This window comes from Equus caballus, chromosome 24 (assembly GCF_041296265.1).
Source record: "Equus caballus isolate H_3958 breed thoroughbred chromosome 24, TB-T2T, whole genome shotgun sequence".
Lineage (NCBI taxonomy): Eukaryota > Metazoa > Chordata > Mammalia > Perissodactyla > Equidae > Equus > Equus caballus.
Window position 1 is genome coordinate 4,664,169 of NC_091707.1, and position 144,179 is coordinate 4,808,347.

The window sequence follows — 144,179 nt, forward strand, 5'->3', positions numbered from 1 at the left end:
GCCGGCTATGCCGGAAACACTTGGCGAGCACTCCGGAATCACCTGCCGGGCATGCCGGAACCACCTCTCAGATATGCCAGAACCACGTGCCAATGACCCCGGAAGCACCTGCCGAGCACGCCGGAACCACCTGCTCGACTCGCCAGAACCACCTGCCGGACACGCAAAAATCACCTGCCGGCTACGCCACAACCAGTTGGGGAACACTTCGGAATCACCTGCCGGGCTTGCTGGAACCACCTGCCGGTCATGCGAAAATCACCTGCTGGGTATGCCAGAACCACTTGGCGGACACTCCGGAATCATCTGCCGGACATGCCGGAACCAGCTCTCAGACACACCAGAACCAAGTGCCGGAGACGCCGGAAGCACCTGCCGAGCATGCCGGAGCCACCTGCTCGACTCGCCAGAAACACCTGCCGGACACGCCAAAATCACCTGCGGGCTACGCCAGAACCACTTGGACGACTCTCCGAAATGACCTGCCGGGCATGTTGGAACCACCCCTCAGACGTGCCAGAAGCACGTGGCGGACAGTCCGGAATCACCTGTTGGGCATACGCAACCACCTCTGACACGTACCAGAACCACGTGCCGTGCACGCCGGAACCACCTACCGGACAGACCGGAATCAACTTTTGGGCATGCCGGAACCACCAGTCAGATGTGCCAGAAACACGTGCCGGAGACGCCGGAAGCACCTGCCGAGCACGTCGCAACCACCTGCTCAACTCGCCTGAACCACCTGCCGGACACGCCAAAATCACCTGCCCGCTACACCAGCACCACTTCGGGGACAAGCCGGAATCACGTGAGGGGCATGCCGGCACAGCCTCTCAGACTGAACCTCGTGCCGGACACCACAGAACCACCTGCCGGACAGACCGGAACCACCTGCCGGACACGCCGGAACCACCGGCTCGACCCGCCGGAACGACCGCGGGACATGCAAAATCACCTGCCCGCTACGCCGGAAACACTTGGCGAACACTCCAGAATCACCTGCCGGGCATGCCTGAACCACCTCTCAGATATGCCAGAACCACGTGCCAATGACCCCGGAAGCACCTGCCGAGCACGCCGGAACCACCTGCTCGACTCGCCAGAACCACCTGCCGGACACGCAAAAATCACCTGCCGTCTACGCCACAACCAGTTGGGGAAAACTTCGGAATCACCTGCCGGGCTTGCTGGAACCACCTGCCGGTCATGCCAAAATCACCTGCCAACTACGCCAGTACCACTTGGCGGACACTGTGGAAACACCTGTCGGGCCGGCCGGAACCACAACTCAGACGTGCCAGAACCATGTGCATGAGATGCTGGAACCACACCCTGAACAGACGGAAAACACCTGCCACACCCGTCTGAACAACCTGCCGAGCACGCCGGAGCCACCTGCTCGACTCGCCGGAACCACCTACCTGACATGCCCAAATCACCAGCCGGGTATGCCAGAACCACTTGGCGGACACTCCGGAATCATCTGCCGGACATGCCGGAACCAGCTCTCAGACACACCAGAACCACGTGCCGGAGACGCCGGAAGCACCTGCCGAGCATGCCGGAGCCACCTGCTCGACTCGCCAGAAACACCTGCCGGACACGCCAAAATCACCTGCCGGGTACGCCAGAACCACCTGGCGGACACTCCGAAATCACCTGTCGCGCATGCCGGAACCACCTCTCAGACGTGCCGGAAGCACGTGCCGGACACGCCGGAATCACCTACCGGACAGACCGGAACCACCTGCCGAGCATGCCGGAGCCACCTGTTCGACTCGCTGGAACCACCTGCCGGACAGGCCAATATCAACTGCTGGCTATGCCAGAACCACCTGGGGGACGGTCCGGAATCACCTGCCAGCCATGGCGGAACCACCTCTCAGACGTACCAGAACCACCTGCCGGAGAAGCTGGAAACACGTCCTGGACAGTCTGGAACCACCTGCCGGCCAAGCCTGAACCACCTGCCAGGCACGACGGAACAACCTGCAAGACACGCCAAAATCACCTGCGTGCTATGCCAGAACCACTTGGAGGACTCTCTGGGATGACCTGCCGGGCATGCCGGAACCACCTCTCAGACGTGCCAGAACCATGTGGCGGACAGTCCGGAATCACCTGGTGGGCATGCGCAACCACCTCTGAGACGTACCGGAACCACATGCCGTGCCGGCTGGAATCACCTACCGGACAGACCTGAATCACCTTTCGGGCATGCCGGAACCACCTGTCAGATGTGCCAGAAACACGTGCCGGAGACGCCGGAAGCACCTGCCAAGCACGTTGGAACCACCTGCTCAACTCGCCTGAACCACCTGCAGGACATGCCAAAATCACCTGCCGACTATGCCAGAACCACTTGGCGAACACTCCGGAATCACTTGCCGGGCATGCAGGAACCACCTCTCAGACATGCCAGAACCCCGTGCCAATGACCCCGGAAGCACCAGCCGAGCACGCCGGAACCACCTGCTCGACTCGCCAGAACCACCTGCCGATCACGCAAAAATCACCTGCCGGCTACGCCACAACCAGTTGGTGAACACTTTGGAATCACCTGCCAGGCTTGCTGGAACCACCTGCCAGTCATGCCAAAATCACCTGCCAACTACGCCAGAACCGCTTGGCACACACTGCGGAAACACCTGTCGGGCCGGCTGGAACCACATCTCAGACGTGCCAGAAACGTGTTCATGAGATGCTGGAACCACACCCCGAACAGACGGATACCACCTGCCAGAACCGCCTGAACCACCTGCTGAGCACGCCGGAACCACCTGCTCGACTCACCGGTACCACCTCCCTGACACGCCAAAATCACCTGCTGGGTATGCCAGAACCACTTGGCGGACACTCCGGAATCATCTGCCGGACATGCCGGAACCAGCTCTCAGACACACCAGAACCAAGTGCCGGAGACGCCGGAAGCACCTGCCGAGCATGCCGGAGCCACCTGCTCGACTCGCCAGAAACACCTGCCGGACACGCCAAAATCACCTGCCGGGTATGCAAGAACCACTTCGGGGACAAGCCGGAATCACGTGAGGGGCATGCCGGCACAGCCTCTCAGACTGAACCTCGTGCCGGACACCACAGAACCACCTGCCGGACAGACCGGAACCACCTGCCGGACACGCCGGTACCACCGGCTCGACCCGCCGGAACGACCGCTGGACATGCAAAATTACTTGCCGGCTACGCCGGAAACACTTGGCAAACACTCCGGAAACACCTGCCGGGCATGCCGGAACCACCTCTCAGATATGCCAGAACCACGTGCCAATGACCCCGGAAGCACCTGCCGAGCACGCCGGAACCACCTGCTCGACTCGCCAGAACCACCTGCCGGACACGCCAAAATCACCTGCCGGCTACGCCACAACCAGTTGGGGAACACTTCGGAATCACCTGCCGGGCTCGCTGGAACCACCTTCCGGTCATGCGAATATCACCTGCTGGGTATGCCAGAACCACTTGGCGGACACTCCGGAATCATCTGCCGGACATGCCGGAACCAGCTCTCAGACACACCAGAACCAAGTGCCGGAGACGCCGGAAGCACCTGCCGAGCATGCCGGAGCCACCTGCTCGACTCGCCAGAAACAGCTGCCGGACACGCCAAAATCACCTGCCGGGTACGCCAGAACCACCTGGCGGACACTCCGAAATCACCTGTCGCGCATGCCGGAACCACCTCTCAGACGTGCCGGAAGCACGTGCCGGACACGCCGGAATCACCTACCGGACAGACCGGAACCACCTGCCGAGCACGCCGGAGCCACCTGTTCAACTCGCTGGAACCACCTGCCGGACAGGCCAATATCAACTGCTGGCTATGCCAGAACCACCTGGGGGACAGTCCGGGATCACCAGCCAGCCATGGCGGAACCACCTCTCAGACGTACCAGAACCACCTGCCGGAGAAGCTGGAAACACGACCTGGACAGACTGGAACCACGTGATGGCCATGCCTGAACCACCTGCCGAGCACGGAGGAACCACCTGCCGGACACGCCAAAATCACCTGCGGGCTACGCCAGAACCACTTAGACGACTCTCCGAAATGACCTGCCGGGCTTGTTGGAACCACCTCTCAGACGTGCCAGAAGCACGTGGCGGACAGTCCGGAATAACCTGCCAGCCATTGCGGAAACACCTCTCAGACGTACCAGAACCACCTTCCGGAGAAGCTGGAAACACGTCCTGGACAGTCTGGAACCACCTGCCGGCCAAGCCTGAACCACCTGCCAAGCACAACAGAACAACCTGCCAGACACGTCAAAATCACCTTTGTGTTATGCCAGAACCACTTGGAGGACTCTCTGGGATGACGTGCCGGGCATGCCGGAACCACCTCTCAGACGTGCCAGAACCATGTGTTGGACAGTCCGGAATCACCAGTTGGGCTTGCGCAACCACCTCTGAGACGTACCAGAACCACATGCCGTGCAGGCTGGAACCACCTACCGGACAGACGGGAATCACCTTTCGGGCATGCCGGAACCACCTGTCAGATGTGCCAGAAACACGTGCCGGAGACGCCGGAAGCACCTGCCAAGCACGTTGGAACCACCTGCTCAACTCGCCTGAACCACCTGCCGGACATGCCAAAATCACCTGCCGACTATGCCAGAACCACTTGGCGAACACTCCGGAATCACTTGCCGGGCATGCAGGAACCACCTCTCAGACATGCCAGAACCCCGTGCCAATGACCCCGGAAGCACCAGCCGAGCACGCTGGAACCACCTGCTCGACTCGCCAGAACCACCTGCCGATCACGCAAATATCACCTGCCGGCTACGCCACAACCAGTTGGTGAACACTTTGGAATCACCTGCCAGGCTTGCTGGAACCACCTGCCAGTCATGCCAAAATCGCCTGCCAACTACGCCAGACCCGCTTGGCGGACATTGCGGAAACACCTGTAGGTCCGGGTGGAACCACATCTCAGAAGTGCCTGAAACGTGTTCATGAGATGCTGGAACCACACCCCGAACAGACGGATACCACCTGCCAGAACCGCCTGAGCCACCTGCTGAGCACGCCAGAACCACCTGCTCGACTCACCGGTACCACCTCCCTGACACGCCAAAATCACCTGCTGGGTATGCCAGAACCACTTGGCGGACACTCCGGAATCATCTGCCGGACATGCCGGAACCAGCTCTCAGACACACCAGAACCACGTGCCGGAGATGCCCGAAGCACCTGCCGAGCATGCTGGAGCCACCTGCTCGACTCGCCAGAAACACCTGTATGACACGCCAAAATCACCTGCCGGGTACGCCAGAACCACCTGGCGGACACTCCGAAATCACCTGTCGCGCATGCCGGAACCACCTCTCAGACGTGCCGGAAGCACGTGCCGGACACGCCGGAATCACCTACCGGACAGACCGGAACCACCTGCCGAGCACGCCGGAGCCACCTGTTCGACTCGCTGGAACCACCTGCCGGACAGGCCAATATCAACTGCTGGCTATGCCAGAACCACCTGGGGGACGGTCCGGAATCACCTGCCAGCCATGGCGGAACCACCTCTCAGACGTACCAGAACCACCTGCCGGAGAAGCTGGAAACACGTCCTGGACAGTCTGGAACCACCTGCCGGCCAAGCCTGAACCACCTGCCAAGCACAACGGAACAACCTGCCAGACACGCCAAAATCACCTGCGTGTTATGCCAGAACCACTTGGAGGACTCTCTGGGATGACCTGCCGGGCATGCCGGAACCACCTCTCAGACGTGCCAGAACCATGTGGCGGACAGTCCGGAATCACCTGTTGGGCATGCGCAACCACCTCTGAGACGTACCAGAACCACATGCCGTGCAGGCTGGAACCACCTACCGGACAGACCGGAATCACCTTTCGGGCATGCCGGAACCACCTGTCAGATGTGCCAGAAACACGTGCCGGAGACGCCGGAAGCACCTGCCAAGCACGTTGGAACCACCTGCTCAACTCGCCTGAACCACCTGCCGGACATGCCAAAATCACCTGCCGACTATGCCAGAACCACTTGGCGAACACTCCGGAATCACTTGCCGGGCATGCAGGAACCACCTCTCAGACATGCCAGAACCCCGTGCCAATGACCCCGGAAGCACCAGCCGAGCACGCCGGAACCACCTGCTCGACTCGCCAGAACCACCTGCCGATCACGCAAAAATCACCTGCCGGCTACGCCACAACCAGTTGGTGAACACTTTGGAATCACCTGCCAGGCTTGCTGGAACCACCTGCCAGTCATGCCAAAATCACCTGCCAACTACGCCAGAACCGCTTGGCGGACACTGCGGAAACACCTGTCGGGCCGGCTGGAACCACATCTCAGACGTGCCAGAAACGTGTTCATGAGATGCTGGAACCACACCCCGAACAGACGGATACCACCTGCCAGAACCGCCTGAACCACCTGCTGAGCACGCCGGAACCACCTGCTCGACTCACCGGTACCACCTCCCTGACACGCCAAAATCACCTGCTGGGTATGCCAGAACCACTTGGCGGACACTCCGGAATCATCTGCCGGACATGCCGGAACCAGCTCTCAGACACACCAGAACCAAGTGCCGGAGACGCCGGAAGCACCTGCCGAGCATGCCGGAGCCACCTGCTCGACTCGCCAGAAACACCTGCCGGACACGCCAAAATCACCTGCCGGGTATGCCAGAACCACCTGGCGGACACTACGGAATCACCTGCCGCGCATGCAGGAACCACCTCTCAGACGTGCCGGAAGCACGTGCCAGACACGCCGGAAACACCTACCGGACAGACCGGAACCACCTGCCAAGAACGCCGGAGCCACCTGTTCGACTCGCTGGAACCACCTGCCGGACAGGCCAATATCAACTGCTGGCTATGCCAGAACCACCTGGGGGACAGTCCGGGATCACCTGCCAGCCATGGCGGAACCACCTCTCAGACGTACCAGAACCACCTGCCGGAGAAGCTGGAAACACGTCCTGGACAGACTGGAACCACGTGACGGCCATGCCTGAACCACCTGCCGGACACGGCGGAACCACCTGCCGGACACGCCAAAATCACCTGCGGGCTACGCCAGAACCACTTGGACGACTCTCCGAAATGACCTGCCGGGCATGTTGGAACCACCTCTCAGACGTGCCAGAAGCACGTGGCGGACAGTCCGGAATCACCTGTTGGGCATACGCAACCACCTCTGACACGTACCAGAACAACGTGCCGTGCACGCCGGAACCACCTACCGGACAGACCGGAATCAACTTTTGGGCATGCCGGAACCACCAGTCAGATGTGCCAGAAACACGTGCCGGAGACGCCGGAAGCACCTGCCGAGCACGTCGCAACCACCTGCTCAACTCGCCTGAACCACCTGCCGGACACGCCAAAATCACCTGCCCGCTACACCAGCACCACTTCGGGGACAAGCCGGAATCACGTGAGGGGCATGCCGGCACAGCCTCTCAGACTGAACCTCGTGCCGGACACCACAGAACCACCTGCCGGACAGACCGGAACCACCTGCCGGACACGCCGGAACCACCGGCTCGACCCGCCAGAACGACCGCTGGACATGCAAAATCACCTGCCGGCTACGCCGGAAACACTTCGCGAACACTCCAGAATCACCTGCCGGGCATGCCTGAACCACCTCTCAGATATGCCAGAACCACGTGCCAATGACCCCGGAAGCACCTGCCGAGCACGCCGGAACCACCTGCTCGACTCGCCAGAACCACCTGCCGGACACGCAAAAATCACCTGCCGGCTACGCCACAACCAGTTGGGGAAAACTTCGGAATCACCTGCCGGGCTTGCTGGAACCACCTGCCGGTCATGCCAAAATCACCTGCCAACTACGCCAGTACCACTTGGCGGACACTGTGGAAACACCTGTCGGGCCGGCCGGAACCACATCTCAGACGTGCCAGAACCATGTGCATGAGATGCTGGAACCACACCCTGAACAGACGGAAAACACCTGCCAGACCCGTCTGAACAACCTGCCGAGCACGGCGGAGCCACCTGCTCGACTCGCCGGAACCACCTACCTGACATGCCCAAATCACCAGCCGGGTATGCCAGAACCACTTGGCGGACACTCCGGAATCATCTGCCGGACATGCCGGAACCAGCTCTCAGACACACCAGAACCACGTGCCGGAGACGCCGGAAGCACCTGCCGAGCATGCCGGAGCCACCTGCTCGACTCGCCAGAAACACCTGTCGGACACGCCAAAATCACCTGCCGGGTACGCCAGAATCACCTGGCGGACACTCCGAAATCACCTGTCGCGAATGCCGGAACCACCTCTCAGACGTGCCGGAAGCACGTGCCGGACACGCCGGAATCACCTACCGGACAGACCGGAACCACCTGCCGAGCACGCCGGAGCCACCTGTTCGACTCGCTGGAACCACCTGCCGGACAGGCCAATATCAACTGCTGGCTATGCCAGAACCACCTGGGGGACGGTCCGGAATCACCTGCCAGCCATGGCGGAACCACCTCTCAGACGTAGCAGAACCACCTGCCGGAGAAGCTGGAAACACGTCCTGGACAGTCTGGAACCACCTGCCGGCCAAGCCTGAACCACCTGCCAAGCACAACGGAACAACCTGCCAGACACGCCAAAATCACCTGCGTGTTATGCCAGAACCACTTGGAGGACTCTCTGGGATGACCTGCCGGGCATGCCGGAACCACCTCTCAGACGTGCCAGAACCATGTGGCGGACAGTCCGGAATCACCTGTTGGGCATGCGCAACCACCTCTGACACGTACCAGAACCACATGCTGTGCAGGCTGGAACCACCTACCGGACAGACCGGAATCACCTTTCGGGCATGCCGGAACCACCTGTCAGATGTGCCAGAAACACGTGCCGGAGACGCCGGAAGCACCTGCCAAGCACGTTGGAACCACCTGCTCAACTCGCCTGAACCACCTGCCGGACATGCCAAAATCACCTGCCGACTATGCCAGAACCACTTGGCGAACACTCCGGAATCACTTGCCGGGCATGCAGGAACCACCTCTCAGACATGCCAGAACCCCGTGCCAATGACCCCGGAAGCACCAGCCGAGCACGCCAGAACCACCTGCTCGACTCGCCAGAACCACCTGCCGATCACGCAAAAATCACCTGCCGGCTACGCCACAACCAGTTGGTGAACACTTTGGAATCACCTGCCAGGCTCGCTGGAACCACCTGCCAGTCATGCCAAAATCACCTGCCAACTACGCCAGAACCGCTTGGCGGACACTGCGGAAACACCTGTCGGGCCGGCTGGAACCACATCTCAGACGTGCCAGAAACGTGTTCATGAGATGCTGGAACCACACCCCGAACAGACGGATACCACCTGCCAGAACCGCCTGAACCACCTGCTGAGCACGCCGGAACCACCTGCTCAACTCACCGGTACCACCTCCCTGACACGCCAAAATCACCTGCTGGGCATGCCAGAACCACTTGGCGCACACTCCGGAATCATCTGCCGGACATGCCGGAACCAGCTCTCAGACACACCAGAACCAAGTGCCGGAGACGCCGGAAGCACCTGCCGAGCATGCCGGAGCCACCTGCTCGACTCGCCAGAAACACCTGCCGGACACGCCAAAATCACCTGCCGGGTATGCCAGAACCACTTCGGGGACAAGCCGGGATCACGTGAGGGGCATGCCGGCACAGCCTCTCAGACTGAACCTCGTGCCGGACACCACAGAACCACCTGCCGGACAGACCGGAACCACCTGCCGGACACGCCGGTACCACCGGCTCGACCCGCCGGAACGACCGCTGGACATGCAAAATCACTTGCCGGCTATGCCGGAAACACTTGGCGAACACTCCGGAAACACCTGCCGGGCATGCCAGAACCACCTCTCAGATATGCCAGAACCACGTGCCAATGACCCCGGAAGCACCTGCCGAGCACGCCAGAACCACCTGCTCGACTCGCCAGAACCACCTGCCGGACACGCCAAAATCACCTGCCGGCTACGCCACAACCAGTTGGGGAACACTTCGGAATCACGTGCCGGGCTTGCTGGAACCACCTTCCGTTCATGCGAATATCACCTGCTGGGTATGCCAGAACCACTTGGCGGACACTCCGGAATCATCTGCCGGACATGCCAGAACCAGCTCTCAGACACACCAGAACCAAGTGCCGGAGACGCCGGAAGCACCTGCCGAGCATGCCGGAGCCACCTGCTCGACTCGCCAGAAACACCTGCCGGACACGCCAAAATCACCTGCCGGGTATGCCAGAACCACCTGGCGGACACTACGGAATCACCTGCCGCGCACGCCGGAACCACCTCTCAGACGTGCCGGAAGCACGTGCCAGACACGCCGGAAACACCTACCGGACAGACCGGAACCACCTGCCAAGAACGCCGGAGCCACCTGTTTGACTCGCTGGAACCACATGCCGGACAGGCCAATATCAACTGCTGGCTATGCCAGAACCACCTGGGGGACAGTCCGGGATCACCTGCCAGCCATGGCGGAACCACCTCTCAGACGTACCAGAACCACCTGCCGGAGAAGCTGGAAACACGTCCTGGACAGACTGGAACCACGTGACGGCCATGCCTGAACCACCTGCCGAGCACGGCGGAACCACCTGCCGGACACGCCAAAATCACCTGCGGGCTACGCCAGAACCACTTGGACGACTCTCCGAAATGACCTGCCGGGCATGTTGGAACCACCTCTCAGACATGCCAGAAGCACGTGGCGGACAGTCCGGAATCACCTGTTGGGCATACGCAACCACCTCTGACACGTACCAGAACCACGTGCCGTGCACGCCGGAACCACCTACCGGACAGACCGGAATCAACTTTTGGGCATGCCGGAACCACCAGTCAGATGTGCCAGAAACACGTGCCGGAGACGCCGGAAGCACCTGCCGAGCACGTCGCAACCACCTGCTCAACTCGCCTGAACCACCTGCCGGACACGCCAAAATCACCTGCCCGCTACACCAGCACCACTTCGGGGACAAGCCGGAATCACGTGAGGGGCATGCCGGCACAGCCTCTCAGACTGAACCTCGTGCCGGACACCACAGAACCACCTGCCGGACAGACCGGAACCACCTGCCGGACACGCCGGAACCACCGGCTCGACCCGCCGGAACGACCGCGGGACATGCAAAATCACCTGCCGGCTACGCCGGAAACACTTCACGAACACTCCGGAATCACCTGCCGGGCATGCCGGAACCACCTCTCAGATATGCCAGAACCACGTGCCAGTGACCCTGGAAGCACCAGCCGAGCACGCCGGAACCACCTGCTCGACTCGCCAGAACCACCTGCCGGACACGCCAAAATCACCTGCCGGCTACGCCACAACCAGTTGGGGAACACTTCGGAATCACCTGCCGGGCTTGCTGGAACCACCTTCCGTTCATGCGAATATCACCTGCTGGGTATGCCAGAACCACTTGGCGGACACTCCGGAATCATCTGCCGGACATGCCAGAACCAGCTCTCAGACACACCAGAACCAAGTGCCGGAGACGCCGGAAGCACCTGCCGAGCATGCCGGAGCCACCTGCTCGACTCGCCAGAAACACCTGCCGGACACGCCAAAATCACCTGCCGGGTATGCCAGAACCACCTGGCGGACACTACGGAATCACCTGCCGCGCACGCCGCAACCACCTCTCAGACGTGCCGGAAGCACGTGCCAGACACGCCGGAAACACCTACCGGACAGACCGGAACCACCTGCCAAGAACGCCGGAGCCACCTGTTTGACTCGCTGGAACCACCTGCCGGACAGGCCAATATCAACTGCTGGCTATGCCAGAACCACCTGGGGGACAGTCCGGGATCACCTGCCAGCCATGGCGGAACCACCTCTCAGACGTACCAGAACCACCTGCCGGAGAAGCTGGAAACACGTCCTGGACAGACTGGAACCACGTGACGGCCATGCCTGAACCACCTGCCGAGCACGGCGGAACCACCTGCCGGACACGCCAAAATCACCTGCGGGCTACGCCAGAACCACTTGGACGACTCTCCGAAATGACCTGCCGGGCATGTTGGAACCACCTCTCAGACGTGCCAGAAGCACGTGGCGGACAGTCCGGAATCACCTGTTGGGCATACGCAACCACCTCTGACACGTACCAGAACCACGTGCCGTGCACGCCGGAACCACCTACCGGACAGACCGGAATCAACTTTTGGGCATGCCGGAACCACCAGTCAGATGTGCCAGAAACACGTGCCGGAGACGCCGGAAGCACCTGCCGAGCACGTCGCAACCACCTGCTCAACTCGCCTGAACCACCTGCCGGACACGCCAAAATCACCTGCCCGCTACACCAGCACCACTTCGGGGACAAGCCGGAATCACGTGAGGGGCATGCCGGCACAGCCTCTCAGACTGAACCTCGTGCCGGACACCACAGAACCACCTGCCGGACAGACCGGAACCACCTGCCGGACACGCCGGAACCACCGGCTCGACCCGCCGGAACGACCGCGGGACATGCAAAATCACCTGCCGGCTACGCCGGAAACACTTCGCGAACACTCCGGAATCACCTGCCGGGCATGCCGGAACCACCTCTCAGATATGCCAGAACCACGTGCCAGTGACCCCGGAAGCACCTGCCGAGCACGCCGGAACCACCTGCTCGACTCGCCAGAACCACCTGCCGGACACGCAGAAATCACCTGCCGGCTACGCCACAACCAGTTGGGGAAAACTTCGGAATCACTTGCCGGGCTTGCTGGAACCACCTGCTGGTCATGCCAAAATCACCTGCCAACTACGCCAGTACCACTTGGCGGACACTGTTGAAACACCTGTCGCGCCGGCCGGAACCACATCTCAGACGTGCCAGAACCATGTGCATGAGATGCTGGAACCACACCCTGAACAGACGGAAAACACCTGCCACACACGTCTGAACAACCTGCCGAGCACGCCGGAGCCACCTGCTCGACTCGCCGGAACCACCTACCTGACATGCCCAAATCACCAGCCGGGTATGCCAGAACCACTTGGCGGACACTCCGGAATCATCTGCCGGACATGCCGGAACCAGCTCTCAGACACACCAGAACCACGTGCCGGAGATGCCCGAAGCACCTGCCGAGCATGCTGGAGCCACCTGCTCGACTCGCCAGAAACACCTGTATGACACGCCAAAATCACCTGCCGGGTACGCCAGAACCACCTGGCGGACACTCCGAAATCACCTGTCGCGCATGCCGGAACCACCTCTCAGACGTGCCGGAAGCACGTGCCGGACACGCCGGAATCACCTACCGGACAGACCGGAACCACCTGCCGAGCACGCCGGAGCCACCTGTTCGACTCGCTGGAACCACCTGCCGGACAGGCCAATATCAACTGCTGGCTATGCCAGAACCACCTGGGGGACGGTCCGGAATCACCTGCCAGCCATGGCGGAACCACCTCTCAGACGTACCAGAACCACCTGCCGGAGAAGCTGGAAACACGTCCTGGACAGTCTGGAACCACCTGCCGGCCAAGCCTGAACCACCTGCCAAGCACAACGGAACAACCTGCCAGACACGCCAAAATCACCTGCGTGTTATGCCAGAACCACTTGGAGGACTCTCTGGGATGACCTGCCGGGCATGCCGGAACCACCTCTCAGACGTGCCAGAACCATGTGGCGGACAGTCCGGAATCACCTGTTGGGCATGCGCAACCACCTCTGAGACGTACCAGAACCACATGCCGTGCAGGCTGGAACCACCTACCGGACAGACCGGAATCACCTTTCGGGCATGCCGGAACCACCTGTCAGATGTGCCAGAAACACGTGCCGGAGACGCCGGAAGCACCTGCCAAGCACGTTGGAACCACCTGCTCAACTCGCCTGAACCACCTGCCGGACATGCCAAAATCACCTGCCGACTATGCCAGAACCACTTGGCGAACACTCCGGAATCACTTGCCGGGCATGCAGGAACCACCTCTCAGACATGCCAGAACCCCGTGCCAATGACCCCGGAAGCACCAGCCGAGCACGCCGGAACCACCTGCTCGACTCGCCAGAACCACCTGCCGATCACGCAAAAATCACCTGCCGGCTACGCCACAACCAGTTGGTGAACACTTTGGAATCACCTGCCAGGCTTGCTGGAACCACCTGCCAGTCATGCCAAAATCACCTGCCAACTACGCCAGAACCGCTTGGCGGACACTGCGGAAACACCTGTCGGGCCGGCTGGAACCACATCTCAGACGTGCCAGAAACGTGTTCATGAGATGCTGGAACCACACCCCGAACAGACGGATACCACCTGCCAGAACCGCCTGAACCACCTGCTGAGCACGCCGGAACCACCTGCTCGACTCACCGGTACCACCTCCCTGACACGCCAAAATCACCTGCTGGGTATGCCAGAACCACTTGGCGGACACTCCGGAATCATCTGCCGGACATGCCGGAACCAGCTCTCAGACACACCAGAACCAAGTGCCGGAGACGCCGGAAGCACCTGCCGAGCATGCCGGAGCCACCTGCTCGACTCGCCAGAAACACCTGCCGGACACGCCAAAATCACCTGCCGGGTATGCCAGAACCACCTGTCGGACACTACGGAATCACCTGCCGCGCATACCGGAACCACCTCTCAGACGTGCCGGAAGCACGTGCCAGACACGCCGGAAACACCTACCGGACAGACCGGAACCACCTGCCAAGAACGCCGGAGCCACCTGTTTGACTCGCTGGAACCACCTGCCGGACAGGCCAATATCAACTGCTGGCTATGCCAGAACCACCTGGGCGACAGTCCGGGATCACCTGCCAGCCATGGCGGAACCACCTCTCAGACGTACCAGAACCACCTGCCGGAGAAGCTGGAAACACGTCCTGGACAGACTGGAACCACGTGACGGCCATGCCTGAACCACCTGCCGAGCACGCCAAAATCACCTGCGGGCTACGCCAGAACCACTTGGACGACTCTCCGAAATGACCTGCCGGGCACGTTGGAACCACCTCTCAGACGTGCCAGAAGCACGTGGCGGACAGTCCGGAATCACCTGTTGGGCATACGCAACCACCTCTGACACGTACCAGAACCACGTGCCGTGCACGCCGGAACCACCTACCGGACAGACCGGAATCATCTTTTGGGCATGCCGGAACCACCAGTCAGATGTGCCAGAAACACGTGCCGGAGACGCCGGAAGCACCTGCCGAGCACGTCGCAACCACCTGCTCAACTCGCCTGAACCACCTGCCGGACACGCCAAAATCACCTGCCCGCTACACCAGCACCACTTCGGGGACAAGCCGGAATCACGTGAGGGGCATGCCGGCACAGCCTCTCAGACTGAACCTCGTGCCGGACACCACAGAACCACCTGCCGGACAGACCGGAACCACCTGCCGGACACGCCGGAACCACCGGCTCGACCCGCCGGAACGACCGCTGGACATGCAAAATCACCTGCCGGCTATGCCGGAAACACTTGGCGAACACTCCGGAATCACCTGCCGGGCATGCCGGAACCACCTCTCAGATATGCCAGAACCACGTGCCAATGACCCCGGAAGCACCTGCCGAGCACGCCGGAACCACCTGCTCGACTCGCCAGAACCACCTGCCGGACACGCAAAAATCACCTGCCGGCTACGCCACAACCAGTTGGGGAAAACTTCAGAATCACCTGCCGGGCTTGCTGGAACCACCTGCCGGTCATGCCAAAATCACCTGCCAACTACGCCAGTACCACTTGGCGGACACTGTGGAAACACCTGTCGGGCCGGCCGGAACCGCATCTCAGACGTGCCAGAACCATGTGCATGAGATGCTGGAACCACACCCTGAACAGACGGAAAACACCTGCCAGACCCGTCTGAACAACCTGCCGAGCACGCCGGAGCCACCTGCTCGACTCGCCGGAACCACCTACCTTACATGCCCAAATCACCAGCCGGGTATGCCAGAACCACTTGGCGGACACTCCGGAATCATCTGCCGGACATGCCGGAACCACCTCTCAGACACAACAGAACCACGTGCCGGAGACGCCGGAAGCACCTGCCGAGCATGCTGGAGCCACCTGCTCGACTCGTCAGAAACACCTGTCGGACACGCCAAAATCACCTGCCGGGTACGCCAGAACCACCTGGCGGACACTCCGAAATCACCTGTCGCGCATGCCGGAACCACCTCTCAGACGTGCCTGAAGCACGTGCCGGACACGCCGAAATCACCTACCAGACAGACCGGAACCACCTGCCGAGCACGCCGGAGCCACCTGTTCGACTCGCTGGAACCACCTGCCGGACAGGCCAATATCAACTGCTGGCTATGCCAGAACCACCTGGGGGACGGTCCGGAATCACCTGCCAGCCATGGCGGAACCACCTCTCAGACGTAGCAGAACCACCTGCCGGAGAAGCTGGAAACACGTCCTGGACAGTCTGGAACCACCTGCCGGCCAAGCCTGAACCACCTGCCAAGCACAACGGAACAACCTGCCAGACACGCCAAAATCACCTGCGTGTTATGCCAGAACCACTTGGAGGACTCTCTGGGATGACCTGCCGGGCATGCCGGAACCACCTCTCAGACGTGCCAGAACCATGTGGCGGACAGTCCGGAATCACCTGTTGGGCATGCGCAACCACCTCTGAGACGTACCAGAACCACATGCCGTGCAGGCTGGAACCACCTACCGGACAGACCGGAATCACCTTTCGGGCATGCCGGAACCACCTGTCAGATGTGCCAGAAACACGTGCCGGAGACGCCGGAAGCACCTGCCAAGCACGTCGGAACCAACTGCTCAACTCGCCTGAACCACCTGCCGGACATGCCAAAATCACCTGCCGACTATGCCAGAACCACTTGGCGAACACTCCGGAATCACTTGCCGGGCATGCAAGAACCACCTCTCAGACATGCCAGAACCCCGTGCCAATGACCCCGGAAGCACCAGCCGAGCACGCCGGAACCACCTGCTCGACTCGCCAGAACCACCTGCCGATCACGCAAAAATCACCTGCCGGCTACGCCACAACCAGTTGGTGAACACTTTGCAATCACCTGCCAGGCTTGCTGGAACCACCTGCCAGTCATGCCAAAATCACCTGCCAACTACGCCAGAACCGCTTGGCGGACACTGCGGAAACACCTGTCGGGCCGGCTGGAACCACATCTCAGACGTGCCAGAAACGTGTTCATGAGATGCTGGAACCACACCCCGAACAGACGGATACCACCTGCCAGAACCGCCTGAACCACCTGCTGAGCACGCCAGAACCAAATGCTCGACTCACCGGTACCACCTCCCTGACACGCCAAAATCACCTGCTGGGTATGCCAGAACCACTTGGTGCACACTCCGGAATCATCTGCCAGACATGCCGGAACCAGCTTTCAGACACACCAGAACCAAGTGCCGGATACGCCGGAAGCACCTGCCAAGCATGCCGGAGCCACCTGCTCGACTCGCCAGAAACACCTGCCGGACACGCCAAAATCACCTGCCGGGTATGCCAGAACCACTTCGGGGACAAGCCGGAATCACGTGAGGGGCATGCCGGCACAGCCTCTCAGACTGAACCTCGTGCCGGACACCACAGAACCACCTGCCGGACAGACCGGAACCACCTGCCGGACACGCCGGAACCACCGGCTCGACCCTCCGGAACGACCGCTGGACATGCAAAATCACCTGCCGGCTACGCCGGAAACACTTGGCGAGCACTCCGGAATCACCTGCCGGGCATGCCGGAACCACCTCTCAGATATGCCAGAACCACGTGCCAATGACCCCGGAAGCACCTGCCGAGCACGCCGGAACCACCTGCTCGACTCGCCAGAACCACCTGCCGGACACGCCAAAATCACCTGCCCGCTACACCAGCACCACTTCGGGGACAAGCCGGAATCACGTGAGGGTCATGCCGGCACAGCCTCTCAGACTGAACCTCGTGCCGGACACCACAGAACCACCTGCCGGACAGACCGGAACCACCTGCCGGACACGCCGGTACCACCGGCTCGACCCGCCGGAACGACCGCTGGACATGCAAAATCACCTGCCGGCTACGCCGGAAACACTTCGCGAACACTCCGGAATCACCTGCCGGGCATGCCGGAACCACCTCTCAGATATGCCAGAACCACGTGCCAATGACCCCGGAAGCACCTGCCGAGCACGCCGGAACCACCTGCTCGACTCGCCAGAACCACCTGCCGGACACGCAAAAATCACCTGCCGGCTACGCCACAACCTGTTGGGGAAAACTTCGGAATCACCTGCCGGGCTTGCTGGAACCACCTGCCGGTCATGCCAAAATCACCTGCCAACTACGCCAGTACCACTTGGCGGACACTGTGGAAACACCTGTCGGGCCGGCCGGAACCACATCTCAGACGTGCCAGAACCATGTGCATGAGATGCTGGAACCACACCCTGAACAGACGGAAAACACCTGCCAGACCCGTCTGAACAACCTGCCGAGCACGCCGGAGCCACCTGCTCGACTCGCCGGAACCACCTACCTGACATGCCCAAATCACCAGCCGGGTATGCCAGAACCACTTGGCGGACACTCCGGAATCATCTGCCGGACATGTCGGAACCACCTCTCAGACACAACAGAACCACGTGCCGGAGACGCCGGAAGCACCTGCCGAGCACGCCGGAGCCACCTGTTCGACTCGCTGGAACCACCTGCCGGACAGACCAATATCAACTGCTGGCTATGCCAGAACCACCTGGGGGACGGTCCGGAATCACCTGCCAGCCATGGCGGAACCACCTCTCAGACGTAGCAGAACCACCTGCCGGAGAAGCTGGAAACACGTCCTGGACAGTCTGGAACCACCTGCCGGCCAAGCCTGAACCACCTGCCAAGCACAACGGAACAACCTGCCAGACACGCCAAATCACCTGCGTGTTATGCCAGAACCACTTGGAGGACTCTCTGGGATGACCTGCCGGGCATGCCTGAACCACCTCTCAGACGTGCCAGAACCATGTGGTGGACAGTCCGGAATCACCTGTTGGGCATGCGCAACCACCTCTGACACGTACCAGAACCACATGCCGTGCAGGCTGGAACCACCTACCGGACAGACCGGAATCACCTTTCGGGCATGCCGGAACCACCTGTCAGATGTGCCAGAAACACGTGCCGGAGACGCCGGAAGCACCTGCCAAGCACGTTGGAACCACCTGCTCAACTCGCCTGAACCACCTGCCGGACATGCCAAAATCACCTGCCGACTATGCCAGAACCAGTTGGCGAACACTCCGGAATCACTTGCCGGGCATGCAGGAACCACCTCTCAGACATGCCAGAACCCCGTGCCAATGACCCCGGAAGCACCAGCCGAGCACGCCGGAACCACCTGCTCGACTCGCCAGAACCACCTGCCGATCACACAAAAATCACCCGCCGGCTACGCCACAACCAGTTGGTGAACACTTTGGAATCACCTGCCAGGCTTGCTGGAACCACCTGCCAGTCATGCCAAAATCACCTGCCAACTACGCCAGAACCGCTTGGCGGACACTGCGGAAACACCTGTCGGGCCGGCTGGAACCACATCTCAGACGAGAGAGAGACGTGTTCATGAGATGCTGGAACCACACCCCGAACAGACGGATACCACCTGCCAGAACCGCCTGAACCACCTGCTGAGCACGCCGGAACCACCTGCTCGACTCACCGGTACCACCTCCCTGACACGCCAAAATCACCTGCTGGGTATGCCAGAACCACTTGGCGGACACTCCGGAATCATCTGCCGGACATGCCGGAACCAGCTCTCAGACACACCAGAACCAAGTGCCGGAGACGCCGGAAGCACCTGCCGAGCATGCCGGAGCCACCTGCTCGACTCGCCAGAAACACCTGCCGGACACGCCAAAATCACCTGCCGGGTATGCCAGAACCACTTCGGGGACAAGCCGGAATCACGTGAGGGGCATGCCGGCACAGCCTCTCAGACTGAACCTCGTGCCGGACACCACAGAACCACCTGCCGGACAGACCGGAACCACCTGCCGGACACGCCGGTACCACCGGCTCGACCCGCCGGAACGACCGCTGGACATGCAAAATTACTTGCCGGCTACGCCGGAAACACTTGGCGAACACTCCGGAAACACCTGCCGGGCATGCCGGAACCACCTCTCAGATATGCCAGAACCACGTGCCAATGACCCCGGAAGCACCTGCCGAGCACGCCGGAACCACCTGCTCGACTCGCCAGAACCACCTGCCGGACACGCCAAAATCACCTGCCGGCTACGCCACAACCAGTTGGGGAACACTTCGGAATCACCTGCCGGGCTCGCTGGAACCACCTTCCGGTCATGCGAATATCACCTGCTGGGTATGCCAGAACCACTTGGCGGACACTCCGGAATCATCTGCCGGACATGCCGGAACCAGCTCTCAGACACACCAGAACCAAGTGCCGGAGACGCCGGAAGCACCTGCCGAGCATGCCGGAGCCACCTGCTCGACTCGCCAGAAACACCTGCCGGACACGCCAAAATCACCTGCCGGGTATGCCAGAACCACCTGGCGGACACTACGGAATCACCTGCCGCGCATGCCGGAACCACCTCTCAGACGTGCCGGAAGCACGTGCCAGACACGCCGGAAACACCTACCGGACAGACCGGAACCACCTGCCAAGAACGCCGGAGCCACCTGTTTGACTCGCTGGAACCACCTGCCGGACAGGCCAATATCAACTGCTGGCTATGCCAGAACCACCTGGGCGACAGTCCGGGATCACCTGCCAGCCATGGCGGAACCACCTCTCAGACGTACCAGAACCACCTGCCGGAGAAGCTGGAAACACGTCCTGGACAGACTGGAACCACGTGACGGCCATGCCTGAACCACCTGCCGAGCACGGCGGAACCACCTGCCGGACACGCCAAAATCACCTGCGGGCTACGCCAGAACCACTTGGACGACTCTCCGAAATGACCTGCCGGGCACGTTGGAACCACCTCTCAGACGTGCCAGAAGCACGTGGCGGACAGTCCGGAATCACCTGTTTGGCATACGCAACCACCTCTGACACGTACCAGAACCACGTGCCGTGCACGCCGGAACCACCTACCGGACAGACCGGAATCAACTTTTGGGCATGCCGGAACCACCAGTCAGATGTGCCAGAAACACGTGCCGGAGACGCCGGAAGCACCTGCCGAGCACGTCGCAACCACCTGCTCAACTCGCCTGAACCACCTGCCGGACACGCCAAAATCACCTGCCCGCTACACCAGCACCACTTCGGGGACAAGCCGGAATCACGTGAGGGGCATGCCGGCACAGCCTCTCAGACTGAACCTCGTGCCGGACACCACAGAACCACCTGCCGGACAGACCGGAACCACCTGCCGGACACGCCGGAACCACCGGCTCGACCCGCCGGAACGACCGCTGGACATGCAAAATCACCTGCCGGCTATGCCGGAAACACTTGGCGAACACTCCGGAATCACCTGCCGGGCATGCCGGAACCACCTCTCAGATATGCCAGAACCACGTGCCAATGACCCCGGAAGCACCTGCCGAGCACGCCGGAACCACCTGCTCGACTCGCCAGAACCACCTGCCGGACACGCAAAAATCACCTGCCGGCTACGCCACAACCAGTTGGGGAAAACTTCAGAATCGCCTGCCGGGCTTGCTGGAACCACCTGCCGGTCATGCCAAAATCACCTGCCGACTACGCCAGTACCACTTGGCGGACACTGTGGAAACACCTGTCGGGCCGGCCGGAACCACATCTCAGACGTGCCAGAACCATGTGCATGAGATGCTGGAACCACACCCTGAACAGACGGAAAACACCTGCCAGACCCGTCTGAACAACCTGCCGAGCACGCCGGAGCCACCTGCTCGACTCGCCGGAACCACCTACCTGACATGCCCAAATCACCAGCCGGGTATGCCAGAACCACTTGGCGGACACTCCGGAATCATCTGCCGGACATGCCGGAACCAGCTCTCAGACACACCAGAACCAAGTGCCGGAGACGCCGGAAGCACCTGCCGAGCATGCCGGAGCCACCTGCTCGACTCGCCAGAAACACCTGCCGGACACGCCAAAATCACCTGCCGGGTATGCCAGAACCACTTCGGGGACAAGCCGGAATCACGTGAGGGGCATGCCGGCACAGCCTCTCAGACTGAACCTCGTGCCGGACACCACAGAACCACCTGCCGGACAGACCGGAACCACCTGCCGGACACGCCGGAACCACCGGCTCGACCCTCCGGAACGACCGCTGGACATGCAAAATCACCTGCCGGCTACGCCGGAAACACTTGGCGAGCACTCCGGAATCACCTGCCGGGCATGCCGGAACCACCTCTCAGATATGCCAGAACCACGTGCCAATGACCCCGGAAGCACCTGCCGAGCACGCCGGAACCACCTGCTCGACTCGCCAGAACCACCTGCCGGACACGCAAAAATCACCTGCCCGCTACACCAGCACCACTTCGCGGACAGGCCGGAATCACGTGAGGGGCATGCCGGCACAGCCTCTCAGACTGAACCTCGTGCCGGACACCACAGAACCACCTGCCGGACAGACCGGAACCACCTGCCGGACACGCCGGAACCACCGGCTCGACCCGCCGGAACGACCGCTGGACATGCAAAATCACCTGCCGGCTACGCCGGAAACACTTGGCGAACACTCCGGAAACACCTGCCGGGCATGCCGGAACCACCTCTCAGATATGCCAGAACCACGTGCCAATGACCCCGGAAGCACCTGCCGAGCACGCCGGAACCACCTGCTCGACTCGCCAGAACCACCTGCCGGACACGCCAAAATCACCTGCCGGCTACGCCACAACCAGTTGGGGAACACTTCGGAATCACCTGCCGGGCTCGCTGGAACCACCTTCCGGTCATGCGAATATCACCTGCTGGGTATGCCAGAACCACTTGGCGGACACTCCGGAATCATCTGCCGGACATGCCGGAACCAGCTCTCAGACACACCAGAACCAAGTGCCGGAGACGCCGGAAGCACCTGCCGAGCATGCCGGAGCCACCTGCTCGACTCGCCAGAAACACCTGCCGGACACGCCAAAATCACCTGCCGGGTATGCCAGAACCACCTGTCGGACACTACGGAATCACCTGCCGCGCATACCGGAACCACCTCTCAGACGTGCCGGAAGCACGTGCCAGACACGCCGGAAACACCTACCGGACAGACCGGAACCACCTGCCAAGAACGCCGGAGCCACCTGTTTGACTCGCTGGAACCACCTGCCGGACAGGCCAATATCAACTGCTGGCTATGCCAGAACCACCTGGGCGACAGTCCGGGATCACCTGCCAGCCATGGCGGAACCACCTCTCAGACGTACCAGAACCACCTGCCGGAGAAGCTGGAAACACGTCCTGGACAGACTGGAACCACGTGACGGCCATGCCTGAACCACCTGCCGAGCACGCCAAAATCACCTGCGGGCTACGCCAGAACCACTTGGACGACTCTCCGAAATGACCTGCCGGGCACGTTGGAACCACCTCTCAGACGTGCCAGAAGCACGTGGCGGACAGTCCGGAATCACCTGTTGGGCATACGCAACCACCTCTGACACGTACCAGAACCACGTGCCGTGCACGCCGGAACCACCTACCGGACAGACCGGAATCAACTTTTGGGCATGCCGGAACCACCAGTCAGATGTGCCAGAAACACGTGCCGGAGACGCCGGAAGCACCTGCCGAGCACGTCGCAACCACCTGCTCAACTCGCCTGAACCACCTGCCGGACACGCCAAAATCACCTGCCCGCTACACCAGCACCACTTCGGGGACAAGCCGGAATCACGTGAGGGGCATGCCGGCACAGCCTCTCAGACTGAACCTCGTGCCGGACACCACAGAACCACCTGCCGGACAGACCGGAACCACCTGCCGGACACGCCGGAACCACCGGCTCGACCCGCCGGAACGACCGCTGGACATGCAAAATCACCTGCCGGCTATGCCGGAAACACTTGGCGAACACTCCGGAATCACCTGCCGGGCATGCCGGAACCACCTCTCAGATATGCCAGAACCACGTGCCAATGACCCCGGAAGCACCTGCCGAGCACGCCGGAACCACCTGCTCGACTCGCCAGAACCACCTGCCGGACACGCAAAAATCACCTGCCGGCTACGCCACAACCAGTTGGGGAAAACTTCAGAATCACCTGCCGGGCTTGCTGGAACCACCTGCCGGTCATGCCAAAATCACCTGCCAACTACGCCAGTACCACTTGGCGGACACTGTGGAAACACCTGTCGGGCCGGCCGGAACCGCATCTCAGACGTGCCAGAACCATGTGCATGAGATGCTGGAACCACACCCTGAACAGACGGAAAACACCTGCCAGACCCGTCTGAACAACCTGCCGAGCACGCCGGAGCCACCTGCTCGACTCGCCGGAACCACCTACCTTACATGCCCAAATCACCAGCCGGGTATGCCAGAACCACTTGGCGGACACTCCGGAATCATCTGCCGGACATGCCGGAACCACCTCTCAGACACAACAGAACCACGTGCCGGAGACGCCGGAAGCACCTGCCGAGCATGCTGGAGCCACCTGCTCGACTCGTCAGAAACACCTGTCGGACACGCCAAAATCACCTGCCGGGTACGCCAGAACCACCTGGCGGACACTCCGAAATCACCTGTCGCGCATGCCGGAACCACCTCTCAGACGTGCCTGAAGCACGTGCCGGACACGCCGAAATCACCTACCAGACAGACCGGAACCACCTGCCGAGCACGCCGGAGCCACCTGTTCGACTCGCTGGAACCACCTGCCGGACAGGCCAATATCAACTGCTGGCTATGCCAGAACCACCTGGGGGACGGTCCGGAATCACCTGCCAGCCATGGCGGAACCACCTCTCAGACGTAGCAGAACCACCTGCCGGAGAAGCTGGAAACACGTCCTGGACAGTCTGGAACCACCTGCCGGCCAAGCCTGAACCACCTGCCAAGCACAACGGAACAACCTGCCAGACACGCCAAAATCACCTGCGTGTTATGCCAGAACCACTTGGAGGACTCTCTGGGATGACCTGCCGGGCATGCCGGAACCACCTCTCAGACGTGCCAGAACCATGTGGCGGACAGTCCGGAATCACCTGTTGGGCATGCGCAACCACCTCTGAGACGTACCAGAACCACATGCCGTGCAGGCTGGAACCACCTACCGGACAGACCGGAATCACCTTTCGGGCATGCCGGAACCACCTGTCAGATGTGCCAGAAACACGTGCCGGAGACGCCGGAAGCACCTGCCAAGCACGTCGGAACCAACTGCTCAACTCGCCTGAACCACCTGCCGGACATGCCAAAATCACCTGCCGACTATGCCAGAACCACTTGGCGAACACTCCGGAATCACTTGCCGGGCATGCAAGAACCACCTCTCAGACATGCCAGAACCCCGTGCCAATGACCCCGGAAGCACCAGCCGAGCACGCCGGAACCACCTGCTCGACTCGCCAGAACCACCTGCCGATCACGCAAAAATCACCTGCCGGCTACGCCACAACCAGTTGGTGAACACTTTGCAATCACCTGCCAGGCTTGCTGGAACCACCTGCCAGTCATGCCAAAATCACCTGCCAACTACGCCAGAACCGCTTGGCGGACACTGCGGAAACACCTGTCGGGCCGGCTGGAACCACATCTCAGACGTGCCAGAAACGTGTTCATGAGATGCTGGAACCACACCCCGAACAGACGGATACCACCTGCCAGAACCGCCTGAACCACCTGCTGAGCACGCCAGAACCAAATGCTCGACTCACCGGTACCACCTCCCTGACACGCCAAAATCACCTGCTGGGTATGCCAGAACCACTTGGTGCACACTCCGGAATCATCTGCCAGACATGCCGGAACCAGCTTTCAGACACACCAGAACCAAGTGCCGGATACGCCGGAAGCACCTGCCAAGCATGCCGGAGCCACCTGCTCGACTCGCCAGAAACACCTGCCGGACACGCCAAAATCACCTGCCGGGTATGCCAGAACCACTTCGGGGACAAGCCGGAATCACGTGAGGGGCATGCCGGCACAGCCTCTCAGACTGAACCTCGTGCCGGACACCACAGAACCACCTGCCGGACAGACCGGAACCACCTGCCGGACACGCCGGAACCACCGGCTCGACCCTCCGGAACGACCGCTGGACATGCAAAATCACCTGCCGGCTACGCCGGAAACACTTGGCGAGCACTCCGGAATCACCTGCCGGGCATGCCGGAACCACCTCTCAGATATGCCAGAACCACGTGCCAATGACCCCGGAAGCACCTGCCGAGCACGCCGGAACCACCTGCTCGACTCGCCAGAACCACCTGCCGGACACGCCAAAATCACCTGCCCGCTACACCAGCACCACTTCGGGGACAAGCCGGAATCACGTGAGGGTCATGCCGGCACAGCCTCTCAGACTGAACCTCGTGCCGGACACCACAGAACCACCTGCCGGACAGACCGGAACCACCTGCCGGACACGCCGGTACCACCGGCTCGACCCGCCGGAACGACCGCTGGACATGCAAAATCACCTGCCGGCTACGCCGGAAACACTTCGCGAACACTCCGGAATCACCTGCCGGGCATGCCGGAACCACCTCTCAGATATGCCAGAACCACGTGCCAATGACCCCGGAAGCACCTGCCGAGCACGCCGGAACCACCTGCTCGACTCGCCAGAACCACCTGCCGGACACGCAAAAATCACCTGCCGGCTACGCCACAACCTGTTGGGGAAAACTTCGGAATCACCTGCCGGGCTTGCTGGAACCACCTGCCGGTCATGCCAAAATCACCTGCCAACTACGCCAGTACCACTTGGCGGACACTGTGGAAACACCTGTCGGGCCGGCCGGAACCACATCTCAGACGTGCCAGAACCATGTGCATGAGATGCTGGAACCACACCCTGAACAGACGGAAAACACCTGCCAGACCCGTCTGAACAACCTGCCGAGCACGCCGGAGCCACCTGCTCGACTCGCCGGAACCACCTACCTGACATGCCCAAATCACCAGCCGGGTATGCCAGAACCACTTGGCGGACACTCCGGAATCATCTGCCGGACATGTCGGAACCACCTCTCAGACACAACAGAACCACGTGCCGGAGACGCCGGAAGCACCTGCCGAGCACGCCGGAGCCACCTGTTCGACTCGCTGGAACCACCTGCCGGACAGACCAATATCAACTGCTGGCTATGCCAGAACCACCTGGGGGACGGTCCGGAATCACCTGCCAGCCATGGCGGAACCACCTCTCAGACGTAGCAGAACCACCTGCCGGAGAAGCTGGAAACACGTCCTGGACAGTCTGGAACCACCTGCCGGCCAAGCCTGAACCACCTGCCAAGCACAACGGAACAACCTGCCAGACACGCCAAATCACCTGCGTGTTATGCCAGAACCACTTGGAGGACTCTCTGGGATGACCTGCCGGGCATGCCTGAACCACCTCTCAGACGTGCCAGAACCATGTGGTGGACAGTCCGGAATCACCTGTTGGGCATGCGCAACCACCTCTGACACGTACCAGAACCACATGCCGTGCAGGCTGGAACCACCTACCGGACAGACCGGAATCACCTTTCGGGCATGCCGGAACCACCTGTCAGATGTGCCAGAAACACGTGCCGGAGACGCCGGAAGCACCTGCCAAGCACGTTGGAACCACCTGCTCAACTCGCCTGAACCACCTGCCGGACATGCCAAAATCACCTGCCGACTATGCCAGAACCAGTTGGCGAACACTCCGGAATCACTTGCCGGGCATGCAGGAACCACCTCTCAGACATGCCAGAACCCCGTGCCAATGACCCCGGAAGCACCAGCCGAGCACGCCGGAACCACCTGCTCGACTCGCCAGAACCACCTGCCGATCACACAAAAATCACCCGCCGGCTACGCCACAACCAGTTGGTGAACACTTTGGAATCACCTGCCAGGCTTGCTGGAACCACCTGCCAGTCATGCCAAAATCACCTGCCAACTACGCCAGAACCGCTTGGCGGACACTGCGGAAACACCTGTCGGGCCGGCTGGAACCACATCTCAGACGAGAGAGAGACGTGTTCATGAGATGCTGGAACCACACCCCGAACAGACGGATACCACCTGCCAGAACCGCCTGAACCACCTGCTGAGCACGCCGGAACCACCTGCTCGACTCACCGGTACCACCTCCCTGACACGCCAAAATCACCTGCTGGGTATGCCAGAACGACTTGGCGGACACTCCGGAATCATCTGCCGGACATGCCGGAACCAGCTCTCAGACACACCAGAACCAAGTGCCGGAGACGCCGGAAGCACCTGCCGAGCATGCCGGAGCCACCTGCTCGACTCGCCAGAAACACCTGCCGGACACGCCAAAATCACCTGCCGGGTATGCCAGAACCACTTCGGGGACAAGCCGGAATCACGTGAGGGGCATGCCGGCACAGCCTCTCAGACTGAACCTCGTGCCGGACACCACAGAACCACCTGCCGGACAGACCGGAACCACCTGCCGGACACGCCGGTACCACCGGCTCGACCCGCCGGAACGACCGCTGGACATGCAAAATTACTTGCCGGCTACGCCGGAAACACTTGGCGAACACTCCGGAAACACCTGCCGGGCATGCCGGAACCACCTCTCAGATATGCCAGAACCACGTGCCAATGACCCCGGAAGCACCTGCCGAGCACGCCGGAACCACCTGCTCGACTCGCCAGAACCACCTGCCGGACACGCCAAAATCACCTGCCGGCTACGCCACAACCAGTTGGGGAACACTTCGGAATCACCTGCCGGGCTCGCTGGAACCACCTTCCGGTCATGCGAATATCACCTGCTGGGTATGCCAGAACCACTTGGCGGACACTCCGGAATCATCTGCCGGACATGCCGGAACCAGCTCTCAGACACACCAGAACCAAGTGCCGGAGACGCCGGAAGCACCTGCCGAGCATGCCGGAGCCACCTGCTCGACTCGCCAGAAACACCTGCCGGACACGCCAAAATCACCTGCCGGGTATGCCAGAACCACCTGGCGGACACTACGGAATCACCTGCCGCGCATGCCGGAACCACCTCTCAGACGTGCCGGAAGCACGTGCCAGACACGCCGGAAACACCTACCGGACAGACCGGAACCACCTGCCAAGAACGCCGGAGCCACCTGTTTGACTCGCTGGAACCACCTGCCGGACAGGCCAATATCAACTGCTGGCTATGCCAGAACCACCTGGGGGACAGTCCGGGATCACCTGCCAGCCATGGCGGAACCACCTCTCAGACGTACCAGAACCACCTGCCGGAGAAGCTGGAAACACGTCCTGGACAGACTGGAACCACGTGACGGCCATGCCTGAACCACCTGCCGAGCACGGCGGAACCACCTGCCGGACACGCCAAAATCACCTGCGGGCTACGCCAGAACCACTTGGACGACTCTCCGAAATGACCTGCCGGGCATGTTGGAACCACCTCTCAGACGTGCCAGAAGCACGTGGCGGACAGTCCGGAATCACCTGTTGGGCATACGCAACCACCTCTGACACGTACCAGAACCACGTGCCGTGCACGCCGGAACCACCTACCGGACAGACCGGAATCAACTTTTGGGCATGCCGGAACCACCAGTCAGATGTGCCAGAAACACGTGCCGGAGACGCCGGAAGCACCTGCCGAGCACGTCGCAACCACCTGCTCAACTCGCCTGAACCACCTGCCGGACACGCCAAAATCACCTGCCCGCTACACCAGCACCACTTCGGGGACAAGCCGGAATCACGTGAGGGGCATGCCGGCACAGCCTCTCAGACTGAACCTCGTGCCGGACACCACAGAACCACCTGCCGGACAGACCGGACCACCTGCCGGACACGCCGGAACCACCGGCTCGACCCGCCGGAACGACCGCTGGACATGCAAAATCACCTGCCGGCTACGCCGGAAACACTTGGCGAACACTCCGGAATCACCTGCCGGGCATGCCGGAACCACCTCTCAGATATGCCAGAACCACGTGCCAATGACCCCGGAAGCACCTGCCGAGCACGCCGGAACCACCTGCTCGACTCGCCAGAACCACCTGCCGGACACGCAAAAATCACCTGCCGGCTACACCATAACCAGTTGGGGAAAACTTCGGAATCACCTGCCGGGCTTGCTGGAACCACCTGCCGGTCATGCCAAAATCACCTGCCAACTACGCCAGTACCGCTTGGCGGACACTGTGGAAACACCTGTCGGGCCGGCCAGAACCACAACTCAGACGTGCCAGAACCATGTGCATGAGATGCTGGAACCACACCCTGAACAGACGGAAAACACCTGCCACACCCGTCTGAAAAACCTGCCGAGCACGCCGGAGCCACCTGCTCGACTCGCCGGAACCACCTACCTGACATGCCCAAATCACCAGCCGGGTATGCCAGAACCACTTGGCGGACACTCCGGAATCATCTGCCGGACATGCCGGAACCAGCTCTCAGACACACCAGAACCACGTGCCGGAGACGCTGGAAGCACCTGCAGAGCATGCCGGAGCCACCTGCTCGACTCGCCAGAAACACCTGTATGACACGCCAAAATCACCTGCCGGGTACGCCAGAACCACCTGGCGGACACTCCGAAATCACCTGTCGCGCATGCCGGAACCACCTCTCAGACGTGCCGGAAGCACGTGCCGGACACGCCGGAATCACCTACCGGACAGACCGGAACCACCTGCCGAGCACGCCGGAGCCACCTGTTCGACTCGCTGGAACCACCTGCCGGACAGGCCAATATCAACTGCTGGCTATGCCAGAACCACCTGGGGGACGGTCCGGAATCACCTGCCAGCCATGGCGGAACCACCTCTCAGACGTAGCAGAACCACCTGCCGGAGAAGCTGGAAACACGTCCTGGACAGTCTGGAACCACCTGCCGGCCAAGCCTGAACCACCTGCCAAGCACAACGGAACAACCTGCCAGACACGCCAAAATCACCTGCGTGTTATGCCAGAACCACTTGGAGGACTCTCTGGGATGACCTGCCGGGCATGCCGGAACCACCTCTCAGACGTGCCAGAACCATGTGGCGGACAGTCCGGAATCACCTGTTGGGCATGCGCAACCACCTCTGAGACGTACCAGAACCACATGCCGTGCAGGCTGGAACCACCTACCGGACAGACCGGAATCACCTTTCGGGCATGCCGGAACCACCTGTCAGATGTGCCAGAAACACGTGCCGGAGACGCCGGAAGCACCTGCCAAGCTCGTCGGAACCACCTGCTCAACTCGCCTGAACCACCTGCCGGACATGCCAAAATCACCTGCCGACTATGCCAGAACCACTTGGCGAACACTCCGGAATCACTTGCCGGGCATGCAGGAACCACCTCTCAGACATGCCAGAACCCCGTGCCAATGACCCCGGAAGCACCAGCCGAGCACGCCGGAACCACCTGCTCGACTCGCCAGAACCACCTGCCGATCACGCAAAAATCACCTGCCGGCTACGCCACAACCAGTTGGTGAACACTTTGCAATCACCTGCCAGGCTTGCTGGAACCACCTGCCAGTCATGCCAAAATCACCTGCCAACTACGCCAGAACCGCTTGGCGGACACTGCGGAAACACCTGTCGGGCCGGCTGGAACCACATCTCAGACGTGCCAGAAACGTGTTCATGAGATGCTGGAACCACACCCCGAACAGACGGATACCACCTGCCAGAACCGCCTGAACCACCTGCTGAGCACGCCGGAACCACCTGCTCGACTCACCGGTACCACCTCCCTGACACGCCAAAATCACCTGCTGGGTATGCCAGAACCACTTGGCGGACACTCCGGAATCATCTGCCGGACATGCCGGAACCAGCTCTCAGACACACCAGAACCAAGTGCCGGAGACGCCGGAAGCACCTGCCGAGCATGCCGGAGCCACCTGCTCGACTCGCCAGAAACACCTGCCGGACACGCCAAAATCACCTGCCGGGTATGCCAGAACCACTTCGGGGACAAGCCGGAATCACGTGAGGGGCATGCCGGCACAGCCTCTCAGACTGAACCTCGTGCCGGACACCACAGAACCACCTGCCGGACAGACCGGAACCACCTGCCGGACACGCCGGTACCACCGGCTCGACCCGCCGGAACGACCGCTGGACATGCAAAATCACTTGCCGGCTACGCCGGAAACACTTGGCGGACACTCCGGAATCACCTGCCGGGCATGCCGGAACCACCTCTCAGATATGCCAGAACCACGTGCCAATGACCCCGGAAGCACCTGCCGAGCACGCCGGAACCACCTGCTCGACTCGCCAGAACCACCTGCCGGACACGCCAAAATCACCTGCCGGCTACGCCACAACCAGTTGGGGAACACTTCGGAATCACCTGCCGGGCTTGCTGAAACCACCTTCCGGTCATGCGAATATCACCTGCTGGGTATGCCAGAACCACTTGGCGGACACTCCGGAATCATCTGCCGGACATGCCGGAACCAGCTCTCAGATACACCAGAACCAAGTGCCGGAGACGCCGGAAGCACCTGCCGAGCATGCCGGAGCCACCTGCCCGACTCGCTGGAACCACCTGCCGGACAGGCCAATATCAACTGCTGGCTATGCCAGAACCACCTGGGGGACGGTCCGGAATCACCTGCCAGCCATGGCGGAACCACCTCTCAGACGTACCAGAACCACCTGCCGGAGAAGCTGGAAACACGTCCTGGACAGACTGGAACCACGTGACGCCCATGCCTGAACCACCTGCCGAGCACGGCGGAACAACCTGCCAGACACGCCAAAATCACCTGCGTGTTATGCCAGAACCACTTGGAGGACTCTCTGGGATGACCTGCCGGGCATGCCGGAACCACCTCTCAGACGTGACAGAACCATGTGGCGGACAGTCCGGAATCACCTGTTGGGCATGCGCAACCACCTCTGAGACGTACCAGAACCACATGCCGTGCAGGCTGGAACCACCTACCGGACAGACCGGAATCACCTTTCGGGACGGCCGGAACCACCTGTCAGATGTGCCAGAAACACGTGCCGGAGACGCCGGAAGCAACTGCCAAGCACGTTGGAACCACCTGCTCAACTCGCCTGAACCACCTGCCGGACATGCCAAAATCACCTGCCGACTATGCCAGAACCACTTGGCGAACACTCCGGAATCACTTGCCGGGCATGCAGGAACCACCTCTCAGACATGCCAGAACCCCGTGCCAATGACCCCGGAAGCACCAGCCGAGCACGCCGGAACCACCTCCTCGACTCGCCAGAACCACCTGCCGATCACGCAAAAATCACCTGCCGGCTACGCCACAACCAGATGGTGAACACTTTGCAATCACCTGCCAGGCTTGCTGGAACCACCTGCCAGTCATGCCAAAATCACCTGCCAACTATGCCAGAACCGCTTGGCGGACACTGCGGAAACACCTGTCGGGCCGGCTGGAACCACATCTCAGACGTGCCAGAAATGTGTTCATGAGATGCTGGAACCACACCCCGAACAGACGGATACCACCTGCCAGAACCGCCTGAACCACCTGCTGAGCACGCCGGAAACATCTGCTCGACTCACCGGTACCACCTCCCTGACACGCCAAAATCACCTGCTGGGTATGCCAGAACCACTTGGCGGACACTCCGGAATCATCTGCCGGACATGCCGGAACCAGCTCTCAGACACACCAGAACCAAGTGCCGGAGACGCCGGAAGCACCTGCCGAGCATGCCGGAGCCACCTGCTCGACTCGCCAGAAACACCTGCCGGACACGCCAAAATCACCTGCCGGATACGCCAGAACCACCTGGCGGACACTCCGAAACCACCTGTCGCGCATGCCGGAACCACCTCTCAGACGTGCCGGAAGCACGTGCCGGAAACGCCGGAATCTCGTACCGGACAGACCGGAACCACCTGCCGAGCACGCCGGAGCCACCTGTTCGACTCGCTGGAACCACCTGCCGGACAGGCCAATATCAACTGCTGGCTATGCCAGAACCACCTGGGGGACAGTCCGGGATCACCTGCCAGCCATGGCGGAACCACCTCTCAGACGTACCAGAACCACCTGCCGGAGAAGCTGGAAACACGTCCTGGACAGACTGGAACCACGTGACGGCCATGCCTGAACCACCTGCCGAGCACGGCGGAACCACCTGCCGGACACGCCAAAATCACCTGCGGGCTACGCCAGAACCACTTGGACGACTCTCCGAAATGACCTGCCGGGCACGGTGGAACCACCTCTCAGACGTGCCAGAAGCACGTGGCGGACAGTCCGGAATCACCTGTTGGGCATACGCAACCACCTCTGACACGTACCAGAACCACGTGCCGTGCACGCCGGAACCACCTACCGGACAGACCGGAATCAACTTTTGGGCATGCCGGAACCACCAGTCAGATGTGCCAGAAACACGTGCCGGAGACGCCGGAAGCACCTGCCGAGCACGTCGCAACCACCTGCTCAAATCGCCTGAACCACCTGCCGGACACGCCAAAATCACCTGCCCGCTACACCAGCACCACTTCGGGGACAAGCCGGAATCACGTGAGGGGCATGCCAGCACAGCCTCTCAGACTGAACCTCGTGCCGGACACCACAGAACCACCTGCCGGACAGACCGGAACCACCTGCCGGACACGCCGGAACCACCGGCTCGACCCGCCGGAACGACCGCTGGACATGCAAAATCACCTGCCGGCTACGCCGGAAACACTTGGCGAACACTCCGGAATCACCTGCCGGGCATGCCGGAACCACCTCTCAGATATGCCAGAACCACGTGCCAATGACCCCGGAAGCACCTGCCGAGCACGCCGGAACCACCTGCTCGACTCGCCAGAACCACCTGCCGGACACGCAAAAATCACCTGCCGGCTACGCCATAACCAGTTGGGGAAAACTTCGGAATCACCTGCCGGGCTTGCTGGAACCACCTGCCGGTCATGCCAAAATCACCTGCCAACTACGCCAGTACCACTTGGCGGACACTGTGGAAACACCTGTCTGGCCGGCCGGAACCACAACTCAGACGTGCCAGAACCATGTGCATGAGATGCTGGAACCACACCCTGAACAGACGGAAAACACCTGCCACACCCGTCTGAACAACCTGCCGAGCACGCCGGAGCCACCTGCTCGACTCGCCGGAACCACCTACCTGACATGCCCAAATCACCAGCCGGGTATGCCAGAACCACTTGGCGGACACTCCGGAATCATCTGCCGGACATGCCGGAACCAGCTCTCAGACACACCAGAACCACGTGCCGGAGACGCTGGAAGCACCTGCAGAGCATGCCGGAGCCACCTGCTCGACTCGCCAGAAACACCTGTATGACACGCCAAAATCACCTGCCGGGTACGCCAGAACCACCTGGCGGACACTCCGAAATCACCTGTCGCGCATGCCGGAACCACCTCTCAGACGTGCCGGAAGCACGTGCCGGACACGCCGGAATCACCTACCGGACAGACCGGAACCACCTGCCGAGCACGCCGGAGCCACCTGTTCGACTCGCTGGAACCACCTGCCGGACAGGCCAATATCAACTGCTGGCTATGCCAGAACCACCTGGGGGACGGTCCGGAATCACCTGCCAGCCATGGCGGAACCACCTCTCAAACGTAGCAGAACCACCTGCCGGAGAAGCTGGAAACACGTCCTGGACAGTCTGGAACCACCTGCCGGCCAAGCCTGAACCACCTGCCAAGCACAACGGAACAACCTGCCAGACACGCCAAAATCACCTGCGTGTTATGCCAGAACCACTTGGAGGACTCTCTGGGATGACCTGCCGGGCATGCCGGAACCACCTCTCAGACGTGCCAGAACCATGTGGCGGACAGTCCGGAATCACCTGTTGGGCATGCGCAACCACCTCTGACACGTACCAGAACCACATGCCGTGCAGGCTGGAACCACCTACCGGACAGACCGGAATCACCTTTCGGGCATGCCGGAACCACCTGTCAGATGTGCCAGAAACACGTGCCGGAGACGCCGGAAGCACCTGCCAAGCTCGTCGGAACCACCTGCTCAACTCGCCTGAACCACCTGCCGGACATGCCAAAATCACCTGCCGACTATGCCAGAACCACTTGGCGAACACTCCGGAATCACTTGCCGGGCATGCAGGAACCACCTCTCAGACATGCCAGAACCCCGTGCCAATGACCCCGGAAGCACCAGCCGAGCACGCCGGAACCACCTGCTCGACTCGCCAGAACCACCTGCCGATCACACAAAAATCACCTGCCGGCTACGCCACAACCAGTTGGTGAACACTTTGGAATCACCTGCCAGGCTTGCTGGAACCACCTGCCAGTCATGCCAAAATCACCTGCCAACTACGCCAGAACCGCTTGGCGGACACTGCGGAAACACCTGTCGGGCCGGCTGGAACCACATCTCAGACGAGAGAGAAACGTGTTCATGAGATGCTGGAACCACACCCCGAACAGACGGATACCACCTGCCAGAACCGCCTGAACCACCTGCTGAGCACGCCGGAACCACCTGCTCGACTCACCGGTACCACCTCCCTGACACGCCAAAATCACCTGCTGGGTATGCCAGAACCACTTGGCGGACACTCCGGAATCATCTGCCGGACATGCCGGAACCAGCTCTCAGACACACCAGAACCAAGTGCCGGAGACGCCGGAAGCACCTGCCGAGCATGCCGGAGCCACCTGCTCGACTCGCCAGAAACACCTGCCGGACACGCCAAAATCACCTGCCGGGTATGCCAGAACCACTTCGGGGACAAGCCGGAATCACGTGAGGGGCATGCCGGCACAGCCTCTCAGCTGAACCTCGTGCCGGACACCACAGAACCACCTGCCGGACAGACCGGAACCACCTGCCGGACACGCCGGTACCACCGGCTCGACCCGCCGGAACGACCGCTGGACATGCAAAATCACTTGCCGGCTACGCCGGAAACACTTGGCGAACACTCCGGAAACACCTGCCGGGCATGCCGGAACCACCTCTCAGATATGCCAGAACCACGTGCCAATGACCCCGGAAGCACCTGCCGAGCACGCCGGAACCACCTGCTCGACTCGCCAGAACCACCTTCCGGACACGCCAAAATCACCTGCCGGCTACGCCAAAACCAGTTGGGGAACACTTCGGAATCACCTGCCGGGCTTGCTGGAACCACCTTCCGGTCATGCGAATATCACCTGCTGGGTATGCCAGAACCACTTGGCGGACACTCCGGAATCATCTGCCGGACATGCCGGAACCAGCTCTCAGACACACCAGAACCAAGTGCCGGAGACGCCGGAAGCACCTGCCGAGCATGCCGGAGCCACCTGCTCGACTCGCCAGAAACACCTGCCGGACACGCCAAAATCACCTGCCGGGTATGCCAGAACCACCTGGCGGACACTACGGAATCACCTGCCGCGCATGCCGGAACCACCTCTCAGACGTGCCGGAAGCACGTGCCAGACACGCCGGAAACACCTACCGGACAGACCGGAACCACCTGCCAAGAACGCCGGAGCCACCTGTTTGACTCGCTGGAACCACCTGCCGGACAGGCCAATATCAACTGCTGGCTATGCCAGAACCACCTGGGGGACAGTCCGGGATCACCTGCCAGCCATGGCGGAACCACCTCTCAGACGTACCAGAACCACCTGCTGGAGAAGCTGGAAACACGTCCTGGACAGACTGGACCCACGTGATGGCCATGCCTGAACCACCTGCCGAGCACGGCGGAACCACCTGCCGGACACGCCAAAATCACCTGCGGGCTACGCCAGAACCACTTGGACGACTCTCCGAAATGACCTGCCGGGCATGTTGGAACCACCTCTCAGACGTGCCAGAAGCACGTGGCGGACAGTCCGGAATCACCTGTTGGGCATACGCAACCACCTCTGACACGTACCAGAACCACGTGCCGTGCACGCCGGAACCACCTACCGGACAGACCGGAATCCACTTTTGGGCATGCCGGAACCACCAGTCAGATGTGCCAGAAACACGTGCCGGAGACGCCGGAAGCACCTTCCGAGCACGACGCAACCACCTGATCAACTCGCCTGAACCACCTGCCGGACACGCCAAAATCACCTGCCCGCTACACCAGCACCACTTAGGGGACAAGCCGGAATCACGTGAGGGGCATGCCGGCACAGCTTCTCAGACTGAACCTCGTGCCGGACACCACAGAACCACCTGCCGGACAGACCGGAACCACCTGCCGGACACGCCGGAACCACCGGCTCGACCCGCTGGAACGACCGCTGGACATGCAAAATCACCTGCCCGCTACGCCGGAAACACTTGGCGAACACTCCGGAATCCCCTGCCGGGCATGCTGGAACCACCTCTCAGATATGCCAGAACCACGTGCCAATGACCCCGGAAGCACCTGCCGAGCACGCCGGAACCACCTGCTCGACTCGCCAGAACCACCTGCCGGACACGCAAAAATCACCTGCCGGCTACGCCACAACCAGTTGGGGAAAACTTCGGAATCACCTGCCGGGCTTGCTGGAACCACCTGCCGGTCATGCCAAAATCACCTGCCAACTACGCCAGTACCACTTGGCGGACACTGTGGAAACACCTGTCGGGCCGGCCGGAACCACATCTCAGACGTGCCAGAACCATGTGCATGAGATGCTGGAACCACACCCTGAACAGACGGAAAACACCTGCCAGACCCGTCTGAACAACTTGCCGAGCACGCCGGAGCCACCTGCTCGACTCGCCGGAACCACCTACCTGACATGCCCAAATCACCAGCCGGGTATGCCAGAACCACTTGGCGGACACTCCGGAATCATCTGCCGGACATGCCGGAACCACCTCTCAGACACAACAGAACCACGTGCCGGAGACGCCGGAAGCACCTGCCGAGCATGCCGGAGCCACCTGCTCGACTCGTCAGAAACACCTGTCGGACACGCCAAAATCACCTGCCGGGTACGCCAGAACCACCTGGCGGACACTCCGAAATCACCTGTCGCGCATGCCGGAACGACCTCTCAGACGTGCCTGAAGCACGTGCCGGACACGCCGAAATCACCTACCAGACAGACCGGAACCACCTGCCGAGCACGCCGGAGCCACCTGTTCGACTCGCTGGAACCACCTGCCGGACAGGCCAATATCAACTGCTGGCTATGCCAGAACCACCTGGGGGACGGTCCGGAATCACCTGCCAGCCATGGCGGAACCACCTCTCAGACGTAGCAGAACCACCTGCCGGAGAAGCTGGAAACACGTCCTGGACAGTCTGGAACCACCTGCCGGCCAAGCCTGAACCACCTGCCAAGCACAACGGAACAACCTGCCAGACACGCCAAAATCACCTGCGTGTTATGCCAGAACCACTTGGAGGACTCTCTGGGATGACCTGCCGGGCATGCCGGAACCACCTCTCAGACGTGCCAGAACCATGTGGCGGACAGTCCGGAATCACCTGTTGGGCATGCGCAACCACCTCTGAGACGTACCAGAACCACATGCCGTGCAGGCTGGAACCACCTACCGGACAGACCGGAATCACCTTTCGGGCATGCCGGAACCACCTGTCAGATGTGCCAGAAACACGTGCCGGAGACGCCGGAAGCACCTGCCAAGCACGTCGGAACCAACTGCTCAACTCGCCTGAACCACCTGCCGGACATGCCAAAATCACCTGCCGACTATGCCAGAACCACTTGGCGAACACTCCGGAATCACTTGCCGGGCATGCAGGAACCACCTCTCAGACATGCCAGAACCCCGTGCCAATGACCCCGGAAGCACCAGCCGAGCACGCGGGAACCACCTGCTCGACTCGCCAGAACCACCTGCCGATCACGCAAAAATCACCTGCCGGCTACGCCACAACCAGTTGGTGAACACTTTGGAATCACCTGCCAGGCTTGCTGGAACCACCTGCCAGTCATGCCAAAATCACCTGCCAACTACGCCAGAACCGCTTGGCGGACACTGCGGAAACACCTGTCGGGCCGGCTGGAACCACATCTCAGACGTGCCAGAAACGTGTTCATGAGATGCTGGAACCACACCCCGAACAGACGGATACCACCTGCCAGAACCGCCTGAACCACCTGCTGAGCACGCCAGAACCAAATGCTCGACTCACCGGTACCACCTCCCTGACACGCCAAAATCACCTGCTGGGTATGCCAGAACCACTTGGCGCACACTCCGGAATCATCTGCCAGACATGCCGGAACCAGCTCTCAGACACACCAGAACCAAGTGCCGGAGATGCCGGAAGCACCTGCCAAGCATGCCGGAGCCACCTGCTCAACTCGCCAGAAACACCTGCCGGACACGCCAAAATCACCTGCCGGGTATGCCAGAACCAGTTCGGGGACAAGCAGGAATCACGTGAGGGGCATGCCGGCACAGCCTCTCAGACTGAACCTCGTGCCGGACACCACAGAACCACCTGCCGGACAGACCGGAACCACCTGCCGGACACGCCGGAACCACCGGCTCGACCCTCCTGAACGACCGCTGGACATGCAAAATCACCTGCCGGCTACGCCGGAAACACTTGGCGAGCACTCCAGAATCACCTGCCGGGCATGCCGGAACCAGCTCTCAGACACACCAGAACCAAGTGCCGGAGACGCCGGAAGCACCTGCCGAGCATGCCGGAACCACCTGCTCGACTCGCCAGAACCACCTGCCGATCACGCAAAAATCACCTGCCGGCTACGCCACAACCAGTTGGTGAACACTTTGTAATCACCTGCCAGGCTTGCTGGAACCACCTGCCAGTCATGCCAAAATCACCTGCCAACTACGCCAGAACCGCTTGGCGGACACTGCGGAAACACCTGTCGGGCCGGCTGGAACCACATCTCAGACGAGAGAGAAACGTGTTCATGAGATGCTGGAACCACACCCCGAACAGACGGATACCACCTGCCAGAACCGCCTGAACCACCTGCTGAGCACGCCGGAACCACCTGCTCGACTCACCGGTACCACCTCCCTGACACGCCAAAATCACCTGCTGGGTATGCCAGAACGACTTGGCGGACACTCCGGAATCATCTGCCGGACATGCCGGAACCAGCTCTCAGACACACCAGAACCAAGTGCCGGAGACGCCGGAAGCACCTGCCGAGCATGCCGGAGCCACCTGCTCGACTCGCCAGAAACACCTGCCGGACACGCCAAAATCACCTGCCGGGTATGCCAGAACCACTTCGGGGACAAGCCGGAATCACGTGAGGGGCATGCCGGCACAGCCTCTCAGACTGAACCTCGTGCCGGACACCACAGAACCACCTGCCGGACAGACCGGAACCACCTGCCGGACACGCCGGTACCACCGGCTCGACCCGCCGGAACGACCGCTGGACATGCAAAATCACTTGCCGGCTACGCCGGAAACACTTGGCGAACACTCCGGAAACACCTGCCGGGCATGCCGGAACCACCTCTCAGATATGCCAGAACCACGTGCCAATGACCCCGGAAGCACCTGCCGAACACGCCGGAACCACCTGCTCGACTCGCCAGAACCACCTGCCGGACACGCCAAAATCACCTGCCGGCTACGCCACAACCAGTTGGGGAACACTTCGGAATCACCTGCCGGGCTTGCTGGAACCACCTTCCGGTCATGCGAATATCACCTGCTGGGTATGCCAGAACCACTTGGCGGACACTCCGGAATCATCTGCAGGACATGCCAGAACCAGCTCTCAGACACACCAGAACCAAGTGCCGGAGACGCCGGAAGCACCTGCCGAGCATGCCGGAGCCACCTGCTCGACTCGCCAGAAACACCTGCCGGACACGCCAAAATCACCTGCCGGGTATGCCAGAACCACCTGGCGGACACTACGGAATCACCTGCCGCGCACGCCGGAACCACCTCTCAGACGTGCCGGAAGCACGTGCCAGACACGCCGGAAAGACCTACCGGACAGACCGGAACCACCTACCAAGAACGCCGGAGCCACCTGTTTGACTCGCTGGAACCACCTGCCGGACAGGCCAATATCAACTGCTGGCTATGCCAGAACCACCTGGGGGACAGTCCGGGATCACCTGCCAGCCATGGCGGAACCACCTCTCAGACGTACCAGAACCACCTGCCGGAGAAGCTGGAAACACGTCCTGGACAGACTGGAACCACGTGACGGCCATGCCTGAACCACCTGCCGAGCACGGCGGAACCACCTGCCGGACACGCCAAAATCACCTGCGGGCTACGCCAGAACCACTTGGACGACTCTCCGAAATGACCTGCCGGGCATGTTGGAACCACCTCTCAGACGTGCCAGAAGCACGTGGCGGACAGTCCGGAATCACCTGTTGGGCATACGCAACCACCTCTGACACGTACCAGAACCACGTGCCGTGCACGCCGGAACCACCTACCGGACAGACCGGAATCAACTTTTGGGCATGCCGGAACCACCAGTCAGATGTGCCAGAAACACGTGCCGGAGACGCCGGAAGCACCTGCCGAGCACGTCGCAACCACCTGCTCAACTCGCCTGAACCACCTGCCGGACACGCCAAAATCACCTGCCCGCTACACCAGCACCACTTCGGGGACAAGCCGGAATCACGTGAGGGGCATGCCGGCACAGCCTCTCAGACTGAACCTCGTGCCGGACACCACAGAACCACCTGCCGGACAGACCGGAACCACCTGCCGGACACGCCGGAACCACCGGCTCGACCCGCCGGAACGACCGCGGGACATGCAAAATCACCTGCCGGCTACGCCGGAAACACTTCGCGAACACTCCGGAATCACCTGCCGGGCATGCCGGAACCACCTCTCAGATATGCCAGAACCACGTGCCAGTGACCCCGGAAGCACCTGCCGAGCACGCCGGAACCACCTGCTCGACTCGCCAGAACCACCTGCCGGACACGCTGAGATCACCTGCCGGCTACGCCACAACCAGTTGGGGAAAACTTCGGAATCACCTGCCGGGCTTGCTGGAACCACCTGCTGGTCATGCCAAAATCACCTGCCAACTACGCCAGTACCACTTGGCGGACACTGTTGAAACACCTGTCGCGCCGGCCGGAACCACATCTCAGACGTGCCAGAACCATGTGCATGAGATGCTGGAACCACACCCTGAACAGACGGAAAACACCTGCCACACCCGTCTGAACAACCTGCCGAGCACGCCGGAGCCACCTGCTCGACTCGCCGGAACCACCTACCTGACATGCCCAAATCACCAGCCGGGTATGCCAGAACCACTTGGCGGACACTCCGGAATCATCTGCCGGACATGCCGGAACCAGCTCTCAGACACACCAGAACCACGTGCCGGAGATGCCCGAAGCACCTGCCGAGCATGCTGGAGCCACCTGCTCGACTCGCCAGAAACACCTGTATGACACGCCAAAATCACCTGCCGGGTACGCCAGAACCACCTGGCGGACACTCCGAAATCACCTGTCGCGCATGCCGGAACCACCTCTCAGACGTGCCGGAAGCACGTGCCGGACACGCCGGAATCACCTACCGGACAGACCGGAACCACCTGCCGAGCACGCCGGAGCCACCTGTTCGACTCGCTGGAACCACCTGCCGGACAGGCCAATATCAACTGCTGGCTATGCCAGAACCACCTGGGGGACGGTCCGGAATCACCTGCCAGCCATGGCGGAACCACCTCTCAGACGTACCAGAACCACCTGCCGGAGAAGCTGGAAACACGTCCTGGACAGTCTGGAACCACCTGCCGGCCAAGCCTGAACCACCTGCCAAGCACAACGGAACAACCTGCCAGACACGCCAAAATCACCTGCGTGTTATGCCAGAACCACTTGGAGGACTCTCTGGGATGACCTGCCGGGCATGCCGGAACCACCTCTCAGACGTGCCAGAACCATGTGGCGGACAGTCCGGAATCACCTGTTGGGCATGCGCAACCACCTCTGAGACGTACCAGAACCACATGCCGTGCAGGCTGGAACCACCTACCGGACAGACCGGAATCACCTTTCGGGCATGCCGGAACCACCTGTCAGATGTGCCAGAAACACGTGCCGGAGACGCCGGAAGCACCTGCCAAGCACGTTGGAACCACCTGCTCAACTCGCCTGAACCACCTGCCGGACATGCCAAAATCACCTGCCGACTATGCCAGAACCACTTGGCGAACACTCCGGAATCACTTGCCGGGCATGCAGGAACCACCTCTCAGACATGCCAGAACCCCGTGCCAATGACCCCGGAAGCACCAGCCGAGCACGCCGGAACCACCTGCTCGACTCGCCAGAACCACCTGCCGATCATGCAAAAATCACCTGCCGGCTACGCCACAACCAGTTGGTGAACACTTTGGAATCACCTGCCAGGCTTGCTGGAACCACCTGCCAGTCATGCCAAAATCACCTGCCAACTACGCCAGAACCGCTTGGCGGACACTGCGGAAACACCTGTCGGGCCGGCTGGAACCACATCTCAGACGTGCCAGAAACGTGTTCATGAGATGCTGGAACCACACCCCGAACAGACGGATACCACCTGCCAGAACCGCCTGAACCACCTGCTGAGCACGCCGGAACCACCTGCTCGACTCACCGGTACCACCTCCCTGACACGCCAAAATCACCTGCTGGGTATGCCAGAACCACTTGGCGGACACTCCGGAATCGTCTGCCGGACATGCCGGAACCAGCTCTCAGACACACCAGAACCAAGTGCCGGAGACGCCGGAAGCACCTGCCGAGCATGCCGGAGCCACCTGCTCGACTCGCCAGAAACACCTGCCGGACACGCCAAAATCACCTGCCGGGTATGCCAGAACCACCTGGCGGACACTACGGAATCACCTGCCGCGCATGCAGGAACCACCTCTCAGACGTGCCGGAAGCACGTGCCAGACACGCCGGAAACACCTACCGGACAGACCGGAACCACCTGCCAAGAACGCCGGAGCCACCTGTTCGACTCGCTGGAACCACCTGCCGGACAGGCCAATATCAACTGCTGGCTATGCCAGAACCACCTGGGGGACAGTCCGGGATCACCTGCCAGCCATGGCGGAACCACCTCTCAGACGTACCAGAACCACCTGCCGGAGAAGCTGGAAACACGTCCTGGACAGACTGGAACCACGTGACGGCCATGCCTGAACCACCTGCCGAACACGGCGGAACCACCTGCCGGACACGCCAAAATCACCTGCGGGCTACGCCAGAACCACTTGGACGACTCTCCGAAATGACCTGCCGGGCATGTTGGAACCACCTCTCAGACGTGCCAGAAGCACGTGGCGGACAGTCCGGAATCACCTGTTGGGCATACGCATCCACCTCTGACACGTACCAGAACAACGTGCCGTGCACGCCGGAACCACCTACCGGACAGACCGGAATCAACTTTTGGGCATGCCGGAACCACCAGTCAGATGTGCCAGAAACACGTGCCGGAGACGCCGGAAGCACCTGCCGAGCACGTCGCAACCACCTGCTCAACTCGCCTGAACCACCTGCCGGACACGCCAAAATCACCTGCCCGCTACACCAGCACCACTTCGGGGACAAGCCGGAATCACGTGAGGGGCATGCCGGCACAGCCTCTCAGACTGAACCTCGTGCCGGACACCACAGAACCACCTGCCGGACAGACCGGAACCACCTGCCGGACACGCCGGAACCACCGGCTCGACCCGCCAGAACGACCGCTGGACATGCAAAATCACCTGCCGGCTACGCCGGAAACACTTCGCGAACACTCCGGAATCACCTGCCGGGCATGCCGGAACCACCTCTCAGATATGCCAGAACCACGTGCCAATGACCCCGGAAGCACCTGCCGAGCACGCCAGAACCACCTGCTCGACTCGCCAGAACCACCTGCCGGACACGCAAAAATCACCTGCCGGCTACGCCACAAGCAGTTGGGGAAAACTTCGGAATCACCTGCCGGGCTTGCTGGAACCACCTGCCGGTCATGCCAAAATCACCTGCCAACTACGCCAGTACCACTTGGCGGACACTGTGGAAACACCTGTCGGGCCGGCCGGAACCACATCTCAGACGTGCCAGAACCATGTGCATGAGATGCTGGAACCACACCCTGAACAGACGGAAAACACCTGCCAGACCCGTCTGAACAACCTGCCGAGCACGCCGGAGCCACCTGCTCGACTCGCCGGAACCACCTACCTGACATGCCCAAATCACCAGCCGGGTATGCCAGAACCACTTGGCGGACACTCCGGAATCATCTGCCGGACATGCCGGAACCAGCTCTCAGACACACCAGAACCACGTGCCGGAGACGCCGGAAGCACCTGCCGAGCATGCCGGAGCCACCTGCTCGACTCGCCAGAAACACCTGTCGGACACGCCAAAATCACCTGCCGGGTACGCCAGAATCACCTGGCGGACACTCCGAAATCACCTGTCGCGCATGCCGGAACCACCTCTCAGACGTGCCGGAAGCACGTGCCAGACACGCCGGAATCACCTACCGGACAGACCGGAACCACCTGCCGAGCACGCCGGAGCCACCTGTTCGACTCGCTGGAACCACCTGCCGGACAGGCCAATATCAACTGCTGGCTATGCCAGAACCACCTGGGGGACGGTCCGGAATCACCTGCCAGCCATGGCGGAACCACCTCTCAGACGTACCAGAACCACCTGCCGGAGAAGCTGGAAACACGTCCTGGACAGTCTGGAACCACCTGCCGGCCAAGCCTGAACCACCTGCCAAGCACAACGGAACAACCTGCCAGACACGCCAAAATCACCTGCGTGTTATGCCAGAACCACTTGGAGGACTCTCTGGGATGACCTGCCGGGCATGCCGGAACCACCTCTCAGACGTGCCAGAACCATGTGGCGGACAGTCCGGAATCACCTTTTGGGCATGCGCAACCACCTCTGACACGTACCAGAACCACATGCTGTGCAGGCTGGAACCACCTACCGGACAGACCGGAATCACCTTTCGGGCATGCCGGAAGCACCTGTCAGATGTGCCAGAAACACGTGCCGGAGACGCCGGAAGCACCTGCCAAGCACGTTGGAACCACCTGCTCAACTCGCCTGAACCACCTGCCGGACATGCCAAAATCACCTGCCGACTATGCCAGAACCACTTGGCGAACACTCCGGAATCACTTGCCGGGCATGCAGGAACCACCTCTCAGACATGCCAGAACCCCGTGCCAATGACCCCGGAAGCACCAGCCGAGCAGGCCGGAACCACCTGCTCGACTCGCCAGAACCACCTGCCGATCACGCAAAAATCACCTGCCGGCTACGCCACAACCAGTTGGTGAACACTTTGGAATCACCTGCCAGGCTCGCTGGAACCACCTGCCAGTCATGCCAAAATCACCTGCCAACTACGCCAGAACCGCTTGGCGGACACTGCGGAAACACCTGTCGGGCCGGCTGGAACCACATCTCAGACGTGCCAGAAACGTGTTCATGAGATGCTGGAACCACACCCCGAACAGACGGATACCACCTGCCAGAACCGCCTGAACCACCTGCTGAGCACGCCGGAACCACCTGCTCGACTCACCGGTACCACCTCCCTGACACGCCAAAATCACCTGCTGGGCATGCCAGAACCACTTGGCGCACACTCCGGAATCATCTGCCGGACATGCCGGAACCAGCTCTCAGACACACCAGAACCAAGTGCCGGAGACGCCGGAAGCACCTGCCGAGCATGCCGGAGCCACCTGCTCGACTCGCCAGAAACACCTGCCGGACACGCCAAAATCACCTGCCGGGTATGCCAGAACCACTTCGGGGACAAGCCGGAATCACGTGAGGGGCATGCCGGCACAGCCTCTCAGACTGAACCTCGTGCCGGACACCACAGAACCACCTGCCGGACAGACCGGAACCACCTGCCGGACACGCCGGTACCACCGGCTCGACCCGCCGGAACGACCGCTGGACATGCAAAATCACTTGCCGGCTACGCCGGAAACACTTGGCGAACACTCCGGAAACACCTGCCGGGCATGCCGGAACCACCTCTCAGATATGCCAGAACCACGTGCCAATGACCCCGGAAGCACCTGCCGAGCACGCCGGAACCACCTGCTCGACTCGCCAGAACCACCTGCCGGACACGCCAAAATCACCTGCCGGCTAGGCCACAACCAGTTGGGGAACACTTCGGAATCACCTGCCGGGCTTGCTGGAACCACCTTCCGGTCATGCGAATATCACCTGCTGGGTATGCCAGAACCACTTGGCGGACACTCCGGAATCATCTGCCGGACATGCCGGAACCAGCTCTCAGACACACCAGAACCAAGTGCCGGAGACGCCGGAAGCACCTGCCGAGCATGCCGGAGCCACCTGCTCGACTCGCCAGAAACACCTGCCGGACACGCCAAAATCACCTGCCGGGTATGCCAGAACCACCTGGCGGACACTACGGAATCACCTGCCGCGCACGCCGGAACCACCTCTCAGACGTGCCGGAAGCACGTGCCAGACACGCCGGAAACACCTACCGGACAGACCGGAACCACCTGCCAAGAACGCCGGAGCCACCTGTTTGACTCGCTGGAACCACCTGCCGGACAGGCCAATATCAACTGCTGGCTATGCCAGAACCACCTGGGGGACAGTCCGGGATCACCTGCCAGCCATGGCGGAACCACCTCTCAGACGTACCAGAACCACCTGCCGGAGAAGCTGGAAACACGTCCTGGACAGACTGGAACCACGTGACGGCCATGCCTGAACCACCTGCCGAGCACGGCAGAACCACCTGCCGGACACGCCAAAATCACCTGCGGGCTACGCCAGAACCACTTGGACGACTCTCCGAAATGACCTGCCGGGCATGTTGGAACCACCTCTCAGACGTGCCAGAAGCACGTGGCGGACAGTCCGGAATCACCTGTTGGGCATACGCAACCACCTCTGACACGTACCAGAACCACGTGCCGTGCACGCCGGAACCACCTACCGGACAGACCGGAATCAACTTTTGGGCATGCCGGAACCACCAGTCAGATGTGCCAGAAACACGTGCCGGAGACGCCGGAAGCACCTGCGGAGCACGTCGCAACCACCTGCTCAACTCGCCTGAACCACCTGCCGGACACGCCAAAATCACCTGCCCGCTACACCAGCACCACTTCGGGGACAAGCCGGAATCACGTGAGGGGCATGCCGGCACAGCCTCTCAGACTGAACCTCGTGCCGGACACCACAGAACCACCTGCCGGACAGACCGGAACCACCTGCCGGACACGCCGGAACCACCGGCTCGACCCGCCGGAACGACCGCGGGACATGCATAATCACCTGCCGGCTACGCCGGAAACACTTCGCGAACACTCCGGAATCACCTGCCGGGCATGCCGGAACCACCTCTCAGATATGCCAGAACCACGTGCCAGTGACCCCGGAAGCACCTGCCGAGCACGCCGGAACCACCTGCTCGACTCGCCAGAACCACCTGCCGGACACGCAGAAATCACCTGCCGGCTACGCCACAACCAGTTGGGGGAAACTTCGGAATCACCTGCCGGGCTTGCTGGAACCACCTGCCGGTCATGACAAAATCACGTGCCAACTACGCCAGTACCACTTGGCGGACACTGTGGAAACACCTGTCGGGCCGGCCGGAACCACATCTCAGACGTGCCAGAACCATGTGCATGAGATGCTGGAACCACACCCTGAACAGACGGAAAACACCTGCCAGACCCGTCTGAACAACCTGCCGAGCACGCCGGAGCCACCTGCTCGACTCGCCGGAACCACCTACCTGACATGCCCAAATCACCAGCCGGGTATGCCAGAACCACTTGGCGGACACTCCGGAATCATCTGCCGGACATGCCGGAACCAGCTCTCAGACACACCAGAACCACGTGCCGGAGACGCCGGAAGCACCTGCCGAGCATGCCGGAGCCACCTGCTCGACTCGCCAGAAACACCTGTCGGACACGCCAAAATCACCTGCCGGGTACGCCAGAATCACCTGGCGGACACTCCGAAATCACCTGTCGCGCATGCCAGAACCACCTCTCAGACGTGCCGGAAGCACGTGCCAGACACGCCGGAATCACCTACTGGACAGACCGGAACCACCTGCCGAGCACGCCGGAGCCACCTGTTCGACTCGCTGGAACCACCTGCCGGACAGGCCAATATCAACTGCTGGCTATGCCAGAACCACCTGGGGGACGGTCCAGAATCACCTGCCAGCCATGGCGGAACCACCTCTCAGACGTAGCAGAACCACCTGCCGGAGAAGCTGGAAACACGTCCTGGACAGTCTGGAACCACCTGCCGGCCAAGCCTGAACCACCTGCCAAGCACAACGGAACAACCTGCCAGACACGCCAAAATCACCTGCGTGTTATGCCAGAACCACTTGGAGGACTCTCTGGGATGACCTGCCGGGCATGCCGGAACCACCTCTCAGACGTGCCAGAACCATGTGGCGGACAGTCCGGAATCACCTGTTGGGCATGCGCAACCACCTCTGAGACGTACCAGAACCACATGCCGTGCAGGCTGGAACCACCTACCGGACAGACCGGAATCACCTTTCGGGCATGCCGGAAGCACCTGTCAGATGTGCCAGAAACACGTGCCGGAGACGCCGGAAGCACCTGCCAAGCACGTCGGAACCAACTGCTCAACTCGCCTGAACCACCTGCCGGACATGCCAAAATCACCTGCCGACTATGCCAGAACCACTTGGCGAACACTCCGGAATCACTTGCCGGGCATGCAGGAACCACATCTCAGACATGCCAGAACCCCGTGCCAATGACCCCGGAAGCATCAGCCGAGCACGCGGGAACCACCTGCTCGACTCGCCAGAACCACCTGCCGATCACGCAAAAATCACCTGCCGGCTACGCCACAACCAGTTGGTGAACACTTTGGAATCACCTGCCAGGCTTGCTGGAACCACCTGCCAGTCATGCCAAAATCACCTGCCAACTACGCCAGAACCGCTTGGCGGACACTGCGGAAACACCTGTCGGGCCGGCTGGAACCACATCTCAGACGTGCCAGAAACGTGTTCATGAGATGCTGGAACCACACCCCGAACAGACGGATACCACCTGCCAGAACTGCCTGAGCCACCTGCTGAGCACGCCAGAACCACCTGCTCGACTCACCGGTACCACATCCCTGACACGCCAAAATCACCTGCTGGGTATGCCAGAACCACTTGGCGGACACTCCGGAATCATCTGCCGGACATGCCGGAACCAGCTCTCAGACACACCAGAACCAAGTGCCGGAGACGCCGGAAGCACCTGCCGAGCATGCCGGAGCCACCTGCTCGACTCGCCAGAAACACCTGCCGGACACGCCAAAATCACCTGCCGGGTATGCCAGAACCACTTCGGGGACAAGCCGGAATCACGTGAGGGGCATGCCGGCACAGCCTCTCAGACTGAACCTCGTGCCGGACACCACAGAACCACCTGCCGGACAGACCGGAACCACCTGCCGGACACGCCGGTACCACCGGCTCGACCCGCCGGAACGACCGCTGGACATGCAAAATTACTTGCCGGCTACGCCGGAAACACTTGGCAAACACTCCGGAAACACCTGCCGGGCATGCCGGAACCACCTCTCAGATATGCCAGAACCACGTGCCAATGACCCCGGAAGCACCTGCCGAGCACGCCGGAACCACCTGCTCGACTCGCCAGAACCACCTGCCGGACACGCCAAAATCACCTGCCGGCTACGCCACAACCAGTTGGGGAACACTTCGGAATCACCTGCCGGGCTCGCTGGAACCACCTTCCGGTCATGCGAATATCACCTGCTGGGTATGCCAGAACCACTTGGCGGACACTCCGGAATCATCTGCCGGACATGCCGGAACCAGCTCTCAGACACACCAGAACCAAGTGCCGGAGACGCCGGAAGCACCTGCCGAGCATGCCGGAGCCACCTGCTCGACTCGCCAGAAACACCTGCCGGACACGCCAAAATCACCTGCCGGGTATGCCAGAACCACCTGGCGGACACTACGGAATCACCTGCCGCGCATGCAGGAACCACCTCTCAGACGTGCCGGAAGCACGTGCCAGACACGCCGGAAACACCTACCGGACAGACCGGAACCACCTGCCAAGAACGCCGGAGCCACCTGTTTGACTCGCTGGAACCACCTGCCGGACAGGCCAATATCAACTGCTGGCTATGCCAGAACCACCTGGGGGACAGTCCGGGATCACCTGCCAGCCATGGCGGAACCACCTCTCAGACGTACCAGAACCACCTGCCGGAGAAGCTGGAAACACGTCCTGGACAGACTGGAACCACGTGACGGCCATGCCTGAACCACCTGCCGAGCACGGCGGAACCACCTGCCGGACACGCCAAAATCACCTGCGGGCTACGCCAGAACCACTTGGACGACTCTCCGAAATGACCTGCCGGGCATGTTGGAACCACCTCTCAGACGTGCCAGAAGCACGTGGCGGACAGTCCGGAATCACCTGTTGGGCATACGCAACCACCTCTGACACGTACCAGAACCACGTGCCGTGCACGCCGGAACCACCTACCGGACAGACCGGAATCAACTTTTGGGCATGCCGGAACCACCAGTCAGATGTGCCAGAAACACGTTCCGGAGACGCCGGAAGCACCTGCCGAGCACGTCGGAACCACCTGCTCAACTCGCCTGAACCACCTGCCGGACACGCCAAAATCACCTGCCCGCTACACCAGCACCACTTCGGGGACAAGCCGGAATCACGTGAGGGGCATGCCGGCACAGCCTCTCAGACTGAACCTCGTGCCGGACACCACAGAACCACCTGCCGGACAGACCGGAACCACCTGCCGGACACACCGGAACCACCGGCTCGACCCGCCGGAACGACCGCTGGACATGCAAAATCACCTGCCGGCTACGCCGGAAACACTTGGCGAACACTCCGGAATCACCTGCCGGGCATGCCGGAACCACCTCTCAGATATGCCAGAACCACGTGCCAATGACCCCGGAAGCACCTGCCGAGCACGCCGGAACCACCTGCTCGACTCGCCAGAACCACCTGCCAGACACGCAAAAATCACCTGCCGGCTACGCCATAACCAGTTGGGGAAAACTTCGGAATCACCTGCCGGGCTTGCTGGAACCACCTGCCGGTCATGCCAAAATCACCTGCCAACTACGCCAGTACCACTTGGCGGACACTGTGGAAACACCTGTCTGGCCGGCCGGAACCACAACTCAGACGTGCCAGAACCATGTGCATGAGATGCTGGAACCACACCCTGAACAGACGGAAAACACCTGCCACACCCGTCTGAAAAACCTGCCGAGCACGTCGGAGCCACCTGCTCGACTCGCCGGAACCACCTACCTGACATGCCCAAATCACCAGCCGGGTATGCCAGAACCACTTGGCGGACACTCCGGAATCATCTGCCGGACATGCCGGAACCAGCTCTCAGACACACCAGAACCACGTGCCGGAGACGCTGGAAGCACCTGCAGAGCATGCCGGAGCCACCTGCTCGACTCGCCAGAAACACCTGTATGACACGCCAAAATCACCTGCCGGGTACGCCAGAACCACCTGGCGGACACTCCGAAATCACCTGTCGCGCATGCCGGAACCACCTCTCAGACGTGCCGGAAGCACGTGCCGGACACGCCGGAATCACCTACCGGACAGACCGGAACCACCTGCCGAGCACGCCGGAGCCACCTGTTCGACTCGCTGGAACCACCTGCCGGACAGGCCAATATCAACTGCTGGCTATGCCAGAACCACCTGGGGGACGGTCCGGAATCACCTGCCAGCCATGGCGGAACCACCTCTCAGACGTAGCAGAACCACCTGCCGGAGAAGCTGGAAACACGTCCTGGACAGTCTGGAACCACCTGCCGGCCAAGCCTGAACCACCTGCCAAGCACAACGGAACAACCTGCCAGACACGCCAAAATCACCTGCGTGTTATGCCAGAACCACTTGGAGGACTCTCTGGGATGACCTGCCGGGCATGCCGGAACCACCTCTCAGACGTGCCAGAACCATGTGGCGGACAGTCCGGAATCACCTGTTGGGCATGCGCAACCACCTCTGAGACGTACCAGAACCACATGCCGTGCAGGCTGGAACCACCTACCGGACAGACCGGAATCACCTTTCGGGCATGCCGGAACCACCTGTCAGATGTGCCAGAAACACGTGCCGGAGACGCCGGAAGCACCTGCCAAGCTCGTCGGAACCACCTGCTCAACTCGCCTGAACCACCTGCCGGACATGCCAAAATCACCTGCCGACTATGCCAGAACCACTTGGCGAACACTCCGGAATCACTTGCCGGGCATGCAGGAACCACCTCTCAGACATGCCAGAACCCCGTGCCAATGACCCCGGAAGCACCAGCCGAGCACGCCGGAACCACCTGCTCGACTCGCCAGAACCACCTGCCGATCACGCAAGAATCACCTGCCGGCTACGCCACAACCAGTTGGTGAACACTTTGGAATCACCTGCCAGGCTTGCTGGAACCACCTGCCAGTCATGCCAAAATCACCTGCCAACTACGCCAGAACCGCTTGGCGGACACTGCGGAAACACCTGTCGGGCCGGCTGGAACCACATCTCAGACGAGAGAGAAACGTGTTCATGAGATGCTGGAACCACACCCCGAACAGACGGATACCACCTGCCAGAACCGCCTGAACCACCTGCTGAGCACGCCGGAACCACCTGCTCGACTCACCGGTACCACCTCCCTGACACGCCAAAATCACCTGCTGGGTATGCCAGAACCACTTGGCGGACACTCCGGAATCATCTGCCGGACATGCCGGAACCAGCTCTCAGACACACCAGAACCAAGTGCCGGAGACGCCGGAAGCACCTGCCGAGCATGCCGGAGCCACCTGCTCGACTCGCCAGAAACACCTGCCGGACACGCCAAAATCACCTGCCGGGTATGCCAGAACCACTTCGGGGACAAGCCGGAATCACGTGAGGGGCATGCCGGCACAGCCTCTCAGACTGAACCTCGTGCCGGACACCACAGAACCACCTGCCGGACAGACCGGAACCACCTGCCGGACACGCCGGTACCACCGGCTCGACCCGCCGGAACGACCGCTGGACATGCAAAATCACCTGCCGGCTACGCCGGAAACACTTGGCGAACACTCCGGAAACACCTGCCGGGCATGCCGGAACCACCTCTCAGATATGCCAGAACCACGTGCCAATGACCCCGGAAGCACCTGCCGAGCACGCCGGAACCACCTGCTCGACTCGCCAGAACCACCTGCCGGACACGCCAAAATCACCTGCCGGCTACGCCACAACCAGTTGGGGAACACTTCGGAATCACCTGCCGGGCTTGCTGGAACCACCTGCCGGTCATGCCAAAATCACCTGCCAACTACGCCAGAACCGCTTGGCGGACACTGCGGAAACACCTGTCGGGCCGGCTGGAACCACATCACAGACGTGCCAGAAACGTGTTCATGAGATGCTGGAACCACACCCCGAACAGACGGATACCACCTGCCAGAACCGCCTGAACCACCTGCTGAGCACGCCGGAACCACCTGCTCGACTCACCGGTACCACCTCCCTGACACGCCAAAATCACCTGCTGGGTATGCCAGAACCACATGGCGGATACTCCGGATTCATCTGCCGGACATGCCGGAACCAGCTCTCAGACACACCAGAACCAAGTGCCGGAGACGCCGGAAGCACCTGGCGAGCATGCCGGAGCCACCGGCTCGACTCGCCAGAAACACCTGCCGGACACGCCAAAATCACCTGCCGGGTACGCCAGAACCACCTGGCGGACACTCCGAAACCACCTGTCGCGCATGCCGGAACCACCTCTCAGACGTGCCGGAAGCACGTGCCGGAAACGCCGGAATCTCCTACCGGACAGACCGGAACCACCTGCCGAGCACGCCGGAGCCACCTGTTCGACTCGCTGGAACCACCTGCCGGACAGGCCAATATCAACTGCTGGATATGCCAGAACCACCTGGGGGACAGTCCGGGATCACCTGCCAGCCATGGCGGAACCACCTCTCAGACGTAGCAGAACCACCTGCCGGAGAAGCTGGAAACACGTCCTGGACAGACTGAAACCACGTGACGGCCATGCATGAACCACCTGCCGAGCACGGCAGAACCACCTGCCGGACACGCCAAAATCACCTGCGGGCTACGCCAGAACCACTTGGACGACTCTCCGAAATGACCTGACGGGCATGTTGGAACCACCTCTCAGACGTGCCAGAAGCACGTGGCGGACAGTCCGGAATCACCTGTTGGGCATACGCAACCACCTCTGACACGTACCAGAACCACATGCCGTGCACGCCGGAACCACCTACCGGACAGACCGGAATCAACTTTTGGGCATGCCGGAACCACCAGTCAGATGTGCCAGAAACACGTGCCGGAGACGCCGGAAGCAACTGCCGAGCACGTCGCAACCACCTGATCAACTCGCCTGAACCACCTGCCGGACACGCCAAAATCACCTGCCCGCTACACCAGCACCACTTAGGAGACAAGCCGGAATCACGTGAGGGGCATGCCGGCACAGCCTCTCAGACTGAACCTCGTGCCGGACACCACAGAACCACCTGCCGGACAGACCGGAACCACCTGCCGGACACGCCGGAACCACCGGCTCGACCCGCCGGAACGACCGCTGGACATGCAAAATCACCTGCCGGCTACGCCGGAAACACTTGGCGAGCACTCCGGAATCACCTGCCGGGCATGCCGGAACCACCTCTCAGATATGCCAGAACCACGTGCCAATGACCCCGGAAGCACCTGCCGAGCACGCCGGAACCACCTGCTCGACTCGCCAGAACCACCTGCCGATCACGCAAAAATCACCTGCCGGCTACGCCACAACCAGTTGGGGAACACTTCGGAATCACCTGCCGGGCTTGCTGGAACCAACTGCCGGTCATGCGAAAATCACCTGCTGGGTATGCCAGAACCACTTGGCGGACACTCCGGAATCATCTGCCGGACATGCCGGAACCAGCTCTCAGACACACCAGAACCAAGTGCCGGAGACGCCGGAAGCACCTGCCGAGCATGCCGGAGCCACCTGCTCGAATCGCCAGAAACACCTGCCGGACACGCCAAAATCACCTGCGGGCTACGCCAGAACCACTTGGACGACTCTCCGAAATGACCTGCCGGGCATGTTGGAACCACCTCTCAGACGTGCCAGAAGCACGTGGCGGACAGTCCGGAATCACCTGTTGGGCATACGCAACCACCTCTGACGCGTAGCAGAACCACGTGCCGTGCACGCCGGAACCACCTACCGGACAGACCGGAATCAACTTTTGGGCATGCCGGAACCACCAGTCAGATGTGCCAGAAACACGTGCCGGAGACGCCGGAAGCACCTGCCGAGCACGTCGCAACCACCTGCTCAACTCGCCTGAACCACCTGCCGGACACGCCAAAATCACCTGCCCGCTACACCAGCACCACTTCGGGGACAAGCCGGAATCACGTGAGGGGCATGCCGGCACAGCCTCTCAGACTGAACCTCGTGCCGGACACCACAGAACCACCTGCCGGACAGACCGGAACCACCTGCCGGACACGCCGGAACCACCGGCTCGACACGCCGGAACGACCGCTGGACATGCAAAATCACCTGCCGGCTACGCCGGAAACACTTGGCGAACACTCCGGAAACACCTGCCGGGCATGCCGGAACCACCTCTCAGATATGCCAGAACCACGTGCCAATGACCCCGGAAGCACCTGCCGAGCACGCCGGAACCACCTGCTCGACTCGCCAGAACCACCTGCCGGACACGCAAAAATCACCTGCCGGCTACGCCATAACCAGTTGGGGAAAACTTCGGAATCACCTGCCGGGCTTGCTGGAACCACCTGCCGGTCATGCCAAAATCACCTGCCAACTACGCCAGTACCACTTGGCGGACACTGTGGAAACACCTGTCTGGCCGGCCGGAACCACAACTCAGACGTGCCAGAACCATGTGCATGAGATGCTGGAACCACACCCTGAACAGACGGAAAACACCTGCCACACCCGTCTGAAAAACCTGCCGAGCACGCCGGAGCCACCTGCTCGACTCGCCGGAACCACCTACCTGACATGACCAAATCACCAGCCGGGTATGCCAGAACCACTTGGCGGACACTCCGGAATCATCTGCCGGACATGCCGGAACCAGCTCTCAGACACACCAGAACCACGTGCCGGAGACGCTGGAAGCACCTGCAGAGCATGCCGGAGCCACCTGCTCGACTCGCCAGAAACACCTGTATGACACGCCAAAATCACCTGCCGGGTACGCCAGAACCACCTGGCGGGCACTCCGAAATCACCTGTCGCGCATGCCGGAACCACCTCTCAGACGTGCCGGAAGCACGTGCCGGACACGCCGGAATCACCTACCGGACAGACCGGAACCACCTGCCGAGCACGCCGGAGCCACCTGTTCGACTCGCTGGAACCACCTGCCGGACAGGCCAATATCAACTGCTGGCTATGCCAGAACCACCTGGGGGACGGTCCGGAATCACCTGCCAGCCATGGCGGAACCACCTCTCAGACGTAGCAGAACCACCTGCCGGAGAAGCTGGAAACACGTCCTGGACAGTCTGGAACCACCTGCCGGCCAAGCCTGAACCACCTGCCAAGCACAACGGAACAACCTGCCAGACACGCCAAAATCACCTGCGTGTTATGCCAGAACCACTTGGAGGACTCTCTGGGATGACCTGCCGGGCATGCCGGAACCACCTCTCAGACGTGCCAGAACCATGTGGCGGACAGTCCGGAATCACCTGTTGGGCATGCGCAACCACCTCTGAGACGTACCAGAACCACATGCCGTGCAGGCTGGAACCACCTACCGGACAGACCGGAATCACCTTTCGGGCATGCCGGAACCACCTGTCAGATGTGCCAGAAACACGTGCCGGAGACGCCGGAAGCACCTGCCAAGCTCGTCGGAACCACCTGCTCAACTCGCCTGAACCACCTGCCGGACATGCCAAAATCACCTGCCGACTATGCCAGAACCACTTGGCGAACACTCCGGAATCACTTGCCGGGCATGCAGGAACCACCTCTCAGACATGCCAGAACCCCGTGCCAATGACCCCGGAAGCACCAGCCGAGCACGCCGGAACCACCTGCTCGACTCGCCAGAACCACCTGCCGATCACACAAAAATCACCTGCCGGCTACGCCACAACCAGTTGGTGAACACTTTGGAATCACCTGCCAGGCTTGCTGGAACCACCTGCCAGTCATGCCAAAATCACCTGCCAACTACGCCAGAACCGCTTGGCGGACACTGCGGAAACACCTGTCGGGCCGGCTGGAACCACATCTCAGACGAGAGAGAAACGTGTTCATGAGATGCTGGAACCACACCCCGAACAGACGGATACCACCTGCCAGAACCGCCTGAACCACCTGCTGAGCACGCCGGAACCACCTGCTCGACTCACCGGTACCACCTCCCTGACACGTCAAAATCCCCTGCTGGGTATGCCAGAACCACTTGGCGGACACTCCGGAATCATCTGCCGGACATGCCGGAACCAGCTCTCAGACACACCAGAACCAAGTGCCGGAGACGCCGGAAGCACCTGCCGAGCACGCCGGAACCACCTGCTCGACTCGCCAGAACCACCTGCCGGACACGCAAAAATCACCTGCCGTCTACGCCACAACCAGTTGGGGAAAACTTCGGAATCACCTGCCGGGCTTGCTGGAACCACCTGCCGGTCATGCCAAAATCACCTGCCAACTACGCCAGTACCACTTGGCGGACACTGTGGAAACACCTGTCGGGCCGGCCGGAACCACATCTCAGACGTGCCAGAACCATGTGCATGAGATGCTGGAACCACACCCTGAACAGACGGAAAACACCTGCCAGACCCGTCTGAACAACCTGCCGAGCACGCCGGAGCCACCTGCTCGACTCGCCGGAACCACTTACCTGACATGCCCAAATCACCAGCCGGGTATGCCAGAACCACTTGGCGCACACTCCGGAATCATCTGCCGGACATGCCGGAAGCAGCTCTCAGACACACCAGAACCACGTGCCGGAGACGCCGGAAGCACCTGCCGAGCATGCCGGAGCCACCTGCTCGACTCGCCAGAAACACCTGTCGGACACGCCAAAATCACCTGCCGGGTACGCCAGAACCACCTGGCGGACACTACGAAATGACCTGTCGCGCATGCCGGAACCACCTCTCAGACGTGCCGGAAGCACGTGCCGGACACGCCGGAATCACCTACCAGACAGACCGGAACCACCTGCTGAGCACGCCGGAGCCACCTGTTCGACTCGCTGGAACCACCTGCCGGACAGGCCAATATCAACTGCTGGCTATGCCAGAACCACCTGGGGGACGGTCCGGAATCACCTGCCAGCCATGGCGGAACCACCTCTCAGACGTAGCAGAACCACCTGCCGGAGAAGCTGGAAACACGTCCTGGACAGTCTGGAACCACCTGCCGGCCAAGCCTGAACCACCTGCCAAGCACAACGGAACAACCTGCCAGACACGCCAAAATCACCTGCGTGTTATGCCAGAACCACTTGGAGGACTCTCTGGGATGACCTGCCGGGCATGCCGGAACCACCTCTCAGACGTGCCAGAACCATGTGGCGGACAGTCCGGAATCACCTGTTGGGCATGCGCAACCACCTCTGAGACGTACCAGAACCACATGCCGTGCAGGCTGGAACCACCTACCGGACAGACCGGAATCACCTTTCGGGCATGCCGGAACCACCTGTCAGATGTGCCAGAAACACGTGCCGGAGACGCCGGAAGCACCTGCCAAGCACGTCGGAACCACCTGCTCAACTCGCCTGAACCACCTGCCGGACATGCCAAAATCACCTGCCGACTATGCCAGAACCACTTGGCGAACACTCCGGAATCACTTGCCGGGCATGCAGGAACCACCTCTCAGACATGCCAGAACCCCGTGCCAATGACCCCGGAAGCACCAGCCGAGCACGCCGGAACCACCTGCTCGACTCGCCAGAACCACCTGCCGATCACGCAAAAATCACCTGCCGGCTACGCCACAACCAGTTGGTGAACACTTTGGAATCACCTGCCAGGCTTGCTGGAACCACCTGCCAGTCATGCCAAAATCACCTGCCAACTACGCCAGAACCGCTTGGCGGACACTGCGGAAACACCTGTCGGGCCGGCTGGAACCACATCTCAGACGTGCCAGAAACGTGTTCATGAGATGCTGGAACCACACCCCGAACAGACGGATACCACCTGCCAGAACCGCCTGAACCACCTGCTGAGCACGCCGGAACCACCTGCTCGACTCACCGGTACCACCTCCCTGACACGCCAAAATCACCTGCTGGGTATGCCAGAACCACTTGGCGGACACTCCGGAATCATCTGCCGGACATGCCGGAACCAGCTCTCAGACACACCAGAACCAAGTGCCGGAGACGCCGGAAGCACCTGCCGAGCATGCCGGAGCCACCTGCTCGACTCGCCAGAAACACCTGCCGGACACGCCAAAATCACCTGCCGGGTATGCCAGAACCACCTGGCGGACACTACGGAATCACCTGCCGCGCATGCAGGAACCACCTCTCAGACGTGCCGGAAGCACGTGCCAGACACGCCGGAAACACCTACCGGACAGACCGGAACCACCTGCCAAGAACGCCGGAGCCACCTGTTCGACTCGCTGGAACCACCTGCCGGACAGGCCAATATCAACTGCTGGCTATGCCAGAACCACCTGGGGGACAGTCCGGGATCACCTGCCAGCCATGGCGGAACCACCTCTCAGACGTACCAGAACCACCTGCCGGAGAAGCTGGAAACACGTCCTGGACAGACTGGAACCACGTGACGGCCATGCCTGAACCACCTGCCGAACACGGCGGAACCACCTGCCGGACACGCCAAAATCACCTGCGGGCTACGCCAGAACCACTTGGACGACTCTCCGAAATGACCTGCCGGGCATGTTGGAACCACCTCTCAGACGTGCCAGAAGCACGTGGCGGACAGTCCGGAATCACCTGTTGGGCATACGCAACCACCTCTGACACGTACCAGAACAACGTGCCGTGCACGCCGGAACCACCTACCGGACAGACCGGAATCAACTTTTGGGCATGCCGGAACCACCAGTCAGATGTGCCAGAAACACGTGCCGGAGACGCCGGAAGCACCTGCCGAGCACGTCGCAACCACCTGCTCAACTCGCCTGAACCACCTGCCGGACACGCCAAAATCACCTGCCCGCTACACCAGCACCACTTCGGGGACAAGCCGGAATCACGTGAGGGGCATGCCGGCACAGCCTCTCAGACTGAACCTCGTGCCGGACACCACAGAACCACCTGCCGGACAGACCGGAACCACCTGCCGGACACGCCGGAACCACCGGCTCGACCCGCCAGAACGACCGCTGGACATGCAAAATCACCTGCCGGCTACGCCGGAAACACTTCGCGAACACTCCGGAATCACCTGCCGGGCATGCCGGAACCACCTCTCAGATATGCCAGAACCACGTGCCAATGACCCCGGAAGCACCTGCCGAGCACGCCAGAACCACCTGCTCGACTCGCCAGAACCACCTGCCGGACACGCAAAAATCACCTGCCGGCTACGCCACAACCAGTTGGGGAAAACTTCGGAATCACCTGCCGGGCTTGCTGGAACCACCTGCCGGTCATGCCAAAATCACCTGCCAACTACGCCAGTACCACTTGGCGGACACTGTGGAAACACCTGTCGGGCCGGCCGGAACCACATCTCAGACGTGCCAGAACCATGTGCATGAGATGCTGGAACCACACCCTGAACAGACGGAAAACACCTGCCAGACCCGTCTGAACAACCTGCCGAGCACGCCGGAGCCACCTGCTCGATTCGCCGGAACCACCTACCTGACATGCCCAAATCACCAGCCGGGTATGCCAGAACCACTTGGCGCACACTCCGGAATCATCTGCCGGACATGCCGGAACCAGCTCTCAGACACACCAGAACCACGTGCCGGAGACGCCGGAAGCACCTGCCGAGCATGCCGGAGCCACCTGCTCGACTCGCCAGAAACACCTGTCGGACACGCCAAAATCACCTGCCGGGTACGCCAGAATCACCTGGCGGACACTCCGAAATCACCTGTCGCGCATGCCGGAACCACCTCTCAGACGTGCCGGAAGCACGTGCCAGACACGCCGGAATCACCTACCGGACAGACCGGAACCACCTGCCGAGCACGCCGGAGCCACCTGTTCGACTCGCTGGAACCACCTGCCGGACAGGCCAATATCAACTGCTGGCTATGCCAGAACCACCTGGGGGACGGTCCGGAATCACCTGCCAGCCATGGCGGAACCACCTCTCAGACGTACCAGAACCACCTGCCGGAGAAGCTGGAAACACGTCCTGGACAGTCTGGAACCACCTGCCGGCCAAGCCTGAACCACCTGCCAAGCACAACAGAACAACCTGCCAGACACGCCAAAATCACCTGCGTGTTATGCCAGAACCACTTGGAGGACTCTCTGGGATGACCTGCCGGGCATGCCGGAACCACCTCTCAGACGTGCCAGAACCATGTGGCGGACAGTCCGGAATCACCTGTTGGGCATGCGCAACCACCTCTGACACGTACCAGAACCACATGCTGTGCAGGCTGGAACCACCTACCGGACAGACCGGAATCACCTTTCGGGCATGCCAGAAGCACCTGTCAGATGTGCCAGAAACACGTGCCGGAGACGCCGGAAGCACCTGCCAAGCACGTTGGAACCACCTGCTCAACTCGCCTGAACCACCTGCCGGACATGCCAAAATCACCTGCCGACTATGCCAGAACCACTTGGCGAACACTCCGGAATCACTTGCCGGGCATGCAGGAACCACCTCTCAGACATGCCAGAACCCCGTGCCAATGACCCCGGAAGCACCAGCCGAGCACGCCGGAACCACCTGCTCGACTCGCCAGAACCACCTGCCGATCACGCAAAAATCACCTGCCGGCTACGCCACAACCAGTTGGTGAACACTTTGGAATCACCTGCCAGGCTCGCTGGAACCACCTGCCAGTCATGCCAAAATCACCTGCCAACTACGCCAGAACCGCTTGGCGGACACTGCGGAAACACCTGTCGGGCCGGCTGGAACCACATCTCAGACGTGCCAGAAACGTGTTCATGAGATGCTGGAACCACACCCCGAACAGACGGATACCACCTGCCAGAACCGCCTGAACCACCTGCTGAGCACACCGGAACCACCTGCTCGACTCACCGGTACCACCTCCCTGACACGCCAAAATCACCTGCTGGGCATGCCAGAACCACTTGGCGCACACTCCGGAATCATCTGCCGGACATGCCGGAACCAGCTCTCAGACACACCAGAACCAAGTGCCGGAGACGCCGGAAGCACCTGCCGAGCATGCCGGAGCCACCTGCTCGACTCGCCAGAAACACCTGCCGGACACGCCAAAATCACCTGCCGGGTATGCCAGAACCACTTCGGGGACAAGCCGGAATCACGTGAGGGGCATGCCGGCACAGCCTCTCAGACTGAACCTCGTGCCGGACACCACAGAACCACCTGCCGGACAGACCGGAACCACCTGCCGGACACGCCGGTACCACCGGCTCGACCCGCCGGAACGACCGCTGGACATGCAAAATCACTTGCCGGCTACGCCGGAAACACTTGGCGAACACTCCGGAAACACCTGCCGGGCATGCCGGAACCACCTCTCAGATATGCCAGAACCACGTGCCAATGACCCCGGAAGCACCTGCCGAGCACGCCGGAACCACCTGCTCGACTCACCAGAACCACATGCCGGACACGCCAAAATCACCTGCCGGCTAGGCCACAACCAGTTGGGGAACACTTCGGAATCACCTGCCGGGCTTGCTGGAACCACCTTCCGGTCATGCGAATATCACCTGCTGGGTATGCCAGAACCACTTGGCGGACACTCCGGAATCATCTGCCGGACATGCCGGAACCAGCTCTCAGACACACCAGAACCAAGTGCCGGAGACGCCGGAAGCACCTGCCGAGCATGCCGGAGCCACCTGCTCGACTCGCCAGAAACACCTGCCGGACACGCCAAAATCACCTGCCGGGTATGCCAGAACCACCTGGCGGACACTACGGAATCACCTGCCGCGCACGCCGGAACCACCTCTCAGACGTGCCGGAAGCACGTGCCAGACACGCCGGAAACACCTACCGGACAGACCGGAACCACCTGCCAAGAACGCCGGAGCCACCTGTTTGACTCGCTGGAACCACCTGCCGGACAGGCCAATATCAACTGCTGGCTATGCCAGAACCACCTGGGGGACAGTCCGGGATCACCTGCCAGCCATGGCGGAACCACCTCTCAGACGTACCAGAACCACCTGCCGGAGAAGCTGGAAACACGTCCTGGACAGACTGGAACCACGTGACGGCCATGCCTGAACCACCTGCCGAGCACGGCAGAACCACCTGCCGGACACGCCAAAATCACCTGCGGGCTACGCCAGAACCACTTGGACGACTCTCCGAAATGACCTGCCGGGCATGTTGGAACCACCTCTCAGACGTGCCAGAAGCACGTGGCGGACAGTCCGGAATCACCTGTTGGGCATACGCAACCACCTCTGACACGTACCAGAACCACGTGCCGTGCACGCCGGAACCACCTACCGGACAGACCGGAATCAACTTTTGGGCATGCCGGAACCACCAGTCAGATGTGCCAGAAACACGTGCCGGAGACGCCGGAAGCACCTGCCGAGCACGTCGCAACCACCTGCTCAACTCGCCTGAACCACCTGCCGGACACGCCAAAATCACCTGCCCGCTACACCAGCACCACTTCGGGGACAAGCCGGAATCACGTGAGGGGCATGCCGGCACAGCCTCTCAGACTGAACCTCGTGCCGGACACCACAGAACCACCTGCCGGACAGACCGGAACCACCTGCCGGACACGCCGGAACCACCGGCTCGACCCGCCGGAACGACCGCGGGACATGCAAAATCACGTGCCGGCTACGCCGGAAACACTTCGCGAACACTCCGGAATCACCTGCCGGGCATGCCGGAACCACCTCTCAGATATGCCAGAACCACGTGCCAGTGACCCCGGAAGCACCTGCCGAGCACGCCGGAACCACCTGCTCGACTCGCCAGAACCACCTGCCGGACACGCAGAAATCACCTGCCGGCTACGCCACAACCAGTTGGGGAAAACTTCGGAATCACCTGCCGGGCTTGCTGGAACCACCTGCCGGTCATGCCAAAATCACCTGCCAACTACGCCAGTACCACTTGGCGGACACTGTGGAAACACCTGTCGGGCCGGCCGGAACCACATCTCAGACGTGCCAGAACCATGTGCATGAGATGCTGGAACCACACCCTGAACAGACGGAAAACACCTGCCAGACCCGTCTGAACAACCTGCCGAGCACGCCGGAGCCACCTGCTCGACTCGCCGGAACCACCTACCTGACATGCCCAAATCACCAGCCGGGTATGCCAGAACCACTTGGCGGACACTCCGGAATCATCTGCCGGACATGCCGGAACCAGCTCTCAGACACACCAGAACCACGTGCCGGAGACGCCGGAAGCACCTGCCGAGCATGCCGGAGCCACCTGCTCGACTCGTCAGAAACACCTGTCGGACACGCCAAAATCACCTGCCGGGTACGCCAGAACCACCTGTCGGACACTCCGAAATCACCTGTCGCGCATGCCGGAACCACCTCTCAGACGTGCCTGAAGCACGTGCCGGACACGCCGAAATCACCTACCAGACAGACCGGAACCACCTGCCGAGCACGCCGGAGCCACCTGTTCGACTCGCTGGAACCACCTGCCGGACAGGCCAATATCAACTGCTGGCTATGCCAGAACCACCTGGGGGACGGTCCGGAATCACCTGCCAGCCATGGCGGAACCACCTCTCAGACGTAGCAGAACCACCTGCCGGAGAAGCTGGAAACACGTCCTGGACAGTCTGGAACCACCTGCCGGCCAAGCCTGAACCACCTGCCAAGCACAACGGAACAACCTGCCAGACACGCCAAAATCACCTGCGTGTTATGCCAGAACCACTTGGAGGACTCTCTGGGATGACCTGCCGGGCATGCCGGAACCACCTCTCAGACGTGCCAGAACCATGTGGCGGACAGTCCGGAATCACCTGTTGGGCATGCGCAACCACCTCTGAGACGTACCAGAACCACATGCCGTGCAGGCTGGAACCACCTACCGGACAGACCGGAATCACCTTTCGGGCATGCCGGAACCACCTGTCAGATGTGCCAGAAACACGTGCCGGAGACGCCGGAAGCACCTGCCAAGCACGTCGGAACCAACTGCTCAACTCGCCTGAACCACCTGCCGGACATGCCAAAATCACCTGCCGACTATGCCAGAACCACTTGGCGAACACTCCGGAATCACTTGCCGGGCATGCAGGAACCACCTCTCAGACATGCCAGAACCCCGTGCCAATGACCCCGGAAGCACCAGCCGAGCACGCGGGAACCACCTGCTCGACTCGCCAGAACCACCTGCCGATCACGCAAAAATCACCTGCCGGCTACGCCACAACCAGTTGGTGAACACTTTGGAATCACCTGCCAGGCTTGCTGGAACCACCTGCCAGTCATGCCAAAATCACCTGCCAACTACGCCAGAACCGCTTGGCGGACACTGCGGAAACACCTGTCGGGCCGGCTGGAACCACATCTCAGACGTGCCAGAAACGTGTTCATGAGATGCTGGAACCACACCCCGAACAGACGGATACCACCTGCCAGAACCGCCTGAACCACCTGCTGAGCACGCCAGAACCAAATGCTCGACTCACCGGTACCACCTCCCTGACACGCCAAAATCACCTGCTGGGTATGCCAGAACCACTTGGCGCACACTCCGGAATCATCTGCCAGACATGCCGGAACCAGCTCTCAGACACACCAGAACCAAGTGCCGGAGACGCCGGAAGCACCTGCCAAGCATGCCGGAGCCACCTGCTCGACTCGCCAGAAACACCTGCCGGACACGCCAAAATCACCTGCCGGGTATGCCAGAACCAGTTCGGGGACAAGCCGGAATCACGTGAGGGGCATGCCGGCACAGCCTCTCAGACTGAACCTCGTGCCGGACACCACAGAACCACCTGCCGGACAGACCGGAACCACCTGCCGGACACGCCGGAACCACCGGCTCGACCCTCCTGAACGACCGCTGGACATGCAAAATCACCTGCCGGCTACGCCGGAAACACTTGGCGAGCACTCCAGAATCACCTGCCGGGCATGCCGGAACCAGCTCTCAGACACACCAGAACCAAGTGCCGGAGACGCCGGAAGCACCTGCCGAGCATGCCGGAACCACCTGCTCGACTCGCCAGAACCACCTGCCGATCACGCAAAAATCACCTGCCGGCTACGCCACAACCAGTTGGTGAACACTTTGTAATCACCTGCCAGGCTTGCTGGAACCACCTGCCAGTCATGCCAAAATCACCTGCCAACTACGCCAGAACCGCTTGGCGGACACTGCGGAAACACCTGTCGGGCCGGCTGGAACCACATCTCAGACGAGAGAGAAACGTGTTCATGAGATGCTGGAACCACACCCCGAACAGACGGATACCACCTGCCAGAACCGCCTGAACCACCTGCTGAGCACGCCGGAACCACCTGCTCGACTCACCGGTACCACCTCCCTGACACGCCAAAATCACCTGCTGGGTATGCCAGAACCACTTGGCGGACACTCCGGAATCATCTGCCGGACATGCCGGAACCAGCTCTCAGACACACCAGAACCAAGTGCCGGAGACGCCGGAAGCACCTGCCGAGCATGCCGGAGCCACCTGCTCGACTCGCCAGAAACACCTGCCGGACACGCCAAAATCACCTGCCAGGTATGCCAGAACCAGTTCGGGGACAAGCCGGAATCACGTGAGGGGCATGCCGGCACAGCCTCTCAGACTGAACCTCGTGCCGGACACCACAGAACCACCTGCCGGACAGACCGGAACCACCTGCCGGACACGCCGGTACCACCGGCTCGACCCGCCGGAACGACCGCTGGACATGCAAAATCACTTGCCGGCTACGCCGGAAACACTTGGCGAACACTCCGGAAACACCTGCCGGGCATGCCGGAACCACCTCTCAGATATGCCAGAACCACGTGCCAATGACCCTGGAAGCACCTGCCGAGCACGCCGGAACCACCTGCTCGACTCGCCAGAACCACCTGCCGGACACGCCAAAATCACCTGCCGGCTACGCCACAACCAGTTGGGGAACACTTCGGAATCACCTGCCGGGCTTGCTGGAACCACCTTCCGGTCATGCGAATATCACCTGCTGGGTATGCCAGAACCACTTGGCGGACACTCCGGAATCATCTGCCGGACATGCCAGAACCAGCTCTCAGACACACCAGAACCAAGTGCCGGAGACGCCGGAAGCACCTGCCGAGCATGCCGGAGCCACCTGCTCGACTCGCCAGAAACACCTGCCGGACACGCCAAAATCACCTGCCGGGTATGCCAGAACCACCTGGCAGACACTACGGAATCACCTGCCGCGCACGCCGGAACCACCTCTCAGACGTGCCGGAAGCACGTGCCAGACACGCCGGAAACACCTACCGGACAGACCGGAACCACCTGCCAAGAACGCCGGAGCCACCTGTTTGACTCGCTGGAACCACCTGCCGGACAGGCCAATATCAACTGCTGGCTATGCCAGAACCACCTGGGGGACAGTCCGGGATCACCTGCCAGCCATGGCGGAACCACCTCTCAGACGTACCAGAACCACCTGCCGGAGAAGCTGGAAACACGTCCTGGACAGACTGGAACCACGTGACGGCCATGCCTGAACCACCTGCCGAGCACGGCGGAACCACCTGCCGGACACGCCAAAATCACCTGCGGGCTACGCCAGAACCACTTGGACGACTCTCCGAAATGACCTGCCGGGCATGTTGGAACCACCTCTCAGACGTTCCAGAAGCACGTGGCGGACAGTCCGGAATCACCTGTTGGGCATACGCAACCACCTCTGACACGTACCAGAACCACGTGCCGTGCACGCCGGAACCACCTACCGGACAGACCGGAATCAACTTTTGGGCATGCCGGAACCACCAGTCAGATGTGCCAGAAACACGTGCCGGAGACGCCGGAAGCACCTGCCGAGCACGTCGCAACCACCTGCTCAACTCGCCTGAACCACCTGCCGGACACGCCAAAATCACCTGCCCGCTACACCAGCACCACTTCGGGGACAAGCCGGAATCACGTGAGGGGCATGCCGGCACAGCCTCTCAGACTGAACCTCGTGCCGGACACCACAGAACCACCTGCCGGACAGACCGGAACCACCTGCCGGACACGCCGGAACCACCGGCTCGACCCGCCGGAACGACCGCGGGACATGCAAAATCACGTGCCGGCTACGCCGGAAACACTTCGCGAACACTCCGGAATCACCTGCCGGGCATGCCGGAACCACCTCTCAGATATGCCAGAACCACGTGCCAGTGACCCCGGAAGCACCTGCCGAGCACGCCGGAACCACCTGCTCGACTCGCCAGAACCACCTGCCGGACACGCAGAAATCACCTGCCGGCTACGCCACAACCAGTTGGGGAAAACTTCGGAATCACCTGCCGGGCTTGCTGGAACCACCTGCTGGTCATGCCAAAATCACCTGCCAACTACGCCAGTACCACTTGGCGGACACTGTTGAAACACCTGTCGGGCCGGCCGGAACCACATCTCAGACGTGCCAGAACCATGTGCATGAGATGCTGGAACCACACCCTGAACAGACGGAAAACACCTGCCAGACCCGTCTGAACAACCTGCCGAGCACGCCGGAGCCACCTGCTCGACTCGCCGGAACCACCTACCTGACATGCCCAAATCACCAGCCGGGTATGCCAGAACCACTTGGCGGACACTCCGGAATCATCTGCCGGACATGCCGGAACCAGCTCTCAGACACACCAGAACCACGTGCCGGAGATGCCCGAAGCACCTGCCGAGCATGCTGGAGCCACCTGCTCGACTCGCCAGAAACACCTGTATGACACGCCAAAATCACCTGCCGGGTACGCCAGAACCACCTGGCGGACACTCCGAAATCACCTGTCGCGCATGCCGGAACCACCTCTCAGACGTGCCGGAAGCACGTGCCGGACACGCCGGAATCACCTACCGGACAGACCGGAACCACCTGCCGAGCACGCCGGAGCCACCTGTTCGACTCGCTGGAACCACCTGCCGGACAGGCCAATATCAACTGCTGGCTATGCCAGAACCACCTGGGGGACGGTCCGGAATCACCTGCCAGCCATGGCGGAACCACCTCTCAGACGTACCAGAACCACCTGCCGGAGAAGCTGGAAACACGTCCTGGACAGTCTGGAACCACCTGCCGGCCAAGCCTGAACCACCTGCCAAGCACAACGGAACAACCTGCCAGACACGCCAAAATCACCTGCGTGTTATGCCAGAACCACTTGGAGGACTCTCTGGGATGACCTGCCGGGCATGCCGGAACCACCTCTCAGACGTGCCAGAACCATGTGGCGGACAGTCCGGAATCACCTGTTGGGCATGCGCAACCACCTCTGAGACGTACCAGAACCACATGCCGTGCAGGCTGGAACCACCTACCGGACAGACCGGAATCACCTTTCGGGCATGCCGGAACCACCTGTCAGATGTGCCAGAAACACGTGCCGGAGACGCCGGAAGCACCTGCCAAGCACGTTGGAACCACCTGCTCAACTCGCCTGAACCACCTGCCGGACATGCCAAAATCACCTGCCGACTATGCCAGAACCACTTGGCGAACACTCCGGAATCACTTGCCGGGCATGCAGGAACCACCTCTCAGACATGCCAGAACCCCGTGCCAATGACCCCGGAAGCACCAGCCGAGCACGCCGGAACCACCTGCTCGACTCGCCAGAACCACCTGCCGATCACGCAAAAATCACCTGCCGGCTACGCCACAACCAGTTGGTGAACACTTTGGAATCACCTGCCAGGCTTGCTGGAACCACCTGCCAGTCATGCCAAAATCACCTGCCAACTACGCCAGAACCGCTTGGCGGACACTGCGGAAACACCTGTCGGGCCGGCTGGAACCACATCTCAGACGTGCCAGAAACGTGTTCATGAGATGCTGGAACCACACCCCGAACAGACGGATACCACCTGCCAGAACCGCCTGAACCACCTGCTGAGCACGCCGGAACCACCTGCTCGACTCACCGGTACCACCTCCCTGACACGCCAAAATCACCTGCTGGGTATGCCAGAACCACTTGGCGGACACTCCGGAATCGTCTGCCGGACATGCCGGAACCAGCTCTCAGACACACCAGAACCAAGTGCCGGAGACGCCGGAAGCACCTGCCGAGCATGCCGGAGCCACCTGCTCGACTCGCCAGAAACACCTGCCGGACACGCCAAAATCACCTGCCGGGTATGCCAGAACCACCTGGCGGACACTACGGAATCACCTGCCGCGCATGCAGGAACCACCTCTCAGACGTGCCGGAAGCACGTGCCAGACAGGCCGGAAACACCTACCGGACAGACCGGAACCACCTGCCAAGAACGCCGGAGCCACCTGTTTGACTCGCTGGAACCACCTGCCGGACAGGCCAATATCAACTGCTGGCTATGCCAGAACCACCTGGGGGACAGTCCGGGATCACCTGCCAGCCATGGCGGAACCACCTCTCAGACGTACCAGAACCACCTGCCGGAGAAGCTGGAAACACGTCCTGGACAGACTGGAACCACGTGACGCCCATGCCTGAACCACCTGCCGAGCACGGCAGAACCACCTGCCGGACACGCCAAAATCACCTGCGGGCTACGCCAGAACCACTTGGACGACTCTCCGAAATGACCTGCCGGGCATGTTGGAACCACCTCTCAGACGTGCCAGAAGCACGTGGCGGACAGTCCGGAATCACCTGTTGGGCATACGCAACCACCTCTGACACGTACCAGAACCACGTGCCGTGCACGCCGGAACCACCTACCGGACAGACCGGAATCAACTTTTGGGCATGCCGGAACCACCAGTCAGATGTGCCAGAAACACGTGCCGGAGACGCCGGAAGCACCTGCCGAGCACGTCGCAACCACCTGCTCAACTCGCCTGAACCACCTGCCGGACACGCCAAAATCACCTGCCCGCTACACCAGCACCACTTCGGGGACAAGCCGGAATCACGTGAGGGGCATGCCGGCACAGCCTCTCAGACTGAACCTCGTGCCGGACACCACAGAACCACCTGCCGGACAGACCGGAACCACCTGCCGGACACGCCGGAACCACCGGCTCGACCCGCCGGAACGACCGCGGGACATGCATAATCACCTGCCGGCTACGCCGGAAACACTTCGCGAACACTCCGGAATCACCTGCCGGGCATGCCGGAACCACCTCTCAGATATGCCAGAACCACGTGCCAGTGACCCCGGAAGCACCTGCCGAGCACGCCGGAACCACCTGCTCGACTCGCCAGAACCACCTGCCGGACACGCAGAAATCACCTGCCGGCTACGCCACAACCAGTTGGGGAAAACTTCGGAATCACCTGCCGGGCTTGCTGGAACCACCTGCCGGTCATGACAAAATCACCTGCCAACTACGCCAGTACCACTTGGCGGACACTGTGGAAACACCTGTCGGGCCGGCCGGAACCACATCTCAGACGTGCCAGAACCATGTGCATGAGATGCTGGAACCACACCCTGAACAGACGGAAAACACCTGCCAGACCCGTCTGAACAACCTGCCGAGCACGCCGGAGCCACCTGCTCGACTCGCCGGAACCACCTACCTGACATGCCCAAATCACCAGCCGGGTATGCCAGAACCACTTGGCGGACACTCCGGAATCATCTGCCGGACATGCCGGAACCAGCTCTCAGACACACCAGAACCACGTGCCGGAGACGCCGGAAGCACCTGCCGAGCATGCCGGAGCCACCTGCTCGACTCGCCAGAAACACCTGTCGGACACGCCAAAATCACCTGCCGGGTACGCCAGAATCACCTGGCGGACACTCCGAAATCACCTGTCGCGCATGCCGGAACCACCTCTCAGACGTGCCAGAAGCACGTGCCAGACACGCCGGAATCACCTACTGGACAGACCGGAACCACCTGCCGAGCACGCCGGAGCCACCTGTTCGACTCGCTGGAACCACCTGCCGGACAGGCCAATATCAACTGCTGGCTATGCCAGAACCACCTGGGGGACGGTCCAGAATCACCTGCCAGCCATGGCGGAACCACCTCTCAGACGTAGCAGAACCACCTGCCGGAGAAGCTGGAAACACGTCCTGGACAGTCTGGAACCACCTGCCGGCCAAGCCTGAACCACCTGCCAAGCACAACGGAACAACCTGCCAGACACGCCAAAATCACCTGCGTGTTATGCCAGAACCACTTGGAGGACTCTCTGGGATGACCTGCCGGGCATGCCGGAACCACCTCTCAGACGTGCCAGAACCATGTGGCGGACAGTCCGGAATCACCTGTTGGGCATGCGCAACCACCTCTGAGACGTACCAGAACCACATGCCGTGCAGGCTGGAACCACCTACCGGACAGACCGGAATCACCTTTCGGGCATGCCGGAACCACCTGTCAGATGTGCCAGAAACACGTGCCGGAGACGCCGGAAGCACCTGCCAAGCACGTCGGAACCAACTGCTCAACTCGCCTGAACCACCTGCCGGACATGCCAAAATCACCTGCCGACTATGCCAGAACCACTTGGCGAACACTCCGGAATCACTTGCCGGGCATGCAGGAACCACCTCTCAGACATGCCAGAACCCCGTGCCAATGACCCCGGAAGCATCAGCCGAGCACGCGGGAACCACCTGCTCGACTCGCCAGAACCACCTGCCGATCACGCAAAAATCACCTGCCGGCTACGCCACAACCAGTTGGTGAACACTTTGGAATCACCTGCCAGGCTTGCTGGAACCACCTGCCAGTCATGCCAAAATCACCTGCCAACTACGCCAGAACCGCTTGGCGGACACTGCGGAAACACCTGTCGGGCCGGCTGGAACCACATCTCAGACGTGCCAGAAACGTGTTCATGAGATGCTGGAACCACACCCCGAACAGACGGATACCACCTGCCAGAACCGCCTGAGCCACCTGCTGAGCACGCCAGAACCACCTGCTCGACTCACCGGTACCACATCCCTGACACGCCAAAATCACCTGCTGGGTATGCCAGAACCACTTGGCGGACACTCCGGAATCATCTGCCGGACATGCCGGAACCAGCTCTCAGACACACCAGAACCAAGTGCCGGAGACGCCGGAAGCACCTGCCGAGCATGCCGGAGCCACCTGCTCGACTCGCCAGAAACACCTGCCGGACACGCCAAAATCACCTGCCGGGTATGCCAGAACCACTTCGGGGACAAGCCGGAATCACGTGAGGGGCATGCCGGCACAGCCTCTCAGACTGAACCTCGTGCCGGACACCACAGAACCACCTGCCGGACAGACCGGAACCACCTGCCGGACACGCCGGTACCACCGGCTCGACCCGCCGGAACGACCGCTGGACATGCAAAATTACTTGCCGGCTACGCCGGAAACACTTGGCAAACACTCCGGAAACACCTGCCGGGCATGCCGGAACCACCTCTCAGATATGCCAGAACCACGTGCCAATGACCCCGGAAGCACCTGCCGAGCACGCCGGAACCACCTGCTCGACTCGCCAGAACCACCTGCCGGACACGCCAAAATCACCTGCCGGCTACGCCACAACCAGTTGGGGAACACTTCGGAATCACCTGCCGGGCTCGCTGGAACCACCTTCCGGTCATGCGAATATCACCTGCTGGGTATGCCAGAACCACTTGGCGGACACTCCGGAATCATCTGCCGGACATGCCGGAACCAGCTCTCAGACACACCAGAACCAAGTGCCGGAGACGCCGGAAGCACCTGCCGAGCATGCCGGAGCCACCTGCTCGACTCGCCAGAAACACCTGCCGGACACGCCAAAATCACCTGCCGGGTATGCCAGAACCACCTGGCGGACACTGCGGAATCACCTGCCGCGCATGCCGGAACCACCTCTCAGACGTGCCGGAAGCACGTGCCAGACACGCCGGAAACACCTACCGGACAGACCGGAACCACCTGCCAAGAACGCCGGAGCCACCTGTTTGACTCGCTGGAACCACCTGCCGGACAGGCCAATATCAACTGCTGGCTATGCCAGAACCACCTGGGGGACAGTCCGGGATCACCTGCCAGCCATGGCGGAACCACCTCTCAGACGTACCAGAACCACCTGCCGGAGAAGCTGGAAACACGTCCTGGACAGACTGGAACCACGTGACGGCCATGCCTGAACCACCTGCCGAGCACGGCGGAACCACCTGCCGGACACGCCAAAATCACCTGCGGGCTACGCCAGAACCACTTGGACGACTCTCCGAAATGACCTGCCGGGCATGTTGGAACCACCTCTCAGACGTGCCAGAAGCACGTGGCGGACAGTCCGGAATCACCTGTTGGGCATACGCAACCACCTCTGACACGTACCAGAACCACGTGCCGTGCACGCCGGAACCACCTACCGGACAGACCGGAATCAACTTTTGGGCATGCCGGAACCACCAGTCAGATGTGCCAGAAACACGTTCCGGAGACGCCGGAAGCACCTGCCGAGCACGTCGGAACCACCTGCTCAACTCGCCTGAACCACCTGCCGGACACGCCAAAATCACCTGCCCGCTACACCAGCACCACTTCGGGGACAAGCCGGAATCACGTGAGGGGCATGCCGGCACAGCCTCTCAGACTGAACCTCGTGCCGGACACCACAGAACCACCTGCCGGACAGACCGGAACCACCTGCCGGACACACCGGAACCACCGGCTCGACCCACCGGAACGACCGCTGGACATGCAAAATCACCTGCCGGCTACGCCGGAAACACTTGGCGAACACTCCGGAATCACCTGCCGGGCATGCCGGAACCACCTCTCAGATATGCCAGAACCACGTGCCAATGACCCCGGAAGCACCTGCCGAGCACGCCGGAACCACCTGCTCGACTCGCCAGAACCACCTGCCAGACACGCAAAAATCACCTGCCGGCTACGCCATAACCAGTTGGGGAAAACTTCGGAATCACCTGCCGGGCTTGCTGGAACCACCTGCCGGTCATGCCAAAATCACCTGCCAACTACGCCAGTACCACTTGGCGGACACTGTGGAAACACCTGTCTGGCCGGCCGGAACCACAACTCAGACGTGCCAGAACCATGTGCATGAGATGCTGGAACCACACCCTGAACAGACGGAAAACACCTGCCACACCCGTCTGAAAAACCTGCCGAGCACGCCGGAGCCACCTGCTCGACTCGCCGGAACCACCTACCTGACATGCCCAAATCACCAGCCGGGTATGCCAGAACCACTTGGCGGACACTCCGGAATCATCTGCCGGACATGCCGGAACCAGCTCTCAGACACACCAGAACCACGTGCCGGAGACGCTGGAAGCACCTGCAGAGCATGCCGGAGCCACCTGCTCGACTCGCCAGAAACACCTGTATGACACGCCAAAATCACCTGCCGGGTACGCCAGAACCACCTGGCGGACACTCCGAAATCACCTGTCGCGCATGCCGGAACCACCTCTCAGACGTGCCGGAAGCACGTGCCAGACACGCCGGAATCACCTACCGGACAGACCGGAACCACCTGCCGAGCACGCCGGAGCCACCTGTTCGACTCGCTGGAACCACCTGCCGGACAGGCCAATATCAACTGCTGGCTATGCCAGAACCACCTGGGGGACGGTCCGGAATCACCTGCCAGCCATGGCGGAACCACCTCTCAGACGTAGCAGAACCACCTGCCGGAGAAGCTGGAAACACGTCCTGGACAGTCTGGAACCACCTGCCGGCCAAGCCTGAACCACCTGCCAAGCACAACGGAACAACCTGCCAGACACGCCAAAATCACCTGCGTGTTATGCCAGAACCACTTGGAGGACTCTCTGGGATGACCTGCCGGGCATGCCGGAACCACCTCTCAGACGTGCCAGAACCATGTGGCGGACAGTCCGGAATCACCTGTTGGGCATGCGCAACCACCTCTGAGACGTACCAGAACCACATGCCGTGCAGGCTGGAACCACCTACCGGACAGACCGGAATCACCTTTCGGGCATGCCGGAACCACCTGTCAGATGTGCCAGAAACACGTGCCGGAGACGCCGGAAGCACCTGCCAAGCTCGTCGGAACCACCTGCTCAACTCGCCTGAACCACCTGCCGGACATGCCAAAATCACCTGCCGACTATGCCAGAACCACTTGGCGAACACTCCGGAATCACTTGCCGGGCATGCAGGAACCACCTCTCAGACATGCCAGAACCCCGTGCCAATGACCCCGGAAGCACCAGCCGAGCACGCCGGAACCACCTGCTCGACTCGCCAGAACCACCTGCCGATCACGCAAGAATCACCTGCCGGCTACGCCACAACCAGTTGGTGAACACTTTGGAATCACCTGCCAGGCTTGCTGGAACCACCTGCCAGTCATGCCAAAATCACCTGCCAACTACGCCAGAACCGCTTGGCGGACACTGCGGAAACACCTGTCGGGCCGGCTGGAACCACATCTCAGACGAGAGAGAAACGTGTTCATGAGATGCTGGAACCACACCCCGAACAGACGGATACCACCTGCCAGAACCGCCTGAACCACCTGCTGAGCACGCCGGAACCACCTGCTCGACTCACCGGTACCACCTCCCTGACACGCCAAAATCACCTGCTGGGTATGCCAGAACCACTTGGCGGACACTCCGGAATCATCTGCCGGACATGCCGGAACCAGCTCTCAGACACACCAGAACCAAGTGCCGGAGACGCCGGAAGCACCTGCCGAGCATGCCGGAGCCACCTGCTCGACTCGCCAGAAACACCTGCCGGACACGCCAAAATCACCTGCCGGGTATGCCAGAACCACTTCGGGGACAAGCCGGAATCACGTGAGGGGCATGCCGGCACAGCCTCTCAGACTGAACCTCGTGCCGGACACCACAGAACCACCTGCCGGACAGACCGGAACCACCTGCCGGACACGCCGGTACCACCGGCTCGACCCGCCGGAACGACCGCTGGACATGCAAAATCACTTGCCGGCTACGCCGGAAACACTTGGCGAACACTCCGGAAACACCTGCCGGGCATGCCGGAACCACCTCTCAGATATGCCAGAACCACGTGCCAATGACCCCGGAAGCACCTGCCGAGCACGCCGGAACCACCTGCTCGACTCGCCAGAACCACCTGCCGGACACGCCAAAATCACCTGCCGGCTACGCCACAACCAGTTGGGGAACACTTCGGAATCACCTGCCGGGCTTGCTGGAACCACCTTCCGGTCATGCGAATATCACCTGCTGGGTATGCCAGAACCACTTGGCGGACACTCCGGAATCATCTGCCGGACATGCCGGAACCAGCTCTCAGACACACCAGAACCAAGTGCCGGAGACGCCGGAAGCACCTGCCGAGCATGCCGGAGCCACCTGCTCGACTCGCTGGAACCACCTGCCGGACAGGCCAATATCAACTGCTGGCTATGCCAGTACCACCTGGGGGACGGTCCGGAATCACCTGCCAGCCATGGCGGAACCACCTCTCAGACGTACCAGCACCACCTGCCGGAGAAGCTGGAAACACGTCCTGGACAGACTGGAACCACGTGACGCCCATGCCTGAACCACCTGCCGAGCACGGCGGAACAACCTGCCAGACACGCCAAAATCACCTGCGTGTTATGCCAGAACCACTTGGAGGACTCTCTGGGATGACCTGCCGGGCATGCCAGAACCACCTCTCAGACGTGCCAGAACCATGTGGCGGACAGTCCGGAATCACCTGTTGGGCATGCGCAACCACCTCTGAGACGTACCAGAACCACATGCCGTGCAGGCTGGAACCACCTACCAGACAGACCGGAATCACCTTTCGGGCATGCCGGAACCACCTGTCAGATGTGCCAGAAACACGTGCCGGAGACGCCGGAAGCAACTGCCAAGCACGTTGGAACCACCTGCTCAACTCGCCTGAACCACCTGCCGGACATGCCAAAATCACCTGCCGACTATGCCAGAACCACTTGGCGAACACTCCGGAATCACTTGCCGGGCATGCAGGAACCACCTCTCAGACATGCCAGAACCCCGTGCCAATGACCCCGGAAGCACCAGCCGAGCACGCCGGAACCACCTGCTCGACTCGCCAGAACCACCTGCCGATCACGCAAAAATCACCTGCCGGCTACGCCACAACCAGATGGTGAACACTTTGCAATCACCTGCCAGGCTTGCTGGAACCACCTGCCAGTCATGCCAAAATCACCTGCCAACTATGCCAGAACCGCTTGGCGGACACTGCGGAAACACCTGTCGGGCCGGCTGGAACCACATCTCAGACGTGCCAGAAATGTGTTCATGAGATGCTGGAACCACACCCCGAACAGACGGATACCACCTGCCAGAACCGCCTGAACCACCTGCTGAGCACGCCGGAAACATCTGCTCGACTCACCGGTACCACCTCCCTGACACGCCAAAATCACCTGCTGGGTATGCCAGAACCACATGGCGGACACTCCGGAATCATCTGCCGGACATGCCGGAACCAGCTCTCAGACACACCAGAACCAAGTGCCGGAGACGCCGGAAGCACCTGCCGAGCATGCCGGAGCCACCTGCTCGACTCGCCAGAAACACCTGCCGGACACGCCAAAATCACCTGCCGGATACGCCAGAACCACCTGGCGGACACTCCGAAACCACCTGTCGCGCATGCCGGAACCACCTCTCAGACGTGCCGGAAGCACGTGCCGGAAACGCCGGAATCTCCTACCGCACAGTCCGGAACCACCTGCCGAGCACGCCGGAGCCACCTGTTCGACTCGCTGGAACCACCTGCCGGACAGGCCAATATCAACTGCTGGATATGCCAGAACCACCTGGGGGACAGTCCGGGATCACCTGCCAGCCATGGCGGAACCACCTCTCAGACGTACCAGAACCACCTGCCGGAGAAGCTGGAAACACGTCCTGGACAGACTGAAACCACGTGACGGCCATGCCTGAACCACCTGCCGAGCACGGCAGAACCACCTGCCGGACACGCCAAAATCACCTGCGGGCTACGCCAGAACCACTTGGACGACTCTCCGAAATGACCTGACGGGCATGTTGGAACCACCTCTCAGACGTGCCAGAAGCACGTGGCGGACAGTCCGGAATCACCTGTTGGGCATACGCAACCACCTCTGACACGTACCAGAACCACATGCCGTGCACGCCGGAACCACCTACCGGACAGACCGGAATCAACTTTTGGGCATGCCGGAACCACCAGTCAGATGTGCCAGAAACACGTGCCGGAGACGCCGGAAGCAACTGCCGAGCACGTCGCAACCACCTGATCAACTCGCCTGAACCACCTGCCGGACACGCCAAAATCACCTGCCCGCTACACCAGCACCACTTAGGAGACAAGCCGGAATCACGTGAGGGGCATGCCGGCACAGCCTCTCAGACTGAACCTCGTGCCGGACACCACAGAACCACCTGCCGGACAGACCGGAACCACCTGCCGGACACGCCGGAACCACCGGCTCGACCCGCCGGAACGACCGCTGGACATGCAAAATCACCTGCCGGCTACGCCGGAAACACTTGGCGAGCACTCCGGAATCACCTGCCGGGCATGCCGGAACCACCTCTCAGATATGCCAGAACCACGTGCCAATGACCCCGGAAGCACCTGCCGAGCACGCCGGAACCACCTGCTCGACTCGCCAGAACCACCTGCCGATCACGCAAAAATCACCTGCCGGCTACGCCACAACCAGTTGGGGAACACTTCGGAATCACCTGCCGGGCTTGCTGGAACCAACTGCCGGTCATGCGAAAATCACCTGCTGGGTATGCCAGAACCACTTGGCGGACACTCCGGAATCATCTGCCGGACATGCCGGAACCAGCTCTCAGACACACCAGAACCAAGTGCCGGAGACGCCGGAAGCACCTGCCGAGCATGCCGGAGCCACCTGCTCGAATCGCCAGAAACACCTGCCGGACACGCCAAAATCACCTGCGGGCTACGCCAGAACCACTTGGACGACTCTCCGAAATGACCTGCCGGGCATGTTGGAACCACCTCTCAGACGTGCCAGAAGCACGTGGCGGACAGTCCGGAATCACCTGTTGGGCATACGCAACCACCTCTGACGCGTAGCAGAACCACGTGCCGTGCACGCCGGAACCACCTACCGGACAGACCGGAATCCACTTTTGGGCATGCCGGAACCACCAGTCAGATGTGCCAGAAACACGTGCCGGAGACGCCGGAAGCACCTGCCGAGCACGTCGCAACCACCTGCTCAACTCGCCTGAACCACCTGCCGGACACGCCAAAATCACCTGCCCGCTACACCAGCACCACTTCGGGGACAAGCCGGAATCACGTGAGGGGCATGCCGGCACAGCCTCTCAGACTGAACCTCGTGCCGGACACCACAGAACCACCTGCCGGACAGACCGGAACCACCTGCCGGACACGCCGGAACCACCGGCTCGACACGCCGGAACGACCGCTGGACATGCAAAATCACCTGCCGGCTACGCCGGAAACACTTGGCGAACACTCCGGAAACACCTGCCGGGCATGCCGGAACCACCTCTCAGATATGCCAGAACCACGTGCCAATGACCCCGGAAGCACCTGCCGAGCACGCCGGAACCACCTGCTCGACTCGCCAGAACCACCTGCCGGACACGCAAAAATCACCTGCCGGCTACGCCATAACCAGTTGGGGAAAACTTCGGAATCACCTGCCGGGCTTGCTGGAACCACCTGCCGGTCATGCCAAAATCACCTGCCAACTACGCCAGTACCACTTGGCGGACACTGTGGAAACACCTGTCTGGCCGGCCGGAACCACAACTCAGACGTGCCAGAACCATGTGCATGAGATGCTGGAACCACACCCTGAACAGACGGAAAACACCTGCCACACCCGTCTGAAATACCTGCCGAGCACGCCGGAGCCACCTGCTCGACTCGCCGGAACCACCTACCTGACATGCCCAAATCACCAGCCGGGTATGCCAGAACCACTTGGCGGACACTCCGGAATCATCTGCCGGACATGCCGGAACCAGCTCTCAGACACACCAGAACCACGTGCCGGAGACGCTGGAAGCACCTGCAGAGCATGCCGGAGCCACCTGCTCGACTCGCCAGAAACACCTGTATGACACGCCAAAATCACCTGCCGGGTACGCCAGAAACACCTGGCGGGCACTCCGAAATCACCTGTCGCGCATGCCGGAACCACCTCTCAGACGTGCCGGAAGCACGTGCCGGACACGCCGGAATCACCTAGCGGACAGACCGGAACCACCTGCCGAGCACGCCGGAGCCACCTGTTCGACTCGCTGGAACCACCTGCCGGACAGGCCAATATCAACTGCTGGCTATGCCAGAACCACCTGGGGGACGGTCCGGAATCACCTGCCAGCCATGGCGGAACCACCTCTCAGACGTAGCAGAACCACCTGCCGGAGAAGCTGGAAACACGTCCTGGACAGTCTGGAACCACCTGCCGGCCAAGCCTGAACCACCTGCCAAGCACAACGGAACAACCTGCCAGACACGCCAAAATCACCTGCGTGTTATGCCAGAACCACTTGGAGGACTCTCTGGGATGACCTGCCGGGCATGCCGGAACCACCTCTCAGACGTGCCAGAACCATGTGGCGGACAGTCCGGAATCACCTGTTGGGCATGCGCAACCACCTCTGAGACGTACCAGAACCACATGCCGTGCAGGCTGGAACCACCTACCGGACAGACCGGAATCACCTTTCGGGCATGCCGGAACCACCTGTCAGATGTGCCAGAAACACGTGCCGGAGACGCCGGAAGCACCTGCCAAGCTCGTCGGAACCACCTGCTCAACTCGCCTGAACCACCTGCCGGACATGCCAAAATCACCTGCCGACTATGCCAGAACCACTTGGCGAACACTCCGGAATCACTTGCCGGGCATGCAGGAACCACCTCTCAGACATGCCAGAACCCCGTGCCAATGACCCCGGAAGCACCAGCCGAGCACGCCGGAACCACCTGCTCGACTCGCCAGAACCACCTGCCGATCACACAAAAATCACCTGCCGGCTACGCCACAACCAGTTGGTGAACACTTTGGAATCACCTGCCAGGCTTGCTGGAACCACCTGCCAGTCATGCCAAAATCACCTGCCAACTACGCCAGAACCGCTTGGCGGACACTGCGGAAACACCTGTCGGGCCGGCTGGAACCACATCTCAGACGAGAGAGAAACGTGTTCATGAGATGCTGGAACCACACCCCGAACAGACGGATACCACCTGCCAGAACCGCCTGAACCACCTGCTGAGCACGCCGGAACCACCTGCTCGACTCACCGGTACCACCTCCCTGACACGTCAAAATCCCCTGCTGGGTATGCCAGAACCACTTGGCGGACACTCCGGAATCATCTGCCGGACATGCCGGAACCAGCTCTCAGACACACCAGAACCAAGTGCCGGAGACGCCGGAAGCACCTGCCGAGCATGCCGGAGCCACCTGCTCGACTCGCCAGAAACACCTGCCGGACACGCCAAAATCACCTGCCGGGTATGCCAGAACCACTTCGGGGACAAGCCGGAATCACGTGAGGGGCATGCCGGCACAGCCTCTCAGACTGAACCTCGTGCCGGACACCACAGAACCACCTGCCGGACAGACCGGAACCACCTGCCGGACACGCCGGTACCACCGGCTCGACCCGCCGGAACGACCGCTGGACATGCAAAATCACCTGCCGGCTACGCCGGAAACACGTGGCGAACACTCCGGAAACACCTGCCGGGCATGCCGGAACCACCTCTCAGATATGCCAGAACCACGTGCCAATGACCCCGGAAGCACCTGCCGAGCACGCCGGAACCACCTGCTCGACTCGCCAGAACCACCTGCCGGACACGCCAAAATCACCTGCCGGCTACGCCACAACCAGTTGGGGAACACTTCGGAATCACCTGCCGGGCTTGCTGGAACCACCTTCCGGTCATGCGAATATCACCTGCTGGGTATGCCAGAACCACTTGGCGGACACTCCGGAATCATCTGCCGGACATGCCGGAACCAGCTCTCAGATACACCAGAACCAAGTGCCGGAGACGCCGGAAGCACCTGCCGAGCATGCCGGAGCCACCTGCTCGACTCGCTGGAACCACCTGCCGGACAGGCCAATATCAACTGCTGGCTATGCCAGAACCACCTGGGGGACGGTCCGGAATCACCTGCCAGCCATGGCGGAACCACCTCTCAGACGTACCAGAACCACCTGCCGGAGAAGCTGGAAACACGTCCTGGACAGACTGGAACCACGTGACGCCCATGCCTGAACCACCTGCCGAGCACGGCGGAACAACCTGCCAGACACGCCAAAATCACCTGCGTGTTATGCCAGAACCACTTGGAGGACTCTCTGGGATGACCTGCCGGGCATGCCAGAACCACCTCTCAGACGTGCCAGAACCATGTGGCGGACAGTCCGGAATCACCTGTTGGGCATGCGCAACCACCTCTGAGACGTACCAGAACCACATGCCGTGCAGGCTGGAACCACCTACCGGACAGACCGGAATCACCTTTCGGGCATGCCGGAACCACCTGTCAGATGTGCCAGAAACACGTGCCGGAGACGCCGGAAGCAACTGCCAAGCACGTTGTAACCACCTGCTCAACTCGCCTGAACCACCTGCCGGACATGCCAAAATCACCTGCCGACTATGCCAGAACCACTTGGCGAACACTCCGGAATCACTTGCCGGGCATGCAGGAACCACCTCTCAGACATGCCAGAACCCCGTGCCAATGACCCCGGAAGCACCAGCCAAGCACGCCGGAACCACCTGCTCGACTCACCGGTACCACCTCCCTGACACGCCAAAATCACCTGCTGGGTATGCCAGAACCACTTGGCGGACACTCCGGAATCATCTGCCGGACATGCCGGAACCAGCTCTCAGACACACCAGAACCAAGTGCCGGAGACGCCGGAAGCACCTGCCGAGCATGCCGGAGCCACCTGCTCGACTCGCCAGAAACACCTGCCGGACACGCCAAAATCACCTGCCGGATACGCCAGAACCACCTGGCGGACACTCCGAAACCACCTGTCGCGCATGCCGGAACCACCTCTCAGACGTGCCGGAAGCACGTGGCGGACAGTCCGGAATCACCTGTTGGGCATACGCAACCACCTCTGACGCGTACCAGAACCACGTGCCGTGCACGCCGGAACCACCTACCGGACAGACCGGAATCAACTTTTGGGCATGCCGGAACCACCAGTCAGATGTGCCAGAAACACATGCCGGAGACGCCGGAAGCACCTGCCGAGCACGTCGCAACCACCTGCTCAACTCGCCTGAACCACCTGCCGGACACGCCAAAATCACCTGCCCGCTACACCAGCACCACTTCGGGGACAAGCCGGAATCACGTGAGGGGCATGCCGGCACAGCCTCTCAGACTGAACCTCGTGCCGGACACCACAGAACCACCTGCCGGACAGACCGGAACCACCTGCCGGACACGCCGGAACCACCGGCTCGACCCGCCGGAACGACCGCTGGACATGCAAAATCACCTGCCGGCTACGCCGGAAACACTTGGCGAACACTCCGGAATCGCCTGCCGGGCATGCCGGAACCACCTCTCAGATATGCCAGAACCACGTGCCAATGACCCCGGAAGCACCTGCCGAGCACGCCGGAACCACCTGCTCGACTCGCCAGAACCACCTGCCGGACACGCAAAAATCACCTGCCGTCTACGCCACAACCAGTTGGGGAAAACTTCGGAATCACCTGCCGGGCTTGCTGGAACCACCTGCCGGTCATGCCAAAATCACCTGCCAACTACGCCAGTACCACTTGGCGGACACTGTGGAAACACCTGTCGGGCCGGCCGGAACCACATCTCAGACGTGCCAGAACCATGTGCATGAGATGCTGGAACCACACCCTGAACAGACGGAAAACACCTGCCAGACCCGTCTGAACAACCTGCCGAGCACGCCGGAGCCACCTGCTCGACTCGCCGGAACCACTTACCTGACATGCCCAAATCACCAGCCGGGTATGCCAGAACCACTTGGCGCACACTCCGGAATCATCTGCCGGACATGCCGGAAGCAGCTCTCAGACACACCAGAACCACGTGCCGGAGACGCCGGAAGCACCTGCCGAGCATGCCGGAGCCACCTGCTCGACTCGCCAGAAACACCTGTCGGACACGCCAAAATCACCTGCCGGGTACGCCAGAACCACCTGGCGGACACTCCGAAATCACCTGTCGCGCATGCCGGAACCACCTCTCAGACGTGCCGGAAGCACGTGCCGGACACGCCGGAATCTCCTACCGGACAGACCGGAACCACCTGCTGAGCACGCCGGAGCCACCTGTTCGACTCGCTGGAACCACCTGCCGGACAGGCCAATATCAACTGCTGGCTATGCCAGAACCACCTGGGGGACGGTGCGGAATCACCTGCCAGCCATGGCGGAACCACCTCTCAGACGTAGCAGAACCACCTGCCGGAGAAGCTGGAAACACGTCCTGGACAGTCTGGAACCACCTGCCGGCCAAGCCTGAACCACCTGCCAAGCACAACGGAACAACCTGCCAGACACGCCAAAATCACCTGCGTGTTATGCCAGAACCACTTGGAGGACTCTCTGGGATGACCTGCCGGGCATGCCGGAACCACCTCTCAGACGTGCCAGAACCATGTGGCGGACAGTCCGGAATCACCTGTTGGGCATGCGCAACCACCTCTGAGACGTACCAGAACCACATGCCGTGCAGGCTGGAACCACCTACCGGACAGACCGGAATCACCTTTCGGGCATGCCGGAACCACCTGTCAGATGTGCCAGAAACACGTGCCGGAGACGCCGGAAGCACCTGCCAAGCACGTCGGAACCACCTGCTCAACTCGCCTGAACCACCTGCCGGACATGCCAAAATCACCTGCCGACTATGCCAGAACCACTTGGCGAACACTCCGGAATCACTTGCCGGGCATGCAGGAACCACCTCTCAGACATGCCAGAACCCCGTGCCAATGACCCCGGAAGCACCAGCCGAGCACGCCGGAACCACCTGCTCGACTCGCCAGAACCACCTGCCGATCACGCAAAAATCACCTGCCGGCTACGCCACAACCAGTTGGTGAACACTTTGGAATCACCTGCCAGGCTTGCTGGAACCACCTGCCGGTCATGCCAAAATCACCTGCCAACTACGCCAGAACCGCTTGGCGGACACTGCGGAAACACCTGTCGGGCCGGCTGGAACCACATCTCAGACGAGAGAGAAACGTGTTCATGAGATGCTGGAACCACACCCCGAACAGACGGATACCACCTGCCAGAACCGCCTGAACCACCTGCTGAGCACGCCGGAACCACCTGCTCGACTCACCGGTACCACCTCCCTGACACGCCAAAATCACCTGCTGGGTATGCCAGAACCACTTGGCGGACACTCCGGAATCATCTGCCGGACATGCCGGAACCAGCTCTCAGACACACCAGAACCAAGTGCCGGAGACGCCGGAAGCACCTGCCGAGCATGCCGGAGCCACCTGCTCGACTCGCCAGAAACACCTGCCAGACACGCCAAAATCACCTGCCGGGTATGCCAGAACCACTTCGGGGACAAGCCGGAATCACGTGAGGGGCATGCCGGCACAGCCTCTCAACTGAACCTCGTGCCGGACACCACAGAACCACCTGCCGGACAGACCGGAACCACCTGCCGGACACGCCGGTACCACCGGCTCGACCCGCCGGAACGACCGCTGGACATGCAAAGTCACTTGCCGGCTACGCCGGAAACACTTGGCGAACACTCCGGAAACACCTGCCGGGCATGCCGGAACCACCTCTCAGATATCCCAGAACCACGTGCCAATGACCCCGGAAGCACCTGCCGAGCACGCCGGAACCACCTGCTCGACTCGCCAGAACCACCTGCCGGACACACCAAAATCACCTGCCGGCTACGCCAAAACCAGTTGTGGAACACTTCGGAATCACCTGCCGGGCTTGCAGGAACCACCTTCCGGTCATGCGAATATCACCTGCTGGGTATGCCAGAACCATTTGGCGGACACTCCGGAATCATCTGCCGGACATGCCGGAACCAGCTCTCAGACACACCAGAACCAAGTGCCGGAGACGCCGGAAGCACCTGCCGAGCATGCCGGAGCCACCTGCTCGACTCGCCAGAAACACCTGCCGGACACGCCAAAATCACCTGCCGGGTATGCCAGAACCACCTGGCGGACACTACGGAATCACCAGCCGCGCATGCCGGAACCACCTCTCAGACGTGCCGGAAGCACGTGCCAGACACGCCGGAAACACCTACCGGACAGACCGGAACCACCTGCCAAGAACGCCGGAGCCACCTGTTTGACTCGCTGGAACCACCTGCCGGACAGGCCAATATCAACTGCTGGCTATGCCAGAACCACCTGGGGGACAGTCCGGGATCACCTGCCAGCCATGGCGGAACCACCTCTCAGACGTACCAGAACCACCTGCCGGAGAGCTGGAAACACGTCCTGGACAGACTGGAACCACGTGACGGCCATGCCTGAACCACCTGCCGAGCACGGCGGAACCACCTGCCGGACACGCCAAAATCACCTGCGGGCTACGCCAGAACCACTTGGACGACTCTCCGAAATGACCTGCCGGGCATGTTGGAACCACCTCTCAGACGTGCCAGAAGCACGTGGCGGACAGTCCGGAACCACCTGTTGGGCATACGCAACCACCTCTGACACGTACCAGAACCACGTGCCGTGCACGCCGGAACCACCTACCGGACAGACCGGAATCCACTTTTGGGCATGCCGGAACCACCAGTCAGATGTGCCAGAAACACGTGCCGGAGACGCCGGAAGCACCTTCCGAGCACGTCGCAACCACCTGCTCAAGTCGCCTGAACCACCTGCCGGACACGCCAAAATCACCTGCCCGCTACACCAGCACCACTTAGGGGACAAGCCGGAATCACGTGAGGGGCATGCCGGCACAGCTTCTCAGACTGAACCTCGTGCCGGACACCACAGAACCACCTGCCGGACAGACCGGAACCACCTGCCGGACATGCCGGAACCACCGGCTCGACCCGCCGGAACGACCGCTGGACATGCAAAATCACCTGCCCGCTACGCCGGAAACACTTGGCGAACACTCCGGAATCCCCTGCCGGGCATGCTGGAACCACCTCTCAGATATGCCAGAACCACGTGCCAATGACCCCGGAAGCACCTGCCGAGCACGCCGGAACCACCTGCTCGACTCGCCAGAACCACCTGCCGGACACGCAAAAATCACCTGCCGGCTACGCCACAACCAGTTGGGGAAAACTTCGGAATCACCTGCCGGGCTTGCTGGAACCACCTGCCGGTCATGCCAAAATCACCTGCCAACTACGCCAGTACCACTTGGCGGACACTGTGGAAACACCTGTCGGGCCGGCCGGAACCACATCTCAGACGTGCCAGAACCATGTGCATGAGATGCTGGAACCACACCCTGAACAGACGGAAAACACCTGCCAGACCCGTCTGAACAACCTGCCGAGCACGCCGGAGCCACCTGCTCGACTCGCCGGAACCACCTACCTGACATGCCCAAATCACCAGCCGGGTATGCCAGAACCACTTGGCGGACACTCCGGAATCATCTGCCGGACATGCCGGAACCACCTCTCAGACACAACAGAACCACGTGCCGGAGACGCCGGAAGCACCTGCCGAGCATGCCGGAGCCACCTGCTCGACTCGTCAGAAACACCTGTCGGACACGCCAAAATCACCTGCCGGGTACGCCAGAACCACCTGGCGGACACTCCGAAATCACCTGTCGCGCATGCCGGAACCACCTCTCAGACGTGCCTGAAGCACGTGCCGGACACGCCGAAATCACCTACCAGACAGACCGGAACCACCTGCCGAGCACGCCGGAGCCACCTGTTCGACTCGCTGGAACCACCTGCCGGACAGGCCAATATCAACTGCTGGCTATGCCAGAACCACCTGGGGGACGGTCCGGAATCACCTGCCAGCCATGGCGGAACCACCTCTCAGACGTACCAGAACCACCTGCTGGAGAAGCTGGAAACACGTCCTGGACAGTCTGGAACCACCTGCCGGCCAAGCCTGAACCACCTGCCAAGCACAACGGAACAACCTGCCAGACACGCCAAAATCACCTGCGTGTTATGCCAGAACCACTTGGAGGACTCTCTGGGATGACCTGCCGGGCATGCCGGAACCACCTCTCAGACGTGCCAGAACCATGTGGCGGACAGTCCGGAATCACCTGTTGGGCATGCGCAACCACCTCTGAGACGTACCAGAACCACATGCCGTGCAGGCTGGAACCACCTACCGGACAGACCGGAATCACCTTTCGGGCATGCCGGAACCACCTGTCAGATGTGCCAGAAACACGTGCCGGAGACGCCGGAAGCACCAGCCAAGCACGTCGGAACCAACTGCTCAACTCGCCTGAACCACCTGCCGGACATGCCAAAATCACCTGCCGACTATGCCAGAACCACTTGGCGAACACTCCGGAATCACTTGCCGGGCATGCAGGAACCACCTCTCAGACATGCCAGAACCCCGTGCCAATGACCCCGGAAGCACCAGCCGAGCACGCGGGAACCACCTGCTCGACTCGCCAGAACCACCTGCCGATCACGCAAAAATCACCTGCCGGCTACGCCACAACCAGTTGGTGAACACTTTGGAATCACCTGCCAGGCTTGCTGGAACCACCTGCCAGTCATGCCAAAATCACCTGCCAACTACGCCAGAACCGCTTGGCGGACACTGCGGAAACACCTGTCGGGCCGGCTGGAACCACATCTCAGACGTGCCAGAAACGTGTTCATGAGATGCTGGAACCACACCCCGAACAGACGGATACCACCTGCCAGAACCGCCTGAACCACCTGCTGAGCACGCCAGAACCAAATGCTCGACTCACCGGTACCACCTCCCTGACACGCCAAAATCACCTGCTGGGTATGCCAGAACCACTTGGCGCACACTCCGGAATCATCTGCCAGACATGCCGGAACCAGCTCTCAGACACACCAGAACCAAGTGCCGGAGACGCCGGAAGCACCTGCCAAGCATGCCGGAGCCACCGGCTCGACTCGCCAGAAACACCTGCCGGACACGCCAAAATCACCTGCCGGGTATGCCAGAACAAGTTCGGGGACAAGCCGGAATCACGTGAGGGGCATGCCGGCACAGCCTCTCAGACTGAACCTCGTGCCGGACACCACAGAACCACCAGCCGGACAGACCGGAACCTCCTGCCGGACACGCCGGAACCACCGGCTCGACCCTCCTGAACGACCGCTGGACATTCAAAATCACCTGCCGGCTACGCCGGAAACACTTGGCGAGCACTCCGGAATCACCTGCCGGGCATGCCGGAACCACCTCTCAGATATGCCAGAACCACGTGCCAATGACCCCGGAAGCACCTGCCGAGCACGCCGGAACCACCTGCTCGACTCGCCAGAACCACCTGCCGGACACGCCAAAATCACCTGCCCGCTACACCAGCACCACTTCGGGGACAAGCCGGAATCACGTGAGTGGCATGCCGGCACAGCCTCTCAGACTGAACCTCGTGCCGGACACCACAGAACCACCTGCCGGACAGACCGGAACCACCTGCCGGACACGCCGGAACCACCGGCTCGACCCTCCTGAACGACCGCTGGACATGCAAAATCACCTGCCGGCTACGCCGGAAACACTTGGCGAGCACTCCGGAATCACCTGCCGGGCATGCCGGAACCACCTCTCAGATATGCCAGAACCACGTGCCAATGACCCCGGAAGCACCTGCCGAGCACGCCGGAACCACCTGCTCGACTCGCCAGAACCACCTGCCGGACACGCCAAAATCACCTGCCCGCTACACCAGCACCACTTCGGGGACAAGCCGGAATCACGTGAGGGGCATGCCGGCACAGCCTCTCAGACTGAACCTCGTGCCGGACACCACAGAACCACCTGCCGGACAGACCGGAACCACCTGCCGGACACGCCGGAACCACCGGCTCGACCCGCCGGAACGACCGCTGGACATGCAAAATCACCTGCCGGCTACGCCGGAAACACTTGGCGAACACTCCAGAATCACCTGCCGGGCATGCCGGAACCACCTCTCAGATATGCCAGAACCACGTGCCAATGACCCCGGAAGCACCTGCCGAGCACGCCGGAACCACCTGCTCGACTCGCCAGAACCACCTGCCGGACACGCAAAAATCACCTGCCGGCTACGCCACAACCAGTTGGTGAACACTTTGGAATCACCTGCCAGGCTTGCTGGAACCACCTGCCAGTCATGCCAAAATCACCTGCCAACTACGCCAGAACCGCTTGGCGGACACTGCGGAAACACCTGTCGGGCCGGCTGGAACCACATCTCAGACGTGCCAGAAACGTGTTCATGAGATGCTGGAACCACACCCCGAACAGACGGATACCACCTGCCAGAACCGCCTGAACCACCTGCTGAGCACGCCAGAACCAAATGCTCGACTCACCGGTACCACCTCCCTGACACGCCAAAATCACCTGCTGGGTATGCCAGAACCACTTGGCGCACACTCCGGAATCATCTGCCAGACATGCCGGAACCAGCTCTCAGACACACCAGAACCAAGTGCCGGAGACGCCGGAAGCACCTGCCAAGCATGCCGGAGCCACCGGCTCGACTCGCCAGAAACACCTGCCGGACACGCCAAAATCACCTGCCGGGTATGCCAGAACAAGTTCGGGGACAAGCCGGAATCACGTGAGGGGCATGCCGGCACAGCCTCTCAGACTGAACCTCGTGCCGGACACCACAGAACCACCAGCCGGACAGACCGGAACCTCCTGCCGGACACGCCGGAACCACCGGCTCGACCCTCCTGAACGACCGCTGGACATTCAAAATCACCTGCCGGCTACGCCGGAAACACTTGGCGAGCACTCCGGAATCACCTGCCGGGCATGCCGGAACCACCTCTCAGATATGCCAGAACCACGTGCCAATGACCCCGGAAGCACCTGCCGAGCACGCCGGAACCACCTGCTCGACTCGCCAGAACCACCTGCCGGACACGCCAAAATCACCTGCCCGCTACACCAGCACCACTTCGGGGACAAGCCGGAATCACGTGAGTGGCATGCCGGCACAGCCTCTCAGACTGAACCTCGTGCCGGACACCACAGAACCACCTGCCGGACAGACCGGAACCACCTGCCGGACACGCCGGAACCACCGGCTCGACCCTCCTGAACGACCGCTGGACATGCAAAATCACCTGCCGGCTACGCCGGAAACACTTGGCGAGCACTCCGGAATCACCTGCCGGGCATGCCGGAACCACCTCTCAGATATGCCAGAACCACGTGCCAATGACCCCGGAAGCACCTGCCGAGCACGCCGGAACCACCTGCTCGACTCGCCAGAACCACCTGCCGGACACGCCAAAATCACCTGCCCGCTACACCAGCACCACTTCGGGGACAAGCCGGAATCACGTGAGGGGCATGCCGGCACAGCCTCTCAGACTGAACCTCGTGCCGGACACCACAGAACCACCTGCCGGACAGACCGGAACCACCTGCCGGACACGCCGGAACCACCGGCTCGACCCGCCGGAACGACCGCTGGACATGCAAAATCACCTGCCGGCTACGCCGGAAACACTTGGCGAACACTCCAGAATCACCTGCCGGGCATGCCGGAACCACCTCTCAGATATGCCAGAACCACGTGCCAATGACCCCGGAAGCACCTGCCGAGCACGCCGGAACCACCTGCTCGACTCGCCAGAACCACCTGCCGGACACGCAAAAATCACCTGCCGGCTACGCCACAACCAGTTGGGGAAAACTTCGGAATCACCTGCCGGGCTTGCTGGAACCACCTGCCGGTCATGCCAAAATCACCTGCCAACTACGCCAGTACCACTTGGCGGACACTGTGGAAACACCTGTCGGGCCGGCCGGAACCACATCTCAGACGTGCCAGAACCATGTGCATGAGATGCTGGAACCACACCCCGAACAGACGGAAAACACCTGCCAGACCCGTCTGAACAACCTGACGAGCACGCCGGAGCCACCTGCTCGACTCGCCGGAACCACCTACCTGACATGCCAAAATCACCAGCCGGGTATGCCAGAACCACTTGGCGGACACTCCAGAATCATCTTCCGGACATGCCGGAACCAGCTCTCAGACACACCACAACCACGTGCCGGACACGCCGGAAGCACCTGCCGAGCATGCCGGAGCCACCTGCTCGACTCGCCAGAAGCACCTGCCGGACACGCCAAAATCACGTGCCGGGTACGCCAGAACCACCTGGCGGACACTCCGAAACCACCTGTCGCGCATGCCGGAACCACCTCTCAGACGTGCCGGAAGCACGTGCCGGACACGCCGGAATCACCTACCGGACAGACCGGAACCATCTGCCAAGAACGCCGGAGCCACCTGTTCGACTCGCTGGAACCACCTGCCGGACAGGCCAATATCAACTGCTGGCTATGCCAGAACCACCTGGGGGACAGTCCGGGATCACCTGCCAGCCATGGCGGAACCACCTCTCAGACGTACCAGAACCACCTGCCGGAGAAGCTGGAAACACGTCCTGGACAGACTGGAACCACGTGACGGCCATGCCTGAACCACCTGCCGAGCACGGCGGAACCACCTGCCGGACACGCCGGAACCACCGGCTCGACCCGCCGGAACGACCGCTGGACATGCAAAGTCACCTGCCGGCTACGCCGGAAACACTTGGCGAACACTCCGGAATCACCTGCCGGGCATGCCGGAACCACCTCTCAGATATGCCAGAACCACGTGCCAATGACCCCGGAAGCACCTGCCGAGCACGCCGGAACCACCTGCTCGACTTGCCAGAACCACCTGCCGGACACGCAAAAATCACCTGCCGGCTACGCCACAACCAGTTGGGGAACACTTCGGAATCACCTGCCGGGCTTGTTGGAACCACCTGCCGGTCATGCCAAAATCACCTGCCAACTACGCCAGTACCACTTGGCGGACACTATGGATACACCTGTCGGGCCGGCCGGAACCACATCTCAGACGTGCCAGAACCATGTGCATGAGATGCTGGAACCACACCCCGAACAGACGGAAAACACCTGCCAGACCCGTCTGAACAAACTACCGAGCACGCCGGAGCCACCTGCTCGACTCGCCGGAACCTCCTACCTGACATGCCAAAATCACCAGCTGGGTATGCCAGAACCACTTGGCGGACACTCCGAAATCATCTGCCGGACATGCCGGAACCAGCTCTCAGACGTGCCGGAAGCACGTGCCGGACACGCCGGAATCACCTACCGGACAGACCGGAACCACCTGCCGAGCACGCCGGAGCCACCTGTTCGACTCGCTGGAACCACCTGCCGGACAGGCCAATATCAACTGCTGGCTATGCCAGAACCACCTGGGGGACGGTCCGGAATCACCTGCCAGCCATGGCGGAACCACCTCTCAGACGTACCAGAACCACCTGCCGGAGAAGCTGGAAACACGTCCTGGACAGTCTGGAACCACCTGCCGGCCAAGCCTGAACCACCTGCCAAGCACAACGGAACAACCTGCCAGACACGCCAAAATCACCTGCGTGTTATGCCAGAACCACTTGGAGGACTCTCTGGGATGACCTGCCGGGCATGCCGGAACCACCTCTCAGACGTGCCGGAAGCACGTGCCAGACACGCCAGAAACACCTACCGGACAGACCGGAACCACCTGCAAAGAACGCCGGAGCCACCTGTTCGACTCGCTGGAACCACCTGCCGGACAGGCCAATATCAACTGCTGGCTATGCCAGAACCACCTGGGGGACAGTCCGGGATCACCTGCCAGCCATGGCGGAACCACCTCTCAGACGTACCAGAACCACCTGCCGGAGAAGCTGGAAACACGTCCTGGACAGACTGGAACCACGTGACTGCCATGCCTGAACCACCTGCCGAGCACGGCGGAACCACCTGCCGGACACGCCAAAATCACCTGCGGGCTACGCCAGAACCACTTGGACGACTCTCCGAAATGACCTGCCGGGCATGTTGGAACCACCTCTCAGACGTGCCAGAAGCACGTGGCGGACAGTCCGGAATCACCTGTTGGGCATACGCAACCACCTCTGACACGTACCAGAACCACGTGCCGTGCACGCCGGAACCACCTACCGGACAGACCGGAATCCACTTTTGGGCATGCCGGAACCACCAGTGAGATGTGCCAGAAACACGTGCCAATGACCCCGGAAGCACCTGCCGAGCATGCCGGAGCCACCTGCTCGACTCACCAGGAACACCTGCCGGACACGCCAAAATCACCTGCCGGGTACGCCAGAACCACCTGCCGGACACGCCAAAATCACCTGCCCGCTACACCAGCACCACTTCGGGGACAAGCCGGAATCACGTGAGGGGCATGCCGGCACAGCCTCTCAGACTGAACCTCGTGCCGGACACCACAGAACCACCTGCCGGACAGACCGGAACCACCTGCCGGACACGCCGGAACCACCGGCTCGACCCGCCGGAACGACCGCTGGACATGCAAAATCACCTGCCGGCTACGCCGGAAACACTTGGCGAACACTCCGGAATCACCTGCCGGGCATGCCGGAACCACTTCTCAGATATGCCAGAACCACGTGCCAATGACCCCGGAAGCACCTGCCGAGCACGCCGGAACCACCTGCTCGACTCGCCAGAACCACCTGCCAGACACGCAAAAATCACCTGCCGTCTACGCCACAACCAGTTGGGGAACACTTCGGAATCACCTGCCGGGCTTGCTGGAACCACCTGCCTGTGATGCCAAAATCACCTGCCAACTGCGCCAGTACCACTTGGCGGACACTGTGGAAACACCTATCTGGCCGGCCGGAACCACATCTCAGACGTGCCAGAACCATGTGCATGAGATGCTGGAACCACACCCCGAACAGACGGAAAACACCTGCCAGACCCGTCTGAACAACCTGCCGAGCACGCCGGAGCCACCTGCTCCACTCGCCGGAACCACCTACCTGACATGCCCAAATCACCAGCCGGGTATGCCAGAACCACTTGGCGGACACTCCGGAATCATCTGCCAGACATGCCGGAACCAGCTCTCAGACACACCAGAACCACGTGCCGGAGACACCGGAAGCACCTGCCGAGCATGCCGGAGCCACCTGCTCGACTCACCAGAAATACCTGCCGGACACGCCAAAATCACCTGCCGGGTACGCCAGAACCACGTGGTGGACACTCCGAGACCACCTGTCGCACATGCCGGAACCACCTCTCAGACGTGCCGGAAGCACCTCTCAGACGTGCCGGAAGCACTTGCTGCACACGCCGGAATCACCTACCGGACAGACCGGAACCACCTGCCGAGCACGCCGGAGCCACCTGTTCGACTCGCTGGAACCACCTGCCGGACAGGCCAATATCAACTGCTGGCTATGCCAGAACCACCTGGGGGACGGTCCGGAATCGCCTACCAGCCAAGGCGGAACCACCTCTCAGACGTACCAGAACCACCTGCCGGAGAAGCTGGAAACACGTCCTGGACAGTCTGGAACCACCTGCCGGCCAAGCCTGAACCACCTGCCAAGCACAACGGAACAACCTGCCAGACACGCCAAAATCGCCTGCGTGTTATGCCAGAACCACTTGGAGGACTCTCTGGGATGACCTGCCGGGCATGCCGGAACCACCTCTCAGACGTGCCAGAACCATGTGGCGGACAGTCCGGAATCACCTGTTGGGCATGCGCAACCACCTCTGAGACGTACCAGAACCACATGCCGTGCAGGCTGGAACCACCTACCGGACAGACCGGAATCACCTTTCGGGCATGCCGGAACCACCTGTCAGATGTGCCAGAAACACGTGCCGGAGACGCCGGAAGCACCTGCCAAGCACGTTGGAACCACCTGCCCAACTCGCCTGAACCACCTGCCGGAAATGCCAAAATCACCTGCCGACTATGCCAGAACCACTTGGCGAACACTCCGGAATCACTTGCCGGGCATGCAGGAACCACCTCTCAGACATGCCAGAACCCCGTGCCAATGACCCCGGAAGCACCAGCCGAGCACGCCGGAACCACCTGCTCGACTCGCCAGAACCACCTGCCGATCACGCAAAAATCACCTGCCGGCTACGCCACAACCAGTTGGTGAACACTTTGGAATCACCTGCCAGGCTTGCTGGAACCACCTGCCAGTCATGCCAAAATCACCTGCCAACTACGCCAGAACCGCTTGGCGGACACTGCGGAAACACCTGTCGGGCCGGCTGGAACCACATCTCAGACGTGCCAGAAACGTGTTCATGAGATGCTGGAACCACACCCCGAACAGACGGATACCACCTGTCAGAACCGCCTGAACCACCTGCTGAGCACGCCGGAACCACCTGCTCGACTCACCGGTACCACCTCCCTGACACGCCAAAATCACCAGCTGGGTATGCCAGAACCACTTGGCGGACACTCCGGAATCATCTGCCGGACATGCCGGAACCAGCTCTCAGACACACCAGAACCAAGTGCCGGAGACGCCGGAAGCACCTGCCGAGCATGCCGGAGCCACCTGCTCGACTCGCCAGAAACACCTGCCGGACACGCCAAAATCACCTGCCGGGTACGCCAGAACCACCTGGCGGACATTACGGAATCACCTGCCGCGCATGCCGGAACCACCTCTCAGACGTGCCGGAAGCACGTGCCAGACACGCCGGAAACACCTACCGGACAGACCGGAACCACCTGCCAAGAACGCCGGAGCCACCTGTTCGACTCGCTGGAACCACCTGCCGGACAGGCCAATATCAACTTCTGGCTATGCCAGAACCACCTGGGGGACAGTCCGGGATCACCTGCCAGCCATGGCGGAACCACCTCTCAGACGTACCAGAACCACCTGCCGGAGAAGCTGGAAACACGTCCTGGACAGACTGGAACCACGTGACGGCCATGCCTGAACCACCTGCCGAGCACGGCGGAACCACCTGCCGGACACGCCAAAATCACCTGCGGGCTACGCCAGAACCACTTGGACGACTCTCCGAAATGACCTGCCGGGCATGTTGGAACCACCTCTCAGACGTGCCAGAAGCACGTGGCGGACAGTCCGGAATCACCTGTTGGGCATACGCAACCACCTCTGAGACGTACCAGAACCACGTGCCGTGCACGCCGGAACCACCTACCGGACAGACCGGAATCACCTTTCGGGCATGCCGGAACCACCAGTCAGATGTGCCAGAAACACGTGCCGGAGACGCCGGAAGCACCTGCCGAGCACGTCGCAACCACCTGCTCAACTCGCCTGAACCACCTGCCGGACACGCCAAAATCACCTGCCCGCTACACCAGCACCAATTCGGGGACAAGCCGGAATCACGTGAGGGGCATGCCGGCACAGCCTCTCAGACTGAACCTCGTGCCGGACACCGCAGAACCACCTGCCGGACAGACCGGATCCACCTGCCGGACACGCCGGAACCACCGGCTCGACCCGCCGGAACGACCGCTCGACATGCAAAATCACCTGCCGGGTACGCCGGAAACACTTGGCGAACGCTCCGGAATCACCTGCCGGGCATGCCGGAACCACCTCTCAGATATGCCAGAACCACGTGCCAATGACCCCGGAAGCACCAGCCGAGCACGCCGGAACCACCTGCTCGACTCGCCAGAACCACCTGCCGGACACGCAAAAATCACCTGCCGGCTACGCCACAACCAGTTGGGGAACACTTCGGAATCACCTGCTGGGCTTGCTGGAACCACCTGCCGGTCATGCCAAAATCACCTGCCAACTACGCCAGTATCACATGGCGGACAGTGTGGAAACACCAGTCGGGCCGGCCGGAACCACATCTCAGACGTGCCAGAACCACGTGCATGAGATGCTGTAACCACTCCCCGAAGAGACGGAAAACACCTGCCAGACCCGTCTGAACAACCTGCCGAGCACGCCGGAGCCACCTGCTCGACTTGCCGGAACCACCTACCTGACATGCCCAAATCACCAGCCGGGTATGCCAGAACCATTTGGCGGACACTCCGGAATCATCTGCCGGACATGCCGGAACCAGCTCTCAGACACACCAGAACCACGTGCCGGAGACGCCGGAAGCACCTGCCGAGCATGCCGGAGCCACCAGCTTGACTCGCCAGAAACACCTGTCGGACACGCCAAAATCACCTGCCGGGTACTCCAGAACCACCTGGCGGACACTCCGAAATCACCTGTCGCGCATGCCGGAACCACCTCTCAGACGTGCCGGAAGCACGTGCCGGACACGCCGGAATCACCTACCGGACAGACCGGAACCACCTGCCGAGCACGCCGGAGCCACCTGTTCGACTCGCTGGAACCACCTGCCGGACAGGCCAAAATCAACTGCTGGCTATGCCAGAACCACCTGGGGGACGGTCCGGAATCACCTGCCAGCCATGGCGGAACCACCTCTCAGACGTACCAGAACCACCTGCCGGAGAAGCTGGAAACACGTCCTGGACAGTCTGGAACCACCTGCCGGCCAAGCCTGAACCACCTGCCAAGCACAACGGAACAACCTGCCAGACACGCCAAAATCACCTGCGTGTTATGCCAGAACCACTTGGAGGACTCTCTGGGATGACCTGCCGGGCATGCCGGAACCACCTCTCAGACGTGCCAGAACCATGTGGCGGACAGTCCGGAATCACCTGTTGGGCATGCGCAACCACCTCTGAGACGTACCAGAACCACATGCCGTGCAGGCTGGAACCACCTACCGGACAGACCGGAATCACCTTTCGGGCATGCCGGAACCACCTGTCAGATGTGCCAGAAACACGTGCCGGACATGCCGGAAGCACCTGCCAAGCACGTTGGAACCACCTGCTCAACTCGCCTGAACCACCTGCCGGACATGCCAAAATCACCTGCCGACTATGCCAGAACCACTTGGCGAACACTCCGGAATCACTTGCCGGGCATGCAGGAACCACCTCTCAGACATGCCAGAACCCCGTGCCAATGACCCCGGAAGCACCAGCCGAGCACGCCGGAACCACCTGCTCGACTCGCCAGAACCACCTGCCGATCGCGCAAAAATCGCCTGCCGCCTACGCCACAACCAGTTGGTGAACACTTTGGAATCACCTGCCAGGCTTGCTGGAACCACCTGCCAGTCATGCCAAAATCACCTGCCAACTACGCCAGAACCGCTTGGCGGACACTGCGGAAACACCTGTCGGGCCGGCTGGAACCACATCTCAGACGTGCCAGAAACGTGTTCATGAGATGCTGGAACCACACCCCGAACAGACGGATACCACCTGCCAGAACCGCCTGAACCACCTGCTGAGCACGCCGGAACCACCTGCTCGACTCACGGGTACCACCTCCCTAACACGCCAAAATCACCTGCTGGGTATGCCAGAACCACTTGGCGGAAACTCCGGAATCATCTGCCGGACATGACGGAACCAGCTCTCAGACACACCACAACCAAGTGCCGGAGACGCCGGAAGCACCTGCCGAGCATGACGGAGCCACCTGCTCGACTCGCCAGAAACACCTGCCGGACACGCCAAAATCACCTGCCGGGTATGCCAGAACCACCTGGCGGACACTACGGAATCACCTGCCGCGCATGCCGGAACCACCTCTCAGACGTGCCGGAAGCACGTGCCAGACACGCCGGAAACACCTACCGGACAGACCGGAACCACCTGCCAAGAACGCCAGAGCCACCTGTTCGACTCGCTGGAACCACCTGCCGGACAGGCCAATATCAACTGCTGGCTATGCCAGAACCACCTGGGGGACACTCCGGGATCACCTGCCAGCCATGGCGGAACCACCTCTCAGACGTACCAGAACCACCTGCCGGAGAAGCTGGAAACACGTCCTGGACAGACTGGAACCACGTGACGGCCATGCCTGAACCACCTGCCGAGCACGGCGGAACCACCTGCCGGACACGCCAAAATCACCTGCGGGCTACGCCAGAACCACTTGGACGACTCTCCGAAATGACCTGCCGGGCATGTTGGAACCACCTCTCAGACGTGCCAGAAGCACGTGGCGGAGAGTCCGGAATCACCTGTTGGGAATACGCAACCACCTCTGACACGTACCAGAACCTCGTGCCGTGCACGCCGGAACCACCTACCGGACAGACCGGAATCAACTTTTGGGCATGCCGGAACCACCAGTCAGATGTGCCAGAAACACGTGCCGGAGACGCCGGAAGCACCTGCCGAGCACGTCGCAACCACCTGCTCAACTCGCCTGAACCACCTGCCGGACACGCCAAAATCACCTGTCTGCTACACCAGCACCACTTCGGGGACAAGCCGGAATCACGTGAGGGGCAAGCCGGCACAGCCTCTCAGACTGAACCTCGTGCCGGACACCGCAGAACCACCTGCCGGACAGACCGGATCCACCTGCCGGACACGCCGGAACCACCGGCTCGACCCGCCGGAACGACCGCTCGACATGCAAAATCACCTGCCGGGTACGCCGGAAACACTTGGCGAACGCTCCGGAATCACCTGCCGGGCATGCCGGAACCACCTCTCAGATATGCCAGAACCACGTGCCAATGACCCCGGAAGCACCTGACGAGCACGCCGGAACCACCTGCTCGAATCGCCAGAACCACCTGCCGGACACGCAAAAATCACCTGCCGGCTACGCCACAACCAGTTGGGGAACACTTCGGAATCACCTGCCGGGCTCGCTGGAACCACCTGCCGGTCATGCCAAAATCACCTGCCAACTACGCCAGTATCACATGGCGGACAGTGTGGTAACACCAGTCGGGCCGGCCGGAACCACATCTCAGACGTGCCAGAACCACGTGCATGAGATGCTGCAACCACACCCCGAAGAGACGGAAAACGCCTGCCAGACCCGTCTGAAGAACCTGCCGAGCACGCTGGAGCCACCTGCTCGACTTGCCGGAACCACCTACCTGACATGCCCAAATCACCAGCCGGGTATGCCAGAACCATTTGGCGGACACTCCGGAATCATCTGCCGGACATGCCGGAACCAGCTCTCAGACACACCAGAACCACGTGCCGGAGACGCCGGAAGCACCTGCTGAGCATGCCGGAGACATGTGCTCGACTCGCCAGAAACACCTGTCGGACACGCCAAAATCACCTGCCGGGTACGCCAGAACCACCTGGCGGACACTCCGAAATCACCTGTCGCGCATGCCGGAACCACCTCTCAGACGTGCCGGAAGCACGTGCCGGACACGCCGGAATCACCTACCGGACAGACCGGAACCACCTGCCGAGCAAGCCGGAGCCACCTGTTCGACTCGCTGGAACCACCTGCCGGACAGGCCAATATCAACTGCTGGCTATGCCAGAACCACCTGGGGGACGGTCCGGAATCACCTGCCAGCCATGGCGGAACCACCACTCAGACGTACCAAAACCACCTGCCGGAGAAGCTGGAAACACGTCCTGGACAGTCTGGAACCACCTGCCGGCCAAGCCTGAACCACCTGCCAAGCACAACGGAACAACCTGCCAGACATGCCAAAATCACCTGCGTGTTATGCCAGAACCACTTGGAGGACTCTCTGGGATGACCTGCCGGGCATGCCGGAACCACCTCTCAGACGTGCCAGAACCATGTGGCGGACAGTCCGGAATCACCTGTTGGGCATGCGCAACCACCTCTGAGACGTACCAGAACCACATGCCGTGCAGGCTGGAACCACCTACCGGACAGACAGGAATCACCTTTCGGGCATGCCGGAATCACCTCTCAGATATGCCAGAACCACGTGCCAATGACCCCGGAAGCACCAGCCGAGCACGCCGGAACCACCTGCTCGACTCGCCAGAACCACCTGCCGGACACGCAAAAATCACCTGCCGGCTACGCCACAACCAGTTGGGGAACACTTCGGAATCACCTGCTGGGCTTGCTGGAACCACCTGCCGGTCATGCCAAAATCACCTGCCAACTACGCCAGTATCACATGGCGGACAGTGTGGAAACACCAGTCGGGCCGGCCGGAACCACATCTCAGACGTGCCAGAACCACGTGCATGAGATGCTGTAACCACACCCCGAAGAGACGGAAAACACCTGCCAGACCCGTCTGAACAACCTGCCGAGCACGCCGGAGCCACCTGCTCGACTTGCCGGAACCACCTACCTGACATGCCCAAATCACCAGCCGGGTATGCCTGAACCATTTGGCGGACACTCCGGAATCATCTGCCGGACATGCCGGAACCAGCTCTCAGACACACCAGAACCACGTGCCGGAGACGCCGGAAGCACCTGCCGATCATGCCGGAGCCACCAGCTTGACTCGCCAGAAACACCTGTCGGACACGCCAAAATCACCTGCCGGGTACGCCAGAACCACCTGGCGGACACTCCGAAATCACCTGTCGCGCATGCCGGAACCACCTCTCAGACGTGCCGGAAGCACGTGCCGGACACGCCGGAATCACCTACCGGACAGACCGGAACCACCTGCCGAGCACGCCGGAGCCACCTGTTCGACTCGCTGGAACCACCTGCCGGACAGGCCAAAATCAACTGCTGGCTATGCCAGAACCACCTGGGGGACGGTCCGGAATCACCTGCCAGCCATGGCGGAACCACCTCTCAGACGTACCAGAACCACCTGCCGGAGAAGCTGGAAACACGTCCTGGACAGTCTGGAACCACCTGCCGGCCAAGCCTGAACCACCTGCCAAGCACAACGGAACAACCTGCCAGACACGCCAAAATCACCTGCGTGTTATGCCAGAACCACTTGGAGGACTCTCTGGGATGACCTGCCGGGCATGCCGGAACCACCTCTCAGACGTGCCAGAACCATGTGGCGGACAGTCCGGAATCACCTGTTGGGCATGCGCAACCACCTCTGAGACGTACCAGAACCACATGCCGTGCAGGCTGGAACCACCTACCGGACAGACCGGAATAACCTTTCGGGCATGCCGGAACCACCTGTCAGATGTGCCAGAAACACGTGCCGGACATGCCGGAAGCACCTGCCAAGCACGTTGGAACCACCTGCTCAACTCGCCTGAACCACCTGCCGGACATGCCAAAATCACCTGCCGACTATGCCAGAACCACTTGGCGAACACTCCGGAATCACTTGCCGGGCATGCAGGAACCACCTCTCAGACATGCCAGAACCCCGTGCCAATGACCCCGGAAGCACCAGCCGAGCACGCCGGAACCACCTGCTCGACTCGCCAGAACCACCTGCCGATCGCGCAAAAATCGCCTGCCGCCTACGCCACAACCAGTTCGTGAACACTTTGGAATCACCTGCCAGGCTTGCTGGAACCACCTGCCAGTCATGCCAAAATCACCTGCCAACTACGCCAGAACCGCTTGGCGGACACTGCGGAAACACCTGTCGGGCCGGCTGGAACCACATCTCAGACGTGCCAGAAACGTGTTCATGAGATGCTGGAACCACACCCCGAACAGACGGATACCACCTGCCAGAACCGCCTGAACCACCTGCTGAGCACGCCGGAACCACCTGCTCGACTCACGGGTACCACCTCCCTAACACGCCAAAATCACCTGCTGGGTATGCCAGAACCACTTGGCGGAAACTCCGGAATCATCTGCCGGACATGACGGAACCAGCTCTCAGACACACCACAACCAAGTGCCGGAGACGCCGGAAGCACCTGCCGAGCATGACGGAGCCACCTGCTCGACTCGCCAGAAACACCTGCCGGACACGCCAAAATCACCTGCCGGGTATGCCAGAACCACCTGGCGGACACTACGGAATCACCTGCCGCGCATGCCGGAACCACCTCTCAGACGTGCCGGAAGCACGTGCCAGACACGCCGGAAACACCTACCGGACAGACCGGAACCACCTGCCAAGAACGCCAGAGCCACCTGTTCGACTCGCTGGAACCACCTGCCGGACAGGCCAATATCAACTGCTGGCTATGCCAGAACCACCTGGGGGACACTCCGGGATCACCTGCCAGCCATGGCGGAACCACCTCTCAGACGTACCAGAACCACCTGCCGGAGAAGCTGGAAACACGTCCTGGACAGACTGGAACCACGTGACGGCCATGCCTGAACCACCTGCCGAGCACGGCGGAACCACCTGCCGGACACGCCAAAATCACCTGCGGGCTACGCCAGAACCACTTGGACGACTCTCCGAAATGACCTGCCGGGCACGTTGGAACCACCTCTCAGACGTGCCAGAAGCACGTGGCGGACAGTCCGGAATCACCTGATGGGCATACGCAACCACCTCTGACACGTACCAGAACCACGTGCCGTGCACGCCGGAACCACCTACCGGACAGATCGGAATCAACTTTTGGGCATGCCGGAACCACCAGTCAGATGTGCCAGAAACACGTGCCGGAGACGCCGGAAGCACCAGCCGAGCACGTTGCAACCACCTGCTCAACTCGCCTGAACCACCTGCCGGACACGCCAAAGTCAGCTGCCCGCTACACCAGCACCACTTCGGGGACAAGCCGGAATCACGTGAGGGGCATGCCGGCACAGCCTCTCAGACTGAACCTCGTGCCGGACCCCACAGAACCACCTGCCGGACAGACCGGAACCACCTGCCGGACACGCCGGAACCACCGGCTCGACCCGCCGGAACGACCGCTGGACATGCAAAATCACCTGCCGGCTACGCCGGAAACACTTGGCGAACACTCCGGAATCACCTGCCGGGCATGCCGGAACCACCTCTCAGATATGCCAGAACCACGTGCCAATGACCCCGGAAGTACCTGCCGAACACCCCGGAACCACCTGCTCGACTCGCCAGAACCACCTGCCGGACACGCAAAAATCACCTGCCGGCTACGCCACAACCAGTTGGGGAAAACTTCGGAATCACCTGCCGGGCTTGCTGGAACCACCTGCCGGTCATGCCAAAATCACCTGCCAACTACGCCAGTACCACTTGGCGGACACTGTGGAAACACCTGTCGGGCCGGCCGGAACCACATCTCAGACATGCCAGAACCATGTGCATGAGATGCTGGAACCACACCCTGAACAGACGGAAAACACCTGCCACACCCGTCTGAAAAACCTGCCGAGCACGCCGGAGCCACCTGCTCGACTTGCTGGAACCACCTACCTGACATGCCCAAATCACCAGCCGGGTATGCCAGAACCACTTGGCGGACACTCCGAAATCATCTGCCGGACATGCCGGAACCAGCTCTCAGACACACCAGAACCACGTGCCGGAGACGCCGGAAGCACCTGCCGAGCATGCCGGAGCCACCTGCTCGACTCGCCAGAAACACCTGTCGGACACGCCAAAATCACCTGCCGGGTACGCCAGAACCACCTGGCGGACACTCCGAAATCACCTGTCGCGCATGCCGGAACCACCTCTCAGACGTGCCGGAAGCACGTGCCGGACACGCCGGAATCACCTACCGGACAGACCGGAACCACCTGCCGAGCACGCCGGAGCCACCTGTTCGACTCGCTGGAACCACCTGCCGGACAGGCCAATATCAACTGCTGGCTATGCCAGAACCACCTGGGGGACGGTCCGGAATCACCTGCCAGCCATGGCGGAACCACCTCTCAGACGTACCAGAACCACCTGCCGGAGAAGCTGGAAACACGTCCTGGACAGTCTGGAACCACCTGCCGGCCAAGCCTGAACCACCTGCCAAGCACAACGGAACAACCTGCCAGACACGCCAAAATCACCTGCGTGTTATGCCAGAACCACTTGGAGGACTCTCTGGGATGACCTGCCGGGCATGCCGGAACCACCTCTCAGATGTGCCAGAACCATGTGGCGGACAGTCCGGAATCACCTGTTGGGCATGCGCAACCACCTCTGAGACGTACCAGAACCACATGCCGTGCAGGCTGGAACCACCTACCGGACAGACCGGAATCCACTTTTGGGCATGCCGGAACCACCAGTCAGATGTGCCAGAAACACGTGCCGGAGACGCCGGAAGCACCTGCGGAGCACGTCGCAACCACCTGCTCAACTCGCCTGAACCACCTGCCGGACACGCCAAAATCACCTGCCCGCTACACCAGCACCACTTCGGGGACAAGCCGGAATCACGTGAGGGGCATGCCGGCACAGCCTCTCAGACTGAACCTCGTGCCGGGCACCACAGAACCAGCTGCCGGACAGACCGGAACCACCTGCCGGACACGCCGGAACCACCGGCTCGACCCGCCGGAACGACCGCTGGACATGCAAAATCACCTGCCGGCTACGCCGGAAACACTTGGCGAACACTCCAGAATCACCTGCCGGGCATGCCGGAACCACCTCTCAGATATGCCAGAACCACGTGCCAATGACCCCGGAAGCACCTGCCGAGCACGCCGGAACCACCTGCTCGACTCGCCAGAACCACCTGCCGGACACGCAAAAATCACCTGCCGGCTACGCCACAACCAGTTGGGGAACACTTCGGAATCACCTGCTGGGCTTGCTGGAACCACCTGCCGGTCATGCCAAAATCACCTGCCAACTACGCCAGTACCACTTGGCGGACACTGTGGAAACACCTGTCGGGCCGGCCGGAACCACATCTCAGACGTGCCAGAACCAGGTGCATGAGATGCTGAAACCACACCCCGAACAGACGGAAAACACCTGCCAGACCCGTCTGAACAACCTTCCGAGCACGCCGGAGCACCTGCTCGACTCGCCGGAACCACCTACCTGACATGCCCAAATCACCAGCCTGGTATGCCAGAACCACTTGGCGGACACTCCCGAATCATCTGCCGGACATGCCGGAACCAGCTCTCAGACACACCAGAACCACGTGCCGGAGACGCCGGAAGCACCTGCCGAGCATGCCGGAGCCACCTGCTCGACTCACCAGAAATACCTGCCGGACACGCCAAAATCACCTGCCGGGTACGCCAGAACCACCTGGTGGACACTCCGAGACCACCTGTCGCACATGCCGGAACCACCTCTCAGACGTGCCGGAAGCACTTGCTGCACACGCCGGAATCACCTACCGGACAGACCGGAACCACCTGCCGAGCACGCCGGAGCCACCTGTTCGACTCGCTGGAACCACCTGCCGGACAGGCCAATATCAACTGCTGGCTATGCCAGAACCACCTGGGGGACGGTCCGGAATCGCCTACCAGCCAAGGCGGAACCACCTCTCAGACGTACCAGAACCACCTGCCGGAGAAGCTGGAAACACGTCCTGGACAGTCTGGAACCACCTGCCGGCCAAGCCTGAACCACCTGCCAAGCACAACGGAACAACCTGCCAGACACGCCAAAATCGCCTGCGTGTTATGCCAGAACCACTTGGAGGACTCTCTGGGATGACCTGCCGGGCATGCCGGAACCACCTCTCAGACGTGCCAGAACCATGTGGCGGACAGTCCGGAATCACCTGTTGGGCATGCGCAACCACCTCTGAGACGTACCAGAACCACATGCCGTGCAGGCTGGAACCACCTGCCGGACAGACCGGATCCACCTGCCGGACACGCCGGAACCACCGTCTCGACCCGCCGGAACGACCGCTCGACATGCAAAATCACCTGCCGGGTACGCCGGAAACACTTGGCGAACGCTCCGGAATCACCTGCCGGGCATGCCGGAACCACCTCTCAGATATGCCAGAACCACGTGCCAATGACCCCGGAAGCACCAGCCGAGCACGCCGGAACCACCTGCTCGACTCGCCAGAACCACCTGCCGGACACGCAAAAATCACCTGCCGGCTACGCCACAACCAGTTGGGGAAGACTTCGGAATCACCTGCCGGGCTTGCTGGAACCACCTGCCGGTCATGCCAAAATCACCTGCCAACTACGCCAGTATCACATGGCGGACAGTGTGGAAACACCAGTCGGGCCGGCCGGAACCACATCTCAGACGTGCCAGAACCACGTGCATGAGATGCTGTAACCACACCCTGAACAGACGGAAAACACCTGCCAGACCCGTCTGAACAACCTGCCGAGCACGCCGGAGCCACCTGCTCGACTCGCCGGAACCACCTACCTGACATGCCCAAATCACCAGCCGGGTATGCCAGAACCACTTGGCGGACACTCCGGAATCATCTGCCGGACATGCCGGAACCAGCTCTCAGACACACCAGAACCACGTGCCGGAGACGCCGGAAGCACCTGCCGAGCATGCCGGAGCCACCTGCTCGACTCGCCAGAAACACCTGTCGGACACGCCAAAATCACCTGCCGGGTATGCCAGAACCACCTGTCGGACACTACGGAATCACCTGCCGCGCATGCCGGAACCACCTCTCAGACGTGCCGGAAGCACGTGCCAGACACGCCGGAAACACCTACCGGACAGACCGGAACCACCTGCCAAGAACGCCGGAGCCACCTGTTTGACTCGCTGGAACCACCTGCCGGACAGGCCAATATCAACTGCTGGCTATGCCAGAACCACCTGGGGGACAGTCCGGGATCACCTGCCAGCCATGGCGGAACCACCTCTCAGATGTACCAGAACCACCTGCCGGAGAAGCTGGAAACACGTCCTGGACAGACTGGAACCACGTGACGGCCATGCCTGAACCACCTGCCGAGCACGGCGGAACCACCTGCCGGACACGCCAAAATCACCTGCGGGCTATGCCAGAACCACTTGGACGACTCTCCGAAATAAACTGCCGGGCATGTTGGAACCACCTCTCAGACGTGCCAGAAGCACGTGGCGGACAGTCCGGAATCACCTGTTGGGCATACGCAACCACCTCTGACACGTACCAGAACCACGTGCCGTGCACGCCGGAACCACCTACCGGACAGACCGGAATCAACTTTTGGGCATGCCGGAACCACCAGTCAGATGTGCCAGAAACACGTGCCCGAGACGCCGGAAGCACCTGCCGAGCACGTCGCAACCACCTGCTCAACTCGCCTGAACCACCTGCCGGACACGCCAAAATCACCTGCCCGCTACACCAGCACCACTTCGGGGACAAGCCGGAATCACGTGAGGGGCATGCCGGCACAGCCTCTCAGACTGAACCTCGTGCCGGACCCCACAGAACCACCTGCCGGACAGACCGGAACCACCTGCCGGACACGCCGGAACCACCGGCTCGACCCGCCGGAACGACCGCTGGACATGCAAAATCACCTGCCGGCTACGCCGGAAACACTTCGCGAACACTCCGGAATCACCTGCCGGGCATGCCGGAACCACCTCTCAGATATGCCAGAACCACGTGCCAATGACCCCGGAAGTACCTGCCGAACACCCCGGAACCACCTGCTCGACTCGCCAGAACCACCTGCCGGACACGCAAAAATCACCTGCCGGCTACGCCACAACCAGTTGGGGAAAACTTCGGAATCACCTGCCGGGCTTGCTGGAACCACCTGCCGGTCATGCCAAAATCACCTGCCAACTACGCCAGTACCACTTGGCGGACACTGTGGAAACACCTGTCGGGCCGGCCGGAACCACATCTCAGACATGCCAGAACCATGTGCATGAGATGCTGGAACCACACCCTGAACAGACGGAAAACACCTGCCACACCCGTCTGAAAAACCTGCCGAGCACGCCGGAGCCACCTGCTCGACTTGCTGGAACCACCTACCTGACATGCCCAAATCACCAGCCGGGTATGCCAGAACCACTTGGCGGACACTCCGAAATCATCTGCCGGACATGCCGGAACCAGCTCTCAGACACACCAGAACCACGTGCCGGAGACGCCGGAAGCACCTGCCGAGCATGCCGGAGCCACCTGCTCGACTCGCCAGAAACACCTGTCGGACACGCCAAAATCACCTGCCGGGTACGCCAGAACCACCTGGCGGACACTCCGAAATCACCTGTCGCGCATGCCGGAACCACCTCTCAGACGTGCCGGAAGCACGTGCCGGACACGCCGGAATCACCTACCGGACAGACCGGAACCACCTGCCGAGCACGCCGGAGCCACCTGTTCGACTCGCTGGAACCACCTGCCGGACAGGCCAATATCAACTGCTGGCTATGCCAGAACCACCTGGGGGACGGTCCGGAATCACCTGCCAGCCATGGCGGAACCACCTCTCAGACGTACCAGAACCACCTGCCGGAGAAGCTGGAAACACGTCCTGGACAGTCTGGAACCACCTGCCGGCCAAGCCTGAACCACCTGCCAAGCACAACGGAACAACCTGCCAGACACGCCAAAATCACCTGCGTGTTATGCCAGAACCACTTGGAGGACTCTCTGGGATGACCTGCCGGGCATGCCGGAACCACCTCTCAGACGTGCCAGAACCATGTGGCGGACAGTCCGGAATCACCTGTTGGGCATGCGCAACCACCTCTGAGACGTACCAGAACCACATGCCGTGCAGGCTGGAACCACCTACCGGACAGACCGGAATCACCTTTCGGGCATGCCGGAACCACCTGTCAGATGTGCCAGAAACACGTGCCGGAGACGCCGGAAGCACCTGCCAAGCACGTTGGAACCACCTGCTCAACTCGCCTGAACCACCTGCCGGACATGCCAAAATCACCTGCCGACTATGCCAGAACCACTTGGCGAACACTCCGGAATCACTTGCCGGGCATGCAGGAACCACCTCTCAGACATGCCAGAACCCCGTGCCAATGACCCCGGAAGCACCAGCCGAGCACGCCGGAACCACCTGCTCGACTCGCCAGAACCACCTGCCGATCACGCAAAAATCACCTGCCGCCTACGCCACAACCAGTTGGTGAACACTTTGGAATCACCTGCCAGGCTTGCTGGAACCACCTGCCAGTCATGCCAAAATCACCTGCCAACTACGCCAGAACCGCTTGGCGGACACTGCGGAAACACCTGTCGGGCCGGCTGGAACCACATCTCAGACGTGCCAGAAACGTGTTCATGAGATGCTGGAACCACACCCCGAACAGACGGATACCACCTGTCAGAACCGCCTGAACCACCTGCTGAGCACGCCGGAACCACCTGCTCGACTCACCGGTACCACCTCCCTGACACGCCAAAATCACCTGCTGGGTATGCCAGAACCACTTGGCGGACACTCCGGAATCATCTGCCGGACATGCCGGAACCAGCTCTCAGACACACCAGAACCAAGTGCCGGAGACGCCGGAAGCACCTGCCGAGCATGCCGGAGCCACCTGCTCGACTCGCCAGAAACACCTGCCGGACACGCCAAAATCACCTGCCGGGTACGCCAGAACCACCTGGCGGACATTACGGAATCACCTGCCGCGCATGCCGGAACCACCTCTCAGACGTGCCGGAAGCACGTGCCAGATACGCCGGAAACACCTACCGGACAGACCGGAACCACCTGCCAAGAACGCCGGAGCCACCTTTTCGACTCGCTGGAACCACCTGCCGGACAGGCCAATATCAACTTCTGGCTATGCCAGAACCACCTGGGGGACAGTCCGGGATCACCTGCCAGCCATGGCGGAACCACCTCTCAGACGTACCAGAACCACCTGCCGGAGAAGCTGGAAACACGTCCTGGACAGACTGGAACCACGTGACGGCCATGCCTGAACCACCTGCCGAGCACGGCGGAACCACCTGCCGGACACGCCAAAATCACCTGCGGGCTATGCCAGAACCACTTGGACGACTCTCCGAAATGACCTGCCGGGCATGTTGGAACCACCTCTCAGACGTGCCAGAAGCACGTGGCGGACAGTCCGGCATCACCTGTTGGGCATACGCAACCACCTCTGAGACGTACCAGAACCACGTGCCGTGCACGCCGGAACCACCTACCGGACAGACCGGAATCACCTTTCGGGCATGCCGGAACCACCAGTCAGATGTGCCAGAAACACGTGCCGGAGACGCCGGAAGCACCTGCTGAGCACGTCGCAACCACCTGCTCAACTCTCCTGAACCACCTGCCGGACACGCCAAAATCACCTGCCCGCTACACCAGCACCAATTCGGGGACAAGCCGGAATCACGTGAGGGGCATGCCGGCACAGCCTCTCAGACTGAACCTCGTGCCGGACACCGCAGAACCACCTGCCGGACAGACCGGATCCACCTGCCGGACACGCCGGAACCACCGTCTCGACCCGCCGGAACGACCGCTCGACATGCAAAATCACCTGCCGGGTACGCCGGAAACACTTGGCGAACGCTCCGGAATCACCTGCCGGGCATGCCGGAACCACCTCTCAGATATGCCAGAACCACGTGCCAATGACCCCGGAAGCACCAGCCGAGCACGCCGGAACCACCTGCTCGACTCGCCAGAACCACCTGCCGGACACGCAAAAATCACCTGCCGGCTACGCCACAACCAGTTGGGGAAGACTTCGGAATCACCTGCCGGGCTTGCTGGAACCACCTGCCGGTCATGCCAAAATCACCTGCCAACTACGCCAGTATCTCATGGCGGACAGTGTGGAAACACCAGTCGGGCCGGCCGGAACCACATCTCAGACGTGCCAGAACCACGTGCATGAGATGCTGTAACCACACCCTGAACAGACGGAAAACACCTGCCAGACCCGTCTGAACAACCTGCCGAGCACGCCGGAGCCACCTGCTCGACTCGCCGGAACCACCTACCTGACATGCCCAAATCACCAGCCGGGTATGCCAGAACCACTTGGCGGACACTCCGGAATCATCTGCCGGACATGCCGGAACCAGCTCTCAGACACACCAGAACCACGTGCCGGAGACGCCGGAAGCACCTGCCGAGCATGCCGGAGCCACCTGCTCGACTCGCCAGAAACACCTGTCGGACACGCCAAAATCACCTGCCGGGTATGCCAGAACCACCTGTCGGACACTACGGAATCACCTGCCGCGCATGCCGGAACCACCTCTCAGACGTGCCGGAAGCACGTGCCAGACACGCCGGAAACACCTACCGGACAGACCGGAACCACCTGCCAAGAACGCCGGAGCCACCTGTTTGACTCGCTGGAACCACCTGCCGGACAGGCCAATATCAACTGCTGGCTATGCCAGAACCACCTGGGGGACAGTCCGGGATCACCTGCCAGCCATGGCGGAACCACCTCTCAGATGTACCAGAACCACCTGCCGGAGAAGCTGGAAACACGTCCTGGACAGACTGGAACCACGTGACGGCCATGCCTGAACCACCTGCCGAGCACGGCGGAACCACCTGCCGGACACGCCAAAATCACCTGCGGGCTATGCCAGAACCACTTGGACGACTCTCCGAAATAAACTGCCGGGCATGTTGGAACCACCTCTCAGACGTGCCAGAAGCACGTGGCGGACAGTCCGGAATCACCTGTTGGGCATACGCAACCACCTCTGACACGTACCAGAACCACGTGCCGTGCACGCCGGAACCACCTACCGGACAGACCGGAATCAACTTTTGGGCATGCCGGAACCACCAGTCAGATGTGCCAGAAACACGTGCCCGAGACGCCGGAAGCACCTGCCGAGCACGTCGCAACCACCTGCTCAACTCGCCTGAACCACCTGCCGGACACGCCAAAATCACCTGCCCGCTACACCAGCACCACTTCGGGGACAAGCCGGAATCACGTGAGGGGCATGCCGGCACAGCCTCTCAGACTGAACCTCGTGCCGGACCCCACAGAACCACCTGCCGGACAGACCGGAACCACCTGCCGGACACGCCGGAACCACCGGCTCGACCCGCCGGAACGACCGCTGGACATGCAAAATCACCTGCCGGCTACGCCGGAAACACTTGGCGAACACTCCGGAATCACCTGCCGGGCATGCCGGAACCACCTCTCAGATATGCCAGAACCACGTGCCAATGACCCCGGAAGTACCTGCCGAGCACCCCGGAACCACCTGCTCGACTCGCCAGAACCACCTGCCGGACACGCAAAAATCACCTGCCGGCTACGCCACAACCAGTTGGGGAAAACTTCGGAATCACCTGCCGGGCTTGCTGGAACCACCTGCCGGTCATGCCAAAATCACCTGCCAACTACGCCAGTACCACTTGGCGGACACTGTGGAAACACCTGTCGGGCCGGCCGGAACCACATCTCAGACATGCCAGAACCATGTGCATGAGATGCTGGAACCACACCCTGAACAGACGGAAAACACCTGCCACACCCGTCTGAAAAACCTGCCGAGCACGCCGGAGCCACCTGCTCGACTTGCTGGAACCACCTACCTGACATGCCCAAATCACCAGCCGGGTATGCCAGAACCACTTGGCGGACACTCCGAAATCATCTGCCGGACATGCCGGAACCAGCTCTCAGACACACCAGAACCACGTGCCGGAGACGCCGGAAGCACCTGCCGAGCATGCCGGAGCCACCTGCTCGACTCGCCAGAAACACCTGTCGGACACGCCAAAATCACCTGCCGGGTACGCCAGAACCACCTGGCGGACACTCCGAAATCACCTGTCGCGCATGCCGGAACCACCTCTCAGACGTGCCGGAAGCACGTGCCGGACACGCCGGAATCACCTACCGGACAGACCGGAACCACCTGCCGAGCACGCCGGAGCCACCTGTTCGACTCGCTGGAACCACCTGCCGGACAGGCCAATATCAACTGCTGGCTATGCCAGAACCACCTGGGGGACGGTCCGGAATCACCTGCCAGCCATGGCGGAACCACCTCTCAGACGTACCAGAACCACCTGCCGGAGAAGCTGGAAACACGTCCTGGACAGTCTGGAACCACCTGCCGGCCAAGCCTGAACCACCTGCCAAGCACAACGGAACAACCTGCCAGACACGCCAAAATCACCTGCGTGTTATGCCAGAACCACTTGGAGGACTCTCTGGGATGACCTGCCGGGCATGCCGGAACCACCTCTCAGATGTGCCAGAACCATGTGGCGGACAGTCCGGAATCACCTGTTGGGCATGCGCAACCACCTCTGAGACGTACCAGAACCACATGCCGTGCAGGCTGGAACCACCTACCGGACAGACCGGAATCCACTTTTGGGCATGCCGGAACCACCAGTCAGATGTGCCAGAAACACGTGCCGGAGACGCCGGAAGCACCTGCGGAGCACGTCGCAACCACCTGCTCAACTCGCCTGAACCACCTGCCGGACACGCCAAAATCACCTGCCCGCTACACCAGCACCACTTCGGGGACAAGCCGGAATCACGTGAGGGGCATGCCGGCACAGCCTCTCAGACTGAACCTCGTGCCGGGCACCACAGAACCAGCTGCCGGACAGACCGGAACCACCTGCCGGACACGCCGGAACCACCGGCTCGACCCGCCGGAACGACCGCTGGACATGCAAAATCACCTGCCGGCTACGCCGGAAACACTTGGCGAACACTCCAGAATCACCTGCCGGGCATGCCGGAACCACCTCTCAGATATGCCAGAACCACGTGCCAATGACCCCGGAAGCACCTGCCGAGCACGCCGGAACCACCTGCTCGACTCGCCAGAACCACCTGCCGGACACGCAAAAATCACCTGCCGGCTACGCCACAACCAGTTGGGGAACACTTCGGAATCACCTGCCGGGCTTGCTGGAACCACCTGCCGGTCATGCCAAAATCACCTGCCAACTACGCCAGTACCACTTGGCGGACACTGTGGAAACACCTGTCGGGCCGGCCGGAACCACATCTCAGACGTGCCAGAACCATGTGCATGAGATGCTGAAACCACACCCCGAACAGACGGAAAACACCTGCCAGACCCGTCTGAACAACCTTCCGAGCACGCCGGAGCACCTGCTCGACTCGCCGGAACCACCTACCTGACATGCCCAAATCACCAGCCTGGTATGCCAGAACCACTTGGCGGACACTCCCGAATCATCTGCCGGACATGCCGGAACCAGCTCTCAGACACACCAGAACCACGTGCCGGAGACGCCGGAAGCACCTGCCGAGCATGCCGGAGCCACCTGCTCGACTCACCAGAAATACCTGCCGGACACGCCAAAATCACCTGCCGGGTACGCCAGAACCACCTGGTGGACACTCCGAGACCACCTGTCGCACATGCCGGAACCACCTCTCAGACGTGCCGGAAGCACTTGCTGCACACGCCGGAATCACCTACCGGACAGACCGGAACCACCTGCCGAGCACGCCGGAGCCACCTGTTCGACTCGCTGGAACCACCTGCCGGACAGGCCAATATCAACTGCTGGCTATGCCAGAACCACCTGGGGGACGGTCCGGAATCGCCTACCAGCCAAGGCGGAACCACCTCTCAGACGTACCAGAACCACCTGCCGGAGAAGCTGGAAACACGTCCTGGACAGTCTGGAACCACCTGCCGGCCAAGCCTGAACCACCTGCCAAGCACAACGGAACAACCTGCCAGACACGCCAAAATCGCCTGCGTGTTATGCCAGAACCACTTGGAGGACTCTCTGGGATGACCTGCCGGGCATGCCGGAACCACCTCTCAGACGTGCCAGAACCATGTGGCGGACAGTCCGGAATCACCTGTTGGGCATGCGCAACCACCTCTGAGACGTACCAGAACCACATGCCGTGCAGGCTGGAACCACCTACCGGACAGACCGGAATCACCTTTCGGGCATGCCGGAACCACCTGTCAGATGTGCCAGAAACACGTGCCGGAGATGCCGGAAGCACCTGCCAAGCACGTTGGAACCACCTGCTCAACTCGCCTGAACCACCTGCCGGACATGCCAAAATCACCTGCCGACTATGCCAGAACCACTTGGCGAACACTCCGGAATCACTTGCCGGGCATGCAGGAACCACCTCTCAGACATGCCAGAACCCCGTGCCAATGACCCCGGAAGCACCAGCCGAGCACGCCGGAACCACCTGCTCGACTCGCCAGAACCACCTGCCGATCACGCAAAAATCACCTGCCGGCTACGCCACAACCAGTTGGTGAACACTTTGGAATCACCTGCCAGGCTTGCTGGAACCACCTGCCAGTCATGCCAAAATCACCTGCCAACTACGCCAGAACCGCTTGGCGGACACTGCGGAAACACCTGTCGGGCCGGCTGGAACCACATCTCAGACGTGCCAGAAACGTGTTCATGAGATGCTGGAACCACACCCCGAACAGACGGATACCACCTGTCAGAACCGCCTGAACCACCTGCTGAGCACGCCGGAACCACCTGCTCGACTCACCGGTACCACCTCCCTGACACGCCAAAATCACCAGCTGGGTATGCCAGAACCACTTGGCGGACACTCCGGAATCATCTGCCGGACATGCCGGAACCAGGTCTCAGACACACCAGAACCAAGTGCCGGAGACGCCGGAAGCACCTGCCGAGCATGCCGGAGCCACCTGCTCGACTCGCCAGAAACACCTGCCGGACACGCCAAAATCACCTGCCGGGTACGCCAGAACCACCTGGCGGACATTACGGAATCACCTGCCGCGCATGCCGGAACCACCTCTCAGACGTGCCGGAAGCACGTGCCAGATACGCCGGAAACACCTACCGGACAGACCGGAACCACCTGCCAAGAACGCCGGAGCCACCTGTTCGACTCGCTGGAACCACCTGCCGGACAGGCCAATATCAACTTCTGGCTATGCCAGAACCACCTGGGGGACAGTCCGGGATCACCTGCCAGCCATGGCGGAACCACCTCTCAGACGTACCAGAACCACCTGCCGGAGAAGCTGGAAAAACGTCCTGGACAGACTGGAACCACGTGACGGCCATGCCTGAACCACCTGCCGAGCACGGCGGAACCACCTGCCGGACACGCCAAAATCACCTGCGGGCTATGCCAGAACCACTTGGACGACTCTCCGAAATGACCTGCCGGGCATGTTGGAACCACCTCTCAGACGTGCCAGAAGCACGTGGCGGACAGTCCGGAATCACCTGTTGGGCATACGCAACCACCTCTGAGACGTACCAGAACCACGTGCCGTGCACGCCGGAACCACCTACCGGACAGACCGGAATCACCTTTCGGGCATGCCGGAACCACCAGTCAGATGTGCCAGAAACACGTGCCGGAGACGCCGGAAGCACCTGCTGAGCACGTCGCAACCACCTGCTCAACTCGCCTGAACCACCTGCCGGACACGCCAAAATCACCTGCCCGCTACACCAGCACCAATTCGGGGACAAGCCGGAATCACGTGAGGGGCATGCCGGCACAGCCTCTCAGACTGAACCTCGTGCCGGACACCGCAGAACCACCTGCCGGACAGACCGGATCCACCTGCCGGACACGCCGGAACCACCGTCTCGACCCGCCGGAACGACCGCTCGACATGCAAAATCACCTGCCGGGTACGCCGGAAACACTTGGCGAACGCTCCGGAATCACCTGCCGGGCATGCCGGAACCACCTCTCAGATATGCCAGAACCACGTGCCAATGACCCCGGAAGCACCAGCCGAGCACGCCGGAACCACCTGCTCGACTCGCCAGAACCACCTGCCGGACACGCCAAAATCACCTGCCCGCTACACCAGCACCACTTCGGGGACAAGCCGGAATCACGTGAGGGGCATGCCGGCACAGCCTCTCAGACTGAACCTCGTGCAGGACACCACAGAACCACCTGCCGGACAGACCGGAACCACCGGCCGGACACGCCAGAACCACCGGCTCGACTCGCCGGAATGACCGCGGGACATGCAAAATCACCTGCCGGCTACGCCGGAAACACTTGGCGAACACTCCGGAATCACCTGCCGGGCATGCCGGAACCACCTGTCAGATGTGCCAGAAACACGTGTCGGAGACGCCGGAAGCACCTGCCAAGCACGTTGGAACCACCTGCTCAACTCGCCTGAACCACCTGCCGGACATGCCAAAATCACCTGCCGACTATGCCAGAACCACTTGGCGAACACTCCGGAATCACTTGCCTGGCATGCAGGAACCACCTCTCAGACATGCCAGAACCCCGTGCCAATGACCCCGGAAGCACCAGCCGAGCACGCCGGAACCACCTGCTCGACTCGCCAGAACCACCTGCCGATCACGCAAAAATCACCTGCCGGCTACGCCACAACCCGTTGGTGAACACTTTGGAATCACCTGCCAGGCTTGCTGGAACCACCTGCCAGTCATGCCAAAATCACCTGCCAACTACGCCAGAACCGCTTGGCGGACACTGCGGAAACACCTGTCGGGCCGGCTGGAACCACATCTCAGACGTGCCAGAAACGTGTTCATGAGATGCTGGATCCACACCCCGAACAGACGGATACCACCTACCAGAACCGCCTGAACCACCTGCTGAGCACGCCGGAACCACCTGCTCGACTCACCGGTACCACCTCCCTGACACGCCAAAATCACCTGCTGGGTATGCCAGAACCACTTGGCGGACACTCCGGAATCATCTGCCGGACATGCCGGAACCAGCTCTCAGACACACCAGAACCAAGTGCCGGAGACGCCGGAAGCACCTGCCGAGCATGCCGGAGCCACCTGCTCGACTCGCCAGAAACACCTGCCGGACACGCCAAAATCACCTGCCGGATATGCCAGAACCACTTCAGGGACAAGGCGGAATCACGTGAGGGGCATGCCGGCACAGCCTCTCAGACTGAACCTCGTGCCGGACACCACAGAACCACCTGCCGGACAGACCGGAACCACCTGCCGGACACGCCGGTACCACCGGCTCGACCCGCCGGAACGACCACTGGACATGCAAAATCACCTGCCGGCTACGCCGGAAACACTTGGCGAACACTCCGGAAACACCTGCCGGGCATGCCGGAACCACCTCTCAGATATGCCAGAACCACGTGCCAATGACCCCGGAAGCACCTGCCGAGCACGCCGGAACCACCTGCTCGACTCGCCAGAACCACCTGCCGGACACGCCAAAATCACCTGCCGGCTACGCCACAACCAGTTGGGGAACACTTCGGAATCACCTGCCGGGCTTGCTGGAACCACCTGCCGGTCATGCCAAAATCACCTGCCAACTACGCCAGAACCGCTTGGCGGACACTGCGGAAACACCTGTCGGGCCGGCTGGAACCACATCACAGACGTGCCAGAAACGTGTTCATGAGATGCTGGAACCACACCCCGAACAGACGGATACCACCTGCCAGAACCGCCTGAACCACCTGCTGAGCACGCCGGAACCACCTGCTCGACTCACCGGTACCACCTCCCTGACACGCCAAAATCACCTGCTGGGTATGCCAGAACCACATGGCGGATACTCCGGATTCATCTGCCGGACATGCCGGAACCAGCTCTCAGACACACCAGAACCAAGTGCCGGAGACGCCGGAAGCACCTGCCGAGCATGCCGGAGCCACCGGCTCGACTCGCCAGAAACACCTGCCGGACACGCCAAAATCACCTGCCGGGTACGCCAGAACCACCTGGCGGACACTACGGAATCACCTGCCGTGCATGCCGGAACCACCTCTCAGACTTGCCGGAAGCACGTGTCAGACACGCCGGAAACACCTACCGGACAGACCGGAACCACCTGCCAAGAACGCCAGAGCCACCTGTTTGACTCGCTGGAACCACCTGCCGGACAGGCCAATATCAACTTCTGGCTATGCCAGAACCACCTGGGGGACAGTCCGGGATCACCTGCCAGCCATGGCGGAACCACCTCTCAGACGTACCAGAACCACCTGCCGGAGAAGCTGGAAACACGTCCTGGACAGACTGGAACCACGTGACGGCCATGCCTGAACCACCTGCCGAGCACGGCGGAACCACCTGCCGGACACGCCAAAATCACCTGCGGGCTACGCCAGAACCACTTGGACGACTCTCCGAAATGACCTGCCGGGCACGTTGGAACCACCTCTCAGACCTGCCAGAAGCACGTGGCGGACAGTCCGGAATCACCTGTTGGGCATACGCAACCACCTCTGACACGTACCAGAACCACGTGCCGTGCACGCCGGAACCACCTACCGGACAGACCGGAATCAACTTTCGGGCATGCCGGAACCACCAGTCAGATGTGCCAGAAACACGTGCCGGAGACGCCGGAAGCACCTGCGGAGCACGTCGCAACCACCTGCTCAACTCGCCTGAACCACCTGCCGTACACGCCAAAATCACCTGCCCGCTACACCAGCACCACTTCGGGGACAAGCCGGAATCACGTGAGGGGCATGCCGGCACAGCCTCTCAGACTGAACCTCGTGCCGGACACCACAGAACCACCTGCCGGACAGACCGGAACCACCTGCCGGACACGCCGGAACCACCGGCTCGACCCGCCGGAACGACCGCGGGACATGCAAAATCACCTGCCGGCTACGCCGGAAACACTTGGCGAACACTCCGGAATCACCTGCCGGGCATGCCGGAACCACCTCTCAGATATGCCAGAACCACGTGCCAATGACCCCGGAAGCACCTGCCGAGCACGCCGGAACCACCTGCTCGACTCGCCAGAACCACCTGCCGGACACGCAAAAATCACCTGCCGGCTACGCCACAACCAGTTGGGGAAAACTTCGGAATCACCTGCCGGGCTTGCTGGAACCACCTGCCGGTCATGCCAAAATCACCTGCCAACTACGCCAGTACCACTTGGCGGACACTGTGGAAACACCTGTCGGGCCGGCCGGAACCACAACTCAGACGTGCCAGAACCATGTGCATGAGATGCCTGAACAGACGGAAAACACCTGCCACACCCGTCTGAAAAACCTGCCGAGCACGCCGGAGCCACCTGCTCGACTCGCCGGAACCACCTACCTGACATGCCCAAATCACCAGCCGGGTATGCCAGAACCACTTGGCGGACACTCCGGAATCATCTGCCGGACATGCCGGAACCAGCTCTCAGACACACCAGAACCAAGTGCCGGAGACGCCGGAAGCACCTGCCGAGCATGCCGGAGCCACCTGCTCGACTCGCCAGAAACACCTGCCGGACACGCCAAAATCACCTGCCGGGTACGCCACAACCACCTGGCGGACACTCCGAAATCACCTGTCGCGCATGCCGGAACCACCTCTCAGACGTGCCGGAAGCACGTGCCGGACACGCCGGAATCACCTACCAGACAGACCGGAACCACCTGCCGAGCACGCCGGAGCCACCTGTTCGACTCGCTGGAACCACCTGCCGGACAGACCAATATCAACTGCTGGCTATGCCAGAACCACCTGGGGGTCGGTCCGGAATCACCTGCCAGCCATGGCGGAACCACCTCTCAGACGTAGCAGAACCACCTGCCGGAGAAGCTGGAAACACGTCCTGGACAGTCTGGAACCACCTGCCGGCCAAGCCTGAACCACCTGCCAAGCACAACGGAACAACCTGCCAGACATGCCAAAATCACCTGCGTGTTATGCCAGAACCACTTGGAGGACTCTCTGGGATGACCTGCCGGGCATGCCGGAACCACCTCTCAGACGTGCCAGAACCATGTGGCGGACAGTCCGGAATCACCTGTTGGGCATGCGCAACCACCTCTGAGACGTACCGGAACCACATGCCGTGCAGGCTGGAACCACCTACCGGACAGACCGGAATCACCTTTCGGGCATGCCGGAACCACCTGTCAGATGTGCCAGAAACACGTGCCGGAGACGCCGGAAGCACCTGCCAAGCACGTTGGAACCACCTGCTCAACTCGCCTGAACCACCTGCCGGACATGCCAAAATCACCTGCCGACTATGCCAGAACCACTTGGCGAACACTCCGGAATCACTTGCCGGGCATGCAGGAACCACCTCTCAGACATGCCAGAACCCCGTGCCAATGACCCCGGAAGCACCAGCCGAGCACGCCGGAACCACCTGCTCGACTCGCCAGAACCACCTGCCGATCACGCAAAAATCACCTGCCGGCTACGCCACAACCAGTTGGTGAACACTTTGGAATCACCTGCCAGGCTTGCTGGAACCACCTGCCAGTCATGCCAAAATCACCTGCCAACTACGCCAGAACCGCTTGGCGGACACTGCGGAAACACCTGTCGGGCCGGCTGGAACCACATCTCAGACGTGCCAGAAATGTGTTCATGAGATGCTGGATCCACACCCCGAACAGACCGATACCACCTGCCAGAACCGCGTGAACCACCTGCTGAGCACGCCGGAACCACCTGCTCGACTCACCGGTACCACCTCCCTGACACGCCAAAATCACCTGCTGGGTATGCCAGAACCACTTGGCGGACACTCCGGAATCATCTGCCGGACATGCCGGAACCAGCTCTCAGACACACCAGAACCAAGTGCCGGAGACGCCGGAAGCACCTGCCGAGCATGCCGGAGCCACCTGCTCGACTCGCCAGAAACACCTGCCGGACACGCCAAAATCACCTGCCGGGTATGCCAGAACAACTTCGGGGACAAGCCGGAATCACGTGAGGGGCATGCCGGCACAGCCTCTCAGACTGAACCTCGTGCCGGACACCACAGAACCACCTGCCGGACAGACCGGAACCACCTGCCGGACACGCCGGTACCACCGACCCGACCCGCCGGAACGACCACTGGACATGCAAAATCACCTGCCGGCTACGCCGGAAACACTTGGCGAACACTCCGGAAACACCTGCCGGGCATGCCGGAACCACCTCTCAGATATGCCAGAACCACGTGCCAATGACCCCGGAAGCACCTGCCGAGCACGCCGGAACCACCTGCTCGACTCGCCAGAACCACCTGCCGGACACGCCAAAATCACCTGCCGGCTACGCCACAACCAGTTGGGGAACACTTCGGAATCACCTGCCGGGCTTGCTGGAACCACCTGCCGGTCATGCCAAAATCACCTGCCAACTACGCCAGTACCACTTGGCGGACACTGTGGAAACACCTGTCGGGCCGGCCGGAACCGCATCTCAGACGTGCCAGAACCATGTGCATGAGATGCTGGAACCACACCCTGAACAGACGGAAAACACCTGCCAGACCCTTCTGAACAACCTGCCGAGCACGCCGGAGCCACCTGCTCGACTCGCCGGAACCACCTACCTGACATGCCCAAATCACCAGCCGGGTATGCCAGAACCACTTGGCGGACACTCCGGAATCATCTGCCGGACATGCCGGAACCAGCTCTCAGACACACCAGAACCACGTGCCGGAGACGCCGGAAGCACCTGCCGAGCATGCCGGAGCCACCTGCTCGACTCGCCAGAAACACCTGTCGGACACGCCAAAATCACCTGCCGGGTACGCCAGAACCACCTGGCGGACACTACGAAATGACCTGTCGCGCATGCCGGAACCACCTCTCAGACGTGCCGGAAGCACGTGCCGGACACGCCGGAATCACCTACCAGACAGACCGGAACCACCTGCCGAGCACGCCGGAGCCACCTGTTCGACTCGCTGGAACCACCTGCCGGACAGGCCAATATCAACTGCTGGCTATGCCAGAACCACCTGGGGGACGGTCCGGAATCACCTGCCAGCCATGGCGGAACCACCTCTCAGACGTACCAGAACCACCTGCCGGAGAAGCTGGAAACACGTCCTGGACAGTCTGGAACCACCTGCCGGCCAAGCCTGAACCACCGGCTCGACCCGCCGGAATGACCGCGGGACATGCAAAATCACCTGCCGGCTACGCCGGAAACACTTGGCGAACACTCCGGAATCACCTGCCGGGCATGCCGGAACCACCTGTCAGATGTGCCAGAAACACGTGCCGGAGACGCCGGAAGCACCTGCCAAGCACGTTGGAACCACCTGCTCAACTCGCCTGAACCACCTGCCGGACATGCCAAAATCACCTGCCGACTATGCCAGAACCACTTGGCGAACACTCCGGAATCACTTGCCGGGCATGCAGGAACCACCTCTCAGACATGCCAGAACCCCGTGCCAATGACCCCAGAAGCACCAGCCGAGCACGCCGGAACCACCTGCTCGACTCGCCAGAACCACCTGCCGATCACGCAAAAATCACCTGCCGGCTACGCCACAACCAGTTGGTGAACACTTTGGAATCACCTGCCAGGCTTGCTGGAAGCACCTGCCAGTCATGCCAAAATCACCTGCCAACTACGCCAGAACCGCTTGGCGGACACTGCGGAAACACCTGTCGGGCCGGCTGGAACCACATCTCAGACGTGCCAGAAACGTGTTCATGAGATGCTGGAACCACACCCCGAACAGACGGATACCACCTGCCAGAACCGCCTGAACCACCTGCTGAGCACGCCGGAACCACCTGCTCGACTCACCGGTACCACCTCCCTGACACGCCAAAATCACCTGCTGGGTATGCCAGAAACACTTGGCGGACACTCCGGAATCATCTGCCGGACATGCCGGAACCAGCTCTCAGACACACAAGAACCAAGTGCCGGAGACGCCGGAAGCACCTGCCGAGCATGCCGGAGCCACCTGCTCGACTCGCCAGAAACACCTGCCGGACACGCCAAAATCACCTGCCGGGTATGCCAGAACCACTTCGGGGACAAGCCGGAATCACGTGAGGGGCATGCCGGCACAGCCTCTCAGACTGAACCTCGTGCCGGACACCACAGAACCACCTGCCGGACAGACCGGAACCACCTGCCGGACACGCCGGTACCACCGGCTCGACCCGCCGCAACGACCACTGGACATGCAAAATCACCTGCCGGCTACGCCGGAAACACTTGGCGAACACTCCGGAAACACCTGCCGGGCATGCCGGAACCACCTCTCAGATATGCCAGAACCACGTGCCAATGACCCCGGAAGCACCTGCCGAGCACGCCGGAACCACCTGCTCGACTCGCCAGAACCACCTGCCGGACACGCCAAAATCACCTGCCGGCTACGCCACAACCAGTTGGGGAACACTTCGGAATCACCTGCCGGGCTTGCTGGAACCACCTTCCGGTCATGCGAATATCACCTGCTGGGTATGCCAGAACCACTTGGCGGACACTCCGGAATCATCTGCCGGACATGCCGGAACCAGCTCTCAGACACACCAGAACCACGTGCCGGAGACGCCGGAAGCACCTGCCGAGCATGCCGGAGCCACCTGCTCGACTCGCCAGAAACACCTGTATGACACGCCAAAATCACCTGCCGGGTACGCCAGAACCAACTGGCGGACACTCCGAAATCACCTGCGGGCTACGCCAGAACCACTTGGACGACTCTCCGAAATGACCTGCCGGGCATGTTGGAACCACCTCTCAGACGTGCCAGAAGCACGTGGCGGACAGTCCGGAATCACCTGTTGGGCATTCGCAACCACCTCTGACACGTACCAGGACCACGTGCCGTGCACGCCGGAACCACCTACAGGACAGACCGGAATCAACTTTTGGGCATGCCGGAACCACCAGTCAGATGTGCCAGAAACACGTGCCGGAGACGCCGGAAGCACCTGCCGAGCACGTCGCAACCACCTGCTCAACTCGCCTGAACCACCTGCCGGACACGCCAAAATCACCTGCCCGCTACACCAGCACCACTTCGGGGACAAGCCGGAATCACGTGAGGGGCATGCCGGCACAGCCTCTCAGACTGAACCTCGTGCCGGACACCACAGAACCACCTGCCGGACAGACCGGAACCACCTGCCGGACACGCCGGGACCACCGGCTCGACCCGCCGGAACGACCGCGGGACATGCAAAATCACCTGCCCGCTACGCTGGAAACACTTGGCGAACACTCCAGAATCACCTGCCGGGCATGCCGGAACCACCTCTCAGACGTGCCAGAACCATGTGGCGGACAGTCCGGAATCACCTGTTGGGCATGCGCAACCACCTCTGAGACGTACCAGAACCACATGCCATGCAGGCTGGAACCACCTACCGGACAGACCGGAATCACCTTTCGGGCATGCCGGAACCACCTGTCAGATGTGCCAGAAACACGTGCCGGAGACGCCGGAAGCACCTGCCAAGCACGTTGGAACCACCTGCTCAACTCGCCTGAACCACCTGCCGGACATGCCAAAATCACCTGCCGACTATGCCAGAACCACTTGGCGAACACTCCGGAATCACTTGCCGGGCATGCAGGAACCACCTCTCAGACATGCCAGAACCCCGTGCCAATGACCCCGGAAGCACCAGCCGAGCACGCCGGAACCACCTGCTCGACTCGCCAGAACCACCTGCCGATCACACAAAAATCACCTGCCGGCTACGCCACAACCAGTTGGGGAACACTTCGGAATCACCTGCCGGGCTTGCTGGAACCACCTGCCGGTCATGCCAAAATCACCTGCCAACTACGCCAGTACCACTTGGCGGACACTGTGGAAACACCTGTCGGGCCGGCCGGAACCACATCTCAGACGTGCCAGAACCATGTGCATGAGATGCTGGAACCACACCCCGAACAGACGGAAAACACCTGCCAGACCCGTCTGAACAACCTTCCGAGCACGCCGGAGCACCTGCTCGATTCGCCGGAACCACCTACCTGACATGCCCAAATCACCAGCCGGGTATGCCAGAACCACTTGGCGGACACTCCCGAATCATCTGCCGGACATGCCGGAACCAGCTCTCAGACACACCAGAACCACGTGCCGGAGACGCCGGAAGCACCTGCCGAGCATGCCGGAGCCACCTGCTCGACTCACCAGAAATACCTGCCGGACACGCCAAAATCACCTGCCGGGTACGCCAGAACCACCTGGTGGACACTCCGAGAGCACCTGTCGCACATGCCGGAACCACCTCTCAGACGTGCCGGAAGCACGTGCTGCACACGCCGGAATCACCTACCGGACAGACCGGAACCACCTGCCGAGCACGCCGGAGCCACCTGTTCGACTCGCTGGAACCACCTGCCGGACAGGCCAAAATCACCTGCCAACTACGCCAGAACCGCTGGCGGACACTGCGGAAACACCTGTCGGGCCGGCTGGAACCACATCTCAGACGTGCCAGAAACGTGTTCATGATATGCTGGAACCACACCCCGAACAGACGGATACCACCTGCCAGAACCGCCTGAACCACCTGCTGAGCACGCCGGAACCACCTGCTCGACTCACCGGTACCACCTCCCTGACACGCCAAAATCACCTGCTGGGTATGCCAGAACCACTTGGCGGACACTCCGGAATCATCTGCCGGACATGCCGGAATCAGCTCTCAGACACACCAGAACCAAGTGCCGGAGACGCCGGAAGCACCTGCCGAGCATGCCGGAGCCACCTGCTCGACTCGCCAGAAACACCTGCCGGACACCCCAAAATCACCTGCCGGCTACGCCACAACCAGTTGGGGAAAACTTCGGAATCACCTGCCGGGCTTGCTGGAACCACCTGCCGGTCATGCCACAATCACCTGCCAACTACGCCAGTACCACTTGGCGGACACTGTGGAAACACCTGTCGGGCCGGCCGGAACCACATCTCAGACGTGCCAGAACCATGTGCATGAGATGCTGGAACCACACCCTGAACAGACGGAAAACACATGCCAGACCCGTCTGAACAACCTGCCGAGCACGCCGGAGCCACCTGCTCGACTCGCCGGAACCACCTACCTGACATGCCAAAATCACCAGCCGGGTATGCCAGAACCACTTGGCGGACACTCCGGAATCATCTGCCGGACATGCCGGAACCAGCTCTCAGACACACCAGAACCACGTGCCGGAGACGCCGGAAGCACCTGCCGAGCATGCCGGAGCCACCTGCTCGACTCGCCAGAAACACCTGCCGGACACGCCAAAATCACCTGCCGGATACGCCAGAACCACCTGGCGGACACTCCGAAACCACCTGTCGCGCATGCCGGAACCACCTCTCAGACGTGCCGGAAGCACGTGCCGGAAACGCCGGAATCTCCTACCGGACAGACCGGAACCACCTGCCGAGCACGCCGGAGCCACCTGTTCGACTCGCTGGAACCACCTGCCGGACAGGCCAATATCAACTGCTGGCTATGCCAGAACCACCTGGGGGACAGTCCGGGATCACCTGCCAGCCATGGCGGAACCACCTCTCAGACGTACCAGAACCACCTGCCGGAGAAGCTGGAAACACGTCCTGGACAGACTGGAACCACGTGACGGCCATGCCTGAACCACCTGCCGAGCACGGCGGAACCACCTGCCGGACACGCCAAAATCACCTGCGGGCTACGCCAGAACCACTTGGACGACTCTCCGAAATGACCTGCCGGGCATGTTGGAACCACCTCTCAGACGTGCCAGAAGCACGTGGCGGACAGTCCGGAATCACCTGTTGGGCATACGCAACCACCTCTGACACGTACCAGAACCACGTGCCGTGCACGCCGGAACCACCTACCGGACAGACCGGAATCAACTTTTGGGCATGCCGGAACCACCAGTCAGATGTGCCAGAAACACGTGCCGGAGACGCCGGAAGCACCTGCCGAGCATGCCGGAGCCACCTGCTCGACTCGCCAGAAACACCTGTCAGACACGCCAAAATCACCTGCCGGGTACGCCAGAACCACCTGGCGGACACTCCGAAATCACCTGTCGCGCATGCCGGAACCACCTCTCAGACGTGCCGGAAGCACGTGCCGGACACTCCGGAATCACCTACCAGACAGACCGGAACGACCTGCCGAGCACGCCGGAGCCACCTGTTCGACTCGCTGGAACCACCTGCCGGACAGGCCAATATCAACTGCTGGCTATGCCAGAACCACCTGGGGGACGGTCCGGAATCACCTGCCAGCCATGGCGGAACCACCTCTCAGACGTACCAGAACCACCTGCCGGAGAAGCTGGAAACACGTCCTGGACAGTCTGGAACCACCTGCCGGCCAAGCCTGAACCACCTGCCAAGCACAACGGAACAACCTGCCAGACACGCCAAAATCACCTGCGTGTTATGCCAGAACCACTTGGAGGACTCTCTGGGATGACCTGCCGGGCATGCCGGAACCACCTCTCAGACGTGCCAGAACCATGTGGCGGACAGTCCGGAATCACCTGTTGGGCATGCGCAACCACCTCTGAGACGTACCAGAACCACATGCCGTGCAGGCTGGAACCACCTACCGGACAGACCGGAATCACCTTTCGGGCATGCCGGAACCACCTGTCAGATGTGCCAGAAACACGTGCCGGAGACGCCGGAAGCACCTGCCAAGCACGTTGGAACCACCTGCTCAACTCGCCTGAACCACCTGCCGGACATGCCAAAATCACCTGCCGACTATGCCAGAACCACTTGGCGAACACTCCGGAATCACTTGCCGGGCATGCAGGAACCACCTCTCAGACATGCCAGAACCCCGTGCCAATGACCCCGGAAGCACCAGCCGAGCACGCCGGAACCACCTGCTCGACTCGCCAGAACCACCTGCCGATCACACAAAAATCACCTGCCGGCTTCGCCACAACCAGTTGGTGAACACTTTGGAATCACCTGCCAGGCTTGCTGGAACCACCTGCCAGTCATGCCAAAATCACCTGCCAACTATGCCAGAACCGCTTGGCGGACACTGCGGAAACACCTGTCGGGCCGGCTGGAACCACATCTCAGACGTGCCAGAAACGTGTTCATGAGATGCTGGAACCACACCCCGAACAGACGGATACCACCTGCCAGAACCGCCTGAACCACCTGCTGAGCACGCCGGAACCACCTGCTCGACTCACCGGTACCACCTCCCTGACACGCCAAAATCACCTGCTGGGTATGCCAGAACCACTTGGCGGACACTCCGGAATCATCCGCCGGACATGCCGGAACCAGCTCTCAGACACACCAGAACCACGTGCCGGAGACGCCGGAAGCACCTGCCGAGCATGCCGGAGCCACCTGCTCGACTCGCCAGAAACACCTGCCGGACACGCCAAAATCACCTGCCGGGTACGCCAGAACCACCTGGCGGACACTACGGAATCACCTGCCGCGCATGCCGGAACCACCTCTCAGACTTGCCGGAAGCACGTGCCAGACACGCCGGAAACACCTACCGGACAGACCGGAACCACCTGCCAAGAACGCCGGAGCCACCTGTTCGACTCGCTGGAACCACCTGCCGGACAGGCCAATATCAACTGCTGGCTATGCCAGAACCACCTGGGGGACAGTCCGGGATCACCTGCCAGCCATGGCGGAACCACCTCTCAGACGTACCAGAACCACCTGCCGGAGAAGCTGGAAACACGTCCTGGAGAGACTGGAACCACGTGACGGCCATGCCTGAACCACCTGCCGAGCACGGCGGAACCACCTGCCGGACACGCCAAAATCACCTGCCGGGTATGCCAGAACCACTTCGGGGACAAGCCGGAATCACGTGAGGGGCATGCCGGCACAGCCTCTCAGACTGAACCTCGTGCCGGACACCACAGAACCACCTGCCGGACAGACCGGAACCACCTGCCGGACACGCCGGAACCACCGGCTCGACCCTCCGGAACGACCGCTGGACATGCAAAATCACCTGCCGGCTATGCCGGAAACACTTGGCGAGCACTCCGGAATCACCTGCCGGGCATGCCGGAACCACCTCTCAGATATGCCAGAACCACGTGCCAATGACCCCGGAATCACCTGCCGAGCACGCCGGAACCACCTGCTCGACTCGCCAGAACCACCTGCCGGACACGCAAAAATCACCTGCCGGCTACGCCACAACCAGTTGGGGAACACTTCGGAATCACCTGCCGGGCTTGCTGGAACCACCTGCCGGTCATGCGAAAATCACCTGCTGGGTATGCCAGAACCACTTGGCGGACACTCCGGAATCATCTGCCGGACATGCCGGAACCAGCTCTCAGACACACCAGAACCAAGTGCCGGAGACGCCGGAAGCACCTGCCGAGCATGCCGGAGCCACCTGCTCGACTCGCCAGAAACACCTGCCGGACACGCCAAAATCACCTGCGGGCTACGCCAGAACCACTTGGACGACTCTCCGAAATGACCTGCCGGGCATGTTGGAACCACCCCTCAGACGTGCCAGAAGCACGTGGCGGACAGTCCGGAATCACCTGTTGGGCATACGCAACCACCTCTGACACGTACCAGAACCACGTGCCGTGCACGCCGGAACCACCTACCGGACAGACCGGAATCAACTTTTGGGCATGCCGGAACCACCAGTCAGATGTGCCAGAAACACGTGCCGGAGACACCGGAAGCACCTGCCGAGCACGTCGCAACCACCTGCTCAACTCGCCTGAACCACCTGCCGGACACGCCAAAATCACCTGCCCGCTACACCAGCACCACTTCGGGGACAAGCCGGAATCACGTGAGGGGCATGCCGGCACAGCCTCTCAGACTGAACCTCGTGCCGGACACCACAGAACCACCTGCCGGACAGACCGGAACCACCTGCCGGACACGCCGGAACCACCGGCTCGACCCGCCGGAACGACCGCGGGACATGCAAAATCACCTGCCCGCTACGCCGGAAACACTTGGCGAACACTCCAGAATCACCTGCCGGGCATGCCTGAACCACCTCTCAGATATGCCAGAACCACGTGCCAATGACCCCGGAAGCACCTGCCGAGCACGCCGGAACCACCTGCTCGACTCGCCAGAACCACCTGCCGGACACGCAAAAATCACCTGCCGTCTACGCCACAACCAGTTGGGGAAAACTTCGGAATCACCTGCCGGGCTTGCTGGAACCACCTGCCGGTCATGCCAAAATCACCTGCCAACTACGCCAGTACCACTTGGCGGACACTGTGGAAACACCTGTCGGGCCGGCCGGAACCACAACTCAGACGTGCCAGAACCATGTGCATGAGATGCTGGAACCACACCCTGAACAGACGGAAAACACCTGCCACACCCGTCTGAACAACCTGCCGAGCACGCCGGAGCCACCTGCTCGACTCGCCGGAACCACCTACCTGACATGCCCAAATCACCAGCCGGGTATGCCAGAACCACTTGGCGGACACTCCGGAATCATCTGCCGGACATGCCGGAACCAGCTCTCAGACACACCAGAACCACGTGCCGGAGACGCCGGAAGCACCTGCCGAGCATGCCGGAGCCACCTGCTCGACTCGCCAGAAACACCTGCCGGACACGCCAAAATCACCTGCCGGGTACGCCAGAACCACCTGGCGGACACCCGAAATCACCTGTCGCGCATGCCGGAACCACCTCTCAGACGTGCCGGAAGCACGTGCCGGACACGCCGGAATCACCTACCGGACAGACCGGAACCACCTGCCGAGCATGCCGGAGCCACCTGTTCGACTCGCTGGAACCACCTGCCGGACAGGCCAATATCAACTGCTGGCTATGCCAGAACCACCTGGGGGACGGTCCGGAATCACCTGCCAGCCATGGCGGAACCACCTCTCAGACGTACCAGAACCACCTGCCGGAGAAGCTGGAAACACGTCCTGGACAGTCTGGAACCACCTGCCGGCCAAGCCTGAACCACCTGCCAGGCACGACGGAACAACCTGCAAGACACGCCAAAATCACCTGCGTGCTATGCCAGAACCACTTGGAGGACTCTCTGGGATGACCTGCCGGGCATGCCGGAACCACCTCTCAGACGTGCCAGAACCATGTGGCGGACAGTCCGGAATCACCTGGTGGGCATGCGCAACCACCTCTGAGACGTACCGGAACCACATGCCGTGCCGGCTGGAATCACCTACCGGACAGACCTGAATCACCTTTCGGGCATGCCGGAACCACCTGTCAGATGTGCCAGAAACACGTGCCGGAGACGCCGGAAGCACCTGCCAAGCACGTTGGAACCACCTGCTCAACTCGCCTGAACCACCTGCAGGACATGCCAAAATCACCTGCCGACTATGCCAGAACCACTTGGCGAACACTCCGGAATCACTTGCCGGGCATGCAGGAACCACCTCTCAGACATGCCAGAACCCCGTGCCAATGACCCCGGAAGCACCAGCCGAGCACGCCGGAACCACCTGCTCGACTCGCCAGAACCACCTGCCGATCACGCAAAAATCACCTGCCGGCTACGCCACAACCAGTTGGTGAACACTTTGGAATCACCTGCCAGGCTTGCTGGAACCACCTGCCAGTCATGCCAAAATCACCTGCCAACTACGCCAGAACCGCTTGGCACACACTGCGGAAACACCTGTCGGGCCGGCTGGAACCACATCTCAGACGTGCCAGAAACGTGTTCATGAGATGCTGGAACCACACCCCGAACAGACGGATACCACCTGCCAGAACCGCCTGAACCACCTGCTGAGCACGCCGGAACCACCTGCTCGACTCACCGGTACCACCTCCCTGACACGCCAAAATCACCTGCTGGGTATGCCAGAACCACTTGGCGGACACTCCGGAATCATCTGCCGGACATGCCGGAACCAGCTCTCAGACACACCAGAACCAAGTGCCGGAGACGCCGGAAGCACCTGCCGAGCATGCCGGAGCCACCTGCTCGACTCGCCAGAAACACCTGCCGGACACGCCAAAATCACCTGCCGGGTATGCCAGAACCACTTCGGGGACAAGCCGGAATCACGTGAGGGGCATGCCGGCACAGCCTCTCAGACTGAACCTCGTGCCGGACACCACAGAACCACCTGCCGGACAGACCGGAACCACCTGCCGGACACGCCGGTACCACCGGCTCGACCCGCCGGAACGACCGCTGGACATGCAAAATCACTTGCCGGCTACGCCGGAAACACTTGGCAAACACTCCGGAAACACCTGCCGGGCATGCCGGAACCACCTCTCAGATATGCCAGAACCACGTGCCAATGACCCCGGAAGCACCTGCCGAGCACGCCGGAACCACCTGCTCGACTCGCCAGAACCACCTGCCGGACACGCCAAAATCACCTGCCGGCTACGCCACAACCAGTTGGGGAACACTTCGGAATCACCTGCCGGGCTCGCTGGAACCACCTTCCGGTCATGCGAATATCACCTGCTGGGTATGCCAGAACCACTTGGCGGACACTCCGGAATCATCTGCCGGACATGCCGGAACCAGCTCTCAGACACACCAGAACCAAGTGCCGGAGACGCCGGAAGCACCTGCCGAGCATGCCGGAGCCACCTGCTCGACTCGCCAGAAACAGCTGCCGGACACGCCAAAATCACCTGCCGGGTACGCCAGAACCACCTGGCGGACACTCCGAAATCACCTGTCGCGCATGCCGGAACCACCTCTCAGACGTGCCGGAAGCACGTGCCGGACACGCCGGAATCACCTACCGGACAGACCGGAACCACCTGCCGAGCACGCCGGAGCCACCTGTTCAACTCGCTGGAACCACCTGCCGGACAGGCCAATATCAACTGCTGGCTATGCCAGAACCACCTGGGGGACAGTCCGGGATCACCTGCCAGCCATGGCGGAACCACCTCTCAGACGTACCAGAACCACCTGCCGGAGAAGCTGGAAACACGACCTGGACAGACTGGAACCACGTGATGGCCATGCCTGAACCACCTGCCGAGCACGGAGGAACCACCTGCCGGACACGCCAAAATCACCTGCGGGCTACGCCAGAACCACTTAGACGACTCTCCGAAATGACCTGCCGGGCTTGTTGGAACCACCTCTCAGACGTGCCAGAAGCACGTGGCGGACAGTCCGGAATAACCTGCCAGCCATTGCGGAAACACCTCTCAGACGTACCAGAACCACCTTCCGGAGAAGCTGGAAACACGTCCTGGACAGTCTGGAACCACCTGCCGGCCAAGCCTGAACCACCTGCCAAGCACAACAGAACAACCTGCCAGAAACGTCAAAATCACCTTTGTGTTATGCCAGAACCACTTGGAGGACTCTCTGGGATGACGTGCCGGGCATGCCGGAACCACCTCTCAGACGTGCCAGAACCATGTGTTGGACAGTCCGGAATCACCAGTTGGGCTTGCGCAACCACCTCTGAGACGTACCAGAACCACATGCCGTGCAGGCTGGAACCACCTACCGGACAGACGGGAATCACCTTTCGGGCATGCCGGAACCACCTGTCAGATGTGCCAGAAACACGTGCCGGAGACGCCGGAAGCACCTGCCAAGCACGTTGGAACCACCTGCTCAACTCGCCTGAACCACCTGCCGGACATGCCAAAATCACCTGCCGACTATGCCAGAACCACTTGGCGAACACTCCGGAATCACTTGCCGGGCATGCAGGAACCACCTCTCAGACATGCCAGAACCCCGTGCCAATGACCCCGGAAGCACCAGCCGAGCACGCTGGAACCACCTGCTCGACTCGCCAGAACCACCTGCCGATCACGCAAATATCACCTGCCGGCTACGCCACAACCAGTTGGTGAACACTTTGGAATCACCTGCCAGGCTTGCTGGAACCACCTGCCAGTCATGCCAAAATCGCCTGCCAACTACGCCAGACCCGCTTGGCGGACATTGCGGAAACACCTGTAGGTCCGGGTGGAACCACATCTCAGAAGTGCCTGAAACGTGTTCATGAGATGCTGGAACCACACCCCGAACAGACGGATACCACCTGCCAGAACCGCCTGAGCCACCTGCTGAGCACGCCAGAACCACCTGCTCGACTCACCGGTACCACCTACCTGACACGCCAAAATCACCTGCTGGGTATGCCAGAACCACTTGGCGGACACTCCGGAATCATCTGCCGGACATGCCGGAACCAGCTCTCAGACACACCAGAACCAAGTGCCGGAGACGCCGGAAGCACCTGCCGAGGATGCCGGAGCCACCTGCTCGACTCGCCAGAAACACCTGCCGGACACGCCAAAATCACCTGCCGGGTATGCCAGAACCACCTGTCGGACACTACGGAATCACCTGCCGCGCATGCCGGAACCACCTCTCAGACGCGCCGGAAGCACGTGCCAGACACGCCGGAAACACCTACCGGACAGACCGGAACCACCTGCCAAGAACGCCGGAGCCACCTGTTCGACTCGCTGGAACCACCTGCCGGACAGGCCAATATCAACTGCTGGCTATGCCAGAACCACCTGGGGGACAGTCCGGGATCACCTGCCAGCCATGGCGGAACCACCTCTCAGACGTACCAGAACCACCTGCCGGAGAAGCTGGAAACACGTCCTGGACAGACTGGAACCACGTGACGGCCATGCCTGAACCACCTGCCGAGCACGGCGGAACCACCTGCCGGACACGCCAAAATCACCTGCGGGCTACGCCAGAACCACTTGGACGACTCTCCGAAATGACCTGCCGGGCATGTTGGAATCACCTCTCAGACGTGCCAGAAGCACGTGGAGGACAGTCCGGAATCACCTGTTGGGCATACGCAACCACCTCTGAGACGTACCAGAACCACGTGCCGTGCACGCCGGAACCACCTACCGGACAGACCGGAATCAACTTTTGGGCATGCCGGAACCACCAGTCAGATGTGCCAGAAACACGTGCCAGAGACGCCGGAAGCACATGCCCAGCACATCGCAACCACCTGCTCAACTCGCCTGAACCACCTGCCGGACACGCCAAAATCACCTGCCCGCTACACCAGCACCACTTCGGGGACAAGCCGGAATCACCTGAGGGGCATGCCGGCACAGCCTCTCAGACTGAACCTCGTCCCGGACACCACAGAACCACCTGCCGGACAGACCGGAACCACCTGCCGGACACGCCGGAACCACCGGCTCCACCCGCCGGAACGACCGCTGGACATGCAAAATCACCTGCCGGCTACGCCGGAAACACTTGGCGAACACTCCAGAATCACCTGCCGGGCATGCCTGAACCACCTCTCAGATATGCCAGAACCACGTGCCAATGACCCCGGAAGCACCTGCCGAGCACGCCGGAACCACCTGCTCGACTCGCCAGAACCACCTGCCGGACACGCAAAAATCACCTGCCGGCTACGCCACAACCAGTTGGGGAACACTTCGGAATCACCTGCCGGGCTTGCTGGAACCACCTGCCGGTCATGCCAAAATCACCTGCCAACTACGCCAGTACCACTTGGCAGACACTGTGGAAACACCTGTCGGGCCGGCCGGAACCACATCTCAGACGTGCCAGAACCATGTGCATGAGATGCTGGAACCACACCCCGAAAAGATGGAAAACACCTGCCAGACCCGTCTGAACAACCTGCCGAGCACGCCGGAGCCACCTGCTCGACTCGCCGGAACCACCTACCTGACATGCCCAAATCACCAGCCGGGCATGCCAGAACCACTTGGCGGACACTCCGGAATCATCTGATGGACATGCCGGAACCAGCTCTCAGAGACACCACAACCAAATGCCGGAGACGCCGGAAGCACCTGCCGAGAATGCCGGAGCCACCTGTTCGACTCGCCAGGAACACCTGCCGGACACGCCAAAATCACCTGCCGGGTACGCCAGAACCACCTGGCGGACACTCCGAAATCACCTGTCTCGCATGCCGGGACCAAATATCAGACGTGCCGGAAGCACGTGCCGGACACGCCGGAATCACCTACCGGACAGACCGGCACCACCTGCCGAGCACGCCGGAGCCACCTGCCGGACACGCCAAAATCACCTGCGGGCTACGCCAGAACCACTTAGACGACTCTCCGAAATGACCTTCCGGTCACGTTGGAACCACCTCTCAGACGTGCCAGAAGCACGTGGCGGACAGTCCGGAATCACCTGTTGGGCATACGCAACCACCTCTGACACGTACCAGAACCACGTGCCGTGCACGCCGGAACCACCTACCGGACAGACCGGAATCAACTTTTGGGCATGCCGGAACCACCAGTCAGATGTGCCAGAAACACGTGCCGGAGACGCCGGAAGCACCTGCCGAGCACGTCGCAACCACCTGCTCAACTCGCCTGAACCACCTGCCGGACACGCCAAAATCACCTGCCCGCTACACCAGCACCATTTCGGGGACAAGCCGGAATCACGTGAGGGGCATGCCGGCACAGCCTCTCAGACTGAACCTCGTGCCGGACACCACAGAACCACCTGCCGGACAGACCGGAACCACCTGCCGGACACGCCGGAACCACCGGCTCGACCCGCCGGAACGACCGCGGGACATGCAAAATCACCTGCCGGCTACGCCGGAAACACTTGGCGAACACTCCGGAATCACCTGCCGGGCATGCCGGAACCACCTCTCAGATATGCCAGAACCACGTGCCAATGACCCCGGAAGCACCTGCCGAGCATGCAGGAAACACCTGCTCGACTCGCCAGAACCACCTGCTGGACACGCAAAAATCACCTGCCGGCTAGGCCACAACCAGTTGGGGAACACTTCGGAATCACCTGCCGGGCTTGCTGGAACCACCTGCCTTTCATGCCAAAATCACCTGCCAACTACGCCAGTACCACTTGGCGGACACTGTGGAAACACCTGTCGGGCCGGCCGGAACCACATCTCAGACGTGCCAGAACCATGTGCATGAGATGCTGGAACCACACCCCGAACAGACGGAAAACACCTGCCAGACCCGTCTGAACAACCTGCCGAGCACGCCGGAGCCACCTGCTCGACTCGCCGGAACCACCTACCTGACATGCCCAAATCACCAGCCGGGTATGCCAGAACCACTTGGCGGACACTCCGGAATCATCTGCCGGACATGCCGGAACCAGCTCTCAGACACACCAGAACCACGTGCCGGAGACGCCGGAAGCACCTGCCGAGCATGCCGGAGCCACCTGCTCGACTCGCCAGAAACACCTGTATGACACGCCAAAATCACCTGCCGGGTACGCCAGAACCACCTGGCGGACACTCCGAAATCACCTGTCGCGCATGCCGGAACCACCTCTCAGACGTGCCGGAAGCACGTGCCGGACACGCCGGAATCACCTACCGGACAGACTGGAACCACCTGCCGAGCACGCCGGAGCCACCTGTTCGACTCGCTGGAACCACCTGCCGGACAGGCCAATATCAACTGCTGGCTATGCCAGAACCACCTGGGGGACGGTCCGGAATCACCTGCCAGCCATGGCGGAACCACCTCTCAGACGTAGCAGAACCACCTGCCGGAGAAGCTGGAAACACGTCCTGGACAGTCTGGAACCACCTGCCGGCCAAGCCTGAACCACCTGCCAAGCACAACGGAACAACCTGCCAGACACGCCAAAATCACCTGCGTGTTATGCCAGAACCACTTGGAGGACTCTCTGGGATGACCTGCCGGGCATGCCGGAACCACCTCTCAGACGTGCCAGAACCATGTGGCGGACAGTCCGGAATCACCTGTTGGGCATGCGCAACCACCTCTGAGACGTACCAGAACCACATGCCGTGCAGGCTGGAACCACCTACCGGACAGACCGGAATCACCTTTAGGGCATGCCGGAACCACCTGTCAGATGTGCCAGAAACACGTGCCGGAGACGCCGGAAGCACCTGCCAAGCACGTTGGAACCACCTGCTCAACTCGCCTGAACCACCTGCCGGACATGCCAAAATCACCTGCCGACTATGCCAGAACCACTTGGCGAACACTCCGGAATCACTTGCCGGGCATGCAGGAACCACCTCTCAGACATGCCAGAACCCCGTGCCAATGACCCCGGAAGCACCAGCCGAGCACGCCAGAACCACCTGCTCGACTCGCCAGAACCACCTGCCGATCACGCAAAAATCACCTGCCGGCTACGCCACAACCAGTTGGTGAACACTTTGGAATCACCTGCCAGGCCTGCTGGAACCACCTGCCAGTCATGCCAAAATCACCTGCCAACTACGCCAGAACCGCTTGGCGGACACGGCGGAAACACCTGTCGGGCCGGCTGGAACCACATCTCAGACGTGCCAGAAACGTGTTCATGAGATGCTGGAACCACACCCCGAACAGACGGATTCCACCTGCCAGAACCGCCTGAACCAACTGCTGAGCACGCCGGAACAACCTGCTCGACTCACCGGTTCCACCTCCCTGACACGCCAAAATCA